Source organism: Cannabis sativa, chromosome 1 (assembly GCF_029168945.1).
Source record: "Cannabis sativa cultivar Pink pepper isolate KNU-18-1 chromosome 1, ASM2916894v1, whole genome shotgun sequence".
Classification (NCBI taxonomy): domain Eukaryota; kingdom Viridiplantae; phylum Streptophyta; class Magnoliopsida; order Rosales; family Cannabaceae; genus Cannabis; species Cannabis sativa.
Window position 1 is genome coordinate 47,506,413 of NC_083601.1, and position 115,118 is coordinate 47,621,530.

The 115,118-nt window shown below is 31.3% G+C and overlaps 20 protein-coding genes and 1 non-coding gene across 29 annotated transcripts; 10 read left to right on the forward strand and 11 right to left on the reverse strand.

Moving 5' to 3' along the window:
• Positions 1-7,654: 7,654 nt before the first annotated feature.
• LOC115707938 (protein LPA3) lies at positions 7,655-11,295 on the forward strand. Its single transcript, XM_030636044.2, has 12 exons — positions 7,655-8,092; positions 8,423-8,453; positions 8,784-8,876; positions 8,966-9,028; positions 9,260-9,371; positions 9,453-9,538; positions 9,630-9,688; positions 9,769-9,871; positions 9,949-10,009; positions 10,095-10,177; positions 10,754-10,834; positions 10,966-11,295. Exons 1-12 carry the CDS (start codon positions 7,758-7,760, stop codon positions 11,023-11,025), a joined length of 1,167 nt encoding a protein of 388 aa, XP_030491904.2. The 5' UTR covers positions 7,655-7,757; the 3' UTR covers positions 11,026-11,295.
• Positions 11,296-14,920: 3,625 nt separating this feature from the next.
• On the forward strand, positions 14,921-17,139 carry LOC115707939 (uncharacterized). 2 transcript variants are annotated; one of them, XM_030636045.2, is made up of 3 exons: positions 14,921-15,071; positions 16,452-16,690; positions 16,852-17,139. In XM_030636045.2, exons 2-3 carry the CDS (start codon positions 16,508-16,510, stop codon positions 16,942-16,944), a joined length of 276 nt encoding a protein of 91 aa, XP_030491905.2. In that variant the 5' UTR covers positions 14,921-15,071; positions 16,452-16,507; the 3' UTR covers positions 16,945-17,139. The 2 variants fall into 2 exon arrangements, with proteins under 2 accessions (XP_030491905.2, XP_030491906.2); XM_030636046.2 differs by having other exon boundaries at positions 14,931-15,215.
• A 3,407-nt stretch (positions 17,140-20,546) lies between these two features.
• On the forward strand, positions 20,547-27,526 carry LOC115707940 (transcriptional repressor ILP1). 2 transcript variants are annotated; one of them, XM_030636050.2, is made up of 9 exons: positions 20,571-20,705; positions 20,776-20,892; positions 21,347-21,415; positions 22,384-23,637; positions 24,483-24,650; positions 25,209-25,888; positions 26,024-26,306; positions 26,554-26,846; positions 26,961-27,526. In XM_030636050.2, the coding sequence occupies exons 4-9, from the start codon at positions 22,402-22,404 to the stop codon at positions 27,151-27,153; spliced, it is 2,853 nt and encodes a 950-aa protein (XP_030491910.2). In that variant the 5' UTR covers positions 20,571-20,705; positions 20,776-20,892; positions 21,347-21,415; positions 22,384-22,401; the 3' UTR covers positions 27,154-27,526. The 2 variants fall into 2 exon arrangements, with proteins under 2 accessions (XP_030491911.2, XP_030491910.2); XM_030636051.2 differs by lacking the exon at positions 20,776-20,892 and having other exon boundaries at positions 20,547-20,705.
• Positions 26,958-31,441, reverse strand: LOC115707953 (putative cyclic nucleotide-gated ion channel 7). The gene is made up of 8 exons (XM_061118430.1): positions 31,218-31,441; positions 30,859-31,010; positions 30,094-30,688; positions 29,783-29,995; positions 29,402-29,709; positions 28,884-28,995; positions 28,560-28,796; positions 26,958-28,323 (listed from the first exon to the last, which is right to left on the reverse strand). Exons 2-8 carry the CDS (start codon positions 30,915-30,917, stop codon positions 27,613-27,615), a joined length of 2,235 nt encoding a protein of 744 aa, XP_060974413.1. The 5' UTR covers positions 30,918-31,010; positions 31,218-31,441; the 3' UTR covers positions 26,958-27,612.
• A 1,185-nt stretch (positions 31,442-32,626) lies between these two features.
• Positions 32,627-36,825, reverse strand: LOC115707942 (RNA polymerase sigma factor sigC). Of its 4 annotated transcripts, none has more exons than XM_030636057.2 (7): positions 36,348-36,825; positions 35,296-35,459; positions 34,701-35,189; positions 34,375-34,605; positions 33,796-33,936; positions 33,517-33,717; positions 32,627-33,412 (listed from the first exon to the last, which is right to left on the reverse strand). In XM_030636057.2, exons 2-7 carry the CDS (start codon positions 35,308-35,310, stop codon positions 33,125-33,127), a joined length of 1,365 nt encoding a protein of 454 aa, XP_030491917.1. In that variant the 5' UTR covers positions 35,311-35,459; positions 36,348-36,825; the 3' UTR covers positions 32,627-33,124. The 4 variants fall into 4 exon arrangements, with proteins under 4 accessions (XP_030491917.1, XP_030491913.2, XP_030491915.1 ...); XM_030636053.2 differs by lacking the exon at positions 36,348-36,825 and adding an exon at positions 35,731-36,018; XM_030636055.2 differs by lacking the exon at positions 36,348-36,825 and adding an exon at positions 35,731-35,997 and having other exon boundaries at positions 35,296-35,429.
• Positions 36,826-37,147: 322 nt separating this feature from the next.
• Positions 37,148-37,250, forward strand: LOC115708496 (U6 spliceosomal RNA). The gene has a single exon (XR_004009992.2). It is a non-coding gene; the product is annotated as a U6 spliceosomal RNA (small nuclear RNA).
• Positions 37,251-40,012: 2,762 nt separating this feature from the next.
• LOC133034838 (uncharacterized) lies at positions 40,013-41,059 on the reverse strand. The gene is made up of 2 exons (XM_061110274.1): positions 41,033-41,059; positions 40,013-40,609 (listed from the first exon to the last, which is right to left on the reverse strand). Exons 1-2 carry the CDS (start codon positions 41,057-41,059, stop codon positions 40,013-40,015), a joined length of 624 nt encoding a protein of 207 aa, XP_060966257.1.
• A 5,715-nt stretch (positions 41,060-46,774) lies between these two features.
• LOC115707941 (putative receptor-like protein kinase At1g80870) lies at positions 46,775-49,410 on the forward strand. Its single transcript, XM_030636052.2, has one exon. It carries the CDS (start codon positions 46,958-46,960, stop codon positions 49,181-49,183), a length of 2,226 nt encoding a protein of 741 aa, XP_030491912.2. The 5' UTR covers positions 46,775-46,957; the 3' UTR covers positions 49,184-49,410.
• Positions 49,411-51,229: 1,819 nt separating this feature from the next.
• Positions 51,230-53,389, reverse strand: LOC115704636 (serine/threonine-protein kinase ZRK3-like). The gene is made up of 4 exons (XM_061110283.1): positions 52,352-53,389; positions 51,986-52,044; positions 51,486-51,898; positions 51,230-51,381 (listed from the first exon to the last, which is right to left on the reverse strand). Exons 1-4 carry the CDS (start codon positions 53,387-53,389, stop codon positions 51,230-51,232), a joined length of 1,662 nt encoding a protein of 553 aa, XP_060966266.1.
• Positions 53,390-53,890: 501 nt separating this feature from the next.
• Positions 53,891-54,925, reverse strand: LOC115707946 (serine/threonine-protein kinase ZRK1-like). The gene has a single exon (XM_030636063.2). It carries the CDS (start codon positions 54,923-54,925, stop codon positions 53,891-53,893), a length of 1,035 nt encoding a protein of 344 aa, XP_030491923.2.
• Positions 54,926-63,570: 8,645 nt separating this feature from the next.
• LOC115707945 (histone deacetylase 14, chloroplastic) lies at positions 63,571-66,454 on the reverse strand. The gene is made up of 9 exons (XM_030636062.2): positions 66,326-66,454; positions 65,990-66,180; positions 65,821-65,895; positions 65,370-65,471; positions 65,215-65,286; positions 64,937-64,993; positions 64,549-64,800; positions 64,115-64,296; positions 63,571-64,006 (listed from the first exon to the last, which is right to left on the reverse strand). Exons 1-9 carry the CDS (start codon positions 66,357-66,359, stop codon positions 63,706-63,708), a joined length of 1,266 nt encoding a protein of 421 aa, XP_030491922.2. The 5' UTR covers positions 66,360-66,454; the 3' UTR covers positions 63,571-63,705.
• Positions 66,455-67,115: 661 nt separating this feature from the next.
• On the forward strand, positions 67,116-68,609 carry LOC115707954 (non-functional pseudokinase ZRK2-like). Its single transcript, XM_061118431.1, has one exon. It carries the CDS (start codon positions 67,256-67,258, stop codon positions 67,994-67,996), a length of 741 nt encoding a protein of 246 aa, XP_060974414.1. The 5' UTR covers positions 67,116-67,255; the 3' UTR covers positions 67,997-68,609.
• A 1,067-nt stretch (positions 68,610-69,676) lies between these two features.
• Positions 69,677-71,047, forward strand: LOC115707947 (non-functional pseudokinase ZED1). Its single transcript, XM_061110289.1, has 2 exons — positions 69,677-70,622; positions 70,860-71,047. Exons 1-2 carry the CDS (start codon positions 69,677-69,679, stop codon positions 71,045-71,047), a joined length of 1,134 nt encoding a protein of 377 aa, XP_060966272.1.
• Positions 71,048-72,561: 1,514 nt separating this feature from the next.
• Positions 72,562-73,879, forward strand: LOC115704637 (serine/threonine-protein kinase ZRK3). Its single transcript, XM_030631839.2, has one exon. The coding sequence runs from the start codon at positions 72,671-72,673 to the stop codon at positions 73,703-73,705; it is 1,035 nt and encodes a 344-aa protein (XP_030487699.2). The 5' UTR covers positions 72,562-72,670; the 3' UTR covers positions 73,706-73,879.
• A 459-nt stretch (positions 73,880-74,338) lies between these two features.
• On the reverse strand, positions 74,339-75,872 carry LOC115707950 (early nodulin-like protein 19). Its single transcript, XM_030636066.2, has 2 exons — positions 75,204-75,872; positions 74,339-74,970 (listed from the first exon to the last, which is right to left on the reverse strand). The coding sequence occupies exons 1-2, from the start codon at positions 75,373-75,375 to the stop codon at positions 74,639-74,641; spliced, it is 504 nt and encodes a 167-aa protein (XP_030491926.2). The 5' UTR covers positions 75,376-75,872; the 3' UTR covers positions 74,339-74,638.
• A 141-nt stretch (positions 75,873-76,013) lies between these two features.
• Positions 76,014-78,183, reverse strand: LOC115707943 (pentatricopeptide repeat-containing protein At1g80880, mitochondrial). Its single transcript, XM_030636058.2, has 2 exons — positions 77,493-78,183; positions 76,014-77,343 (listed from the first exon to the last, which is right to left on the reverse strand). The coding sequence occupies exons 1-2, from the start codon at positions 78,104-78,106 to the stop codon at positions 76,323-76,325; spliced, it is 1,635 nt and encodes a 544-aa protein (XP_030491918.2). The 5' UTR covers positions 78,107-78,183; the 3' UTR covers positions 76,014-76,322.
• A 1,547-nt stretch (positions 78,184-79,730) lies between these two features.
• LOC115707952 (uncharacterized) lies at positions 79,731-81,493 on the forward strand. Its single transcript, XM_030636068.2, has 2 exons — positions 79,731-80,024; positions 81,112-81,493. The coding sequence occupies exons 1-2, from the start codon at positions 79,865-79,867 to the stop codon at positions 81,201-81,203; spliced, it is 252 nt and encodes an 83-aa protein (XP_030491928.1). The 5' UTR covers positions 79,731-79,864; the 3' UTR covers positions 81,204-81,493.
• Positions 81,494-81,691: 198 nt separating this feature from the next.
• Positions 81,692-85,156, reverse strand: LOC115707944 (magnesium transporter MRS2-1). Of its 4 annotated transcripts, none has more exons than XM_030636061.2 (6): positions 84,948-85,156; positions 83,402-84,013; positions 82,857-82,985; positions 82,427-82,759; positions 82,277-82,324; positions 81,692-82,061 (listed from the first exon to the last, which is right to left on the reverse strand). In XM_030636061.2, exons 2-6 carry the CDS (start codon positions 83,990-83,992, stop codon positions 81,831-81,833), a joined length of 1,332 nt encoding a protein of 443 aa, XP_030491921.1. In that variant the 5' UTR covers positions 83,993-84,013; positions 84,948-85,156; the 3' UTR covers positions 81,692-81,830. The 4 variants fall into 4 exon arrangements, with proteins under 4 accessions (XP_030491921.1, XP_060974419.1, XP_030491919.2 ...); XM_061118436.1 differs by having other exon boundaries at positions 83,402-84,003; positions 84,948-85,142; XM_030636059.2 differs by having other exon boundaries at positions 82,277-82,759.
• A 3,748-nt stretch (positions 85,157-88,904) lies between these two features.
• LOC115707949 (ATP synthase subunit delta', mitochondrial) lies at positions 88,905-92,601 on the reverse strand. The gene is made up of 3 exons (XM_030636065.2): positions 92,440-92,601; positions 91,882-92,157; positions 88,905-89,547 (listed from the first exon to the last, which is right to left on the reverse strand). The coding sequence occupies exons 2-3, from the start codon at positions 92,137-92,139 to the stop codon at positions 89,203-89,205; spliced, it is 603 nt and encodes a 200-aa protein (XP_030491925.1). The 5' UTR covers positions 92,140-92,157; positions 92,440-92,601; the 3' UTR covers positions 88,905-89,202.
• A 4,403-nt stretch (positions 92,602-97,004) lies between these two features.
• On the reverse strand, positions 97,005-98,166 carry LOC115707951 (chaperone protein dnaJ 8, chloroplastic). The gene is made up of 3 exons (XM_030636067.2): positions 97,783-98,166; positions 97,625-97,693; positions 97,005-97,523 (listed from the first exon to the last, which is right to left on the reverse strand). The coding sequence occupies exons 1-3, from the start codon at positions 98,005-98,007 to the stop codon at positions 97,344-97,346; spliced, it is 474 nt and encodes a 157-aa protein (XP_030491927.1). The 5' UTR covers positions 98,008-98,166; the 3' UTR covers positions 97,005-97,343.
• Positions 98,167-104,770: 6,604 nt separating this feature from the next.
• LOC115708046 (oleosin-like) lies at positions 104,771-105,388 on the forward strand. The gene has a single exon (XM_030636216.2). It carries the CDS (start codon positions 104,808-104,810, stop codon positions 105,267-105,269), a length of 462 nt encoding a protein of 153 aa, XP_030492076.1. The 5' UTR covers positions 104,771-104,807; the 3' UTR covers positions 105,270-105,388.
• The last annotated feature ends 9,730 nt before the right edge of the window (positions 105,389-115,118 follow it).

Below are 115,118 nucleotides of genomic sequence, written 5' to 3' on the forward strand. Positions count from 1 at the left end.
TAATAATAGCTACACAACTATATATTTATAGATTTTTAAATTCTTTGCAAATTACTAATAAGCACCAATAATATTTTCATATTCTAATATTTTTCAACCTTCTCCTCTTGGTGGTAAAATTAAAAATAAAACTAAAAATAAGCACAAACATATAAGGTAAATACTAATTACAGCCCATTTTATCTTCTTTTTATTTTTTTAAGCTATTTTATCTTTTCTAGACATTTTATCTATATTTTTCTTTTTTAAAAAAATAAATAAAAAAAATTATTAATATTCTTTTTTAAGATAGGTTTGTTAGAGAGATATGTGGCTAAGATGAATTTTTTTTAATTTAAAAAGTGATTATTAATATTTAAAAGATTGTTTGATTTTTTGGGTTTAATTATTAGGTTTATTTGTTAACGCGAGATCAAACCTAATCGTTAAATTTAACAGAATATTCTTTTATTTTTAAGTATATTCTGTGAAACCAAGAAATGCCGTTAGATAGACACTTTTAATATATAAAGATATATCATTTTTTTTTCTAGTCACACACGCACAACAACAACAACAACAACAACAACAACAACAACAATAATAATAATAATAATAATAATAATAATAATAATAAAAATAATAATAATAATAATAATAATAATAATAATAATAATAATAATAATAATAATAATTTAATTGTATCACACTTAATATACCAAATACCAATATATGTAGATAAACTGGATATTACATTCTACCCTCCTTAAAGGAAATTTCGTCCTCGAAATTAGACTTACCAAAAAGTTCGGGGTACTGTTCTTTCATGTCTCCCTCCATTTCCCACGTTGCCTCCCTTTCTGAACGGTTGCTCCACAGAACTTTTACTAGAGGAATACTTTTGGACCTTAACTCCTTCGTTCCTCTCTCTATAATGCGAACTGGTCGCACTTCATAACTCAAGTCCTGCTTTAGCTCCATTCTTTCATAGTTCAGCACGTGTGATGGATCCGACACGTATTTTCGTAGCATAGAAATATGGAACACATTATGCGTCTCAGCTAATACTGGTGGCAATGCCAGTCGATAAGCTACCTGTCCCACTCTGTCCAATATCTCAAAAGGACCTATAAATCTTGGACTTAGCTTTCCTCGCTTTCCAAAACGCATAACCCCTTTCATAGGTGACACTCGAAGGAACACTTTATCACCCACTGCAAATTCCACATTCCGTCTCTTTGCGTCGGCATAACTTTTCTGGCGGCTTTGTGCAGTTACCATTCTATTTCGAATCTTTTCTACCGCTTCAGTGGCCTCTCTTACTAGGTCTGGGCCTAAGTATCGCTTTTCGCCAACCTCATCCCAGTGTAGTGGTGATCGACACTTCCTCCCATACAACATTTCATAGGGTGCCATCCCTATTGTAGTTTGATAGCTATTGTTGTACGAGAACTCAATTAGTGGCAAATAGTTGCTCCAGTTACTTGGGAAATCCAACGCACAAGCTCGTAGCATGTCTTCTAGTATTTGAATAGTTCGTTCCGATTGTCCATCAGTTTGAGGGTGGAATGCTGTACTCAACTTCAGTTTTGTGCCCAAAGCACTTTGCACACTTTCCCAAAACTTAGAAGTAAAAACTGAACCTCTATCAGATACAATGGTCTTTGGGACTCCGTGTAGCCTTACAATTTCTTTTACATACAGTTCAGCATATTGCTCTGCATTGTAATTAGTGCGCACAGGCAGGAAATGTGCTGATTTAGTGAGTCTGTCGATAATCACCCAGATGGAATCCTGTTGTTTGCTGTTCTTCGGTAACCCTGTCACAAAATCCATAGCAATATCTTCCCATTTCCACTCAGGAATATCAAGAGATTGCAACAGCCCTGCAGTCTCCGGTGTTCGGCCTTAACTTGCTGGCAGGTAAGACATTTCGCTACAAATTCTGCTATATCATTTTTCATTCCCGGCCACCAATACCTACCTTTCAGATCATTGTACATTTTGGTTGATCCTGGGTGTAAAGAATAGGGTGTAGTGTGCGCCTCTTGTAAAATTTTTGATTGCAACTCCGCTTTCTTAGGTACACACACCCTTGTCTTGTATAGTAGAATACCCTCTTCATTAACTGAGAAGTCCCCAGCTTTCCCATTTTGTAGTTCGACCCGCTTCTTGATTAAAAACTCATCTTGGGCTTGTTCTTCTTTGATATTCTCTAATAAATTTGATTCAATTGTGAGGTTAGCTAGCTTTCCTGTTACTAACTCTATTCCAGATCTCTCGATTTCCTATTGCAACGGCACTTTTAATGCCCTTAACATTGATAAGCTTGCATAGTTGCGTCTGCTAAGTGCATCCGCCACTACATTAGCCTTTCCAGGATGGTACAGTATCTCACAATCGTAATCTTTTACCAGTTCCAACCATCGCCTCGTCTCATGTTGAGCTCTTTCGCGTAAAGAAGTATTTTAGGCTTTTGTGATCCGTGTATATTTCACACTTCTCTCCATAGAGGTAGTGCCTCCGCATTTTCAATGCAAAGACCATCGCCGCCAACTCTAAGTCATGAGTTGGGTACCTTGTCTCATACTCCTTTAGCTATCTAGAGGCATAGGCTACCACCTTCTCATTCTCGCATCAACACACGGCTCGAGCCCTTGCTTTGATGCGTCGCAATATACTACAAATTTGTCTTTGTTAGTTGGAACACACGGGACAGTCTTGTTATGAGTTTATCTTTCAATGTCTGAAAGCTTTCCTCACATTTATCTGTCCATGCAAATTTTTGTTGCTTTCGAGTCAAATTCGTCAATGGTGTGGCTATTTTTGAGAACCCTTCAACGAATCTCCTATAATATCCAGCTAGTCCGAGGAAACTCCGAACCTCACTTGCGGTTTTTGGTTTTGGCCAGCTCTTCACTGCTTCAATTTTCGCAGGGTCCACCTCTACCCCATCTTTGGACACTATATGGCCTAGAAACGCCACTTTCTCCAACCAGAACTCACACTTTTTGAATTTGGCGTACAATTGGTGCTCTTTGAGTCTACTTAGAGTTAGCCTTAAGTGCTCCTCATGCTCTTCCATTGTCCTTGAATAAATGAGTATGTCATCAATGAATACCACCACAAACTTGTCAAGATATTCCTTGAATACTCTATTCATTAAATCCATGAAGGTTGCTGGGGCATTGGTTAACCCAAATGACATCACTAGAAATTCATAATGCCCATACCGTGTTCGAAATGCCGTCTTTGCTATATCTTCCTCTCGGACTTTCAATTGGTGGTACCCAGATCTCAAGTCGATCTTTGAAAAGACGATCGCCCCTTGTAACTGATCAAACAAATCATCGATGCGAGGCAAGGGATACTTGTTCTTTATAGTCACTTTGTTCAGCTCTCGATAGTCTATACACATCCGCATACTACCGTCCTTCTTCTTGACGAACAACACTGGCGCACCCCAAGGTGAGTAACTTGGTCTAATGAACCCCTTGTCTAAAAGATCTTGTAGTTGAGCCTTCAATTCCTTCAATTCATTGGGAGCCATGCGGTATGGAGCCCTCGAGATTGGTGCTGTGCCTGGCGCTAACTCAATCACAAATTCTATCTCTCTATCTGGGGGTAGCCCTGGTAGGTCTTCCGGAAAAACTTCTTGGAATTCACATACTATGTGGACATTCTCTGGCTTGTCTACTATGCTGGCCAAGTATGCTTGACATCCTGCACGTATCATCTTTTGTGCCTTCAGGGCTGTAACTAGCGGTAAGCTTGACTTGACTTTGATTCCTTCAAATATGAATGCCTCTCCAGATTCAGGGGTGAAAGTCACCGTCCTCTTAGCCTATTGTTGCTCCATGTCGTGATAGCCAATCCATACCCAAGATAAGATCGTAATCCCTCATCTCCAGCTCTATCAGATCTCCACTAAGTTCCTTGTCTGCAATCCTTATTGGCGCATCCCGCACTCCTCTAGATGATATCATAACCTCGCCCGAGGGCAACTCCGTCATGAACTTATAACTAAAGTTTACATACGGTAGTTCTAACTTATCTATCATCTTTAAAGCAATAAATGAGTGCGTAGCTCCAGAATCAAATAAAACAGTACATAGTTTTCCAGAGATAGAAATCGACTCGCAACCACGGTGTTACTAGTCTCGGCCTCCCCTGCGGTTAGTGCAAATACTCGAGCCGGGACAAGTTTGTCATCCTTGAGTTGATCACCCTTTTGTGGACGAGTCCTTCTTATAGTGGCCCGGTTGCCCACACTTGTAACAAGTCTTGCCTTTCAGTCGACATTCTCCCGGATGCTTACGACCACATGTTGGGCATAAGGGGTACTCCACATATGGCTTCTTCCCTTTGTAGTTATTGGACCCTATCTTGTTTCTCTTGTCGGCTTCGTTCTGTTGGTTACTTGGCAGTTTTCTTTTGTTATCACCACCTCCATTACTGGCCTTTCTGGCCTCCCACCTTGCTGTATTGTCTTTCTGTATACGACTTTCACACAACTCAGCTTCTAGGGCTTTTTCTAGTACCTCAGCATACGTGGTTGCCCTTACTCCTGACATCGCTATGTCCCGACTTATTCGGGAGTCGAGCCCTTCAGTAAAACGATGAATCCTCAGAAACTCAGTAGGAACCAGATCTGTGGCAAACTTTGCTAATCTGTCAAATTGGCGAGCATACTCAGAATCCGTAGACTTACCCCGCCTCGGGTTTGTGAACTCATTAACTCTAGCCGAGCGTATTGCTTCACCGTAGTATTTTTTGTTAAAAACTTGTACAAAGTCGGCCAGTCATTGCGGCCACATCCCGTGTTTGTTTAATAACATCCCACCGGATGCGGGCATCCTTTTTCAATAAACTAGCAAGACAAGCTACACTATCTCCGTTACCGAGCCGCATGTACTCAACAATACCTTCCACTGTTCTTAACCCATTCCTCAGCTTCCATTGGATCTGAGCCCCCTTCAAAATTTGGTGGGTGTTGCTTGCGGAACCTTTCATATATTGGTTCCCATCGACCCTCCGGCACAGGCATGTATTGCACCGGCAAAAATTGATGTTGTCCTTGATTGGGTTGTTCCTGACGGTTGTGAGCCTCTTCATCTCGCTTCCTAATTTCTTCCTTGAGACGAGCAACTTCTTGCGCCAAATCTTCTTGTTGTGGTGGCACCACTACAGGGGCATTTTGGTGTTCTTGACCAACTACCCCAGCAGGGACTTCGTGGTTACCCCCACCTTGACCTGGTTGTTGTCCATTTACAGGGGCATTTTGATTCTCCTGGATCACCGCCTCGGCAGGGACATGCTGGTTTCCCCTGCCTCGATCGCGAGCACATCCTCGCCCTCGACCTCTAGCTCGGTCTCTTACAGCCGCTCTTTCATTCAAGCGGGTTGATCTTCTGGGTTCACCGTTTTCCATCAAATCCCTTAACTTGTTCTTCAAAAGAAAGGAGATGGTATCGATAAGAAAAATAACCAAAGATGTATCTCGCTCAAAAAGGAAATATCTATACACTAAATTATATAAACTAAGAAAAAACGTAAATCATCAAGCAACAATTCACCATGTAAAATAAATAAATAAATAAATAAATAATCTTCACTCATAAAAAAAAATTACACTAATAAGAAAATTGTTTGAGTTATACTATAATTCTAACTCCGAAGAATCAGTTAATTGTTTCGATTAACCATACCCTAAACTTCTAGCTAACTAAAGGAAAATCAAAAGATAAAGACTAAACCAAATTTAACATATAAGACATAACATATATAAAGCATACATACTTGATGACAAGTTGATCCTTTGCAGCGATGGTGTGTATGTCGCGTGAATTCAAGATCAATGTAACTGTGGCTCTGATACCATTTGTAACGTCCTCGCTTCAAGCCTCCATTGGGCCCTTACACCCACAGACTAATGGCTCTTATACACGAGTACGCCACTCTGGCTGCTTCCTGGATTGATGGTTGACCCTACAGACCAACACGAGTGTTTTCAGCGTGCTTTGTCCTCACTCACACGCATCCTGGGAAAACTTCCCAGGAGGTCACCCATCCTTAAATTGCCCCAGGTCAAGCACGCTTAACTGTGGAGTTCTTTCGAGATAGGCTACCGAAAAACAAGATGCACCTTGTTGATATAGGTAGTACCAATCAATCCATTTAAGCCCTCTTCAACTGTGTAGTCACATACCTACACAGTCTCAGAATCATCCCACTTGACCTTCCCCAGGCGGTGTGGGATTGCACAGCTTACCCAGTGTTTCCCCTTACGGATCACGGGACTACTGACTGTCACAGAATTAGAAGTGTGTCTATTGAAGTTATCAATAGTGCTTATTTAGCAAGAGGGAGAAGGGAAGATTGGAAGAGAGAGGATTAATGGAGCGAGACCTTCTTCCTCCAAATACACAATTTTTAATCCATTAAAAAAATAGGGGAATTGAAAAAAAAAAAAACTTTATAAAATGATTTTTACACCATTTAAAATAAAATATATAATTCTATTAAAATGATAAAATTATAATTTTAATATTTATTTTACTCTTTATATTTCTAATTTTATTTTTAATATCAAACAACACTAATGAGAATAACTATCATCTTCATCATTTTATAACTCTTCAATCATAGAAATAGGAATAAGAATAGGAATGAAATAAAATAAAATTTAAAATGCATAAAAAAATTATTAAATTATTAAATAAAAATGGTCTTTCCTTCGATTTCAATATGATCATAATAATTCTTGTTTTTCTCATTGTTATTTCTCTAAACTTTAATTATTATTAGGTTTATTTACTTTTCTCCAAAATTATTATTGATCAAATAGAAACAAAAAATTAATTGATTTATAATTGACAATCAATTCTCATGTGAACAATACTATACTTTATCATTATATTACTTGATTCAATTGTGTATACTTGGGCATCAATTTTACCAAACAAGTTGTCCTTTTGTTATTTTATAGTATTTTTTATGTTGTTGTTTAGATGTTTTATAGTTATTTTACGTGTTTTTTTTTTATACAGTTGTTGTTTAGTTTATGTGAATTTTTTATCGTGTATATTTTCAGTTTATTAGAGACACTAATTTTGTTGTATGTATGTGCATTTGCTTGTTATTTTTATGTTATTTTTCAGTTTATAGTTATTTTTTTAACTATCATTAACTCAAAAAGAAAAATAAAAAAAATTGAAAGAATAAAATGGTAACAATAAATATCATGAAAAAAATAATATAATAGTACAAAAAATAAATTAAATTGTCAAAACTAAATAAAAACAAATTATAATACAAAAACATACTGCTTTGTAATTATATTTTTGTTAGTGTCCAACAAAAATTTTGTCATTGCAAAATTTTATTAGTGAGTTCAACAAAAATTTTACCATTCCAAAATTTTAATTCACATTTTCCCACCAAAATCATTATTACTAAACCATGTAACAATTTTTTAGTCAATTAGAATTTGAATTATAACTATTTTATTTAATAAACACATGATATGATTCATTCTAAAATGTGAGAAAAAAACCAACACACACAACACAACTCAGTCTCAAACTAAGAAAAACTATTGAAACAACACGGAGGACTACTTTGAAAGATAAGAGAATTTACATGGCCAAAACTGTAATTATAAAAAATATAAGGACTAAATAATAAGAACACAGGTAGTCTACAAGTTCGTTATCGTCTAATCTTCTCTGATACTAATTTCCCTCCCTTATTCTCCATAACCAAACCTTCGGACAAAAATGGCCATGGCCATTCCCACCATGGCATTCTCACCTTCACCTCCTCACAATCACAGCCTCTATCCACTTCGTAAAACCTCTTCCCCACCTCTGTTTCACTGTACTTCACCACCCACTTTAACCACCTCTCAACCTATTCCCAAATCCCCATTATTGAACAACACCAGAATTCAGTGTGTTAAGGAAGAACGAGCTTCTCGAACTCCTGGTGTCGATCCCAAGGCTGGAGTTTCTCTCTACAAACCTAAATCGTACGATGTTCTCGTCACTGACGCCGCAAAGTCTCTTGCTTTTGCTCTAGAAGATGGAAAGACCCGTTTGGAGATTGATTTCCCGTAAGACATTGAATTTAAGTACTTTTCTCCTTTAACTCGAGAAATTTGCCAAACTAACAATATGAAAATGTTAAATTAGCAAAATAACCAGATTGAATTTACATTGAAATGCGATCATTATTGTTGCTTAGTGTAATTTTTGGTTGCCCTTACGATTTTGCTAAATTTTCTAGGAAGCTATTTTGCTAATAAAAATTACTAAGAATTTTTTCGAAGCCCATTACTTGAATTTGACTCAGAACGGACTTGTACATTATTATTTGATTGGCTTGCACAGACCCTTAATAGATTTTTTTCTTTTTGTTTTTTTTGAATGGGTGGTGACTCAAGGCCCTTGCCAAGCGACATATCTTCGTATAAGGTACTTTGCTCTACTCAGATTTATGGTGACATACTAATACATCAAGTATTTGTTTGTATGATCAAACTGGTTGTTATGTACCTCTCATTGGAGAACTTTAAATATTAGTCATTAGTATAATTTAATTTCTTGATTGTGAGTTTGTTCTTTACTGGGTTTTTAGGAAGGCTCTAATTCACCCCTATCACACTTGACTTGAGGTCAAAAATTTTCAATTTTATTGCTTGATTCAATCTTATCATTGACAGTGATAATGGCTAATTGATGACATGACACTTATCAATCTGAATACATGAGACATGATTTTCTCCAATTCCTAAAATTGTAAAGGGATCTTCAGATGAATTCATTGATGCCAACATTCAATTGGCCTTGGCTCTTGTGAGGAAGCTCCAGGAAAGAAGGGAAACCAGAGCCTGCATTGTAAGCACAGTCTTGTTTTAATTCGTATCGTATCTGTTTAGTTTGCATGTTCCATTTGAAGAGATTTTCCAATTTATTTTTCATTTCAGGTGTTTCCTGATAAACCAGAAAAGCGCAGGGCCTCAGAGTTGTTCAGAACAGCCATAGACTCGGTAACAACATATGTGTCTTCTTTAAACTAATCAATGTGCTTTACTATTGAGACTAAGCATATGATACAGTTCATGTATGGTTGTAAGTTTGTATCATATTTCATGGTCTTAATTTGATAATTTCTTTAGACCTTGTTAAAATGTACTGATGTTTCAGAGTAAAAGAAAACATCTAATATTGAAATCTGTAAAATGCTTTTTTCTGATTTAAGTGTTATATTCTTCTTTCAGATTGATGGTATAACTATAGGTTCCTTGGATGATATTCCTGGTGATGCTGTCAGTTCATTCTTCAGATCGATAAGGAACACACTCGATTTTGATTTTGAAGATGAGAATGAAGGTTGGTTTTGGGATCAAAACATAGTATTCTTCTGTGATTTTATACCATATATCTTACTTCTCTCGTCTCCTATAAACGCAGGTCGTTGGACATCCACCGAGCCTCCTTCTCTTTATATATTTATTAATTGCAGCACGCGTGAACTCGGTACAATAGAGAAGTATGTGGTATGTTTCCACGATTCCATTCCGTTGTGAAAATATTGTTTGGATCTCTGTTTCTTTTCTTTCTCTAATCTAAATATGTGAATGTCTGCAGGAAAAGTTCGCCATGTCAACCCCAACACTTCTATTTAATCTTGAACTCGAGACATTACGGTAAAATCTTTAAAAAGGTCTTGATTGAATGACTCTTATTTCTTTTACTGTTTCAGTATAACAAACTGTTAACTTTGCAGTGCTGACTTGGGTCTTCTGGGATTTCCACCCAAAGATCTGCATTACCGATTTCTTTCTCAATTCATTCCAGTGTTCTACATTCGAATTAGAGAATACTCAAAGGTACATGCGTCTGTCTCTTCCCTTAATCTTATGTCTCAGCTCGGTATTAATATCCATTTGTGTTCTTGATTTCTAAGACAGTAGCAGTGTCCCCTTATATTGTTAACTACAATGGAGCACTGTTTCGCCAATACCCCGGTACATAACTACGAGGAAAATTTAATGCTTTATTTGCATACTATTGTTGTCAGTTCTTTTGAATCTTTTCTTCAATATTGTTCAGGGCCATGGCAAGTAATGCTTAAACAAACCGACAGTTCTTTTGCTTGTGTGGCTGAGAGTACTACACGATTCACTCTAGGCGAAGTAAATATTTGTCTCCAACTCCAATCTGCATTTCCTCTGTTCATTTCTAGATATTCAGAAGCTATTTGGCTTCGTATAACTTAAAAAATATTTTCAGTTTTTAAAAATAGAAAACAAGTTTTAAAAACTAATAAAGTGCGTCTGGCCAAATTTTTCAAAAATAGTTTTTTGAAAAATCGAGTTATAAAAAGCTAGAAAGCAGGAAACATCAAAATGTTGTTTTCTATTTTCAAAATATTTTTTTTTGTTTAACATGTTCATTTAAACCCTGGACCCCGACCTTGACCTGGATCCGGATACAAACACTGAACCTTGGACCTCGGGACTCGGATCTCGGACCTGGCCCTGGACCGACCTTGGGTTGGGTTTGGGGTTCGGGTCTAGGTCAAATTAGGATTCGGGGTCCGAGTCCAAATTTGGAGTCGGGTTTGAGGTGGACTGAGTTCATATCATCTAAAAATATTTTTAAAAAATATTAGCCAAAACACTATTAAATTTTTAAAAACACAATTTTGAAAACTGAAGCAGCCTCTTACTTTTCACATGTTTGGACTAATCTTTTACTGTGTTTTGTAGACAAAAGAAGAATTATTGAGAGTCTTAGGACTACAAGAGGAACAAGGCAGCTCACTCGAGTTTCTTCGTAGAGGCTACAAGGTTTCTCTCTTTATATAGAGTTTTCCCCTTTGAATATCTTTCACAATTTCAATTTCAGAGAGATTTATGGGAGTGAGAAACATGTAACTGAGATCCACTAATTAGATGTAAAACATATTTTTCTTTTTCAGAGTGCTACTTGGTGGGAAGAAGATGTTGAGTTAGAAGCTTCTTCGGAATGGCGTAGTTGAGCAGGATCAACAACCAAAGATATCGAAAATGCGTCTGTGTATTCCTATGAATCTGTGACAACCATACTGGTAATTTTACAAGATATATCAACACTTTGAAATATAGTTAATTCTTTTATGGTTTGAAAGGAGAGATGCTGTAATCCTTAAAATCTTAACTCTATTGGGAAGAGCCATATGATTTGTAAATTCATTTGTTTATTTTGGTTTTTCTCTCTCAAGGTAAATTCATTGGAAGTAATTATAAGCTTTGAGTTTAAGATGCTTAAATTCAGTTGATTGTTACGTTGGAATGTTCTTGCAAAAAAAAAAAAAAATGGAATGTATTAGGATGATAAGAAAGATAATATAGTATATATACTAAAATCAGAAAGAACAAAATAAATTGGGGATGGGTTAATAATTTGTTTTATTTTCTTGTTAAATGTAAGAGTGGTAAAACGTGTTATTGTTTTATGTTCGTGTTATATTATGTGACTCGCTTTTATATTTGTGTTAGGCGTATCAATCTATTTTTTAACTCGTGTTTAATTTTTTAAATCTAAATCTGACTCGTAAAAAATCATGTTGTGTTCGTGTTGACTCACTTTAATCCATTTTACTATTATTGAAACTAGGAATGTCAGTCGGGCCGGGCCGGGCCCGGCCCGCCACAAACCCGGCCCGGCCCGACATCACTTAGGCCCGGCCCGGCCCGGCCCGAATCATTTTTTTGCCTGACGGGTCAAGCCCGACCCGAGACAATCGGGCCGGGTTAGGCCCGACCCCTTTTTTTTTTTTTTTTTTTTTTTTTTTTTTTAAGAATACTTATTATTTTGTTTTGTTTCATTTGGGTATTTAATTTTGGTGGTGGTTGAGACAATTCATTATAGACACATTTTTTATATATTATGTTATTTTAGAGAGAGAAAATTTGATGAGAAAGTAGATAATGCATCAAAACTCACCATTGATTATTATTATTATTTGCCCTCTTTTTTTTTATTTTCTTTCTAAAAATTATTATTATTATTAGGAAGTGGTTAGTTATAACTATTATACTATTACAATATGACATGCCTTATTAAAAGGGATTTCTTTTTTTTTTTGGTTTTGTCTTGTTTTGAGTCATGGGTAATGGGAGAACTATTATATTGTTTGATTATGTTTTAAAATCAATATTATAATAATTATGTAAGTCAATTTATTTTTAATGAAGAGAATTATAAGGGTGTGATGGTAATTTTTTTTTTTTAATTTTACTTTAATAATAGATAAGGTTGGAAACTAAGGTTTTTAATGAATAATTGAATTTTTGTTATAATGAATAAATGAGTGATTCAATTATGCATAATAGAGGAAAGCTTGAGATTGTACTTTTGTTACTAGCAGTTGTAAACTACATATATAACATTAAAAATCATTTTTATAAAGTTAGGTTGGTGGCTTGAATATGTTCTTAGAATATAGTATCTGTATAGTGTATTTACACATGCTTTGGATCATTGGATGGGTGAATAGACTAAAAATCATTGGAATCTCTGGGACAGACAACATTGTAATTATTAATAGTTTGGTTTGAGCGCATGGGTGCAAACAATCAGAAATATAAAGACAAATTTTAAAAAATAAAACCTTACCACTATAGATAAATAATAAAACTAAGAGGAACCCTCCAATAAAAAACTCAAAAACCGGTCATCAATTTCAATGCGTTTAAATGTTTAGATAATATATTAATTGGGCAAAAACGACAAGTAGAAAAAAAAATACCTGCAATAAGGAGTGAGAGGTTTAGAGAGTTCAGATGCGACAACAGAGTCCACAATTAGAATTTGAGATTTTTTTTAGGGATTTAGGTTTTTTTTTAATATTTAAAACCGGGCCGGGCCGGGCCCGACCCGAAATAATATATACCGGGCCGGGCCGGGCCGGGCCGGGCCAGAAGCCCGAGAAGAGCCCGAATAATTCGGGCCACAGTCGGCCCGTCGGGCCGAGGGCCCGGCCCGGCCCGCGAAAATAGCCCAGATTGACATTCCTAATTGAAACTGTAATTGCAGAGAAAAATGATAAATTTAGTTTTGTTAGAAATCGTATATACATCTATGTTGTATATATAGTTTGTTATATAATAAAAATTAATTTTTTAAAATATTTTAATTTCATTTTAAAGAAATTAAATTTAAATTTTTTTAACTTAATATTAAATCACTAAGTATATTTTTTTACATAATTATATTATTATTAATATTTTTTCTTTTATTTTAAAAAAATTGTATTAAACGTGTCAATTCGTGTTAAGCAAGTTGTGTTGTGTGTGTTTGACTCTTTTTTATTTTGTGTCCAGTAGTATTGATTCGATTTTGATCCGCGTCTAATTTTTCTGATCCTAACCTGTAAAATTTGTGTCGTGTTCGTGTTGAAACTTGTTTTGTCACTCCTAGTTGGATGTATGTTGCAACTTGAAATATACCACTCTTATACGGCCTACCAAATGAGTCATTTGATTTTTGTTGTAGGCTTTGTCTGTTTATGTTTTTTCATATGAAATTTGCGAATTAATTGCGTTTTGCTCATTTGTTCAGAAAATAATATATGTACACTATTTAGGAAATTTGTATAGTAGACTTTCTAAATGGTCCTTCTGGTAGATCCTTACATGTTTTGACATCTATGAGAGTTTTATAGTTTAATTTTTTTTTTTAATGAACGCATATGTTGTAGTTATTAAGTCTATTTGTAAATTTTTAATAAGTTCTGAATAGTTTACAGTATCGAAAATAAAGTTTAAACAGTTATTTACTACGCATATAAGAAACATCTTCGCGAGTGCAACAAAATGTGTAAATTTTATTTTCGATATTGTAAACTACTCAAAAAATTTTATAAATTCACAAATAGTCCTAAATAACTATAATAATATATATAAAAAAATTAGACTAAAAAATTATTTTGTATGACGAAATAGATAGAAGGTTTGCCAAAATATTTTATTTGGGTAAATAATAGCATAAATAATTAAAATTTTAAGTTTGTAAGTGACATAATCCAATAATTTTTTTAATAGTATAAATACCCAATATTTATAAAATTACAATTCTCTTTTATTTTCGTTGATAGAGTTATTGAATAGCCTTTGTATTGATAAGTTCTTTCAAGTAGGGTCAATTGTGATGACTTTGTTGCATCTTTGAATCTCAACCCATTAGAATCTAAGATAAAAAAAACCATTAGAATCATATACATACGTGTTATTATTTTATTTATTTTTGAATAATGAAGAAATAATTAAAATAAATAAATAAAATGTACAAAACAAATGGACCAAATATATCTAAACAAGTTTTTAATCTACTCTGAATACATTTGCAACTAATTCATGAGATGACATATACTAGAAATACTTCAAAAAAAATTAAATAGCAAACTTGAAAAAACAAAAATAGTATAATAATTGGAGAAAATATTCAACGCTAAATAAGTAAAGCTTTAAAAGAAAATAGAGACCAAGATGTATCCACAAATTCACAAATTTTTCCTCCAACTCCAATATTAGCAAACTGCAGATGAATAATTTGAAAAATACACAAAATAAAATAAAGAGATTTTTATACCATATACTTTAATTTCACACTTTTCTTTTATTGTGAGACGAAAATATTAAAAAGAATTGTATTTTTTTTTCAAAAATATTGTGTACTGTGTTAAGTTTCTTCTGTTGTTCCACTTTTAATGTTGTTTTTAGTTAATTTACTATTATTTTTAATTGTTCTATTTACTATTTTATGATTATTTTATAAAAAAATAGTATTTTTTTAAAAAAATTCATGATAATATTTTTTTTAGAAATTAATTCAAATTCTAGTAATTCTTTTTTTTTTTTAAATTTCTCTAAAATAAATAGTGGTAACCACGTGTAAATTATTGACATTGTACATAAACAAATTGAATCCCAAATCCCTAAAGTCTGAGATCTCGACTCCATCTCTTCTTAGTCCTTCTCCGTTGAGTCACCGCCTTTCCTTCCCTTCAACCATCATCAGCTCCTTCCTTCTCAGCCGAAAAGGGTACATTCTCTCTCTCTCTCTCTGTAAATGTTATCTACCCAATTCGAGTACTGAGGAGAATTTTGTGCTTTTACTCATCTCTAAGTTTTTATCACTTATTCTACATTTACTCATCCAATCGACTAATTGAGGCTGCAATTTCTGGTTTGCATCTGAAAATTTTGAGTATTTTGATTGCTCAGTAGTGATTTTATACATATTTGCTGTGTATTGATCATTAAGTGGCCACCAGGTGTTTGTAATAATGTTCAAATGAAAATATAATTGTTTTTTTGGGAAAAAAAAATATATAATTGTTTTTCTATCGACATGATGATTTGTTTATTCAAATTAGACTTTGGGTTTCTTTTGTTTTGATAAGCATAATCTCAGCTAAACTGACTATCTATGATGCCTTAGTTAGTTTCAAAGTTTTGTTAATTCAATTTTAATCGTTGTTAGAGATTCATTTCTACTAATTGAAATAAAGATTAACTCTTGCAAATGCTTCTTACTGAATACCCTTTGTATTGATAAGTTCTTTCAAGTAGGGTTAATTATTCTGTTTAATTTGTTGAGTAAGTATGAGTTTGATCTTCCTATTTGAATTTTGAAGAATTGGGACTGAGTTAATTTTGGGTAATTTTTGACTTGCAAGCAGAATCATTAGTAATAATAATAAAAAAACATAGGTGAAAGTATAAACAATAATTTTACTAAACTAAACGTGAACTCCTTCCTCTCTATATGTATGTATACTTTAAAAAGGAGGTGTTATAAAAAAGAATTTAATACTAAAAGAAAATAGGAAATTTTTATTCACGAAACAAACTATTATTTAAAAGGAAACAGTATTTGGTGAGTCTCCAATCCAAACTTGTGATTTGTATTGCCTCATAAACTAAGAAGTAGCATGAGGAATAAACTGATGGGAGGAAAACGAAGGGTTATACTTTGGAGGACTGCATTACTGGCCATGATTTAGGAAGTATGTATTGAAAGGAATAGCAGAATATTTGAAGAAATTGAAAGCTCATCGGAGGATCTATGGGAGAGAATCAGATTCTGGACAGTCACATGGGTCTTTAGAACCAAACATTTTGAGAATTTATCATTCCTAGACCTGTGTAGGGAGTGGAAAACGCTGATGTACTAGGTTCTAATATTTTGAGACGATGGCCTCTTTCTTTTTCAAAAAGAAAAATTCAACTTTATTAAATTTTCATGTTGGTCTTTTTGAAATGTCTTTCTTTTCTTACTGGGATTCTATTAACTGATGTTACTTACTGCGCAAGTTACTGTTTTAAACCAATTCAACTGTGATTTACTAATTAAACCATTTTTGTTTCCTTGTGTTGCAGTAAAGTGAATTTGATTTTTTATTTTTATTTATTGTTTCAGTTAACTCTGCTGCTTTTGAGTTTTAATTATAAGTTGCTGATTGGACACTATAAAGAATGGAGTCAAATAAAACTCATCCCGAAAAGCAATCATCTGTTGCAAAACCGCCTGTTCCTTCTTGTCGGAAGAAGAAAAGCGAGGAAGCGTCGTTCTTGGAAGATGTTAAGGATCACATTGATGAGTTCATCAATGCTTCTATGGATGAGCATAAAACATGCTTTAAGAAGACCATACAAAAGGTTTACTCCCCCCACCATAGTGTTTCTATGTTTGTTTATTGATTATGTGATCTGTGTTCATAATTTCTTGAGTAGATTGGCACAATATGAGACTGGATTTTATTTGATTTTGATGCCAAATGCTTTTACTAACCTAATTTGTTATTTGCACTCATTTTCAGATGTTTGGAATGTCGAAAATTGTTGCTGAAAGGACTGCTGAAGCTGAAGGAGTTGAAAGTTCTCTGCCCCTTAAAACAACAGTAGGAAACTAAGGTGTTTCTTTAGGTGTGTTCAAATTGGATGACTTTTTTTCACTGTTTTAACTTTTTATTGCTATGTTCAATGTTCATAATTTCAAATAAATTTACTGTTGCTTTTTTATAAGTGATATAGTTGGGCCAATTTTTGCACAGATGTAAAATTAAATCTAGGAATAATTACATCATTGAACCATTTTTTGTTATTAATTACAGTAATAAGACACACAATTATATTTACATCTATTAACTTGATTCAATGCCTCAATTTAAAAATATTAGTAAGCTATTATTTTTTAATTTATTTAACAATAATGTAGCTATAATTATGGGATCTTTGTTAGTTATATTAATTTAGAGATAATTATATTCTAAACGGTATTCCACAATATTATAATCTTTTTAGTTGCTAAATCTTCGCACTTATCCGAATAAATTTTAATTTTTTTTTTGTACTAATTTGATCCAATAATTAAATAATTGTATTTTAATTCTGGTCGTGTTTTCAGTAAGGAGATATCCTTAATTTGTTGCAGACTATTATTCTAGTTAATTGGTATTAGTGAAATTGCATAATTTCTTAAAAGGAATAAAAAAAAATTAATAATTATTTTTAAAAGTAATCATCTAATCCAATTATTTAAGCATCAAATCCAAATCATTATAATTTTTATATTGAGTTTCCTCGTAGATGCTACAAGGTTTTTCAGAGAGATTTGAGTGAGAAAACATATAACAAATGATTTGTATATGTTTGTATTATAATATTTAAAAAGAATCTCAATTGGGAATCTTGGTTTCAAACTTTAGACCCGATCCCAGACCCCAACTCATACCTGGATCCGGACCTGATCTTGGATCCAGACTTGAACCCCAACCCCATACGTGGATCCCAAATCCAATCTCTGAACCCTGAATTTGGATCTCGAACTCAATTCCGAATTCGAACCCTGGCTTGCTCCTCAACAGGGGTCAGAGTTAGAGTCAAGTTTATAGTAAAGATAATATAATTTTACACATACTATTAATACAGATCAATATCAAACATAATATTGTATTAAATAATATTAATATAATTAATACAATATTATATAATACAATATAATACAAGGTACCGAACCAGCTCTTATAAGCTTAATTTTAATAATGATGATTAATTACTAGAAACTATAAACAAGTATTTACATGAGTTAATTAGGTTCAGACTAAATGGTTTTTTACAACAAGACAAAGAACATTCCACTGCAGTTATTGTAGGCAATATATCTTATAGTCTATACACTAACTCCCCATCAATTTCTATTTCTCTACCACATAATTTACGTATAACATATAGAAACAAAGTATTAACTGGGGGATCATATATTATAAGTAGTTTTGATGAACAAAAATAGACTGTTGCTGTTCTTTTTATGGTATTCGTTTATGCCACTTAGGGCTTGATTGGTTTGAGATTTGAAAATAATTTTATGTTTTTGAAAATTTAAAAGGTGGGGTCCACGTAAAAATAGTTGATTGGTATGGTGTTTTCAAAAACTAAATTTGAATATGACTTTGAGTTTTAAACTTAAAAATGAAAACAACAATTTTATGTTTTCTATGTTTTCAAATCATTAAATCTAAAAACTCTTCAAATACTCTCTTACTTTTTTATTTTGAGATTCCCAACCAATCACAAATCCAACTTTTTAAAACTCAAAAACACAAAATTACACTACAACCAATCATATTTTTAGAAAAAAAATTTCACATACAAAATTCAAATTTTTGTTTCCAAAACACTCTTTTAGAAAACATAATTTTTAAATCTCAAACCAATTAATTATTAAGAGTTTGAATTATATTCAATTCTTTGTATGTTATTATTATTGTTTGATCAATTCGTTTGTTCAATCAACTTTCCCTGAAAGAATTACTATGCTGACATGTTTTTTTTTTCAATTAATATATATGTATAATTGTATATAAAATTTCTTAAACCGTCTAAATTAAATAATTTGTTCAAATCAAATTGAAAAAAATCAACAAAATTATAAATCACTTAATCTGTTAATTGGATGAGTTAAAAAATAGGTTCAACCCACCCAATTAATTTAAGCAATCCAAAATTTTTTTAAAAATTATATTTTGTTTTTTTTTAATCTAAAAAAAATTATATTTTATTATTATAATATCTATATATATAATAAAAAATTTATGTAGTACTCCTTAAATAGTTATTTTGGTAGATTCTTATATATTACATACGTTGTAGTTATTTAAGATCACTTGTAAATTTTTAGAATATTTAAATAGTTTATAGTGCCAGAAATAAAATTTAAATTGTACTTACCACACATATAAGAAAAACTATCGTACGTGCAACAAAATATATAAATTTTATTTTTAACATTGTAAACTACTTGAATTTTCTAAAAATTTACAAATAGTCTTAAATAACTATAATGTATGCGATCATAAAAAAATAAGACTAAAAAACTCATTTGTATACAAAAATAGATAAGGATCTATCGAAACACCTTATTTATAGGTGCATGGTAGACTTCTATATAATATAACTATATACGGACATATAAAAAAAATTTAAAAATTAAAAAAAAAAAACTAAAATCGTAAGTCTAATTCCAGTTATAATATATAATTTTTAGAATCAATTTAATATAATAATTTAATTAGTATATATATTATGACATATATATTTTTTTTAATTGTTAAAATTTTATTAGACTAATCTTTAATTTTTATATTAATGTTTACCAGTGATAATAACATAAACCGCTTAAAATGCACTGCACCACACTGTAATTTTACAGTCTTTCGCGATTTCAAGATCTTAAGTGGCGTTTGGTTGGAGGTAATGAAATGGAATAAAATGGAAAAGAAATAATTTTCATTTCATTTCTTTGTTTGGTTGCAGTTTAAAGTATTGAAATGACATTCCAATAGAACGCTCTTTCCACCATTTTACTGGAATGACTATTCCATTTTTAGAAAAAAAAAAATGACCATTCTAATGTAACAAGAAAAAAAATTTAATGATTTTTTTATTAATTTTTTTTTATGCATTTTAAATTTTATTCCATTCCCATTCCTATTATTACATTTTCATTCCTCCCAACCAAACGCCTCCTAGAGTGTGGTTAAAGTTTAAGAAATTACAATAACTATATACAACTTGGTTTAAAAAAAGCTTAATTAGCGATTTTTCCCCCGAAATTTTGACATGTACTAAATCATACCCCTTTAATTTTTTTTACCATTAAAAATTTTCCCTGAACTATTAAGATTGTTAAATTTAAAGATTGTTATCTAATTTTGTAAAAAAATTCTAACATGGATGAAAGTTCAAGGGACATGATTTAATACATATAAAAGTTTGAGGGGCATGATTTGGTAGATATCAAAGTCTCGGGAGCATGATTTAATACCTGAAATAGTAAAATTGAATGAAATTAGACAAAAGTCCTTAAATTTAACAATCTCAATAGTTGAAGGGGAATTTTGAACGGCCAAAAAAGTTCAAGAGCATGAGTTGGTATATGTTAAAGTTGGGGAGAAAAATTTCTAATTAGTCTTAAAAAAAAAAAATAACCTAAACCCACAACTGCGAACACTCCCTATTTGCAATCCTGAAAGTCTTTTCCCTAAAAAAATAAAAAAATAAAAATAAAAAAAAACAACCCTAAAAAAACTCACTCAATTCTCTTCTCTCTCCTTGTAGCGCATCCCTTTCCTTCTCGACTCCATCTCTTCTTAGAATCTCAGTCCATCAAAGGGTACATTTTCTCTCTTTCTGTAAATGTTATCTACCCAATTCGAGTACTGAGGAGAATTTTGTGGTAATAGGGTTAAGGGTGTGCCTGTCTGTCGTCGTTCCTCCACCCACTTCTCCGGTCGCTTTTACCCATCATCACTTATTCTGCATTTACTCATGCAATCGACTAACCGAGGCTGAAATTTTTGGTTTGCATCTGAAAATTTTGAGTATTTTCATTTATTAGTAGTGATTTTAAACATATTTGCTGTGTATTGATCATTAAGTGGCCACCAAGTGTTTGTAATAATGTTCAAATGAAAATATAATTGTTTTTCTGTCTACATGATGATTTGTTTATTCCAATTAGACTTTGGGTTTCTTTTGTTTTGATAAGCATAATCTCAGTTAAACTGACTGACTATCTATGATGCCTTAGTTAGTTTCAAAGTCTTGTTAATTCAATTTAATCGTTGTTAGAGATTCATTTCTACTAATTGAAGTAAAGATTAACTCTTGCAAATGCTTTGTATTTATAAGTTCTTTCAAGTTGGGTTAATTATTTTGTTTAATTTGTTTAGGAAGTATGAGTTTGATCTTCCTATTTGAATTTTGAAGAATTGAGACTGAGTTAATTTTGGGTACTTTTTGACTTGCAAGCAGAATCATTAGCAAGGATTTAGTATTTGCTTCTGTTTCAGCAATTTGAGTACTCCTCCAAGGTCCAAACAGGTATTTAATTTTGATTTTCCTTATTTTTGTGTTGTTTAATTATATGATTGTCAATAAACTTTAATTTTTGTCAATGTAATCTGCTTACTGATAGAATGATTAATTTGAATAACCATGTTATTGTGCATATAATTATTTCCTCATCATGACAATTAAGAGTTTGTTGTATAACTTTTACTCTGTTTTTACTTTTTTTGGCTTTTACTAAAACAAGTTAGACTTTTGACACTTGGGAGAAAATGTATCTATTCTATAAATTCAGATAAACATAATCTGTTAGGAATTCAGTATCATTGATTCACTCTAATCTTTTCTGCTCCTTTTTTTTACCAATATGAATTCAAACATTTTATGTGTATATTTATAAAGGCTTTGTTGTCCATCAAGAGAAGGACCATAATTGAGCTGAATTTATAAAAAAAAAAATTAAAAGTTTGGTTGGTTTACACATTTTTTTTCTTTATTTGGGTGGATTGCACTTAGACTTTTGCAACCCGTTCTTTACATTGGGTTGGAAAATATGTAGTAAAAACTAACCACAATGACTGATGTACAACCCTAATGTATATATGTTAAGGACCTCTCTGTTTTATTCCACAGATAAGAGATTAATAGTCATCATAGCATAAAAAAGATACTAGCAACTTCTGCATGAGTTTACTCGCATAGCTGATTTTGAAATTAGACAGTAATCTATTTCTTTGATTTATTTTGTGACTGCAATCCTTCTCATTTCAGATATTAAGTGGTGTTTCAAATGTTTGGCAAACTTATTAGATTTGTTTTAATTATTTTAGTAACAATTTTAAAATGTCACTAAAATCATTTATAATATAAAAAGTAACATATAAAAATTTATTAGTGACATTCGAAATGTTATAAAAGCTATAAATGTTACTAAAAGTCACTAAATATGACATTTTTCAGTATTTAATTTTCAGTGTTACTAAAAGTTAATTTTGGTGTAGTGACGTACAGTCCTATCCATGACCAGCAGAGCTAGAAACTTCCGCCGTCGTGCTGGAGACGATGAAGAAGACGACTCTAACAACAACAACAACAACAATGGACCGTCAACAACTGCAAAAACTTCTACTACTACTACAACCACCAATTCCAAGTCTTCTTCGAAACCCTCCTCGATCTCCACTTCCATGGCAGTCACCAAGGCCAAGAAGCCCACTAATCAAGCTCCGAAGCTCCTCAGCTTTGCTGATGATGAAGAGAATGAAATCCCTTCTCGCCCATCTTCGAAACCCTCCAATAAGAACAAGCCCTCTTCTCGTAATAATAAGCTCTCCTCCTCACACAAGATGACCACACTTAAAGACCGTTTGGGTCATTCTTCTTCTGCTTCTCCTTCTATGACTTCCAATGTCCAACCCCAAGCGGGTACTTACACAAAAGAAGCTCTCCGTGAACTCCAGAAGAATACTCGAATGCTTGTCAGCTCTCGACCCTCTTCAGAATCGAAACCCTCGTCTGAACCCATCATTGTGTTAAAGGGCTTGGTCAAGCCTACCAGTTCCTTATCGGAGAAGGAGAAAGAAGCGGATGCATTGGACTCGGATGATGATCGGGGTGAAGAGAAAGGGGCTAGTTTATTTAGGAAGGACAAAGACGATGCTGAGGCTCGATTGGCTTCAATGGGGATTGGGAAAGGTAAGGATAAAGATTCATTGATTCCTGATCAAGCAACTATAAATGCTATTCGGGCGAAGAGGGAACGAATGCGACAGTCAAGAGCAGCGGCGCCAGACTTTATTTCCTTGGATGGCGGGAGCAACCACGGCGCAGCGGAGGGTTTGAGCGATGAGGAGCCGGAGAATTTAAGCCGCATTGCATTGGTCGGGGAGAAGGTGGATGGACCAAAGAAGGGTGTTTTTGATGTGGATGATGGAGCAACGGATTTGGGGTTGAGGAAGGAGATTTCAGAGGACGACGAAGATGACGAGGAGGAAAAGATTTGGGAGGAAGAACAGTTTAGGAAAGGGTTAGGGAAGAGGATTGATGATGGAGTTAGTAGAGTTGGCAGTAATGTTCCTGTGGTTCAAAGTGTGCCCCAACAGAAGTTTACCTACCCAACAATGTCCCAAACTATACCATCTAGTACTAGCATAGGTGGGTCACTTGGAGCATCACAAGGTTCGGGCATGATGTCGATATCTCAGCAAGCTGATATTGCCAGGAAAGCTTTGCTAGATAACGTGAGGAGACTAAAGGTACTAAAAATTGTTACTTTAGGCCAAAGTGAATTTCATACTCAAGCATGCCATTTTGTTTTAGAGTTAGAACTTATGAGGGATGGATTATTGGATTTATTATATCTTGAATATTTGCCGTGTAATGGTTTTCATGTGCAGATTCTTTCTTTTTGTTCCGTGTTGTGTTAATTGTTGTCTTATGGGACAGCATTGAAAGTATTTTAGTATTGTTTCTATTAGACAGCATTGATAACCAAGTTGAATTGTGGGGCATGTTTAATTGTTCAAGAAAATTTGGACACTCAACTCTGTCAAACCAAGAAAAAGATGTTAAAGAAAATTATGCAGTATCAATGATGAGAAAACATTAAAAAAAAAAAAAACTAGAACAATATGGAAGCGAGGTTAGAAAGCTGTTTGCATTTTCAGTTGAGATTGGACAACTTCGTAAATACAAAAACGGTTGCTAAGATCAAATTATATTCTTTACTTAGATTAATATTTGTAGCATGGCTCTTGCTTTTTTCTGCGACTTTAGTTAATCGAACAATCTTTGGCAAGAGTTGCAAGACACCCAGGAGGGATTGCTGAAATGGTCTGTTGTGTGGTTTGCTCCCACAAGCTCCAATATTCATCCCTCTTGACCACCCATGTAGTTCACTAGTTCTTAAATATTGTAGAACCGTACATGCATCTTTTGTATATTGCATATGACTCTATAATGGAATTCACTTTTCCCTTTTGGTTAGGTGGGGTTCTTGTTTCAAACAAATAAAAAATAGAACTTCGGCAAGACATGCTTGTAGTCTTATGTGCTTTTATCATGGAAATGGAGTAAACTTATTTTGTTTTTCTCTGCTCAGGAAACTCATGGCAGAACTGTGCTGTCATTGAATAAGGCTGATGAAAATTTATCTGCTTCACTATTGAATATCACTGCCCTTGAGAAATCTCTGTCTGCTGCTGATGAGAAGTACAAATACATGCAAAGACTTCGAAATTTTGTTTCTCTTATATGTGACTTTCTTCAGGTGAGAATTTAAATTTGGAAGAGTAATTATCAAGGCTTTCTTATCTATCCATTCTCCCTCCCTTTCACTTTCACTTTCAGTTTTCCTTCTTGTTGACTTAATATAACACAAACAAGCATATGAGTAGTTACTTTCTCAAATCAGTTGAGGGTTTTACAAATATATATGTTTTTTACTTTGTAATCTGAGGTAGGTTTTGAAGGAAGACTGATTTATGGAAGTTTCCCATTTATTTATTTAAGTGCATTATTTTGGTCATTTATTCAAGTCCAAGAGTCTCACTTTGACGTCTTCTGATCGCTTGATTCATTAACAAAAAATACATTCACTTTCATTTTGACTGGCAGCCCTTTGCAGCAGAAATATCTTTTTGTTAGTGCTTTAATTGTTCTCATTGCTATTTATACTTCCTTTTTTTTTTTCACATAATCGTGCCTTAAGATGCTATTGTCAAGATCCTTTTTTCTTTCCTAGTCAATATTTCATATTATTTAGGATGTCTGTGGTGTGTTGGTCTTCAATGACCCGTACTTAATGGTTTGCTTTAACACTTTACAGCATAAAGCACCCTATATTGAGGAACTTGAAGAGCAAATGCAGAAGCTCCATGAAAATCGGGCATCGGCTATAGTCGAAAGAAGAGTTGCAGATAACGAGGATGAAATGACAGGGGTGGAGGCAGAGGTTAATGCAGCAATGTCTGTTCTTAGCCAAAAAGGTGGCAGTGCTGACATAGTTGCAGCAGCCAAGATTGCTGCACAAGCTGCGTCTTCTGCTTTAAGTGAGCAAGCAAATCTACCAGTGAAATTAGATGAATATGGCAGAGATGTGAACCTGCAGAAACGTATGGAGATGAAAGGGAGGGCTGAGGCTCGCCGACGCAGAAAAGCTCGGTTTGATTCTAAGAGGTTATCGACAATGGATGTGGATGTCCCCTATCAAAGAATTGAAGGAGAATCGAGCACAGATGAGAGTGACAGTGAGAGTACAGCGTACAAGTCACAATTTGAAACATTGCTCCATACTGCTGATCAAATTTTTAGTGATGCATCTGAAGAATATTCCCAACTTTCAGTAGTTAAAGAAAGGCTTGAAGAGTGGAAGAGAGATTACTTATCCACGTACAGAGATTCTTATATGTCATTAAGTGTTCCTTCTATATTTTCTCCCTACGTGAGGCTGGAACTGTTGAAGTGGGATCCACTCCACGAGAAAACAGATTTCTTAAATATGAAGTGGTATGTTACTTTACCTAATTGTTTATCTATTACAAATGCCTTTCTAGCTTGGTTTCCTTGTATCATTTGGTATTACTAATAACCTGCATGCTTTTAATTCTTTAAATGTGCTGAGTTTGTTTTCTCCTTATTCAGGCATTCATTATTAATGGATTATGGTTTGCCAGAAGATGGGAGTGGTTTCACACATGATGATGCTGATGCTAACCTTGTTCCTGAACTGGTGGAAAAGGTTGCCCTCCCTATTTTGCATCATGAAATTGTTTATTGCTGGGATATGCTTAGTACACAAGAGACAAAGAACGCAGTTGCGGCCACAAGCTTGGTAACAGATTATGTGCCAGCTTCTAGTGATGCTCTCGCTGATTTATTAGTTGCTATTAGAACTCGTCTAGCTGATGCTGTTGACAATCTTACGGTAATACATTCTTAAACGCATGCTTAAATATGCAGCCACATAAATTTTCATGTGTCCTTTATTTTTTTTGGAACAAATGTTTCCTTGTAAAAAAAAAAGGAACAATGCATTGAGACAAGTATTGTTCACATTCTTTATGTTTTGCATATTTGTTTATGTGTTTGCTTTCCTATCGTGTAGTTGATAAAGTTTTAAGTTTTTTTGAAAGGAAAGATAAATTGTTTTGTTTATTATTTTCACCTTATAGGTCCCAACATGGAGTCCACACGTTATGCAAGCTGTGCCTAATGCTGCAAAAGTTGCAGCATATCGATTTGGCATGTCTGTCCGTTTGATGAAAAACATTTGCTTGTGGAAAGAAATCTTAGCACTGCCAGTTTTGGAAAAGCTTGCTCTTGATGAGCTTTTGTGCGGAAAAGTTCTACCTCATGTTCGAAGTATTGCAGCAAACGTTCATGATGCAATTACGAGAACTGAAAGGGTAGTTGCTTCGTTATTTGGGGTATGGGCAGGTCCAAGCGTCACCAGTTGGGATCACAGGTAAGAAGGCTGTGAAATTTTGTAGTTCATTCTTACCTATTTCAAATTACACTAAACCAAAATGCAGTAAACAGTTCAAATATGATATTAATCTCTTTTAAAATAAATGTGCAGACGCAAGTTGCAACCCTTGGTGGATTATGTTCTACAACTCGGAAAAACTCTCGAGAAGAAACGTGCCTCGGGTGTAAGCGAGAGTGACACTAACGGACTTGCACGCCGGATAAAGAAGATGCTGGTTGAGCTTAATGAGTATGACAGTGCTAGGGATATAGCTAGGAACTTCCATCTTAAAGAGGCCTTGTAATTTGTAAACAAGCATAAGAAGAAGCTAAAGAGGAAACAGCTCGAGAGTTTGAAAAAGTGGAAATGACATTGCACACATAATGAAAAATTATATTTGTCTGTGGAGGACCGCACTATTGGCCATATTGCGGGCTGTTTGGAACGAGAGAAATAGTAGAATCTTCGAAAGAATTGAGAGTCCGGCGGAAGACATTTGTGAGAGTCAGATTTTGGACAGTCACATCGGTCTTTAGAACGAAACATTTTGAGAATTTCTCCTTCCTAGAGTTGTGTAGGGAGTGGAGTCTGTTGATGTGACTAAATTTTTGTGTATCAAGGTATTCCTCCGCCCCAAGTGAGGTTTAAGACAAGTGACATCTTACATTATTATATAATTATTACATAAATTACTCTTTTCAACAGTCTTGAGTCATTTTCAGTGATGTACAACATTTAATTCTATATAGTAAACAAAAAACAATTAATCAGCATCACAAGCAGAAAAGTCAGGTTCAGGGGGTTTCTGCAGATTCACTAAACCCCGGTTACTTTCACTGCGAAGCCTTCGACCACGAAGCGCGTTTGCTGCAAAGCGAGAAGCAAGGATGGTGGCACGAAGCCTAGAAGAACTGTTACTTCTGTTACCTAAAGTCCTTTCATCGTCTTCTTCGCTATAGCCATACTCTTCTTCTTCCTCCTCTTTACGCCTTCTTTCAGCCATTTTTCTCCTGGCATAGCGTCGCCATGCAGCTTGAATAAAGATAGCAGCCCAAGTTCTCCACTGCTGCGAGTAGAAACGGAAGGTATGCTGAACCTGTCTGCTATGAAGACGCCTAAACTGAGTAGCAACAAACTTCAACTCCTCTGCTTCCAAGGCGAAAGCCTCTACTTCAGTCATGGCATTTACTGTTCTAGTAGATGAAGGTAAATTGGAACCAGCTTTTGGATCCAGTGCCCATGTTAGAAGCTCTTCTCCACAAAAATCCCCTTCTTTCAATAAACCTCTGTTGAAAAATCCACTCCTGCCACCATCTGTAGTCACACTTTCTAAACGACCCCTTATAATGAATAGCATCTCATTAACTGGGTCACCTTCTCTGACTACATAGGTACTTTCTGTGTATAAACTTGGCTTCAGACGCTCACAAATGGCATCAAGCAGCCTCTCATCCATGTTGGCAAAAAGAGGAACCTGCATATTCCATGAAATAAAGGAGTTTGAGTCATTTTCGGGTTGACACGACTAACTTATTTATTAAACTGAGTCATTTAAATAGATGGGGCCAGATCAACTCGTTTATAAATGGGATGGGAATGGGTTTGAGTTTTCGACACGTTTAATAGATGGGTCGGGTTTGGTTTTGACATTTGCTTATAATACTTAACTCTCAACACGACACGAACACAAATTGCCACCCTTATACTTACCCTTCTAACTAAGTTCAAACAAAGGTGTCGTTTGATGTCCCTCCTGAGATCTTTAGGTAGACTCTGAACAATGCTTTCTTCATCTACACCTCTTGTCTCCAACCATTTGTACTGATTATATCTCCTAACTTTTTCCCTGAGCTCTTGTGGTAGCAGGCGATGATGCATCCACTGCTCGGAATCACGCCTTTTGATCCTCATCTCTTCGAGCCGAATTGTGATGGATTGAAGGTAAGTCTGTGAAAATTGCCAAAAACTTTTCAAAAACTGATCTTCATAGTAAAACAGCTACAATTGACTTGTTGTAACTAAAGAAAACTTTACCTGTATATTTCCAATTAGAAGAGCAAAAAGGATGAGCCCTGCTATACCTATTCCTATGGAGAACAAAACCTCTAAAGGGTAGGTACTTGTTTGAAGCCCTTGACCAAGTGTACTGCACAATATCAAATACAATATTAGCATTAAACCCTATTTAGGATTTTTGTCACCGAACTATAACTTATGCATTATTGTGTCTTTTAAATTTTAAACCCGTTTAAAATGGTCCTCGAAATACACAGTGTTGTAAACTAGTCATTCTTTCAAGTTTTGTTACCGGTCAAATATGGCAAACAAAACGATAACATGACTGTTTAGATAATTGTCATATCAACGCTACGATGCACTTGTGTAACTAATTTGATATCACTTTATGAATAGTTCGGATACTATTTTCAATGAAAAATTCAGGAGATATAGTAATACATAGGTCGGGAGAAAAATCTTAAATGGCCTTGCATAAATGCTACTCAAACCTGTCTTTTTTAAGTACTGTAAAGAAGAAAAGAAAGGTAATGCACCTCAAGTTTTGCATTCCCCACCATAAACAATAGCAGAACTTTGAGAAAAAGTTCCTCGATTCAACAATGCCAGAAGCTATAGCTTGAGTGTAGATTCCATACTTGAATTGTGATGGTGAATCAGGAGCAACAGAACAATGAGTGTTAAGAACCTGTTCACTGATGCCTTGCCAATCACTGTAACCCTCCATGTGTTTGTTCCCACAGTACAGAAAATCTATCTTACATTTTCCACTGCGGTGACAAGCTTCCCTCCAACACGTGTCGTTTCGTTCTACAGCTAGTAAGTACCAGATAGCCCCAGTTACCTGTGAAATGGCTACAGATTTTAGCAGGGCCGAACCTAAGCTAAGGCGGGTATAGTGTTATAAAAATGCTTACTTGACCAGAGAGCATAAACCAGAGCAAGTAATAAGCAGCACCAGCCCAAGCACTTTCAGCAAAAGCACCAGCTGTTTTTTTAAGGTCTGAAGTTAACGGTATTAACCGAAAAAATCTTGGTAAGAGCTGTAAACAGACAATGCATAACAACATTTGTTTGGTTGTCAAAACATCTGAGCCTTTTGATCTCTGAAGAAACTTCCAAACTACAATCTGCAATAGCATTAAACTTACTTAGTAATCATTTACATCAAAAGGGGTTTGAGTATCTTATTGATCAAATTTCGGGTGGTTTTTTGTTGTGTCCAAACCTGTGGAAAGGGAAGCACAGAGAGGAAATCAACAATGAAATAACGTTGTAAATATCTCATAGCTATCTGATGAGGATCAATGACAAGTTCACCTCTTCCAAAAACTCGAGATGATGGGGCAATAAAAGCTGTCCTGAACTGAAGAGCCATTCGAATAAGGAAGAAAATGTCTACAACAGTTCGAAGAGTTGTGGTTGTAACAGCTAATTTTGTATCCATTCCAAGACAAAATGATTTATGGTTGAAAACAGGAAGGTAGAAAAAGAAAGGATCAATAGAAACTGCTAAGATACAAGATATAACAAAGAGTCTATTCCATAACAAGAGGGATTTATCTTGAGGATCAAATATAGTTTTATCAGAAACTTTAAGATCTTCTGGGAAAACTGCTCTTGTTACTCCACTTCTTAATGATCTACCAAATGTTAAAAGTCCATCTGAACCTTTCTTCACTCCATACCTAAATGATTTCGATGCATTTTTCTTTGATCGACCGGTGAAGGGTAATGGTAATCCGTCGAGATTGAATTTACAACGCTTCATTTCGGTGGCACTGGGAGCTGTCACTGACAATGTAGACTCTAGCTCATCCAACCTACAAATGTTTTCAATCACATTATCATTAGAATTAGTCTCACGAAAAAATACCATATATAAGATAAATGAGCTACTCTTTTCTTCTCTTCTCGTGGCCAATTGATTTTGAAATAGAACAATCTACCTTAACAAATTCTAAGAACAAAGAGTGAAACTTGATTATGTTACCTTACAAATTTTTGTCTTTGGCCACCAATGTACTGAGACTTGTATCCACAATCAAACATTTTTGATTTGGTTACATAGGTACCACACCAGATTTCCAAGGATTAAGAATCAAACTTTTTTTCTTTTTAATTTTTTCCAATTTAAATCACCTACTAACAAGAAACAAAGATCAAAATCAATACCCTCTTTATTTCAATCTATGATCTTTCTTTTTTATAAATAAAGATTGCTAATTGTGATTAATCAATTATCAACATCCCACATAATACTTTTTGCCTAAAGAAATTTCAATCTGAATAAATAAATGAAATTTGAACATAATCACAAATAAATAAAATCAGATAATAAGAATTTCTTACGTTGCCACCACCTTTTACGTGGTTCCAAATATTGGTGTTGAAATCTCAGAACCGTAAATCTATATATTTATTTGAATTTATATATATATGTATATTTGAAATGATAATTATTATCAATGAATGTTCATTGTTAAAAAAAGAAAAAAAAAATGATAAAATAAGAAAGCAGGTAGCTCGATTTCTAGGTTGAAAGAGAAAAGGAAAATAAAAAGTTAATAATGTTTGATCTGCAAAAATTAAGAAAGGAGAAGAAGAGAGAGATTTTGCATGTAATTGGGAAGGTTTGTTTTGGAAGAGATAGTTTTACCGTTATAACCGTTAAAAGACAAAAACATATAATTATATAACTACATTATTTTTATTTTATTTATTTAAGTGTCCTTCTTTTGAGTCTTTTTTGGCACACGTGTCTTTTGAGTACATCCTTAATTTTTATATTATTATTTAAGGACAAAACTTAACTTTTCACACCAAATAGTAATACCATTTCAAATAAAATTAAATAATAATTAATTTCCATCTCAAAAAATAGTAATAATAAATTTCAGTCTCAAAATTTTTAAAGTGGTTGCTGCTGCATTATACCATGTTTCTTAAAAATAACATTGTTTTCTGAAAAGATGTAATTAAAAAAATTAAAAACCAACCTTTCGTTAAAAAAAAAATTAAAAAAAAAAGCAATTTTAAATGGTTTGCATAAATTTTCCAAAAAAAAAAAATATATAGGTGCCGTTTGGTAACACTCTTGTTTTTTAATTTTTTAATCACAAAATGAAAATAAAATTTTTGTTTTTAAAAAATTTATTTTTGAAAAACAAAAATGCGTTCTGTAACCACTTTTGTTTTTTAATTTTAAAAATAGAAAACAAAAGTGTGTTCTGTAAAGTTCTTTTTTATTTTTATTTTTTGATTTTATTTAAGTCGGGTCTAGGTCCGGGGTCGGATTTGGGTTCAAGTCAGAAGCGGGGTTCAGCGCCGGGGCCGTGGGGAGGGGATTTGGGTCCGAATCTGGTCGTAATCCAAAAGATTGATTAAGAAAAAAAACTGTTTAAAAAAATATTGAAAGTGATTTTTTTTTGTTTTTAAAATTTTGATTTCTAATTATAAAATTAAAAAGTAAAAACAGTTTTATAGAACATATTTTTGAAAAATATTTTCACTTTTCCACTTTTAAAAATAGAAAACTAATTAAAAAAAGTGTTACCAAACGCCACCATAATTTTTGATTCTCTTTAAAATGATTAATGTTTCAGTAAAAATTGCTGAGGTTTTATTTTATCAGTAAATAGCTGAGAAAACAATGAATTTGGGTAGCGTGGAATCTTCCAATCCCAAGGCTAGAGAACTGAAACATTACAACAACAGTAATGGTGCAAATACATGACTGAAAATGTGGAAGATTTAAAATATGAAGCACCAGAAGATATAGATTTTACAGTATTGATAACAACAGTAGCTACAAATACGATTCTCGGCAAAATGTAATATGCGTTCATGTAGCTATTGGTCAAAAATTATGCTTTACAGAAAAGGAGAGCTATGAAATACATTTGTTCGGTAGCTGAAACCGCGTATTCTCTGGCCACATTACAATACACAGGAGCACCTCTAACTGTTTTTTTCTGTTATGTACTGTGATCAACAAACTTCAATCACATGTTCCGAAGCCCGATTAAGCCTGATAGGAGCAAAGGGACTAGCTCTTTTCTTCTTCTTCTTCTTCTCCTTCTTTTGACTGAGTTCTTGTTTCTCTTCCAGATGATGATGGTAGTTAATAATAATCCATCAGTATAGATCAAAAAGAATTCAAACTTTTCTACTGTAAAAGTGAATTTCAATATCTATGTGCAACAGGGTAACAGAAATATTGGATCTTCACAAGTTAACCATAGAGACTCTCTATTAATCTAGTATGTAAATTTTGAGTACTGACTTAAATCACTGTTGATTTCTTCATTCCTCAGCTTTGTTAGAGCTTTCTTTTCTATCTTTCTTATCCATTCCTTGCTTACCCGAAAAAGCTTCCCGATTTCCTCAAGCGATTTAGGCTGGTAGTTATTAAGGCCATAACGTAAAATTATCACTTGCCTCTCTCTTGAATCTAAACCTGCTAGAAGATTATGGATATCCTTTCTCATGTGTTGTCTCATTACAGTTTCTTCGGGAGTCGTTATTGACATATCTGCCATAAACTCCTGCAACATGAGTCACAACACAATTTGAATCATACCGAAATAGTAATAATAGCTTCACCCCTGCATTTTCAAGATATGACAAGATAGAAGATTTTAAATCATACCAGGTACTTTCCTTGAAAGGATTCTCCTATTTTCTGATCAACTGAACCCACAACTCTTAGGCATTGGCTAGCTGATCTGATTTTATCCAACGAAAGGCCAGTAAGCTTTGCGATCTCATTGTCGTCTTGACATTTCCCTCGACTGTTGGTGATCGCTTTTCTAGTTTTCTGTATCCGATTAATTGCCTTGCTTAATGTACCCTATACAAAGAAAAACAAGTGGATTAATAATCAACTCTTAAAACACATGATATTCTTGAAAAGGAGAAAAATATATACCGGAACTTTTATCCCTCTTGCATGCCGGGCCACCAATCTTGACATTGATTTTCTTATCCAGTATTGGACATAAGTTGAGAATCTATAACCTCTTGCAGGATCAAATCTTTCTGCACCTTGCAGTACACCAATCTTTCCAGCCTATAAGATAAGCACTGGAATGTAAACACTAGTTGGAATAGAGTATCACTATCATGTGATTGCATTTGTAGGAAACGAAAGTAACCTTTTGTTTCTTCTTTGTTTCCTTTTTTTTTTTCATATATAGACAAAGCATTTGATGAAACATGGCAAGAAAGTCTTTAAACAAATCTACGTATTGATTTCCTATTCCCACCAAGGCCACAAATGACCTCCATTCATGTCAAAATTTTCATGATATGATCTACAACTACAACCCCTTCATCAGAATATTTACGTTCTGCAATTTTGTGAGTATTTTCTGTGATATCATGTGGTTGTAAGACTTGATATTCATCACCTAAAACGAAAATAGTATCATTTGTTTTTCTAGGATCCAGAAACTTGGAAGTTCTGCTATAAAAGTAAAGTTTTACAATTATGCTATATCTAACATACCTGAAGTAAATCATCCAAGGCTATTCCTAAACCCCTATACTTTCTTGCAAGGTATAGAACTAAGGACTTAGTACTCCTTATAACCTCGTCCTGACAATGCCAACCGAAATGAAGTTGCTGCTTAAGCATTTTTTCATCAACACCAGCAGCTTCTGCCCAGCAACTCAAGCTGACAACTCCACCGGTTTCTATCTCCAAAGCTATTCTGATTTGCTCCAACTTTGAAATCATCTGAAAACATTAGTCCTAAAGCTTGTAAGACATTCCCGAAACACAAGCTTAATAATAAAAAAAACAGCACAAAGAGCATTAGACACAAACACAACCTTCACCCCAGTTGAAAGTTCTGCCTCCTTTTTTGCAATTGCGAGCCTTTTACGGCTACATTTCTTAGATCCTTTCATAGTGGAAACAAAAGGCTGTAGAGGACCTTGCAAAATTGTTTCTACAGGCAGCTGAGAAGACTGAGTTTTCGGGTTTTCCAGTTTTCTTTTTCTTGATCTTCTTTCTTCCCTTTTACCAGTTCGAACAATGGTCCTACTTGTGGGGCTTTCAATTTCGCTTCTTATCTTATTTTCTCCAACATGCTCTGTGGATGTGCTAGCTAAGTCCGAAAAGATTGAGTTTTGAAGAGTGTTTGACAAACGAGTATTAAATAACTTAAGTGCTCCAAGCTTACTTAGATGAGTCAAAATCTCTTTTTCTAATCTCAGCACATCTGAATCAGAAAAACTCTCTTCCAAAACACCAAGGTTTTGCATCAATATCCCAAAATTTGATGCCTTGTATGCATTTATGTTTTCTTTGGCAGGCATCTGGTAATCATTTGAATCATGTGGTAGACTCAAATATGTGATAGTTTGAAAAAGAAGATATAGTAAAAACAAGCACAATTGAGATATTAAGCAAATAATTTCAAACCTTCAATTCTTCCATTATTGATAAATCATTCTCTAAGATTTGTGGAGATGAAGGCGAAAAGGCGCAAGCTGTAAGAGAATCTCTACCAATAGTCTCACTTTCTTCAGAGATGACAGACAAGAAAGACAGCCTTGCTGAAACGAAAGAAGCCTCCTTGACTATAGCTAAGCAAAAGAAATTGAAAAACACATTCTCAAATGCTGATCACATATATGGTTTTGCCAAAACATTAATACAGTCTATATTGGTTCAAATGACATGATCAAATTTTCCATCTTATTAAAGCTCAAAACAATTTTATCTTATGGGCAAATCTCATAAGTTAACATGAAGATATCAATTGCCTTAAGACCAAAAAAACATAATTGAGAACTGATTCTTCATGAACATAATTTGAAGGTCCCAAAAGAAAGATTTTAATAACAATGAACTTACCAGGAGAAGCTGACATGAGCTTAAAAGTTGAATTAGAGTGGAAACGAGAGTGAAGGGGAAAACCCCACTTGAGATTTAGCCTAAAACCAAAACCCAAACCCATTGTCTTAGTTGGAAGGAAGGAGAAGGTGGTGGAGAAACTGGGTCCATTAAAAGTTAAAGACTCCAAACAGAAGAAGAAAGATTTTAACTGGGTGAGCCAGCAACACTTAGAAGCTACTAGTTGGATATGTTGGGTATTGTCACATCTCCACCACCAGTTCTTCATCTCTTTTTAATTGGGTCTTGGTTATACATGTTTTTGGTGGGTCCAAAGTAAATAAAAGAGTTGAGAAGTTTTTAATTTTTTTATATTTGAATTTTACTTAATACTTATGCAGAAAACAAATTTAGATTACAATTATTCACATACCAAAAATATATAAAAGGAATACACTATTTGAGTGTGCAAAGTAAAGCACCCAAATGAGTTTTCATTACATATGACTCTTTACAAAGATAAAAAAAAAAATCATAGAAAATTACAAAGGAAAAATTAAAGTAAAAACAGAGAAAAATGATGGCATTAAAAATGTCAAAATATTATTAAGGTGCTATATATTCGTGCAAGTATGTACCTTTGTTATGGATTGGGTACCTTGATCTGTCACATTACAGATTCTGTGCAGCATGTCAAACAGTCCAACAATCGCAGTCAAGGGTTTTGATTTTTTTCACTCCGGAAATTCAAACAAGAGTTTTGACAGAGAGTGTCAGGTCTCAAAATTAATACGGCAAAGAAACCTCACGAGGGTCACCACAAAGGATGTTTTTTTTCTTAAATGGAAAGAGGGAGTTTAGACAAACGTCGTTTGTACGAACATTCGTCGAACAGTTGGAGTGCAAACTCTTCAACCTTTGCAGTTGTGCTTCTCAACAGTGCGACAATGGAGACTACAACAAACGAAGTTCTGCTACTGGGGTCTATTGGGTACATTCGCCCACATACAAACTTCACTCAATTCCCAATCTTTCACCATGAAAATTAACAAAAACACCTTAACATACCTGATTTCTCCATGAAAGAATATGGGTTCGTCTCCAAAAACGACAACGAAAGGAGACCAACGACATGTGTTTTGGGTTATTAAAAGCCACCGCCGCCGCTAAGAGAGTGTTTGTTGGCGGTTATGTGGCGAGTGTGAGAGAACTTTAAGAGATGTGTCGTTTAAGAAGAAAAAGAATGTGCGAAGTTGTCGTTTGAGCTTTGATTGAGCTGGGCTTGATTTGTACGGATCCTCTAGGCCCACAAGGCTCGACGTTGCTCTTGGGCTGATTCGACCAACCAACTAATGTGTTAAATCCTTACATTGTCCCACATTGCCAAGATACAGTTTGTTTTGAGTCTTTATATATTTTTATCTCAGTGCAATAACTTGTCCCTTCGGGAACATCCGATAAAATTGGAACGATACAGAGAAGATTAGCATGGCCCCTGCGCAAGGATGACACGCACAAATCGAGAAATGGTCCAATTTTTTTTTAGGGAAATTTACATGGTATATTAACTTTTGCTATTTTTTTTTACAAAAATACTGCCAGACGGTATTTTTTTACTTTTTTACTGTGTTTTTTAATAAGTTTCATACTGCAGTATACTGTGTTAAGTTTTCACTGGTGTTTTACTAGTGTTCTACTGTTGTTTTGAGTTATACTGCTTTGTGTTTTACTGGTGTTTTATAAAAACACAATATTTTTGGAAAAAATTCCGTGTGACAGTATTTTTATAAAAGTTAACCAAAATTCCAGTATTTTTATAAGTTTCTCTTTTTTTATCATTAGTTCATAAGGCCCCAAAATATTTTTTTGCTAGAAAAATAATCTAAAAATTTATTTGTATTTTATGTTGATTCTCAAATAAAAGGTATATTTATCAAAAGCTCTCTTCTTTATCAAAACCAACAAACAACAACCATTAACACTAGATATTAGTTGTGAAACGCTTTAGTTGTGAACTTTCAAGTTGGACTATGTTGAGATCCAAATCTTATCTTTTTTGATTGGAATATTGATAAATGTATATTTGTGTGATCTCTTAACTAAGTATTGTTTTAGTATGATATTAGTTTTGTGTAATTTTATTTTATTTATTTATTATTTTTGCAGATTTCTGCTTAGAGCAAATTCAACCTTAGCTACTTTCTAGATATGTTGGTGGACTCCATTTTTTATTTTTTAATTATAATACTTTTAAACTGACTAATCACAATAGAAAAGAAAAAATAAAGAGTAGCAGTAGCAGTAGCAGCGACGCTAGCGCTCCAAATATTTACATTTGAAAAGTTAAATTTTTTTGACAATGAATCCCATTTTTCTGACTGTGACAATCACTAACAATCTTGTTGAAGTTGCACTTATACCTCGATTGTCAAATTTATTGATGTATTTCACTATTTAATGTCAATGATTTTATTTATTTCACTAAACTAGAAGTCTTTGGTATAGTACACAAGTATATAAAAGTTCACAGATCAATTATTGTCTAATTTTAGAAAGATTTTCCTCTAATGATAGTTAATAGATATATTTTTTTTTGGAAAATTTTATAATGCACCCCTTAAAATTGGTGTACCGATACACTTATTTATTTCGGTTTCTAGAAATAAAATTTAGTCCAATTTTTTTTATGATCGTATAATACGTTATAGTTATTTAAGACATTCTACAAAAATTTTGAGAAATTCAAAAAAAATTAACACGACAAAAATAGAGTTTAAAGAGCATGATGCATGTGTAACTTTTTTATTTTATACACGAGTAAAATAGACGGGTTGAACATTAAATTATATATTATAAATTATTTTGAATTTTTCAAAATTTTACAAAATGTCTTAAATAACTATAACATATATGACTATGAAAAAAATTGAACTAAAAAATTATTCTAAATGTCGAAATAGTTAAGATTTGCGTCAGTGCACTCATTTTACTATAGTGCAATGTAGAAGCACCTTGCATTTTTTAAAAAAGATTTTGTTTTTACATTAATATCTGGTGTAGTAGTTTTTCTTATGTTGCTGTGAAAGAAATTGGAGCAAATTAAGAAGTTAAGAATACTCCTACCAGCTTTTTTACTCCATCATTTAAAATACATTATTAAAACTTTATTTTTTTTTTCCATTTTACACCACACTTCTACATTACACCATACATCAATTTCTTTAAAATTTATCATTAAAACTCTATTTTTTAAAAATTTTATTATATTTTATTCATTTTAAATATATGATATTAATATATATCTCCATACAAAAATAATTAATAAAATATATTTAAAGCAATGAATAGTAATCCATAAATATAAAGCATAAATAGTGTATTTTAAAGAAACTTTAAAATGATAAAAATATTTAGAGCATTTGTTAATGTTATAGCATTATTTTTAGTACAGTTTTTTAAACTTTTATAAAAATCTTTATTTTAGAGAAAGTATTCTAAGCCTCTAACCTTCTTGAACTTCATGACAACTTAAAAAAAAATAGAAATGCTAAATTGATTCCTTGAAAAACGACAGAAATGATGAAACACGACATTATTAGAAAACAACGTTAACATTAACAAAAAAGCTTGATTATTTGCCATTTTTCTAGACTTTTTTTCATGTTTATTGTCGTTTTTAATGTTTAATGTCGTTTTTTGTCAATTTAATCTCGTTTATCCTGATTATTGGCGTTTACGACTTTGCTGTCGTTTTCCGAAATAATTATCGTCTTCAATTTGATTGTCTCTTTCCAAAATTATTGTCGTTAAAATTAACGTGTATTCTCAATTTTTGTCGCTTTAGAGGCTTTCTGCCGTTTTATTAAATCCTTGTCGTTTTCGTAAAAAATATCGCTAGCTGTTTTTGTTTCTGGAGATTTATGTCGTTTTCATTAATTTTGTATTTTTAAAACCAGAATGTGAGATATGTTCTTTTAAAAAAACCAATAATATCTATGTCTAAATTTAGATATAATTAATAGTTCAATCATCACTGTAGAAATTTCAGCAAGAACACAAACTTTTTGTATGTGACTTTTCTCCCTTAAGGCTAGTGAGTTTCTAGTCACAACAATAAAATTGCAAGAATATTTGTGTATTATGTTTGTTTTCTGTAATGGACTTCTTAAGTTTATTTATTTGTGTGTACTATGTTTGAAAATTCATGGGCCAATTTGATCATTTTTCTTCTTCTTGATCATTTCCTGTATTTCTTATTCTTTTGGCTTGGTTTTTTTTTTTTTTGAATAATAATGAAATTTCATTAAATCAAATCTTCCAAAACAAAGGAAGCAATTACAGTAGGTAACTCAACACCACTAAAAACACGGTCAGCCTCAAAAAGAGAAGATCGCGCCAATGAATGCGCAACCTTATTAGCAGACCGCTTAACAAAATTAAGAGAAACATCCGTAACAGAGGCTAACATAGCCTTACAATCTAAAATTATATGACCATAAGGGGAAGTCATATCTTTATTTCCTTGAAGGTCCAACACAACTCGACGACAATCCGATTCCACAATCACGTTAGGCCAATTGTTGTCCTTAATCCAACTTAGAGCCTCTTTGATACCAATGGCTTCCACTTCATGAGGTTGCAAGTCCCCCGCCTTCTTCAGAGTCTTAGCTTGAATGACCAAACCATTACTGTCTCTAGCAACCAAGCCAATACCATAGCTCTTCTCGTTTGAAAAAAGTGCACCATCAACATTAACTTTGTATTTAGGAAAAGTGGGAGGGGTCCAATGCTCAAGACGAACCCGATGGGGTTCATTAGGAAGTCCTAACTCTTGATTTTGAGCATTATACCAATCAACAAAGTTTAGTTTTGCCAAAAATAGCACTTCTTCAGATGTAGGCTGCTTTTCACCCAAAAATTATTTAAAAATAAAATAAATAATGTTATTATGAAAATTGTCATATATGAAAAAGATAAATAAAAGGAAGGAGCACTCAAAATTGAAATAGTACTATTGAAGTTAATTACTATATCTTTCAATGTTTATATATATGTGATTCATGTATAAATTTAACTCCATTTCAGTTAAAATAAAAAAAGGTTTATTCATCAATTAATATATATAGATGTTGGCCATGAATGGTTTAGACATAGTTTAATTGAGATTCCACTCCATTAATTCATTTGATGAATCCAATGAATGATTATATAATATATGTGGTCTTTTGAAAAAGAAAAAAAAGTATTAATGGATTTATCACCTCTCTTTATCAAGTGCTTTGGTTTGGACCACTTTATCATTCATTATTATTATTCAAATTACAGATTTTCGATTTAAAAACATAGTCATTGGTGTAATAATTTTCTCAGTAAAACAGTCAATTCCTTACAAAGTAATTTAATTAAAATTTATTTATTTAGACAAAAACCTAAAAAATTGGAGAAGGAAAACGAGTTGATGTTGTATTTTTTTTTTCTTTCAAAAATTATATGGTACAATTTCTTGGAATATATAATATTATATCATATATAGAATAGTAAATTCTTCCAAATAAATATATATAAATACATATCGATTATCATGAGCTATAGCAATAATTTTCTAAATTACAATGTATATAGTTTTATATTCTTTCAATTTGTTTAAATAGTACGTGTGAGGTTTAGCTTTTTATCCAAAAACCCTACTTAATTATTAGTTAATACAATATTACGAAGTCAAAAAAGTCAAAACACATTCATATTATATATATATATATTATTTGGTATTTTAAAGTGGCGAATTTTATAATTAGTTAAGTAACAGTTTTCCGTATAATTCATTAAATTAAAATGTGTGAGTCTCGATATTCTATGTCACTTCTTGTGGTGCTTGTAATCTTTAAGGACAGCTCTAAAAGTAGGCAAGCTCGGCATGCCCCATAGGCCCTTGAATACTCAAGCCCCAAAATTATTTAGTGTAGTAGTAAAGTGTCTTATTTGAAATTAGGTCAAAAATCAATTCCAAACTTTTATTTTACTGTTTTTTTTTTTTTGAAAAAAAAATATTTAATGCATGTGTAGCTAATAAGGGCCTTAAAATTTAAAACCTTAGACCCAATATACTTTAAGACGATCCAAAATACTCCTTAGTACTACAAGTCTACAATACATGTGTAAATAAAACATAAAATAAGGGAAACTTACAAAAATACTGTTTTTTTCCCAAGTTTTACAATAATACTGCCACACGGCAATAATTTCTTTTTTACTGTCCAAGCCTCTTTTTTTTTTCTTTCATACTGTCCAGACCTAAAATATTTACTTTTATACTGTTAACAGTAATAAAGCACAAACGGCACCTCCTTCGTGATTGGGGATGGACAAATCAACACCAGAATCATAGAAACACCAGGAAAAAACCATAAAATCTGGTAAAGAGAAAAAAAATTACTAAATCAACAACAATCCTATAAAAAAAACATAAGAAAACACTACTAAAACAACACAAAAAAAAAACCACAGAATATATAAAAAAAAAAACAAGCATAAAAAAACTTTGGAATGGTAGTATTTCGATCGGGTGTACTTGGATTCCCATCCTATAAAAAAACATAAGAAAACACTTCTAAAACAACACAAAAAAAAAATTTAAGAACATAAACAACAAGCATAAAAAAAACATTAAAACTAAAATAATGAAATGACACACCTCGACAACCCTTTTCCTAATTATGTCTTCGAACAGATCAGTTGATTGAACAATCTTCACTTGGTATTTACTCTTTTCCTAAGAGTTAACAAAATAAAACCAAAACAACAACAAGACACAGAGTCAAACAAACAGAAAACTATAAAATAAGACTAACAAAAAAAAACATGCAAGAGAAAAAAAATAAGAAATATAATCAACTTGAAAAACTCTTAAAACAACACAAGATCAATAGAAAAAAACCTTATCAGATTTGGGAGACTTTTGAACTTTCTTTCGGCTGTTTGCAACAAACAGACAACTATAAAATAAGACTAACAAAAAAAAAAACATGCAAGAAAAAAAAAATAGGAAATATAATCAGCTTGAAAAAACTCTTAAAACAACACAAGAACAATAGAAAAAAACCTTATCAGATTTAGGAGACTTTTGAACTTTCTTTCGGTTGTTTGCATCTTTTATATATATATATGCTTGTCTATCTTCACTGATCTAAAAAAAACCAATGTCAAATTAAGTTTTTCTTTTAAACCCCTTATATATAGATGGAGAAAAGGTTGAGATAGAGAAATATTTGTGAACAAGTTTACTACAACAAAAGGACAGTCAAGAAGAAAAAAAAACGTATAGAGAAAGAGAGAAGGAAAAGAAGAGAGGAAGTGAAAGAGTTTAGGAGGTGGGTTTCTTTGGTAAGACTAAACAAGATCTTATGCGCTTATAGTAATAGAGACACAAGGATAAAGGAGAGAGAAACATATTTTTTCTTGGCAAGAGGAAATATGGAGGGAGTTTTATGAAAAAGAAAATTAAAATTAAAAAAATAAATAAATAAATAAAGTTGATGAGAGGGTTGCTTTAGTGAGTAGTGTATTGTCACATCTCACATCCAAATCAATCACTCTAATAAAACAAAAAAAATTAAATTTTGATGTGGGTATTATTTCTTATTTTATTATTATTAATATAAAATGATGAAACATGAATATGACAACAATGCAACAGTAAACTGCTATATTATTATTATCAAACACACGGCTAAAGTTTAAAAGGCAGTAAACTGCCAAAAAAAAAAAAAAAAAAAAACAGTATAAATGTTGTATTTGCCGTGCAACAGTATAAATGTAATAAAATGGGAAAAAACAGTACATGGTGTAAATTTCCCTAAAATAATAGATAATTAGTGAAATAGTTTATTTTTTAAATCATTAATTTGTCTTTTTAATTTTTACATTTTTTTTTACAAAATGGTCTCAGTCTAATAATTTAACTAACTAATAACTATCTAAGCGTTTCGATCACTACTTGTCGGAAATTTTCAACCAATTATATATATCTAGAGTGTCAAAGTCTATTTTTCCAAAATAAAATATTAAAATGAGAAAAGAAAATCATAAAAATAAAGGATCGGTTCACCTTAGCAGTTAAGTTATATAGTATATATGTGTATCCCATCTGAACTTTTATTTTTATTTATATTTTTTAAATAAATAAATAAATAAATAAAATGAAAAACTAATTTTGTAAAGCAATATTAAAGTAAAAGTAAAAGTAACTTTTGGAAAAGAATGAAGCAATGGATTGGATATATTGGAGAGATTATTTTCAAAATTAGACAAGAAAAAACAGTGAGACATATATTTGTAAGGATTGTGGTCAGATATATAATTCTCTGTAAATATTATTCTTAGTGAAATCCAACAACAAGGACTACTACATTGTATTGTTCAGTCTCATACAAACATTTTCTTAACTTTGTTTCTTTTCTTTAATTTACCTCAATATGAAATATATAGTCTAGGACCACTCACACTTAACTTCCAAGACTGCCAAAAAAACCCTTATAACATATGAATATTTATGAAATGCATTAGTATTAGGTTTTTTCTTTATTAATAATGAATGATTAATCCTATGATTTGGCTTTTTATATATATATATATAACACTTTTTAATGTGTAATGTTACTAAATAAATTTATTTATAAATATTAATTTTAAAAATATTTAAATTAAATTAAACTTATTATTTAATATTTTTTCTTCCTAAAAACAAATAAATAAAAGACTAGTGTTGATATATAGGTGTATACGTGGGTTAAAGAATAATGTATGGTATGTGTATATATAGCGACGCAGAAGATAGATACAAAAAACATGCAGAGATATATGACACGTTATTAACAAAATAATAATAAAAAAAACATAAAAAACTACAAATAAGGAAAAAAAGAAAAATCATAGTAGTGAAAAAAAGTGATATTTGATCATGTATCAAAAATGGAGACTACTTTGTCAAAGAATAAGAGGAGCGCTTTCACTTTAAGATGCTATATATGATAATTATTTATAAAATATATATGACTTGGTAATTATAATGTTGAACATTAATTATTATTACTGTAGCTAATAATAAGATTAATGATAATCATATGTTTATAAGGTGTTGTTGGGTGGATATAGGAGAGAGGACCCCACCAAGCATGTTCCTTTGCTTTGGGCTTTGGCTATGGATGGATTGGGTTATCTTCACACTTGAGACACACACTCTTACTCTCTCTCTCTGTACAAAAGAAAAAGGAGTGATCCACATATATCAAGTATGGTGGATAAGCATTATCACAACACCAACATTGCACCCAAACCAAATCCTTTCTATCTTTATTTTTTTTTTAGATTATTAAAGCATTGGCTTTAAAAGAAAAACATTTTATTGTTACACGTGTAAAGTAACATTGTGTTGTTGTTGTTGTTGTAGTAGTAGTAGCAAAGCTAGCTAGCCCTAAAGACTAAAGATATATAATATATGTTTATGTTCTAGAACATAATAATATGTAACATTTGTAAGATTGTAGTTTTTAATAATAATTAATAAATGGGTGTGTGTTGTAACAATTTTTGGATTCCTCATTTGGGTTTTCTATCATCTATTTCTACCCCTAATATTTTTGGTTGTCTTTCTCCAAGGGAGGTGTAGACTTTGTTATTTAAGTTTTTTGTGTTATATATTTTAAGATAAAAAAAAAATATACCCTTAATAAATATATTTTTCATAGTAAGGAGTTACTTCAAAGTTTCCTACTTTATAATTTTAGATTATTATAGTTATTTTTTGCATAATAATTTCTTTTGAAACATATACATTATTTATTTTTATTTTTTTTTGTAAAATAATCTCTAATCACACTAAACTCCAATTTTTTTAACACACATCTAAATTTTTAACACATTTGCAAAAAATTGTCGAAAAAAATTGGCAACATGTTTTTTTAACCGTACTCAAAATTGCTATACATGAGCATAAAAAGATGGGGATGAGATAAGTAATCACATGTTTATGTTTACTTTAAAAAAAATAACTTAATTTTAATATGGTAATAATCATTTTTTATAAGGATTATTAACATTATGTTTAAGAGATTGATTAAATCCCCTAATTGATAAGCTATTATTAGTTCCAATAAAAAAGAGCAAACAAAAAGTTGTTTTGTCTACTTTTTTTTGCTTTTTTTCAAAGAAAGATTCCTTTCTTATTGCCACCATTCTTTTTTCATTAAGAACCAGACAATTAATTTGTTATACTAATTAATCAAACTTAAGAACCCTTTTACACATTACATATAATAATAATGTTTTGTAACTGGTCAACTTATAAATTTGAAGTACATACAATAAAAACAAATAGTCAAAAACCAACCAACCATACATTTCATCAAACATTAAATACTCTCAGCAATATATTTTTTTCATGCCTTAAATGAAGATTAATGGGTCCCCTCACATATCACAATCAAAGTGACTCAATTCTAATTTAACTCTGTTCACATTAGCCTCTGTCACTAAAAAGTCTGCATTTGTAATTGTATTTGTATTAAGCTAAGTATTAATTCTTCATTTAAATTTCTAAAGAGAACCAAACCAAACTAGAATGATGACAGTACTAAGAATATCCAATATAACATGCATGTGAATATGAATAATTGAATATTATTATAAAAATCACTGCTTAATAATTTTGGACCAGTGCACGTGCTTAAACAATACAAATAAATACATACATTCATATATAATAATTATATATATATAATGTCATGTAAGACAAAACCTGTTTACCACCCACAACTGTATTCCATCTTTTCTTGCCTCCAATTTATTTTTTTTCTTTTCTTCACTTTATTTTGTCTTTGATAATTCATTTCATTCTCTTTTTTTCTCTTTAGTCAAAAGTTTCTAGGGGCATTGGGACCCTCCCTCACTCCCTCCCTAGCCAATTCTTCTTTTTGTAATCTTAATCACTAAAACTCACTATTCAAGATAATTGTTAAATCCCAAAACTAATTAGGATTAAACTAACACTTAATTAGTATAAATTACCTCTTTTGATTATCCAACTGTAAAGTAAACAAACTCACATTGGATACTGATCAAGAAGGACAAAGAAAGCTACAAAAATATTAATAATAATGTAACCATAGAGAGAGATCCCTTCTCTTTTTTATTTCATTTTTCACCACTAAAATCACAAAGCCCAGAAAATCCCAGAAGCTGAAATCTCTCAACCATGCCTGCAAGGCCTTACCCTGCAAATCCCAACTCCCTAACAACTCCAACAACACCAAGTTTCTTAACCAAAACTAGAGTCTTGTTCTTGGTTTTGACCATTTCTGCTTCTTTAGTTATACTTGCTTCTATTCTCTACTTTCTTTACCATCTTTGGCAATCTCTTGTTCACAATAGAGCTAAGACCATTCCATTTGATTCTAGTGCACCTCTAAAGCTTGAAAGATTCCCTTACAAAGAGCTAAAGAGTGCTACTAATGATTTTGATTCTTCCAATGTTATTGGCAAAGGTGGTTCTGGTACTGTGTTTAGAGGCATATTGAGGAGTGGTAAGTTGATTGCAATTAAGAGACTTGATGCTTTGTCTTTGCAATCAGAGAGAGAGTTTCAGAATGAGTTGCAGATTCTTGGTGGGCTAAGATCACCATTTTTGGTGACCCTTTTGGGTTATTGTGTGGAGAGGAATAACAGAATCCTTGTTTATGAGTATATGCCTAATAAGAGTCTTCAAGAGTCACTTTTTGGAGATGGGGTTTTGATTTTGAGTTGGGAAAGAAGGTTTGAGATCATTTTGGACATTGCTAGAGCACTTGAGTTCTTGCATTTGGGATGTGATCCACCTGTTATACATGGTGATGTTAAGCCAAGTAATGTGTTGCTTGATTTTGAGTACAGAGCAAAGATTTCAGATTTTGGGTTGTCAAGGATTAAGGTTGAGGGTGAGTTTGGTGTTGATATGTTTAGTCAAGATTTGGGGAAAAGTCAAGAACTTTCTGGGAATTTGACTCCAGAGACTCCTCCTGCAATTAGTACACCAGTGGAAGATAGTCCTCATGAGGTAGATTTTGCTCTTGCTTTACAAGCTTCTTCTTCTTCCAAAAATAGTAAAGCTTGTTATAATGTTAAAGCTTTGAACTTGAATTCTTTGAATTATAATGCCAACATTGCAAATGCTAAAGGGAAAGAGGTTTCAACAGTAGTAGATTTTGGTGTTGGTGGTGGTGGTGGTGGTGAATATGATTGTTGGAATCATAACAAGTTTGTTGTTCCTTATGATGATGAGCCTTGTAGTATTGATGATCATAGTAAGGAGTTGTCCAATTCAAACACTTGTTCTGTTGTTGATGAGGTTGTTGATATGAAACAGTGGGGGAAAGATTGGTGGTGGAGACAAGATGGTAGTGGTGAATTATGCAGTAAAGATTATGTCACTGAATGGATTGGGAGTCAAATTGGACCAACAACAAATCCTGATTGGGATGAAGAAAAGAAGAGCATTCCTGACAAAGCTGATTTGATGATGATGGAAGAGGAGGAGGAGGAGGACATGGACATTTCAGCTCCCTTAGATAAACCAGAAGAAGAAGCAAATGATGAACCCCATTTACAAGCATTCGGGTTTGAAGTTTCAGGGAAGAAAAACCGAAAGAAGAAACCAAAGAAGATGCAAGAGTGGTGGAAAGAAGAACACTTAGCTGAGATTAGCAACAAGAAGAAAGGTAGTAATAGTACTAAGAGTAGTAATAAGCTGAAAAGGCTTAAAGCCAAGTTTAGAAAAGGCTTCAAAATCCCACATTTCGATATGGGGAGGCGGTTTTATTTTCGCAGAAGAAAGAATTTTGATGATCAGGGTGGTCAAATTGATTGTGAAGATCATCAAAATGGTGAGTTCAGCTTCAGAAGAGGGTGGAAAAAGAAGAGGAACAACAACAACAACAACTCAATTGGAAGTGATATGTGGAGTGGAGATATATTCAGTAGAGAGCTGAGTAGCACAACTAGTATGAGAGGAACACTATGCTATGTTGCACCAGAATATGGTGGCTGTGGATACTTAATGGAAAAAGCTGATATTTACAGTTTAGGAGTACTAATGCTTGTCATTGTTTCTGGTAGAAGGCCACTACATGTTCTTGCTTCACCGATGAAACTCGAAAAGGCGAATCTAATAAGTTGGTGTAGACACTTAGCTCAAGCTGGTAACATTTTGGAACTTGTTGATGAAAGATTGAAAGATGAGTACAACAAAGATCAAGCTAGCTTGTGCATCAACTTGGCCATCACTTGTTTACAGAAAATGCCCGAATTTCGGCCTGATATAGGCGAAATTGTTAGGATTTTGAGAGGGGAGATGGAGCTACCTCCATTGCCCTTTGAGTTTTCTCCATCTCCACCATCTAAGTTGTACAGCAAATGCAGAAGAAAAAACAAGGTCATTGCAGATTAGGCTTCATAACATTATTATTACTATTATTATAATGTTTCCTTTTATTGCTAATTTTGTTAATCTTTGTTTTTTTTCTTTCACATTTCAATATTGGGGGTTCTTAATTGAAGAGTGTATTATATATAAGCTGTTATTGTTTGAAATTTGAAAACAAACTAATTAAGCTTATTGATTGTGTTGTATAAAGATGGATTATGTTCTTTTAATGAATGTATATTAATTTATAACATTTTTCTCTTATTTACTAAACTTGATTTGATTGATGATTAATTAAAACTATTAGAAATTTATATGAATATGAAATATATATATATATATATGAATGATTATGAGTATTGAATGAAATATAAAGATCAAAAATATAGAATGAAAATAATCAAATATTTTTAGCCATTGATTTGTAGATAAAAGAAAATGGCAAACATCAATTGAGTAACTGAAATTTCTAGTAATTAAATATAATTGATTTATTACTAACAAAGCTCAAGATTTTTAATTGAACAACTTTCAATCTTGATTTATGTTCTTCTTTTTGATCCACTAACACGTACTTTGATGTAAAATTGGCATTATTAATGATTTCAAGGTGGAGAAAACTTTCAACAAAAAAAAAAAGATGAAAAGCTTTATTTTAGTGGTTCCTTTTTAATTATTATAATTTATACCAAGGCATCAGCATGCATCGTTAAAAGATTAGTTAATCATATTCATATTCATGCCAATAGTGACTTATTATTATTATTATTTTGAGACAATATAATATAGTAATATTTGGGTGTATAAATAAAACAATAATAATTTTAATTTGTGTGTCATGATTGCTCATGCAATATATAAATAAAATAAAATACATATATATATTTAGTTTGAAATATTTTTGAGTGACTAAATTAAAGTCGTAATCACCGGCCAATTTAAATCACTACAAAACTTTATATTATTAAGTCACGGGAGGGATGTCTGTAATATATGATCACTAATCATCACTAATCAATTAACTTTCTGTCTCTATTAATATAAAGAAATTGCTATCATTATCAAATAACTATTTAATATTAATAGAAAAAAGAAACATAATTTATGTTGGATTAAATATATTTTCATGTTTATTCAAAAAAAAAAAAATATATTTTCATGTAATAATTATGGTAAAAAATGCTAGTCGCTCAATAATGCCATTTTATAATTATATAGAACAATACTCGTATCTCATAAATAAATATAAATAAATTTTGTGTCATCTCTTTTTCATATTATTTTATTTTAGTAATGTAAATTACTTATAACTTAAAAAAAATCATATTCATTGTATTTATAACATACTTTTTTAAAAAAAAATTCTGCAAATTTTGAAAAAATTATAGTAATTTATGCTACCAAAATTAGATTTGAAAAATTTATAATTTATTCTTGGAAATAATTATTGCTATCCCTTTCCCTCTTGCAAAAACAGGGAGAAAAAAGATATAATTTATTAGTGAGATATTGAAAAAGGCTAAAATTTTCAATTTCATTTCACACAACAAAGTCATATATGATATTGACATGACTACACATTTTTTTATAATTCGAAAAAAAAAAAGTAATAAAAGTGTTTCTACGATCCTTCCAAGAAATTACCCAGAACAAACATCACCATTATTCAAAATATAATTGAAGTGTAATTCAAATGAAAAACATATAGAAATAGAACAAGTTAATTGGCAAGAGCCATAGTCTATAGTAATTTGTATGCAGTACAATGTTTTTATAGAAGGAAAAAAACCAGATAAATAAATTTTGTCAAAAAGAAAAGAAAAAACGACAACTAGATAAGGAAACGACAGAATAAGAATAGAGTGGATAACTACATAGTTTACATGTTGGAATAATATCTGGTGAATCTCATCTCATAAAAAATATAACATATAACAACCATAAACAAGGAAAACAATATTGTTGGGGTATTAATCAAATCAAAGGGTATTGTTGGTTTTGATCAAAATGAGAGCTTTTGCAACTTCCACCATGTTAGGTCTCTCTTCAACACTTTCATTGGTACACCTCTCAACCAGCTTTAGCACATTCCATTATTGGACCTCTTATTTCTTCCTCTTCCACCAACGCATTGGTCTCCAACTCATGTTTCAATTTACCATTCCAATCATAATTGGAAGAACCATCAGTAATATCCCAAAGTATTTGTCCCCAAGTCTTTCCTGTCAATAATTCAGATAACAAAATTCCAAAGTCATAAACATCATTCCTTTCAGTGTATCAACGTGAGTTTCCCCTTCTGGAATTGGAATTGAAGCATAGAAACTACACAGCTTTGCATTGTAGTCTTTGTCTAAAAACACTTGTCCCCTTCTAATATCTCTGTTGATAAAGGTCTTTGAGTGGTCATGGTGGAGATAAGAAATTGCATTAGCTATTCCAATACAAATCTTTAACTTTCTCTCAAATGGGGCCTGCCCGGCTAGTTCAGAAATATGGAGGAGATTGCCATGAAAAGGGAGCTCATAAACCAACACAGGCAGCTCTGAGTCAAGGCAGTAACCCAAGAGCTTCAACACATTTCTGTGGTTGCTCATCTGTGATGCCACTGCAACTCCATTTGCAATCATTTTCAAGTGTCTTTCATTGTTAAATTTTGGAAAGAACATTTTCACAGAAATTTCTTCTTCATCATCATCACTAACTATTACTGATCCTTTGTGAAGTGTGCAGTTCAAGCTGCCATGTTCAGTTCATGGGAAGAGTATGACCGAAGTGGATTTGATTTTCCAATAAACAAAAGAATGGTTTGCTCTAACACTGCACCTCCATTCTTCATAAACAAACCATCTTTTTCTATTGTACTTTTGTTCTTGTTGTTCGCTCTGTAGCATGAGAACATAATGAACATAAGAAATGTAGATTGGTTTTGATGATATGGAAAGAGATGGTTTCTAATATCGATGAGCATATTATATTAATTTGTAACAATTCTCATTCAAAAACCACATGATGTCTTCTTTCTACAATCCTTCCGAGAAATTTCTACATATTTTGACCAAGAATGAATACATATTAAAAAAGAATCAAACAAACCCAAGTGAATCTTATATTATAAGAAAACAAGACAAGATACACAGTATAGTACTAATGGGTTTTGTTGGTTTTGATAAAGATGAGAGCTTTTGCTACTTCCACCATGTCTGGTCTCTCACCCACATTCTCTTTAGTACACTTTTCTACAAGCTTGACACATTCCATTATTTGACCTCTTATTTCTTCTTCTCCTTCTTCTCTCAATGTATTGATCTTCAACTCATTTTTCCAAGCATCAAACCAATTGTCAAAGGAAGCTCCCAAATAAGGACTGTTGACAGTTGCAGAATCAGGATCAGCCATATATCCCCAACTCTTTCCACTCAATAGTTCAGAAAACAGAACCCCAAAGCCATAGACATCACTCCTTTCTGTATAACGCCCATAAGCACGTACCTCTGGAGACATATACCAATAAGTTCCAATAACACGATCCACATCTACATGAGTTTTCCCTTCTGGGATTGGAAGTGATGCTTGAAAATCAAACAGCTTGGCACCATAGTCTTGGTCTAGCAACACTACTTCCTTACGAATATCTCGATAGATGAAGGTCTTTGAATGGCCGTGATGGAGATACGCTAGAGCATTTGCTATTCCAATCCCAATTCTTAACTTGGTCTCAAATGGCAGCAGCAATGGCGGTGATGGTGGTGGTGGTTCTTCTTTTTCACAATTTTCATTTCTATAAAGGAGAAAACGAGAGAGATTACCTTGAAGAGGGAGCTCATAGACCAGTATAGGCAACTCTCTGTCAAGACAGTATCCCAAGAGCTTCAAAACATTTTTGTGGTTGCTCATCTGTGATGCAATCGCAACATCATTTGCAATCATTTCAAAATCTACACTAACATTATGATTGGTGTATACTTTCACAGAAATTTCACAATCTTCATCATCACGGTCAATTACTCCCCTATACATGTTGTAGCCTCCACCCTGGTGTATGATTCTGCTAACATGGTAGTTGTTTGTTGCGTTGTTGAGTTGTTGAGAAGAGTATGAACGGAGTGGATTGGATTTTCCATTGAATAAACGAATGGTTTGCTCTAACACAGCACCTCCATTCCTCAAAAAGAAACCATTTATGTCTTCTTCTACTTTAGTATTATTCTTCTTGTAGCATGAAAACATGATTTAGAAAATGAAACTACAAGGACAAGAAGATTAGTTAATATTGAAAGAGATGAAGAAAACAAGTGGCAATTAATTAATCAATCACTCTTATATTCACAACTAGCAGAGTTTAATAGTAATCTAACAACTGCAACAAAAAATATTATATAATTGAATATAAGTCTTTCTACGATCGTTCCAAGAAATTAACGAGAAGAATCATAATTAATTATTAAAATTGACATGTATGACTACATCTAAAATGTATGGGATGGTTCATCTCTATTGGAGAACATTGTCCATATAGATTAAATGTAAAAATATTGAGTAATATATATGAACATGAACTACTCTACTTATTACTAATTGGTTTTGAGATGGATGGAACCCCATGATTCTTGTCAATCTCAAACTCAAAGCAAGAGAAGATTAGCTCCACACATTATCAAGGTGAATCATAAAAAACATAACATAACAACCATAAACAAGGAAAACAATATTGTTGGGGTATTAATCAAATCAAAGGGTGTTCTTGGATTTGATCAAAATGAGAGCTTTGGCAACTTCCACCATGTTAGGTCTCTCTTCAACACTCTTATTGGTACACCTCTCAACCAGCTTACCACATTCCACTAATTGACATCTTATCTCTTCATCTTCTTCTAACGACATCTTAGCCTCCAACTCACATTTCGATTTATGATTCCAATCATATCTGGAACCATTATTGATATTATCCCAAAATATTTTTCCACAAGATTTTCCTGTTAATAATTCACAGAACAGAAATCCAAAGTCACAGACATCACTTCTTTCTGTATATCGTCCTTGCGTTACTACCTCAGGAGGACCGAAGCCTTTAGTCCCAAAAACTTCAGCATCTACATGAGTTTCCCCTTCAGGAATTGGAATTGAACCATAGAAATTAAAGAGCTTGGGACCATAGTCTTGATCCAACAACACTTGTCCACTATGGATATCTCTGTGGATGAAGGTCTTTGAATGACCATGGTGGAGATAAGCAACTGCATTGGCTATCCCAATCCCAATTCTTAACTTGGTCTCAAATGGCAGTTGCGGTGGCGGTAGCAGTGGTGGTTCAATTGTATGGATGAGAAAACTAGAGAGATCACCTTGAATAGGGAAGTAATCATACACCAACATAGGCCACTTTGTTTCAAGACAGTATCCCAAGAGCTTCAGAACATTGTTGCGGTTGCTCATATTTGATGCCACAGCAATTTCAGTTGCAATTTTTTCCAAATAATCACCATTTTTAGAAAATGGTTCTGAAGAAAAGGTTTTCACAAAAATTCCACAATCATCTTTTTCACCATCATTAAGTACTCCCCTATACATTTGGTAGCCTCCACCCTGGTGTATGATTCGGCTAACATGAAAGTTATTTGTTGCTTTATTGAGTTGTTGAGAAGAGTATGAACGAAGTGGATTAGATTTTCCATTGAACAAACGAATGGTTTGCTCTAACACTGCTGCTCCATTCTTCAAGAAGAAATTTTTATTGTTGTTGTTTGCTCTGTAACATGAAAACATAATGAAATAAGAAATGAATTAAGATTGGTTTTGAGGATATGGAGAGAGTTGGTTTTCTGATTTCGATGAACAAATTATATATTGATTAATTGTGAGTTGAGACACAGAACAGAACCTTCACCAAGGTGCATGTGGTGACTTTAAGTCACTGTAATTGGATTCACAAAGTCATATATACATATATGATTTGACATTGTTTTCAAAGATAAGAAAACCACATGCACTTTCTATCTACTATTGTTGGAAGAAATTTCCACATATTTTTCAGCAATTATGTATCTATGTCTATGTGGGATATGTAAGTGTGTTAGACATTTATATGTATAAACTGAAATATATATATGTTTATGTATAAAGTGCGGAATTAATCAAACATATATACTATATGAATATAAGGATCGAAATACCTCCAACCATTGATTCTTTGAGCATTAATCCCACATAAGCTTGATCTGCAAAAGAAACTGATTGATGTGGGTAATCGGGCTTCCTCGCTCTCTCAACTCTCTTTAGATGGATTTTGCTGTTATGAACAGAATGAGTGAGGAGCTCGGGGACCGAGACCCTATATTTATAGGTGAGATACTCCATCAGTATCTATGCCACATTAATTGTCAGAATATTATGACAATTAATTCAGGAAATCAAATCAGGTAATGAATATAGAAATCTGACCATATATAGAATATTACGTAATTGATTCTGTCCAGATTCAATGAATATAAAATATTCATTTATCAGAATCAATAATATTATTTTATTTCCTTAATTAGAAATATTCTAATATTCTCCCACTTGGTCAGCATTTAAACTAAAACATTCAAACCCAAACGTTCCTCATTATATAATAAACATACGAATCATAGCGACATGTCCTCATTATAAGTCGAGTATTATCTTCCATGTATTACGATATATTTATTATATAACAATGTATTTTATGTGGCAATGTACTTAAGTGAATAAACCCTAACCCTTATATTTATTCAGGTCCTCTTACGATAATTTTCTCAGATGAAATTAAGGTGCACATAAATATGAGAAAATATCGAAATTAGAGTTTCATTAAATAATTTTTGGTTGTACAAAAAAAAAACTGCATATGGGTTAACTGAATCCCATATTTACTTTATGATCCTTGAATTTGTGTTGCGGCATGCCTTTAGTCAAGGATCTATGCGTTCACCCAATTCAGTTTGCGTGATTAATGACCACTTATCACGCCTTTTTATGGCTAAATACTTAATGTCGATATGCTAGCTTCGACCAAGATACTCAGAGTTATTAGCCATAAATATTGTAGGCCGAATTTATCGCAAAATTTTCTTAATGGCCTAATGAAATCGTAATTTCGAACTCTAAAGCGTACTATGAAACTCTATAATACATCATACGAGATGTATCCTCAAACAATAAATGAATTCGACTTCATAGTTGAAATAACAATCAAGATTCTCTACAATATAACTTACTGGTAATCTTAAGGACGTAATAAAATATTGATTTACGTTAATAAATACAACTTGATGAAGTATGTTAGAATCTAATTGGTTAACTATATTTCCAGATGGTCAATTCATCTTAAAATATGTATGAATATAATTTTTAGTATCTTAAAGATACCTCATCACTTTGTATGAAAAATAAAGTGGTCTTAACTTTAGTTATTCTGATACTACTTAACGATCCTGAAACAAATGTAATGCAAAGTCTTATTCAGACTCTTAGGCATACATTAGGCTTCTAAAATAGAAGCAAATGAATGTTCTTAATTTATTCTCACCTGGATCATTTTTCAGATGCTGGTTCGAGTTGAATTTATCACACTTAAAGATAAAAGTTATATCAGATGAATAATACATAATTTTATTTAATCAGAGATGCTGTGGCTACTCTCTAATTAATTAAAAATATATATATTATTTATATTCCTTATCTCAAAATAATAATTTGAGATATGAATTATTTCAACTTATATAGAAAACTTTTATCATCATTTGCAAGTAACATATTGTCTACGTATAAAACAAATATTACTCCCACTAACCTTTCCGGTATATAATTATTTCCATAATTCTCTTTTCAAACCTAAAGGAAAAGATGATATAATACCAATTTGTGAGATGTTTGTTTTAATCTATAGGTAGACATCTTAAGCTTGCATATGTTCACCACTTATTAGAGAAAAATCTTTATGGCACGTATACCTTCTTCTCTAGTTCACTGTTTGGAATTGATTAATGAATTGAAAAAAGCAACAAATGCCAAGGTCTATAATATAATCTTTTATAAAAACAAGTGAGAATGTAAATCTCATTTGTTATTGATTCTTAGTTCAAAATGAACTTCTTAGCAATGAATATTCTTTTATATCTTTATGTTTCTCAATGTTGCCTAATGAATATTATTGGTGAAAAAACTTATGCTTAATTAATGTTCTCCACCCCATCAGACAACTTTACTAAAGATAAACTTTATTGCTATTTAAGATATTCATTTCTTCATTCATGGCATATTGTACTACAACTTCAATTCTTTATCATTCTATAATTTAATTTGTGTCTCAAATTAATATTGTAGTTGAACTCTTATTGTACAAAATGTAATCACTAGAAAACATTGATCTTACTGTTCTAATAAGTCATCTTAAGGATGGACCAACAAACTCTTAAAAGAGCAAATGGTTCAATAACATGTTATTTTAGAAATTGTAAGCAATTACTAAATAACATAACTTATTAGAATTTTACCAATGACTTGTATATTATTAATGATTAGTTATGAATTCTCAATAACCATTAATCTTAAGGGATGTTGTAAATCATAATTAATCTAACACTTGAGGTGGAAGTTTGAGAAAATATGAATGATCTTTCTCGGAAACTAGGTTCCTAGATTGATCACTCCCACTGATCAAGTCAATTCTTAATTCCACAATTCTAGTGTTGTGAGATGGATAATAAAATATGTAACCCTTAAACCTTATAGCTTTTCAAATGAAATATGCTCATTTATGGTTTAGGGCCCAGATCTTTTCTTTGACAATTGTACTCTAACTATATATGGGTATTTATAAAATGTGTACATGTCATCAAGTCGGTTTTCAACCTTATCACAACTCAAAATATATTTGAGAAACAACTTTGGTTAGAACACGATTCGATATGTACACCCCATTGTTGAGTATCAATAGACAAAGATTTAGGAAAGATTGGAGTTTGCTATGTAGGCTCCACCCCATGTCCAAAAAATGCTTAGTTTCTTAAATCCGTTACACACTATAATTTGGGTGTACCAAGCATATGTATCGGGCAATGAACCCATGCTTTTAAAGAAACTTTACAAATAGACTGGGAGTTTATCCATACTCACGAATTTTAATGTAGTATTCTCCATTTTATATTTGATCTCACTATCTTAATATGCAAAATGCACCATTTCTCTACTTAAGATTTAAATGTCTTTGAAACATATAAATCTATACTTTTGTAGAAAAATTATTTATGTGAGTAATCGTTAAAAAGGAGATGCAAAATTTGAGTCCATGTCTTCAAAATTAATTGACTTGTATGATTTCTAATATGATAGAATTCTAGTATGCACCGATTTTGACTTGTTGGAATACATATTCTTAATGAAATTCACACAAGTTCTAAATAAAGTTAGTAAAATCAAGTGTAATGAATATCCCCACCATTTACTAACATTTATTCTATTTATGGAGATATGTTCCATAATCTTTGGTGCTATAATGTAGAAGAATTCTTATTAATAACACATTTCTTATTGTCAGATTGAACTTGCATATCTTTATGAGTGACATCATTTGTAGTAAAATGTGTCTAAATCAAGTTTCAATAGAATCTTGGAACATAAAGGTCTTTGCCAATTTTAAAACAAAGCCACTACTATATTGCTTGTTCCTTAAACTTCTAAATGTGAGAACTTATCTTGTCTGTGGATAAGATTTGCTCACAGTTATTGGCTTTCTTAGGTTTATTTGTAAACCTTGCAAGAAATTATGAATGTGGAATAACAATCTAAAATAATCCACTATGTGTTAATAATCACATTAACTATATTAGAATGAATTCATACACAATAAATTAAAATTTATTGGTGATAATAAAGTGTGATTTATTTTTCTTAATTATACAGTAAAAATTGTATATGCTAGATGAAGTTATCAGAATAAATTTTGAAAATTTCTACTGTTATGGAAGAAATTTTCTACTAGTATGGAAGAAATTTATGAATAGTGATGTAATAAAATTACATATATAGTTTTGAGGTTTAAATGAATCATGTTTTTACCAATGAATAAACATGCTTAAATATGAAATCTTATTAAACAAAAATTGCCTGTGGGCTAAATTTTTAATTTAATAAGATTAGATTTAGATGTAGATTATGATAGATTTACACAATTTATGAAAAACTTATAGTTTAATATTTCTATCTTAATGAAAGGTATGAAACACTTAATTATTTATAAATGTTTCAAAATTTTATACTTTATAATAAAATTATTAAATTAAATCTACATAATTTCCTGTGGGATAAATTAAGAGAATTTAATTTAACATATTAATCATGTGAATATAATAAAATCCCTGTAGGGTAAGATTATTATGTTCACATAATTCATGTCCATTATGTGATCTTAATCCACTTAATATATATAATTTTATATAATTAAGGATGCTGTGGCTACTCCCTAATTATTTAAAATTATGTGGTTCACTAGACACCAAAGTATAAACTGAAGATTAAAATTTTACTAAATCCAAAATTGCCTGTGGGCTAAATTTTAAATTTAATAAAATTAGATGAACTTTATGATAGATTTAATTAAACAATTAGTTTTGGAAAATGAAGGTTTATTATCTATCTTTAATTAAATTTGTGATAACACTATTAAATTAAATCCCCATAACTCCCTGTGGGGTAAATTAAGAGAACTTAATTTAACATATTATCCTAATTAATTATACAAATATAATAAAATCCCTGTGGGGTAAAATTATTATACCTATATAATTAATTACAAGTTTTGTCCATTAAGGTGAATTTTAATTAATATATAATTTTATATAATTAAAGATGCTGTGGCTACTCCCTAATTATGTAAAATTATATTTTTACTTTGACATTAGGTATTGGGCTCTACCTAAAAGTAATTTCGTTATTAACATAGTAGACAATCACTGAGATTAGTGCTCCTAGTGTGGTCGTCCGAAGATCATTAAAAACCGTTCTAGATATGAGCATTTGTCCCAAGTTCATGTTTTCTTATGTCAAACCACAAAATTACTTACATTTTATTCATATTTTATTCATTTTAGGAAGTTTTATGAATATTTTATGAATAATTTTATGAAGTTTTATGAAACTTAATGTGCTAGATAAAATATTCAACCTATCTTAATGTTTGAATGTTTCTAAATATATCTAGCACTATAAAAGGAATTTATGTATAGCATTTAAATCATACAAATCAAAATTAATTGTATTAAAAAAAAGTTTGCCAAATAAATACAAATTAATACAATTATTGTATGATAATAAATTAAATGCTTAATTCCATAATATATAATTAATTATGTATTTATGACCATATAATATCTTAAATATTTATACTAATAATTAATTTGTATAAATAAGGTAATTATACAAATTAGTACAATTAATTATATGGAATGAATTAAATGCAAAATTAAAGACTATACTTAATGACAGATTTTTCAAATTTTATTAATTTAAACAATAAATTACATAAATTTGGTAATAAATAATTAAATGCACAATTATACAAATTGCACAAATATTACATGCCTAAATAAATCATGTAATTAATTACCATATTAAAACAAATTTCCATTTTCAGTTTATACTAAATAACATATTAATTCTAAATATATGTATTAAATTAAAAATGGAAATTAATGAATGTAATTTATTGACTAAATTAACAATAGGAGAATAATTTATATTTCCAAATAAATAAAAAATATATAAAAAAAATCGAAATTTTTTCCCTTTTTTTTTTTTTTTGAAAAATACACTGCCATAAATGACATGATAAATTTTCCTTAAACTTCCAAAAATCATGAAATCAATTCTAAAAAGATCTAAATGAAAAAATTAAGAGATCTATATTGATTTCAAGCATCGAAAACACGCAAAATGTATACTTTAATTTCAAAAGGTGTTCTCGGGTCCGAATGAATTTTTCCAGTAAAGTTTTCAGATGTTAAGGTATTAAAATTATTTTGATGCACAAAATCGATCTATAATATCTTATGAATATAGTAATGCATATAGAATTCAAAATAAATACCAAAAATGAAAACGGAAAAAATACGGACCGAAGCATAAAACTTTCATGTATATATATACTCGTATACAATATATACTGCATAAAATCATCATTAATGTATGGAAGAGAGTATTACATACAATTTCATGCAATAAAAGTATATATAAAATATATATATATACGTATATATATACAACAATACTTACGTATATATACAATATATATATAAACAAAGTTAAAATATGAATATATATATGTATATACGTAGATTGAATTAAAATATATATATATGATCAGAATTATATGAATATGAATATATATATAAAATATATATAAATTAAGAACCAATTATATACGTATATATTTATATATGAAGATGTATATTGAATATGATATGAATATGAATATATATGTATAAAAAAGAATTGAGTATGAATGTATATATATAATCGGGATTATATAATATGAAAGTATATATATAAAATATATATAATTTATATTATAAATGAAGAATCCCGTAAAAGTATATATATATATAAAACTCAAAATAAATCAAGGCAGAGATATATAATCCGCTCTGATACCAACTGTTAGACATTTATATGTATAAACTGAAATATATATATGTTTATGTATAAAGTGCGGAATTAATCAAACATATATACTATATGAATATAAGGATCGAAATACCTCCAACCATTGATTCTTTGAGCATTAATCCCACATAAGCTTGATCTGCAAAAGAAACTGATTGATGTGGGTAATCGGGCTTCCTCGCTCTCTCAACTCTCTTTAGATGGATTTTGCTGTTATGAACAGAATGAGTGAGGAGCTCGGGGACCGAGACCCTATATTTATAGGTGAGATACTCCATCGGTATCTATGCCACATTAATTGTCGAAATATTATGACGATTAATTCGTGAAATCAAATCGAGTAATGAATATAGAAATCGTAGTATATAGAATATTACGTAATTGATTCTGTCCAGATTCAATGAATATAAAATATTCATTTATCAGAATCAATAATATTATTTTATTTCCTTAATTAGAAATATTCTAATAAAGTGTTCTCTGTTATAAAACATCAAAATTACTTGTTCAAAAAAAAAAAACATCAAAATTATTGTGGGTGTTGTAGTAACTTGAAAAAGTCATACTTAATATATGTTTGTTCTGGTCAATATCGTAGAAAGACTTATATTGAATTGTATTATATTTTCTTTTATGGCAGATATAAGATAATTCACGACTAATTAATATGCATGAGACTATAAATAAGATGAGTGAGAGACCATATTCCAATCCATAATCCATGTCTTCATCTCCTTGATCAATATTAATCTTCCTTTAGTTCATTATGTTTTCATGCTACAAAAGTAATACTGCAGAAGATGATGATGAAGAAATGAATGGTTTCTTTATTAAGAACGGAGGTGCAGTGTTAGAGCAAACCATTCGTTTGTTCAATGGAAAATCCAATCGACCACGTTCATACACTTCTCAACAACTCAAGAAAGCAACACATAACTTCCATGTTACAAGAATTAAGATTGGAATGGTAATTGAAACATGAGTTGGAGACCAATGCGTTTGTGGAAGAAGAAGAAGAAGATGAAGAAATTAGAGATCAAATACTAGAATGTGGTAAGCTGGTAGAGAGATATATGTACCAATGCAAGAGTTGAAGAGAGACCTAATGTGGTAAGCTGTCATTATGATCAAAACCAAAAGCACCATTTGATTTGATTAATACTCCAACAATACACTATTGTTTTCCTTGTTTATGGTTCTTATGTCATGTAGTTGTATCCACTGTGTTCTTATTCTTAATATGTTCTTTTCGGCTGAAAAAATTGCTCATATATGTTTATCACTTCTAATTGACCCTCAACTCAGTAGCATTGATATCACAAAGTATTTGTCACTACACGTTTTCCTGTCAATAATTCAGACAATAATATCCCAAAGTCATAAACATCACTCCTTTCAGTGTATCAACATGAGTTTCCCCTTCTGGAGTTGGAATTGAAGCATAGAAACTACAGAGCTTTGCATTGTAGTCTTTGTCTTAAAACACTTGTCCCATTCTCATATCTCTATTGATAAAAGTCTTTGTCTCCCATACTTTTCACAAATATGGAGGAGATTGCCATGAAAAGGTAGCTCATAAACCAACATGGGCAGCTCTGAGTCAAGGCAGTAACCCAAGAGCTTCAACACATTTCTGTGGTTGCTCATCTGTGATGCCACTGCAACTTCATTTGCAATCATTTTCAAGTGTCTTTCGTTGTTAAACGTTGGAAACAACATTTTCACCGAAATTTCATAACAATCTTCATCTTCTTCTTCATCATTAGCAATCATTTTCAATTCCTATAATGTAATTATATATATACAATAATTAATGGTTACATACAAGTGAAAATGGAACTAGGCAACTGGATAATAATGTGTCTTCACAAGGAATGCAAATGTTTCACTCTCTGGATAGCTTGCTTCACTTTGGTGAGCGGTTCATCATACAAGATAGCAGGGTTGTCAAACCGAGAGGCCAAGCTTGGCTCTCCTAGAAAAGCTCTGAATGAGTCTGCCACGGAGTACGAAAGAGACTTGAGGTTGTAACCTCCTTCCAAGAAGAACACACAGCGACCACCACATAGATCTTTCGCAAGTTGTTGAATGTTGGATGCAAGCATGTAATATGTCCCTGTTGTAAATTGTAGACTGGCTAATGGATCCAGTACATGAGCATCGTACCTGACCAATTAAGTTGCAAGCTAGCGAGTGAATCTTGTGTTTCACAAGCCACTATGGTAAAATGATTAAAAGTATTCATAAAGAATATCATGTATATTGAAAACTCACCCAGCGGAGACAAGAATTATGTCTGGCTTAAACCTCTGAGCACAAGGTACAATGACTTCATCAAACACAGTCCTCATGGCAATATCACCTGAGCCTCCTGGTAAAGGTAGATTGAGAGTTGTTCCTAACCCATCTCCTTGACCTATCTCATCAAATTTACCAGTACCAGGGTAGCTTCCATTCTGTATTGAACTCAAGCAAGAAATTAATGTTGGTATATAATACCATTAATGAATACTAGATGATGATTTTTTGACCATATACCATCTTATTAAATTTTCTTATTTTTAATTTACTCAAAAAACATTTCGTATAAATACTTCAAGTACAAAATTTTAATCAAATCTGCTTGATTAATAATATACATCCATTTTTTTAAGGCTTTTCTTTTTTACCAAATCAACAACTTTAATGAAAACAACATCAGTACTAACCTGGTGAGTTGAGAGAAAAAAGATATCCGGATCCTCATAGAAAGCATCATTAGTTCCATTTCCATGGTGAACATCAAAATCAATTATGAAGACACGCTTTAAGCCATGTACACGTTGAGCATAACGAGCAGCTATTGCAACATTACCGAAAACACAAAACCCCATCGGGCCTTTTGGGACTGCATGATGTCCAGGAGGTCTTATCAAAGCAAAACCTGTAGTTTGATCCTGGTTTAGCTTTGATGCTTCAACCTGAAACATGAAACACAATTATGTTTGTATATCATCTATCAATCTTTAAGCTCAAACACAGTCTAAGAAAAAAAAAAGTGAAATACAAATACAAAATATTATATACATTCAAAATAAATTGCAGTTAAATAATAACCACTGAATCAACTATGGCAAGTCCTGCTCCAGCTGCAGTTAGTGAATCCTGGAATGTCTGCACCATTTTACATCATCATCAGTATAAAGGAAGGAAAGTTAAGTCAGGTTGCTCATGCATAAAATTACAAGGATGCTATATATTCAAGTAAAACTTAAGCATGTCAAATTGCATTTCATCATTCATTAAGATCTCTCAAAAATGTGAAGAAATCATTTTCTCAATCAAACAAGTATGAAAAGGAGAGAGAGAAGAAACATCAAAATAATTGTGCTTACATTTGCAGTAGCATACGTTGGTCCAGATCCCTCAATAAATATAATGCCTTGTTGTGAAGCCTTATCCATAGCCTGCAATGAGTGGCAAAAAACATTTAAGCTAAAACAGAATATATGTAAGCTGAAAAAAGAATATATTGTGCATGGGTAAGTACCTTCTCAAGGCCTGATACATAAGCTGTTGAATGAACATTTGCAATGTCATCTACTGAAGCAGGCTTGAAGTCTTTAAGTTGAATAATTTCTGAGCCACGGAACTGAATATAGAAAGAAGCAAAAACTATCTTATGCTTATGACTGCCAAATGTTCAGGCCTTAAATTTGTGAAATTACTGCTATAAAATCTACCTATCACAGCTAGGAATTACTGGCTGATCTAGTCCACTCAAAAGCTGTTACATTTAAACACTTTGGAATCAATATAACCAATCACCATAGATTCACCAACCACTACTACCCATGATCCTTCTTATACTCTTCTTATTTATTTCAATTCAATACCTCTTGATCCTCATAAATTTTCAGTAGTTGTCTTAAATACACAAATTTGAGAGAAATACAAACATATTGAGCATACAAATTAAAGAGAGCCTAAATTAGACATACCTCTGGAGTGAGCTCCATGTTTTGAAGAGCAGTAACAATTGAAGGAACTCGAAAATGGGATTCGGGATGAGATTCCTGTTAACAGTACTAATGAAGATTAGAGTTAGATAGGTAGATGAATCTGCAGAGGCTCAAATAAAATTGAATCAGCATTGAATATTATGAGTACCTTATTATGACCCATGGCAGGAGCTACAGCATAAATGAGACGAGCATTTTTCAATTCTTCATTTGAACAAACGATGCTCTTCTCATCAGTACGACCCAAACAGGATACGATTAAACGGTTTCGTTTCTTGAAGAAAGAGTTTGTAGTTGTACCAACAACACCATGACCATTCAACCCAAGCATTGCATTCCCTAAACACAAGAATAGCAGAGCGTGTTTAATTTGAGCCCATGAATAATGTAATTATTGTAAAATAAAAACACACGAATGTATGTATGTTGTTGTGAATTAAATTCAAAGAAATATAATTTAGAGGCAATAATAAGACATGATTACCGGGCAGAAGAGAAGGTGAAGTGAAGAGGTCCATCTGAGCAATGAGATGATGATAGGACTGTCAATGCCTCAAATTGAAACCAGAAATACTATATATCCTAAACATCTTCCACTTATTATTATTATATATAAATAACACAATTAATAATGATTTTAACTAGGGAATAAAGTGTTTAAAAATTTAATACTTCCAATTAAATAAAATTAATATTAATTTTTTTTTTTTTAGAATTGAATAAATCTAAATGAATCTAATAGATACTTAGATTTAAAATATTAAATGAATCTAATTCAATTTATCTATAAATATTAGGAATTATTTCATAAATACACAAAAATAACAAAAAAAAAAATTACAAAAATACGGATTTCACGAAATTTTAAATATTTTTAAGATTTTTTTAATTTTATTTACAAAAAATACGATTTTCTTATATTGTACTTTTATTAATTTATTGTTGATGTTTTGTTATTTGAATGTTATTTTTTGTTATTATTTAAATGTTATTTTTATATTATTTTTATGTAATTTTTTTTTATTATTTTCGTATTATTTTTATAAAAAAATTATAAAAATGTAAAAAAAATTCTTTAAATCCAAATCGATTGATAGAAATTAATTGGATAGTAAAATTTATCTAATAATATATAATTCAATGGAATTTGAATAGAATTCAAAATATTAGATGTGATGGAATTAATAGCATTAATTTTAATGTGTTGACTGGGTGTGATGATTGTGAGTGAGTGGGAAGTGGAGACAGATAAGATAGTGTGAGTGGCTGAGAAGTTGTGGATTAGTTGAGCTGAGAGGAATATAATGTGGGAATATTATTATTTTATAATAAAGACTAATCTTTTTTTTCTTTAATTATCTATAAAAATATAGGTTCAACAATCAATATTAATCTTCCTTTAGTTCACTTCATTATGTTTTCATGCTACAAAAGTACTACTACAGAAGATGAAGAAATGAATGGTTTCTTTTTGAGGAATGGAGGTGCTGTGTTAGAGCAAACCATTCGTTTGTTCAATGGAAAATCTAATCCACTCCGTTCATACTCTTCTCAACAATTCAACAACGCAACAAATAACTTCCATGATACCACATTCATACACCTTCATGGAAATTACGGCCTGTACAAGGGAGTAATTCATGATGATGATGATAGTGGTGAAGATTATATAATTTCTGTGAAAAAGTTGAGTCATCGTTTTGGTGATGTAAAGTTAGAAGAGATTGCTACTGAAGTTTCTGTGGCATCACAGATGAACAACCACAAAAACGTTTTGAAGCTCTTGGGTTACTGCCTCGACTCAAAGTTTCCCATGTTGGTTTATGAGTTCTCTGTTCATGGCAATCTCTCTCGTTTTCTCATAAATGGGAATAATAGTAAGGAACCACCACCACCACGACTGCCATTTGAGAGCAGGTTAAGAACTGGGATTGGAATAGCCAATGCACTTGCTTATCTCCATCACGGCCATTCAAAGACCTTCATCCATAGGGAGATCTTTAAGGAAGCAGTGTACTTAGACCAAGACTATGGTGCCAAGCTATTTGATTTCCAATCATCAATTCCAATTCCTGATGGGGAAACTCATGTAGATGTGGATCTTATTGAAGAGACTATGGGACATATGTCTCCAGAGGTATACAGAAAGGAGTGATGTCTATGCCTTTGGGGCTCTATTCTCTGAATTATTGACTGAGAAGAGTTTGAGACATATGGCTGATTCTGCTGCGACTACGCATAACAGTTGTTCGTGTGACTACTGGTTTGATGGGTGGAAAAATGAGTTGAAGGACATTACATTGGGAGAAGAAGAAGAAGAAGAAACATGACTTCAAGGGCTCGTTTGGAACGCCGTATTAGGTCGTATTGTATTGTATTGTATTATATTTAATTGGATTATATATCATATTTTTATATAATACTATGTTAAACTTTAATTTGTACTAAAATATTATATATTTAGGTGTCCATAAAAGTTAATACCACATATAATTTTACATAAAAATATTGCATAAAATACAATTTAATATAATACAATACAATACGATCTAGTACGGCGTTCCAAACGAGCCCCAAATAATGGAATGTGCCAAGCTTGTGGAAAAGTGTGTCAAAAACAATGTGGATGAGGGACCAAACATGGTGGAAGTTGCTAAAGCTCTCATCTTTATCAAAACCAACAAAACCCTTTTACCTTAAATACATATTATTGTGTTTCTTGTCTTGTTATACTATGATGAGATTCATCAAATACTTCGATTTGTTTACTTCTTTTCTTATTTAAAATATGAATGTATTCTTGGCCAAAATATGTGGAAATTGTCTGATTAACAGAAGAAATATATTGTTACATAAACATAAACGGAAGGAAATTGTGTGTTTCCAGTCATTCATTTTGGTAGCTTCGATTTATTAACCATAGATCACCCAAAGAAAATGAACAGGAATTACAAAGGGTATTAGATGGAGTTACAAGGTAACATTTTTATTTTTTAATCAGTAGAATTTTTATTTTTGAAAAATTTGTTTTTTATCTATAACTATTTTTCAATTTTTTAATGTAAAAAATAAAAATATATAACTAAAAATGAAAAAGAAAATAAATTTTAGGCTAATTAGGATTTTTTGTCCAAAACTTTGACATCTATCAAATCATTCTCTTAAATTTTTTTGCCGTTAAAAATTCATTGAAATTGTTAGATTTAAGGACTTTTGCCTAATTTCATTCAATTTTTACTTTTTATGTACTAAATCATACTCCCCAAACTTTGAAATCTACTAAATCATGTCTCTTAAACTTTGATAAGTACTAAATCATGCCTCCTGTACTTTTATCCATGTTAAAATTTTTTTACTAAAATTGGACAAAAGTCCTTAAATTCAACAATTTCAATAGTTCAGAGAGCATTTTTAACGACCTTAAAAGTTCAGCGGGGCATGATTTAGTAAATTTTAAAATTCGAAGGGAAAATAGGGCCGAATTCATATTTGAGGCTTAGGCTGGATTTGGATTCTGATCTAAGGCCGCGTCCAGATTCGGGTTTCGAGTCCATGTCTGGATCCAAGTCGGATGGACAGATTATAATTTTTTATTGTTGAGACAGGAATAGTATATGGAGTTTTTTTTTTTTTAAAAAAAAAAGGATAGTATATGGAGTTTGGCACAGGTAATTTTTATTCACTAGATTAGAGTCATGGGGAATAAAATTCAACCACACCTTTGGTGGTTCCGTGTCTCAACTCTCAATCAACATAATATCTTCATTGAAATTAGAAGCCAACCCTTTCCATATCCTCAAAAACAATCTTCATTCGTTCTTGTTCTAATTTCATTATGTTCTCATGCTACAGAGGTAACAACAAGAACAAAAGTACAAGAGAAGAAGATGGTTTGTTTATGAAGAATGGAGGTGCAGTGTTAGAGCAAACCATTCTTTTGTTTAATGGAAAATCAAATCCACTTCGGTCATACTCTTCCCATGAACTGAACATGGCAACTCATAACTTCAATCCCAGCCAGATCATACACGCCAGCTTGAACTACACACTCTACAAAGGATCAGTAATAGTTAATGATGATGATGAAGAAGAAATTTCTGTGAAAATGTTCTTTCCAAAATTTAACAACGAACGACACTTGAAAATGATTGCAAATGAAGTTGCAGTGGCATCACAGATGAGCAACCACAGAAATGTGTTGAAGCTCTTGGGTTACTGCCTTGACTCAGAGGTGCCCATGTTGGTTTATGAGCTACCTTTTCATGGCAATCTCCTCCATATTTCTGAACTAGCCGGGCAGGCACCATTTGAGAGAAAGTTAAAGATTTGTATTGGAATAGCTAATGCAATTTCTTATCTCCACCATGGCCACTCAAAGACCTTTATCAACAGAGATATTAGAAGGGGACAAGTGTTTTTAGACAAAGACTACAGTGCAAAGCTGTGTAGTTTTTATGCTTCAATTCCAATTCCAGAAGGGGAAACTCATGTTGATGCTGACTTTTTTGGGACTAAAGGCTTTACTCCTCCTGAGGTAGCAAAGTACGGAAGATACACTGAAAGAAGTGATGTTTATGACTTTGGGATTTTGTTATCTGAATTATTGACAGGAAAGACTTGGGGACAAATACTTTGGGATATTACTGATGGTTCTTCCAATTATGATTGGAATGGTAAATTGAAACATGAGTTGGAGACCAATGCGTTGGTGGAAGAGGAAGAAGAAGAAAATGAAGAAATAAGAGGTCAAATAATGGAATGTGCTAAGCTGGTTGAGAGGTGTACTAATGAAAGTGTTGAAGAGAGACCTAACATGGTGGAAGTTGCAAAAGCTCTCATTTTGATCAAAACCAACAATACCCTTTGATTTGATAAATACCCCAACAATATTGTTTTCCTTGTTTATGGTTGTTATGTTAAGTTTATGGATTTCTGAGAATTCTACATATATGCTTATCATTTCTAATTGTGTCTATGTTTTGTGAATTTCTGTAATTTCCTCATCTACAATGATTCAGATGCCTACTGGTTTGATGATTGGAAACATGAGTTGAAGGTCAATACATTGAGAGTTGAAGGAGAAGAAGTAATAAAGGAATGTGCCAAGCTAGTGGAAAGGTGTATCAAAGAGAATGTGGATGGGAGATCAGACATGGTGGAAGTAGCTAAAGCTCGAATCTTTATCAAAACCAACAAAACCCTTTAGCTTAAATATATATTGTGTCTTGTCTTGCCTTGTTATATTGTTATTAAGATGAGATGATTGTAGAAAGAAAGGCTCATGTACTCTCATGATCATAACGTTTAAACAACTAAGTAAAGTAGACTCTGTTCAATCTTCAAACTAACACAACATAAAGTCTAAAGATTTCTGTGGTTGCTCATCTGTGATGCCACTACAACTTCATTTGCAATCATTTTCAAGTGTCTTTCGTTGTTAAAACGTTGGAAAGAACATTTTCCCCGAAATTTCTTCTTCATCATCATTAACTATTATTGATCGTTTGTAGAGTGTGTAGTTCAAGCAGGAGTGTTTGATTTGGGTTGGATGGAAGTTATTAGTTGCTTTCTTCAGTTCCTGGGAAGAGTATAGCCGAAGAATGGTTTGCTCTAACACTGCACCTCCATTCTTCAAAAACAAACCATCTTCCGCTCTAGTACTTTTAGTCTTTTTTTTTTTCCTTTGAAGCATAAAAACACAATGAAATAAGAAATGAATTAAAGATTGGTTTTGAGGATACGGAGAGATTTGTTTCTAATTTCAATGAACAAATTATATATTGATTGAGAGTTGAGACACAGAACAGAACCTTCACCAAGGTGTATGTGTTGGTAATAATAGAAAATATTTCAATTCTTTTTCAGGATCAATATTTGTGGGAAAATACAATGGGGACTCTGAAATTCCTTTCTTATGTGAAAGAGCAGTCACAGCTGCAATCATAGAGCATATTCAAAATTTTCAAATATCTTCCAATATAAATAGTACTTTACAAATAATAATCAAAGCATTAAATGCACATCAAGAAATTATCTCGTGACAAATAAAAATTACGGTAAACCTTCCACTAATCTATAACAATAATAATGGATACATAATATTATACTCTCAAGTTTTGACAAATACTCGAGGAATACACTCAAAAATTCTCACTCACTAATGTGGTAATCTCACCATCTCTCTACAAAATATTTCTCACAATTTTGTAGGAACTCTCTTTTTCTTACTCTTTTAGATTTCTCTCTCTAAGAGATATTCTCACTATTTTTCTCTCAAGAGCCTCACTCTTATTTTTGAAATAACTTGTGATGATTATGATGGGATGGGATGAACAAATAAAAGAGGGATGGATCTCTATTTTAGATGTATGAACAAGGCATAAAAAATCAATCCAAAATTAAATGCATACTTGAACGTGTGCATATACCTCAAGTCAAACATGGTTGAAAAAACACAACCACATTTTCACGTGATTGAAAAACAAGCATTACCCATCAGCATGTGGTGACTTTTGTTCCCTGTGACTCAAATCATCACTGTAATGGGATTCACTTCTTTCTACTATTCTTTAAAGAAATTTCCACATATATTAGCCAAGAATATATATATATATATATATATATATATTTATATATATATAAGTGGTTGATATTGATTAGTACTAGTTACCACTTGTTTCCCAAGTAGTTGTACTCAGTCAATAAATAAGATATCATATTCACATTATGTCAATAAATAAGATTGTAAATTAAGATGAGAAAGAGACCATCCATAATCCATGTCTTCTTCTTCATCTCCTTGATCAATATTAATCTTCTTTAATTCATTATGTTTTCATGCTACAAGAACACTAAAAAGAATACTACAGAAGAAGAAAAGAATGGTTTCTTTATTAAGAATGGGGGTGCTGTGTTAGAGCAAACCATTCGTTTGTTCAATGGAAAATCCAATCCACTCCGTTCATACTCGTCTCAACAACTCAAGAACGCAACAAACAACTTTCATGATAACAGATTCATATACGAAAGTGGATTTTACAAATTGTACAAGGGAGTAATTCATGATGATGATGAAGATTGTGAAATTTGTGTGAAAACTTACCATGGTTTTTTAGATTTAGAAATGATTGCAACTGAAGTTGCAGTGGGATCACAGATGAGCAACCACAACAATGTTTTGAAGCTCTTGGGATACTGTCTTGACACAGAGTTGCCTATGCTGGTATATGATCACTTCCCTATTCAAGGTAAACTCTCTCGTTTTCTCCTCCAAAGAAATAAAGAACCGCCACCACGGCTGCCATTCGAGACCAAGTTAAGAATTGGGATTGGAGTAGCCAATGCAGTTGCTTATCTCCATCATGGTCACTCAAAGACATTCATTAACAGAGATATACATAGTAGACAAGTGTTGTTAGAGAAAGACTACGGTCCCAAACTCTTTAATTTCTTTGCTTCAATTCCAATTCCTGAAGGGGAAACTCCTGTAGATGCTGATGTTTTTGGGACTTACGGGTTTGTCTCTCCGGAGGCAGCTGTTCATGGGCGTTTTACAGAAAGGAGTGATGCCTACGCCTTTGGGGTTCTATTGTCTGAGTTATTGACTGGAAAGAGTTGGCCATATATGGCTGATCCTGCTACTTGGATCGATGGTCCCTGTGCCTACTGGTTTGATGCTTGGAAAAATGAGTTGAAGGTCAATACATTGAGAGAAGAAGGAGAAGAAGAAACAAGACTTCAAATAATGGAATGTGCCAAGCTAGTAGAAATGTGTATCAAAGAGAATGTGGATGAGAGACCAGACATGGTGGAAGTTGCTAAAGCTCTCATCTTTATCAAAACCAACAAAACCCTTTTACCTTAAATATATATATTATTCTCTTGTCTTGTTATATTGTTACATATCTTATTTTGATATGACTTTGTTAATAATCCCCAATTTTTGTTTTCATTATTTTAGCTGTAAACGTCTGTTTTTATTTCACCTGTTTTGAATTAAAGTCAGAATCAATATAGTATGTTCATTGAAATTTGGAAACCAAATCTCTCCATATCCAGTGGAAAATGGTTTGTTTTTGAAGAATGGAATGGAGCTGTGTAGTGTCATATTTTTCTTTTCGTGTGTAGAATGAAAACATAATTGAAAGAAGAACAAGAACAAGAAGTAGCTGAATCTTGCAATCAGTCAAAGCAGAACCAGTTTTCTTCCATATCAAATCTATAAACTACATTTCCCACAGATTTTTTATCAACTGAATTTAAAGGACTCATAGCCTTGCTCCATTATATGCTAACCCTTTTGGCAAACTAAAAATTGATATAATTAAAAACACAACTAAATATACAAAGCTTGGCAAGTGACCTGGATCCTTTTCTGGTTTATTTTGTATAAAATAAATGTAAGGTTCATATGGGACTTGGGAAAAGAACTAAATATTTTTGTCCAGAGAGAGAGAAAGAGAACATTGAATGCATTAATAAGTGTCATAACCGGTAATTAGAAGATAACATAAACCTCTATAATAATCTAAAAATGGTACATTAAATCCAAAATCCAATAAATACCAAACTAAACCTTGCCATAAATGTGGACTTTGCCATTAAGAAAAGAAATGCAGCCAAGGCAAAAAAATGAGAACTAACCTCACAGAAGTAGGGGAGAGAAGGAAAAAAAAATCACTTTGAAAAAGGACTGCCTCCTAAGAGTTTGGCACACACAAAAACAGAAGAACCCCAACAATGAAATGATTCAATTATACAACTTCCCTGATTTAAAGCTTGAAGCTACAACAAATCACTAAAAACCCCAAGAACCAAACCAGATCAATGCCAACGACACTGCCAAAGCCCGGAATCCAGGTCTTGGAATTTCTGCAGCTGTGGAGTTCTGGGATAAGTGCATGGGAGAAGAAGATGGAGGTGGTGGCAAATGGTGGACAACCACAGATACCTTCATGCCACTGAAGCACTGTCCATTTCCACAAATGAAGTAGTATCTTTTGGCCTCTTTGAGGAGTATGAAGTCTTTGCCACTGCTCCAGTTCCCCACTGCACCTTCAATTGTGCAGTTGTCATATCCAGTTTTGTTCACCTCAAACACATTGTACTGGTTCTTTTGATACCTAAATGCTGTGACAAACAGTGCATTTTCAGGACCAAAGGAAAATGAAAGCCAAAAAGTTTAAACAACAAAGTAAAGTTTACTTGGTTCATTTTCAAACTAACATAGCATAAAGCCTAAAGATGAAGTCTTTTTAGCTCAAAATTCAATCTTTTCTTTAAACAAGAATTGGGTTAACAAAATCTTCAAATATAAGCCAAACCTATATATAAGTACAGAAAAAAAAAAGGAAAACACTTACAGATAAAGTCACCAACATAAAATGTATGGTTTTTGGCCCAAAGAGTGTAGTTTAGACCAGGATTCCAACCCTTATTAGCTCCAACAATATGATCTGTGGCAAAAATAGGAGGAAGGGTCGAAACGGCGGAGATGAGAACAATGGAGAAGATAAGGTATACTGAGTTGGACATTTTCACTTCTATGGTTGGTTAGTTAGCTTGGTGGGTATTGTTGTTTCTTTCCCTCTCTCTCTCTTTTCTAGGAAAAATTAAAAATTAAATCTTTTACCAAAGTATGCCTGGACTTGACACTCTACAGTGAGTTTTTTTGTTTTTTCTGTTTTGGCTGGAAGCTGGAACACACTAGAGAATGAAGGAGCATACTACATAGGTAACAGGTCCAAGAAATTTAGAGAAAGAGTGGTCCCCTGAGTATAAGTAGGATAATGATCAAATATATTACCGTTTCCACTAGGGAGGTTGAGTTTGAATTAAAGCTGCATAGCCATTGAAGAGTACAATAAGGTCCACTCTATAATATAAATAAAGGATGAAATAGACATCTTTAAGCTAGTGGGCCAATGTGTCAACAAATCATGGTTAAAAGTATTTGTTTTTAACTATGTTATGTGGGATGGTGTCTATTGATAATCTTCGAAAGACTATGAAGAAGTTTTAGGAAAATAAATCAATAACAAATATGAGAAATGATTTGATCAGACTGCAGCTGCATCTGTGGACCATAATGTTGAATATTAAATTTTGGGAATAGAAGTGAATTTCCACTTCAAATTCCCATCTTTCTTTTTTCATCCTTGTCCAGTCCAATGTTGAGGGTCACTTACTAGAAAAATCACAAGTTAATCATATTGAAAAGCATACAAGTGAAGCAATACTCTGTCGTTTGTATATTGAGAATTGTGCTTGTGCAAACCATTTCTAAAGGTACACAAGTATTCTTATATGGAATGTTTTACATAGTGTTTCAACTTTCAATGACTGACGAAATCGCAATGTCAGGCGAACATCGTTTAATAATAAACTACAGCATTAGCAAGCTTATTCAGCAGTGAGTGCAAGCCAAGAGAACTTTAAAATGCTTTCTTCTTTATTGAATGTTTGTTGTTAGCCTCCACATATCATTTACCTTTCCTATGATTAACCCTTTTTCCTCCCTTTAACTGTGTAAACAGCCTTTTTGTTTGGTCACTACTACTTTCACTATCTGGCTCCTTCAACAGCTTCTTAAGCTTTGGATCCACCAAAAACCCATGTGATCTCATTGCAGCCAAAAACTCTTTACCCTTGATTAACAACCCACATTTTGCCAGTTCTTGTACCATAACCGTGTAATGTGTAGAATCTGGCACAACTTCATAATCCTTCATTTGTTCCCAAATCTTTATTGCATTCTCAGACTGCTCCAACTTGAAGAACTTTTCAAGAAGCATAAGAAAGGTTTCATTATTAGGGCCTAACTTAGCTTTCCTCATCCGACTAAGAATTCCATGAGTTTCCGAAAAATCTGCACTCTCAAGAAATGCATGGTAGGTGTCTATGGTTGGACTAATGTTCTCTCCTATCATAGTGGCTAACATAATTTGAGCCTCCTCTAGCTTTCTTGCTTTACACAAAGGACGAATTATTGAGTTATAGGTGGTGGAGTCTGGCTGCAAACCCAACTCTGTCATCTTCTCCAGCAACTTAAGAGCTTCCTTCAAGCAATTTTCTTGAGTTAGTACAGAAACCAAAGAATTGTAAACCTTGACACTTGGAGACCAACCATTTTTCTTCATTTCATCGTACAGTCTAAGCGAATCGAAAAGATTCCCAACTTTAGAGAAACAGGCAATCATGTGTGTATAAGACATTTCATCCGGTGTAAGACAGAATTTGGACATTTCTCTCCAAATTCTTTTGGCCTCAAATACATCAACTGATACATTACACCACCCATTAAGAATAATGTTAAACCCCTCAGTTTGTAGAGGGAAGAGCTTCTTGTTTCCGTGCATAAATTCTTCAGCCTCTTCAATAAATTCATGTTTGCAAAGAGAATTTAAGGCCATGTAGAATGCTTCTTGGTCAGGACTCAATCTGAACTTCTCCATGATATGAAAGGTCCATATGGCTTTGTCTGGATCATTTGCAAATGCATACCTGATTAACATCCCAAACAACATGTTGGATTAATTTAGTCATTAGAAACTATTACAAGATTCAACATTGAAATTTTAATCATTTAAGTAGTTGATTAAGTTCATCATTTATATCACTGAGATAGTAAAACGATGATAACTAAATCTTACCTATCAATCATGATAAGCATTGCTCGCCTCGTATCCATTGAAGATCGATGCAGGTCTCTAATCAAACACCAAGCAGTATTAAACTTTCGATGATTACCCAATACCCATATCATCAAATTCCAAGCTTCTTCATCACAACAACCCCATCTATCACCCCATTTGAAAGCCAAAAGAGCCAATTTACACTCTTTCCTCAAAACCCAGATAGCCGAACGAACCATATCTACACTAGACTCAATACCCGATTCATCAAGAGAAGCCATGGCTTCTGCTTCCGTGGGAAGCGGAGCAACCTGTTCGAGTAGTTTAAGAAGCCGGAGAAGACCAGGGTCTTGGAGCTCATCATGAATCTGAAATCTTTCCGGGTTGAACTCAAATGGGCCGCCGAGAAATCGGGATGAATGTTGTTGAAGAGTGGAGAAATGGTGGACTTGCAGAGGAGAGTTTTGATGAGTGGAAAGTGTTTGATGAAATGCTTGAAAGAGACAATGATGAGAAGAATGTGTAAGAAGAGAAGCAGAGGTTGAGTGTGGGTGGAGTAGAACAAGTGGGAACAAGAATTGGAGATGGGTTTGGATTCTGTGTAATCTTCTACCAATCGTGGCAAATGACATCTCTGAAGAACATAGCTTGTTCGGTTTCTGAAAAGTTACCGTTTTTCCTTTCTCGTTTAGCTGTTGGATTCCCGTGGTTCTATTTTTACAATTACAGGAAGAAGAAGAAAAAAACACGAAACGACATGCCGTTCAAAGTCAGAGACGGATGCCGATCATTGAAACATAAACGACATGTCGTTTCATTGTAATTGTATTTTCTTCCATACTACAAGAAATATGTAGCTTTTATCTTTTATCTTTTATTTTCAAAAAAATGGCAAATAGTTTTTGTCTCACACTGATTTTTTTTCATATATAAGGATCAAGTGGCTTCGATCTCTTTCTCATTCATTTAGTTTTAGATGATGTCGAAGATTAGAGATGAGTTATAGAGAACTCCTTTACCTTGATTGGAACTTCATCAATATTAGATATATTTTAAAAAATTTCATCTTATTAAAAATGAATTGTCACAATAAGTTAGTTTTTAAAAAAGTTACTCATAAAATCTTTTAAGAAAGGATGTTTCGGATTTCAGATTCTTCACTCAAACAAAATAAATATTAGTAAAGACATTCCTACCATTACATCACACAATAGGTGGTCGCCGAGAACTTTTTATCACTCTTTTTTCTTTCTCTTTTTTGGTTTTATTTTATTGAAAACTATTTTTTTTTACTTGTTTATCTTTCTAAGTAATGTAATATGTCTAATTTAAGAATTCAGATCAAAAATACAAACATCAAGATGAAGTGATCAACCCTTTTAAATGAGGAAATGTGGGAATGTTTTTTTTTTTTTTTGAAAATAAAGCATTCATAGATACAAAAACTAAAATAAAAGTATTAGACCTCATATGGGAGTGTTTCTGCTTTTACTTGCTTTTCCTTCATAATTTCAAATTGATAAATCCATTATAGTCTAGAGTCAAACGACAAATAAAGCAACATGTCGTTTATCGAACCTTTTGCTTAGAGTCAAAACAAAAAATTACGTGGTTAGTAGGTAAAACTAAGAGTGTCAAAACAGATCATTATGTCGTGTTTGTATCATATTTTATTTAATTTATATTGCGTATTAATTTATTTTTAACTCGTGTTTAATTTTTTTCAGCCTTCATCAGACCCATAAAAAACTATCTCCTGTTTATTCTGACCCACTTTGACTAATTTTGTTATTATTGAAACTTAAATTATATATATATAAAAAAAAAAAATTGTTCCATTAGAATATTTATATACATTGTTAAAAAATATATATACTTTTAAAATAATTAAATTTTAAAGAAAAAATTAACTTAATATATATTTTTACATAGTTATAATATTAGTAATAATTTTATATTTTATTTTATTTAAAAAAATATATATGTCAAACATATTAAATTCGTGTTAAACTGATCGTGCTTGTGATTCGTTTTTTTTTTCTGTCAAGTTGATCTATTTTCGGTCCGCGTCTAATTTTCTGAATCCTAGCTCATAAAATTAGTGACGTATTCATGTGCCGCGTCTAAATCCGTTTTGTCAACCTAGGTAAAACGACAAACAGAATTAATATATTAAAGCCCTTTTAAATAAATAAAACGACATGTCGTTTATGTGAGAGCAGTTACTTACTACTAGCGTAGCTTAAAGCTTTTTCCTTCATAATTTCAATTCATTGCAAATACGTGGATTGATTTGCGAACAGAGAACTCGCCGGAACAAACCCAAGAGAGACTCGGCGACTGTGGACGACCTCCATAGCCCATAGGTGAAGTGAAGAAGATAAAGAAAGATGAGCAGCGACGCTAAAACCGGTGGTAAAGGTGGAGGAGGTGGGGGTTTTAGGGGTAGAATGGAGCACTACTTGTACAGCGGAGAGAAGAAGCATGTACTGGCTGGTATCGCTATTATCACCGTTGTTTTCGCCGTTCCTTGGGCTCTTATGAGCCGAGGTTTGTATTCATTCCACTCTTTGCTCATTCTATTTGTCTGGGCTTCGTAATTGTTTGGTTCTTTTGGCAATGGAGGTTTATGCCCTTTTTAAGATTTTAAGATTTCTTTTTCTGGGTATTCTGTTAATTTTATATTAAGATTGATAAATAACTTGTTTTATGGATAGAAAAATGAGAAATTTAGGTTGCAAATTAAGACATGAATTCAGATTTTCTGTTCTGGGGTTTTAGTTTTCTTTGATTTATGCTAGATTTACCCTTTGATTTGAAAATGCAGATTCAATAAAAATGAGGTTTTAGTTTTAGTTTTTTGGTAATGAATTGTTCTTCTATTTGTAGTAGAGCAGAGATTGAGCATTTTTATTTATGTGAATATTGAAATGGGTTTGCTTTAATTTAATTGTTTTCTTAGTCCTTCATCTCTAATTGGTATTGGTATTGGTGCTTATACATGAACTCAATGAAAGAACACATGGTGCCAAGAAAAAATTAAGCTGTTTTCTTAGTATGTAGTATGTAATTCCTTGGAAAAAGTAGCTTCTTTTGATTTTGTGTTCACCTCTAGATTGTTTCTTATTTCATTTAACTTGGTTTCTATGTTTAATGTCACTCACATATATGATCTTGCCATTGATCGAAAATCTAGTTTTAAATTTCCATATATTTTGCTGCTACTACTTCTCAAAATCAATGAATTAACAGTTGAAATGTAATCATAGAACAGCATACATGTATTTAGCTTTTCAATTTGTTGGTTGATTTATTACTCATCTTTATTCAATTTGTTGGTTGTTTGCCTAAAGAGAAACAAAGATCTTATAACAGGCTTACCTAGGCTTCATTATGGATAAGATACACATATTACCAATATCTATGTTTACATGTAATCTGACTAATATATTGAAAGTAAGATTTTCTCTAGTTTCATATCAATATTTGATCCTAGTTATTCATCTGATTGGCTAATCTTATTGCCTGATGTGGTATACTATGCATGACTGACTCTTGATTCAATTTATGTGTTTTAATTGTTATTTATGGTCAATCTTATCTTCCTATCTAATATGCTTGAGTCTTATCTTTTCAGGGGCAAAGCATCAGTCTCATCAAGACTACTTGGAAAAAGCTGATAAAGCTCGTAGTCAAAGACTGTCTTCAAGTTCATCATCTGCTAAATGATGCTGCATAAGTTTTTTCTTCTTTTACATGAAGTGGATATACTTCTCCTTTGAGAAATTTAATGTCGGAAGGTTAATCATAGTTTTTTGTTGTTAAAAACCTTGTTTTTTCCAACTTTTGCATAAGAGTGGCTTCTGATAAGTTTTGAGTACAAATAAGTATGTTGGGTTAAATGGTACTTCTGTTTCTTGACATATTCTGCTCTCTAATACTTTGATGTGTTTATTATTGTTAAATCAGAAAACAATTTTGACTCACATTTACTATTAAAAAAATTTGTTGCAATATTATATGACTCTGAAATTTAGTACTCATTTGCAAGTGTTTTCATGAAAATGTCCCTCTTGAAATTTTGATTAAAATAATTTGATTATAACAATGAATCTCTAGATTTAATTTTTCTCTTAAACAATCCCAATAATTTATAGCTAAAGCATTTCAACCCCATATACTTTTAATCTTCAATTCAGAACAAGACAAGCCAAAAATGGTAGCTAAAGAGGACTAGCTTTTATTTCCTATTTTCTCATTGAATATATATAAAGTAAAAAAGGAAAAGAATAAAGGAAGAAAACAAAATTCTTCCTCTTTTCAATTAAATCATTTTAATTGAGGGTCTTAAAGCACCTACAATGGCATGAGCCTTCTATACTTGAAAAACCATACAAAAGCACAAAATATGGTCATGCCTGTTATCCCGGTAACAATGAGGACCCATTTAAAAGCCACGGGACTGTCAAACAGTGCTATGGGGAAGTTCATGCCGAAGATTCCTGCAACCACCCCGAAAATGGCTACCACAAATGTTGCAGTTGTGAGAAGTAGCTCAAATTGAATAAGCTGGTTTCGAACATTATCCTGCAAACATAAATATTTGAAGCATAAGACTACCACACACAGACGGTAGTAATCAATCGAATGATATTTCGGCTATTATCAATCCAAAGAAGAAGCTGTGCACTTAATAGGTTCAATTTAGTTTGTACAAGAATCAGAACAGAATATATCTACACACTATGGATGGTTGTATATGCAATAGAGAGATATTATGAATTGTAGGGAGAGCATAATACCAGCTGAATGTTGATGAAATCTTCTGTGTCGTCGATGTATTCCTTCAGCTGAAACATAGAAGAATAAAAATTGATTAAACACTGTTTAGATGTCGATGTATTCGAATATTGATGAACAGCAATCAAATGAAGATAAACATTTGTGAATACCGATGTCAGCTTGTTTAGAGTGCTGTCTATAACAACAAAGTACGCTTCCAGCAACATCTCAAGCTCTTCTATACTTTCTGTATTGCTGTCTGAACTCCTCATACTCTCATGTCGACTCCTTGCGATGCTCAAGGTCTTCTCGAGCCTTCTAGACTCAGGGGGTGAAGAGACAGGAGATACAGGAGCAGAAATAGATGCACAATCATTAGATCTGTATCCAATTAAAGACTGATCGCCATAGAATGACGTTTCCATCCTACTTTTCTTCTCGGTAAGATACATCTCAGCCATATCCCCATCATCATCCATGAGTTGCTCTATCTCATCCCTAACCTAAACATACAAATAAAAGGAAAAAGTGTTGGATACCTTTTTCTGCTATTCTGAGATAATAAAGGAAAATTAATCAATAATATGCATTTCTGTAGACCTTCTGCACTCTCCGAGTCAAGGCAACAAGTCTGCTTTTTAGGCGACGAACACGCTCCAAGTTTAATGTACTGATCTTCGATGTCAGTTCATCCAACAACGGGTATGCTTCGATTTCTAATTCTGCTGCCTTTAGAAAAGGGAAAACTAGTCAATTTAAGATCACAGGGGGAGGAAAAGAAAAACACAACAACATACCAGAAAGGGGTAAAAAAGACTAAGGCAAAGATCATTCTGTAATTGTACATGTAAAAAAATTCATTACATGTGAAAGTGGCATTTTACATGAAATGCTAAACACAGTATTTTACATGTAAAAATAGTTCACTTTGCAAAACCATTTTTTGTAGTGCAGTTTTAGAAACTTTTGTAATTGTACTCTGACCCATACTACTTTAACATGTGTGCAAAATACTGCCTTTATATGAGTCAAAGTCTAATGCTACTTAATTCATAATATACACAATGTTATTCTGTTTCTCTATGTGTGAGATTGTGGGATAGATGAAGATAACGGTAAAACTTGAGCGTTAGTACTTTACTCACTTGAGAATCAAGAAATGTGCAAGCAGCCTCTAAAGCAACTTCTAAAGCCCTAAACTCAAAGGGCAAATAGTCAGGAGATGTATTTCCGAAAACATTGTCAAAATTTCTACTTCCCCTCCTCCGACTCAAATCAGAATTGTCTGATTGCCAGACTTCCGGTACCCCAGATGGAGTTAATCGCCGTTGTAGTTCCACTACATATTGCAATACACAGCTATCCAGGGAATTCAGAATTAAAACCTCATCTGCTGTAATGATACACCGAATTTGTTCCAAATTAACAACAATAGCTCTCTCTCTGCCAAGGATGGTTGAAGGATAAACAAAGAGAGGATCAAGCAGGCGCAGATCGCGAGCAGGTAAGTCACAGCGACGCATCATGGTAAATTTGTCAACCTCAATTACCTGAGAATTACCAGATGAGTCAACCCGAATCCAAGACCTGATGCCCTGGCCACGCTTCTTCAGTCCTACAACATCGACTCCTTGAAAAGGTTGCCTTCCAGAGGGCGACGGTCTATATGAAGATTCCCTCAAGTTCATAGCAGATGCAGGTTTCGGAGGAAGCAACCGCTCTTTGAGGTCCGCCATCGAGGAATCAGCTGTAAATTGCTTCAACATCAAAAACAGATAAGCCTATCAAATAATTCTTCAACTAAGAACACACACACTCTACTAAAACCAATAGATCCACGAACCCACAAATTCTCCAATATAGAATTAGCTCTTCAACTTTACAATTTGGTTTTCAACTTCAAATGCCATTCTTTATACCCGGGCAACAAAATTACAATGGAAAAAAGAAATCCATATCTTGAAAATTAAGAGCAACCCAAAAATAAACAAGCATCTATTAAGTTATGAGAATGGACTATAAGATCAAACACAGAACAATTCTAGAGTTCTCAGCTTCAATCATTGGTCCAACTAAACAAACACATAAACACTCATAAGCATAATATTCCACACCACATCAGGTGTAAATTGTTTCAATATGAAAAAACAGATAAGCCAATTAACTAATTCTTCAACTAAGAACACACACACGATACTAAAATCAATAGATCCAGGAACCAGCAAATTCTCAAACACAGATTTAGCATAGGTTTTAAATTCTACCCTACTTGAAATGCCATTCTTTACATCCGGGCAACAAAAATAGAAGGTAAAAGAATAAATAAATGTAGTACAATATTTTTGAAAATTAAGAGCAACCCAAAACTAAAAAACTAAACAAGCATCAATTAAATTATGAGAATCGACTATGAAAACAAAAACATAAAAAATTGTAGAGTTCTCAGCACCATACGTTTGTCCAAGTAAACAAACACATAATAAAACACTCATAAGCATAATCCACACCACCACCTCTAATGAGAAAATAATAAGCAAATTGTTCGTAAGACCTTATGCGATAGAAATTCAGAAATAGTGTTTGATTGTATACTCAAATTATAAGAAAACTAAAAAGAGTAAACAATGAAGATATAGATAAATTGGGGGATAAATTAATCAGAAATAAAACCCTAGATTGAAAAAGAGATACCTGAATGAAGAGAGTGAAGGCTTATGAAGCGATGGCGATGGGGATAATAAATGAGGCTCAAAAGCCAAAGGAAGAAGAAAAGGGCATTAGTGTATGTATGTATGTATGTATCACATAATTGAATAAAGCTTTTCTTTGTTTTAATGGTTCTCTCTGATCTTCACTTCTGGCGGTTAACTTACCCTTTTATTTTATTTTTTTTATTGTTTTATTCAAGTAAAAATAATAACCAAAGGGAAATTTGATTTTTTATGCTTAGAAAATCAAAAAATTTGATTTCTAAACCAATAATTAAAACCCTAAAAAAACTATACCTTTTTTTTTAAAACCCCAAAAATACCCCTCTCATTATTCTCAACCATCTCTCTCTCTTCCTCCTTTCTCTCTCAAAGCAATCCCACCCGAAACCCAACTAAGAAAGCACCAAATCCAACCGATCCACCTCCGGCGTTCCACCCAAAACGCCGATCGACCACCACCCACGGTGAACCACCGCACCCACGGTAGACCGCACCCACCCACCGACGGTAGACCGCACCCACCCACCCTAGATCGCACCCACCCACTCTTGACCGCCCCCACCCACTTCCTGCGATTTTCTCTGAAACTTTTTTTTTTTTTTTTCCTGCGATTTGAGAGAGGGAAGAAGACAAAGGTCCGACCATCGGACCTTTGAATTTTTTTTTTTTTTTTTTTGCGATTTTGGAGAGAGAGGAAGAAAGGGTCCGATGGTCGGACCTTCGGGTCCGATGGTCGGACCCATCGGACGAAGGTCCGACCCGCTTTAATTTTTTTTTTTTTTTTTTTTTTTCCGCGATTTGAGAGAGAGGGAAGAGAGAGGTCCGATGGTCGGACCTTGGGGTCCGATGGGTCCGATTGGTCGGACCCCATCGGACCCCATGGTCCGACCATCGGACCTGGGGTGTGGGATTATTGGGGCCAGAAGCTAGATAGAGAGAGAAAGAGAGATAGTTTTAGTTTGGGGGTATTTTTGGGGTTTTGAAAAAAAAGGTATAGTTTTTTTAGGGTTTTAATTATTGGTTTAGAAATCAAATTTTTTGATTTTCTAAGCATAGAAAATCAAATTTCCCTAACCAAATTTACATAAACTACTTGTAATTTTTTATACACTGTTACGTGTTTATATTTTTTTTTTTTTTTTGAAGAAAACAAAAATATTTTTATATTTTCATAACATTATACTATATTTTTGTAACGTGAAAATAATATTTTTTTAAAAAATAACCTAAAAATAATAGTTCATACAAAAATTGTTAAAAAGAAAAATACATAATTCCATGAAGAACTTAAAGTTTTATTATCTAGGATATTAACAATAAAATTACTTGAAAAATTTATATTTTTTCACACAAGTTTTAATCATCCAAGTAATATGAATTAAAAAATATAATTTTAAATATTTAAAAATTTTAAAATAAATAAATTTGTTTTTAACTTGTTTTTTTCTTCTTTCTTTTTCTTTCTAAAAAACCCCAAATCTCTCTCTCTCTTTCTCAGACCTCCCTCTCCTTCTATGTGAGGCCCTCTTTTTCTCTCTTTCTCTCTCTCAGCTCTCCCTCTCCTTCTATGTCAGGGCCTCTCTTTCTCTCTCTCGATCTTCTCCCTCTCAGACCCTCCCTTTCTCTTTCTCTCTCTCTTCGTGGTAGAACTCGCCAGAGCCAAAGCTCCATGACTCTGATTGAGCCATCTGCCCTCTCTTTCTCTCTCTTTCTATCTTCTCCCTCAAAGAGCAAAAACGAACAAAACGGAATAGGAGTTTAGTAGATTTTACCATTAAAATTTTAATTTTTGTGGTTAAGTCTTAAAAAGCATAAAGTTCGAGAAATTTTACCAAAAATAATAGCTAACTTAAGTAGGGGTGTTTACAAATTGATTTGGTCTGAATTTTCAATTTTTTCAAACCAAACCAGTATTACGATTTTATAAAAATTCAAAACTAAACCAATCAAAAAGATATTGGTTTTGTTTGAAACTATGATTTGTATTTCATAGTTGTTCTCAACTTTTTTTACAATAATTGTTCATTTTTTGGTAACTTTTTTTTACTTTTAATAAATTTATTATACATAAATAATGATAAAAAATTATCATCACAACAATATAAAGTTAATATCAATATTTTACTTAAAAGTTGTTCCTAAATATTAATATTTCATCTAAAAATATATATATATTAAGTCTATATAAAATAATTATACGTTTAATTTGAACCGCTATTGAGATTTTTAAAACTGTGATCAAACTAGAGAATTTAAAACAGGATTCATCAAATCATTTACATTGGATTTAATTTGAAAAGGACTATTTCTATAATTTTTAAATTTAATATTAAAGCAAAAACTAGTTAGGGTTATTCGTGTAAAATTCTTAATTGGTTTAGTTAGAGAGATTTTCCTTTTAAGAAATAAAATAAGAATTAACAAGTGGAGTGGGGTACCTTAAACAATTGTTTTGTCGTTTACCGTTTTGTATTAAAAAAAATTCAAATCAAATCTCAATCTCTTATTTCACAAACCAAAAACAAAACAACAAATTTAATTTTATAATTGAAATTTACTTAGAGATTTATTATTAGATAAACATTGAAGATTCTCCTGCAAATGGGAAATCCCAATAACAAATTAGAGTGGTGTCATTGATTCACTATTTATATAGTAAAATAATACATTATTGTTTAAATATTCTTAAGGTAGATCTTTAAGATTTGTGGCTTGGACATAGTACATATTTATTACATAGACCACGAAGAAAAAATGAAAAAAATACTCCCAAACGAAATAAAAAAGAATTAATACTATTTAGATTGTATATTTTATAAAAATTATTGATTAAACTTTTTCTTTTGTTAAATAATAAATTAGACTATGTATATTTTAAAATGGTACAAAATATTATTCTAATGTTAATTTTTAATAATTTTTTTTAATATAATCAACTTGAAGATAATTTTTAACATGAAGAGATGTAGAGAATGTAACTAATCTTATAATAATACCAATTGATCAGGTTATTATTAAATTTTATTTTAATAAAAAATTAAGGTACTATTTTAGAAAATATAAAATCTAATTTATCATTTAATAAATCAAAAAATCTAATAAATAACTTTTATAAAATATAAAGTTAAAAGATACTTATTTCATTACTAAAGATTAAAAAAAAAAGAAATTGACAAGCTTCACAACGGGCTAAGATTTCTTAAGCAAAGTTGAGAAAATAATTTTGAACTCCAAATGAATTTAGCCCAATCGAGTATAGTGGGCATACCTAATTACAATCTAAACTCACTTTCATTTTCTATTTTAATTTTTTTATTATTATTTTTTAATTTATACCCAATTTTATAAGTTATACTGTGTTAGAAACTCTAATTTTGATAAGTTATGTAAAATTATATTTTAATATTTTGATTATAAAATAGGACATTTATCAATTAAAATTATTTTGCATTTATATTTAGTTAATGCATAATAAAAAAGGTAATTCTCAAATTATTCCAATCAACTAAAGCTCCATCTAAAAGGAAATTATAAATTTTATAGATTTTTATACAAGCTTAAAAATATGTATTTTACAGGAAAAATTGTCCTATAAAATAACTTGAATAAAAATCTCAAAAACAATAAAACCCTCTAAATATTTGACTGCTAATTACGTGTATGTATGTGGAACCATTAAAAGGATTATCTGTGTTCTAATAATCACTACTTTTTGTTTTTTTTTCTTCTACTAAATGTGTAAAGTGACACAATCACAATTAGCTTACGCTAATAGTGTTTACCATCTGAATTTATCACATCAAAAACCTCATTGTTACCCCTTTTTGGAGAGGAAATTGACAAGTCATTAAGGTAATAAGGTTCAAAATCTTTCCAACGGTATAAAGTTTGTGCGAATCTGAGTTATACAGCTCCACAGTTGCAGTGACCAACAATATAATGAAAACCCCCATAAAGCTGTATAAAACTTATAAAAATAAACGAGTCCGGTAAATACAAGTACAATTTCTTCAAGTGTTTGCTCAGCTATTTGTGAAAGCCTGATACTCAATCAAGATTATTAATATGAATTCCACATTCACCACAAAAACAAATAAAATGTTCAGAGACAAATTTGGCTCCAGAAGACAAAATGAGGCAGAATTTTAAAAAAAAGGATGCAACTTTGCATGAAGTGAGATATTATGACTAAATTAACAAGAGCAAATTGACCAAGGGACCAGTAGTAAGTAACACTAGCCTGTGAGGGCAGCATTCATGGCACTATGCACCTCCACTCCAATTTGAGCTTCGGCTTTCTCCAAGTCAGTTGAAGCAGAGCTCAACTTCTGGTTGAATTCTGCAAGTCCTTTTTGGACTAGGCTAAGATCTATTTTATCGAGTGGAACAGCCTCTACTGCAATTATATCAGCGTAGGAATTTGCATGGATGAATGCAAAACCACTGCTGACGAAATATTTTGTCACATCATTTCCTTCGTGAACTGATAGGAGTCCCGGTTTCAGCTCTGCAATAGTTGATACATGACCGGGAAGAACACCCATCTGACCAGTAGTTGCTGGAATTATAACCATGTCAACCTGTTATTGGTACAAGATTCATGGAAAGTAAGATATGAGATCAAAACAACATTTGTCTTAATTCTTCTCAAATTTTTGCAAGTTGGGCAGGTACGTTCTACTATCACAGCTATTTAAAAAAGTCATATTAGTTCCCTAAATAAGTGCCTGTCTGTGCTGCTTGTGTCTTCTTAAACATATTTTTAAGATGGTGCTGTGATAGTGAACACAATTATTACCCATACAAAAAGGACTGATTTGAGCCACACCACATACCTATTGGAAAGATGCTGATCCACATGACCAGCAGATTATGCTAATTTATTATGATCGATAAAAAATCAAATAAGAAACACAGTAGCACAAGGTACACAGTCCTGCATGCCAGACCACCACCGTGATGTCCAATCCCTTTACAAAGCTCTTTAAAATTTGATGCGCAACGTTCGAAATATTAAAAGTGGATTCTAAAATTTTAATAGTTCAATGGCATGAAGTAGATACACCATTGCTTTTGGGGATGTTTTCAAGAATCCAAAATATAAAAGAAACAAAATGATATATATCCCAATCAAATTCATAACTTAGAAAGGAGCATATGTTTTTACAAACCAAGATGCAAAGCTTTAATTATAGTTTTATAAATGCTCACATCTTTATAAGTAATCAAATCCATTTATGTTATAGGAATAAAATATTTCCCTAATTTCAATAAATATAAAATATATCATAAACTGACGTCATTGACAATTCAATTAGAATCTTCAGCCGGAAATAAAATGCTCATCAAATAGAGGTAATTGTTTCATAGAGTAGAAAGAAATTGGTAACTCAAACAAGGTAATATATCTTAAAACATAAACTTTCTTTCCATAGCAGCATTAATAGTCAGAAATAACAAAGCCCAATAATATTAAACAAAATACTTTCACTGCAGCACTAAAGTCTTATGTAGATCTAACGGTCTAACAAATGGTAGAGGGACTATCACTTTCCAAATGGAATAAAGGCTATACAGAAAAGAGGAGATATACATATGCTGTGTGCATACCTGTGTTACAATTAGGATTTGATATTCAAAGTCAACTCCAACTTAAAAGAAAATCAAGAATTCCCAACAAAACCATGCCTCGTGGTTTAAATTAAAATTTATCCCTTGCATTCATAAATTACAAAAAATTTCAAATTATCTTTACCAGGCTCTTACAAATAATTTCAAATTATATTAGCAGCCCTGATAGCCTACGAGACACTAACAAGCAGAATGACCAGAGTGATATTACATTCAACCTCACTCGTGGAAAACAAAGAAATAAAACACAAATTTGGAATCGAAAAGCATTTTAATGGATCGTTCAAAAAATCTGGAGCTTGAGGCTAGCTCGAGTGGTAGGTGGGTGAGGGTGTGTGTGAGTGGTGGGAGGTTCAAGTCCACTTAATGTATCAAAAAGATTTCCTAAAAAAAAAAAAAATCTGGAGCTTTGTCAAGAAATGTACTCAAGTTAAAATGAAAATAAAAATAATCCAATTGAGGTTACTATATCGATAGATTTCAGTTTCATAAGTTTGTACTTTGTAAGAGATGGAAAAAAAGCATAATAACTAATAACTATGCCACAAATAGGAGTTAGTTAAATTCAATGTGGTTCAATATCCCTAAAGTAATTTTGTCTGTGAAAATAAGTAGATTTCAATCTCAGTGTAGTTCTTCAGTCTCTTCAATCAAGAAACTTTCAGTGGGAAAAAAAACTAAGGATTGAAATAAGTAATGCAAGACAACGAAATCACACTTAGCTCATGAAAGAATAATTTAAAAGAAACATAATTCCATAATCTATCCACGTGGATGCGCTAAACTTTAATTTCTTTAAATGCTGGGAAACTTTCAGCCAACGGCCGTACATGATCTCTATCGCAAATTCACATAAGTACAAAAGAAACATAAAAGCTAACCCACATTTCCCATTATATTAAAAACACAAATAAATTAGAGGCAAGAGGGATTGAATCTTGCACTACAGAACTGAGTGTAGTACGATTTAGTTGTGTTTTACCAAGTAACGAAGGTGCATTTTCAGGGTAACAAATACAGAAACTGGAACATAAATGATCCCAATCATATTTGCCCCCATTTCAAACCCCATTTTCCTACATAAATTTACAAGTTAATTTTTTTAAAAAAAAATGCAATAAAATCGAAATGTCCAATGCCCAAACGAAACATTGCCAAACAAAAAACAAATACATAACAGTTCAGCAGAAAGATGGAATAACTGAAGTCGAACGCCAACACAATCAGTACTAACCAAGTGATTTCACAGAAAAATAGAGCAAGGTTTTAAAACAAGAAATTACCTCCTTAGCGGAGAGCTCGGATGCATAAGGGAGGACAAAGTTGACAGTGAGCTTTGAAGGCATGGTAGATGGAGTGGGAGGGCGAGGCTTCATGAAGGCAAGAGGAGTCTTGGGTGGGTCGATGTTAGGGATCACTTTGTTCCAGCTCTCCACAAAGGACGCGTCAACGGCTGGAGCCGCCGAAACTTCGGTCGAGAAGGGCCGAGCTCGGGCTGAGAGAAAGGGCCGGGAAAGAACTCTGGTAGCTTGGCGAAACATGGTGGCTCCGGCTGGCGGCTGCAACATCATACAAATACAGTACTGCTCAATACTCCATTACCGAATATCATGTTTTTTTTCCAACATCGACAATTCTGATCCCTTTTTTGTTTCTCTTATTTACAGAATTAGGAAAAACCAAAAATCACAAAAGTGATAAAGCATATTGCAAGAATTAACAGCATTATCTTCTATAAGCCTTATCAAGAGTAATCAAATCTCTTTACCATAAATTCAATCAGATCAAAGAGAAGAATCAGTTGTCTGTACAAAATTAACGAATCATATGAAAACACTTACCAAGATCCGAGAAATTGAAAGGTGTGATCGGAACGAAGAGAGGAAAGAGAGCGAGGCGGAGGATGGAGAGGAGGTTTTATGATTTAGGGCTTTCTGATAGTTTTAGACAGAGAAAGAGAGAAAGAGAGAGAAGTGAGGGAGCAGAGGACCGGGACAGGTTGGGTTGGGTTACACGGGCCATAGAGGGCCCAGCCCGATTCCGACTCAAAATAATCGGCCCATTTAATTTTACAACCCAATTCTATTCGGCCCACTGTTTTAACAGAGCCTTTTCGGCCCGATTTCAGGTGAGTTTAATATTTTTTGGTATAAATAATGATCTTAAGGTAGATCTCTATGATTTGTAAGGATGTAATATTAGTAAAGATGATGAATAAACTTAAAAAAGGATAATGATATTGCTGTTAACATACTTAATATATTTTGTAAGCAAAGTTGAGAAAACTGTATTAAACTCCAAGGTTATCTTTTGGGATAATTTCAAATAAAAAAAAAATTACAAAAAGTGTAGTTTGTACAGAATTTTCGATATTTTTACAGTTTATAGATTATATTTACATAAGTTTATATATTTTTATGTTGTATTTTTGTTATTTTGTTGTTGATTTTTTGTTATTTGTATATTATTTTGATGTTATTTTGTTGTTGTTGTTTTGATATTTTTTTTTCTTACTTTCACGTAGTTTTCTTGTTATTTTCTAGTACTTTTTAAAAATATCATAAAAATATTAAAAAAAAAAACTAAAAACGTAAAAATGTAACTTTCTACAAAAAATGATATTTTATGTAATTATCCCTTCACTTTTTGTTGAGGAAATTACATTGTACACTCCTTTTACTTGTTTTAATTTTTACCTTCATTTTCATATTTTTTAAAATATATTAACTTTTATAGATGATGTCTTTATTAGACAAAAAAAAAAACTAAAAACGTAAAAATGTAACTTTTTACAAAAAATGATATTTTATGTAATTATCCCTTCACTTTTTGTTGAGGAAATTACATTATACGCCCCTTTTACTTTACTTGTTTTAATTCTTACCTTCATTTTCATACTTTTTAAAATATATCTTTTATAGATGATGTCTCTATTAGACTCTTTAGGTTAATGTAAATTATATGTTAGAGTTAAGTAGAGAGTGAGGATATATTAAAAAACCTACTCATAAAAGTGGGTATAATTTAATAAAATATAATATGATGATATTTTTTTATTAATAAATACAAAAAAGAGATATTCTTCAACTTATTCCTTTTTGTTTATAAAGGCTCAAAAGCCCTAATCAATTTACAAAAGGCTCGTTTGATTGCCCATGAGATGGTTGTCAGTTCGATTGCCCATGTTAGCCCAACGAAGTATATGGGCCTAATCTTATCAACAACGGGCTATATCTAAATGACTGATATTACATGGAGGAAATTATACTCTATACGCTTTTTATATTGTCCTCTTTTATTTTTACTTTCTTTTTTAAAGTCTATCATTTTTACCTATTTTTTTAATATTGTACCAATTTTGTCTCTGTCGCTTCAAGATACTCTCCATGTGACTCTCTTATGTCAGGGTATTTTGGGTACAATACATACAAAAAGAAGTATGTTTTAATTAAATATAAAATTAGAGGTAAATTTGATTAATTGATTAATAAAAGTGGTATTTTTTAACTAACCACTATTACATGTATATATGTGGAACCATAAAGGGTTTATCCGTGACACAAATCCCTAGTAGCATAAGCTAATAACCTCATTTTTCTACAAATAATAACTAAGAGTTTCTGCAGTGTGAGTGGTGAGGGTTCTAACATTTTTTCAAATTAAATTGCATAAGTAGTTTTTGTAATTTCTTGCACTGCAAAATTTTAAATATGCAAAAATCATACTATGAAAATGTGGTGTGGTGCAGTTTAAACAGTTTACAGTATAATCATTATCAGACCTTATATAATTAAAATTTTAAAATCAATAGAATAAAACTTTGACAATATCAAACCTTTAATATCATAATATACAATACTATTTATCAAGTCATTATATTCAATTGTTTCTAAAAAAAATAATGTAATATATACTTATATTACATATATTTATTCTTATATAAAAGAATAAAATAAAAATTATAATGTAAAAAATGGTAACTTCATAATATATAGTGTTGTACAGTTTGAACCGCAATTATTAAGTTCAAAACTGCAACTCGCACCGTATCTTGCAGTTTGGTAAAAATGTAAAGTACAACCACACTGTAAAGAATTTAAAATTGCATTTTATATGCAGTATAGTACGGTACGGGCAGTTTGTGCGGTGTGAGCAATTCGATAAACACTCCTGATTAATAACCCCTTGCAAGTTTACGTAAAGGGAATGAGGATCAATGGTATGGTATTATTGATTCTCATACAATTGTTTACTAAATTTTGGAAAGTAAGAAAGTAGTAGGGCCTACACAAATTAGGGAGAAAACAAAATGGAAGGTTCCCTCTATTTTTATAAGAAATATCTTTCCCTTTCATAATTTAATTTTTTTTTTAATTTTAATTTTATTAATTAAAAATGAAAAAGTTATATATTCTTTAAAAATCTATAAACAAAATATAATTACATGTTTTAATAATAACAATTTTATCAAATTACAGCATTTTGATTACTTTTCTTAATTATGTAAACAAAATAATATGATTCTAATTTTTTTTTCGGACAGTTTAATAAATAGCATAATAAAATATTATTTTTGATTATTTTGTATTTTAAACGGATTCATTTCTATTATTCTAATTCCAATTAAACACTCCATTAGAGAGTAAAGTGACAAGTCATCAATGCTATTTTTTTTCTTTTTGAGAAAGAGTGAGAGAGTCACTAATGTTATGGGCCTATGACACAGTGAAAAATTAAAGGGCATAACAAACCCAAACCTAAAACTCTCGACAACTTGAAAAGCTAAATATGGTAATCAATCGCTATCCTATTACTCATTATTGAAGAAAAAAAAAAGAATAAAATAAAGAAAGGAGCATCTTATCCTCTTCTATTGTTTTATCAAAAGCGTTCCAAATGAAAAGTTATTCTAGTTATTTTAATTTTTGTGAGGAATAAGTATTATTTTGGACACTATTTTATAAAATTTATTAATTAAATTTTTTATTTTGTTGAATGATAAAATAAATTTTATATTTTTTAAAATTATACAAATATGACCTAAATTAATTTATGGTAGAAAATAAAATTTAATAATAATTCAATCTTGAGATATTATAATAAAATTGATTATATTTTTTGTTCGTACTAGAAACTATCTTAATGCTTCTTATATTAAAAAATAATATAATTAAAAATTAAGTTAAAGATTTTATTTATATAATTTTGAAAAATACAGAATTTATTTTATTATTTAATAAAATAAAAAATTTAATTAGTAATTTTTAAAAACACAAAATTTAAGATAATATTTATTTTCTTATCTCAAATTAGTCTCTTTATAAGTTAGAAGACAAACTATTAAAAGAAACCAAATAGGTAGTCAATCATTATCCACATGTGGGTCATGCATACTTATTTTAGAACACATAATATATTTTATTGTTTTTTTTTATAAGATTTGTTCAATAAATAAATAAATAAGAGACGGCCATATGAAGCTATTTTATAACATTTTTATTAAATTTTTTTAAATTATAGGTGTTTTTGGAGGGAGAGGTTCAATTATAGGTTTTTAATTTCTCATATTTTAGTACAAAATTTTACCTTCAATTACTAATAATTTGTATTCGTAATTTTTAATTACTAATAATTTCTCATAATTTTCAAAGATAGAAAAAAGCATCTTTTATCCAATTCCACTCGAGTCCACTCCTATAATGCCACCAAAATAGATATGCCAAGAAAAAGAAAAGACCAGGAAAAAACCCTACTTTTCAACAAACCCACACAACATATAATAATGGGGGGTAAGTTGAAAAATGCCTCTTTTATTCATCAATTAATCAAATTTACCTCTAATTTTATATTTATTTGAAACATACCTCTTTTTATATGTATTGTACCCAAAATACCCTTACATAAGAGAATCACATGGAGAATATCTTGAAGTGACAGGGGTAAAATTGGTACAATGTTTAAAAAAAGAGGTAAAAATGATAGATTTTAAAAAAGAAGGTAAAAATAAATGAGTACAATATAAAAAGGGTATAGAGTGTAATTTCCTCTAATAATGGAAAATGCTAATGGACCCATTCAAGTATGTGTGGTGGCCCTTCATGTTCATTCATATTAGTTTTATTTCTTATAAAACTAATTATATTTTTTATGTTTATTTTTGTATTAAAATAATTTTTAAATTAATTATATTAAAAAAATTCTCTTAAATTAAATTCAACTTCATATTATATTATTTTTTTTTTATCATTTCATAGTCTAATGAGTAACTTTTAGAACATAAAGTCCAAAATAGATTTATTTTCTATTATATTCCAAAACAACGTAATCAAAAACTATTGGCCGAGTAAGAAATTCCACCAACCAAATTTTCAATAAAATAAATAATAAAACAACAAAAACAAAAACAAAAAAACAATCACAAATTATACTTTATTGCGATAAATACAACATCCATTCATGTACAGTAAATCATTATTGTATTAAACGAAATATTATTAATTTTGAGATAAAAAGAGAAATTGGTGTACTTTTTCAATTATCTGGGCCGAGCCAATAAACTCAGCACCAACTGTATGTACACAATTTTGATTTAGTAATAATAATAATATTCTTAAATCGGATTATAATAATAATTATTATTATTAATACTAATATTCACATAATATGGTATATTCACAAATTCACAGTATTTTTTTCTATTTTTTTTTCCTAATTGGGATTTTTTTTTTAATTAATATATATTTTTTTAAATGTAAGGATTAATATGAGAAGTGTAGTCTCTAATTCCAGCTCCTTCCCAACCCATCCATTCTTCCCACATATCCCAATCATCGTTTAATCCTCTCATCGGTTCATCGATTCCTTGATCGTACGATTCATATATATCTCTACTTGTTGTCTCTTCTCTCAGATTACTCATTACAATCTGCATAATTAGATTTTGATCCCCAAATTAATTCATAAATTAAATTTAAAAATCAAATCAAATCAAAAATTAAAAAAAGTATATCGAGTAGTGTTTTTTACATCGTAAGCTTCGTTGATTCTCGAAAATTGTACTCCACAATTGTTTCCTCTACACACATCTGGATGATACTGAAATCAAAACAAAAAAAAGGATTTAATATTTTTTTTATTTAATTTTTTCTTTTTTTGAAAAAAGAAAATCAAAATAGAAATCGAACCTGTAAAGCGAGTTGCCTGAAAGCCTTCCTGACCTCAGATTCAGAAGCACCAGGTTGGATCCGAAGAGTCTTGTACGGATCCATTACAGATGAAGACGTCGAATAAGAAGCTCGACAAACCCTAACTCTGTTCGCAGGAGACCTTTTCTTATCATTATCCTTGAACTGAATCCAAGATCTATTATTATTAACACCGATAATCCCAGCAGTAGCAGCAGCAGCCATTGATATTGTTGCGATTTCTCAAAGAAGAAGAAGAATCTGAAATCTGAAAACCAGAAACCGAAATCTATGGTGGTATTGATTTTGATTGGAAGCTTTATTTGAACTCAATAATTTTGATGATGAATTAAATAGAAAGAGAGAAGAGAAATAAAGGTTTTAGAAAACGGGATTGGGACATGTGTATTTATAGAACATGTGGGTGTGAACAGTCCTTATCCAAATTCATGCTGACGTGTTCCTTTTAAATTTAATGAATTAAATTAATAAATAAATAAATAAGGCCTTCTATCTGTGCTTATCAGTTCTTTTGTTGATTTTATCCGACTCAGATAATTTTACCTTTCTTTTGGATTTTATTTTATCTTTTACTCTTATTTTAGATTATTATCATTTTTTTTTTTTTTATGTTATTTATTTAAGTCCAAATTTAAATTATTATTTTTTTATTTTAAAATCAGAAGAAATTAAAAAATTGAGGAATGATATTTTGTAGAATTAATTATGATTGATTGTGAAACATTTAATTGTACACCACTATTTATATAATTGACTGGGATAATTAAATTATTATATTTTTTTATATATAATTAGTTATGGTATAAATTAAGTAGTCACATTCTAGAAGATTATAATTTTGTGTGTTTCCAACTTTTTTTCATTTAATTTGTTAAAAAATAATAATAATTATTTATGTACACATAAATTGCACATAAATATAAATCAAATCATTTTTTATAAGTGGGACACATTTTAAATAAAAATAATTAATTAAAATTACTTATTGCATAAAAATATATCAAATTTGTACTATATAAATTATGTGTGCACATTATTACTAAAAAATTATATATTTTTCATTTAATAAATGTAAAATATGTTAGAAACTCGACTTATACATAAATTATATTGAATAAATAGGATTATTATTTGTCATTTAAATCTGTATCAAATTTGAGTAAATTAAATATTTTGATCTTTTCTTAAATTTTTAAATGCAACTTTGAACATAAGATAGATGAATCTTACAAGTTTAAAATAGTTGTGTGGCACACATTAATTGGTGACTAACATAAAAGTTTATCTAGAACAAAATTTAATTTACCATATCTTAGGTCATTAAACATTTATTTACATTTAAAACGTTAACTTTTATGGAAAATTTTGGCTCCAAATTAAGTATATTAACCATCCAATAAGTTTGGCAACATAATGATATCATTATATAGGGGAATATTCTCATGATGATTAGGTACAATGATCAAAATTACATAAAAAAAAAATCTAATGTGAATAAAAATAAAAATAAAGTTTTACCAAATTAATATAAGGTTAATGTCGATTCTTAAAAGATAAAATTCAGTCACTATTTGGATTGAATTTATATGGCGAGTTAAGTATAAACTATACATCATCAAAATATGTATAAATTTATATTTGTATAAATGTAATGAAAAACGATTAAATGATTAAACTATATTCTTTTAAAAAGAAAAATAATCTTTTTAAACAAGAGATTAATATTTTTATATTTCTTAGAAAGATCCATTTAAATAGATAAATATATATTCTTATTATTTTTTCCAATTATAAGGCAGTACTTAAGAGCATGTTTGATATTGTTTTCTATTTTTTGTTTTAAAAAATCGTTTTTAGAAATGAAAACAAAAATAGTTTTTAAAGTTTTTAAAACACAAATCACGCTTGGTTAGTGATTTTTAAAAACAACATTGACCAAAAGTGAATTGGTTTTTAAAACATAGAAAACAACATTTTGTTGTTTTCAAAATTCTTGTTTTTTGTAACTTTGTTTTCTGAAAACTGTTTTAAAAAACAAGGTCAAACAAGCCAAATTGTTTTTAAAAACAATTTTCTGTTTTTAAAAACAAAAAACAGTTTTTTAGTTATGATGCCAAACATGTACTAATATTTTAATTTTTTATTTTTTTTTCACAGCAAAAGTACATAATGTGTATTTTCTTAATATTGATATAGTACACCCAATTTTTTTTTTTTTTTTTTTTTTGAAGAAAAATGGTAACTTTATTAATAAGAAGATTCAGCCATTACAATAGAAAGAAAATCAGCAGGAACATCATCCGCACTAAAAATACGATCTGGATACAAACAAGAGCTACGAGCAAGACAATGTGCAGCTTTGTTTACAGACCGTTTAACAAAATTAATTGTGACTAACGACAAATCGGCCAAAAGAGAACGACAAACCGCCACCTGAAGGCCAAAAGGAGAAGGTATCTCCACCGTGCTTTGGATTGCCTGGACAACAACCAAAGAATCGGTTTCAATTTCAACCGGTCCCCAATGTTTCCTCTTTATCCAACTCAATGCCTCCTTAACCTCTACCAATTCAGCCATAGCCGAATCCACACACCCCACCCGTAAAACTGTGAAGCCTTCAATGAATCGACCCTGAGAATCCCGGGCCACCCCTGCCGCTCCAAATCGACCATCACTTGCAAAGATTGCACCATCGACATTAACCTTAATCTTTCCCATAACTGGTTTCACCCAATGCTCTAGGTCCACTCTTGAACCCGTAGGAACAAGTAAAGACCCCATTCTCCTTTGTTGACCATGTCTCCATTGATTAAGGACTACTCTTGCCAATAAAATAACCTCCGCCACTGACATTGATTTGTCCCGCCAAACCACCTCATTTCGGGCATACCAAATCGCCCAAAGAACCATAAGCAATTCTTCCTGGGCCATGGATGAGTGTTGTAGCAGAATATGGCTAAACCAATCCCAAAAAGACTCCATAGGCGTATGACTCAAATCTAGAACCGAAAGATGCCAACAAGACCGTGCAAAAGAACATTGCACCAACAAATGGTAAATGGTCTCAGGCACCTGGTTACACATAGGACAAACTTGGTCAAGATGAATATGTTTGGTAGTAAGTTGAACCTTAGTAGCCAAACAACCAGATAAAGCACGCCACATGAGTTGGTGCACTTTGGTAGGGACATGAAGCTTCCATGCAATTTTCCATATCTTAATCTCAAACTCACTAGTATTAGTGATCTCTGAATGGTGCAGCAACCGATATGCCTCCCTCACAGTATAAAACCCATAAAGATCCTTATGCCAATACCAAGTGTCAATAGGAGTCTCCTGATCAATGTTGGTTCGAATGATAATCTCTTTATCTCGGTCATTGAATATATCCGAAACCACCTCTAAATCCCAAGCTCGTTCTCCTACCACCATGAGATTATTAACCGTCCACGTCTCCATACCAGTAGCTCTAGACGAAACCCATGGTTGAGAATCATCCGCAAGCCACGGGTCAAATTGAACACTAATATTCGTACCTGGACCAACCCCCCGACGAGCTCCCTCCTTAATCAAAGCTTGCGTTTCAAAAATACTCTTCCATATGAAACTAGGATTCGGCCCAAGAGAAGCACTCAAAAAAGAACCGTGAGGATAATATCGTGCCTTATATACCCGACTAACAAGAGAATGAGCATTTGTAACTAACCTCCAAGCTTGTTTTCCTAACATGGCTAAGTTGAAATCCTTTAAATCTCAAAAACCAAGCCCCCCATGATGCTTATGGCGACACAGCTTCCTCCAACTCACCCAACTTACCCCACGGTTCTAATTGGATCCCGAACTCCACCAATATTTGCTCATCATACCCTCTAGCTTATTACAGGTTTCCACCGGCAACAAGAAAACAGACATAGCATAGGTAGGAAGAGATTGAGCCACTGTTTTAATCAATACCTCTTTTCCGGCTTTGGAGAGCAAGCGACCTTCCCAACTCTGAATTACCTACTCTCAATAGCAATCACTAATTAACCACTAACGAACCACAACCGATCAAACCCCCCTACAGTCGAAGAACTTGCAAACCCAACTCATCTGCAAAAATTGAAATATCAATTTCAATAATTAAGAGAAGAGTCAAACAAAAAAAAATAGATCAGAGGAGAAAAAAGAATGAGTGCATAAATAAATAAATAAATTTATCCATTCAATTTTAAAAAAAATTATATAAATAAATATACATATACATATTGTTCACTTGTGATACACTTAGTTGAAATCACTTGTTATGGTTAGAATCTTGTGGAGATATAATTATTATTAAACACTAAGCTGAGCATATGAGGCTTTATAAATTCTTAAAAGTATTTTTAAAGTTTTCCTAACTAAGTGTCTATGTGAAGAGAGAAAATGTATTTTAGACAAATCTCATTGACCTTGTTTAAGCGTTTCAAAGATTTTCTTCTCTTCTTTCTACTCATATATATTTGTAATCTCTTTTTCTTATTCCCATGTAATATTGTTTTAATATTTTTGTATGTATTTTGTGTAGTTGTAATCCTCCTATTCCTTCAAAGTATAATGAGAAAATTTTCAACAATTTATTATATTTATAACATTATTTTTGTAAAAATTTGAATTTTTTTTTTTTGAGTAATTTACAGTATTGATAACATTATTTTTGATTACATCTATACATGTTAAAAAAAATTACTTCAAATCTATCTTTTACATTTTAAATATTTATTTAAATTTTTTTGAAAAATTAACAGAAATAAGTACATGTTATAGTTATTATAAAATAAAAAAACAAATAAAAATAGATTCATTTTATATCTTTGAAGACAAAATTTTATATAAAATAAATTTCTAACAAAAAGTTATAATTAACTCAATTAGTAATATTTCTAGAGCTCACTTTTTCCCCATACTACGAGTGAAAGAAAAAATATAAAAACTAAACAGGACAAGCGAGACTTTATGAAAATCTAATAATAGATAAGTATTGCTATTTAGCATGTGTGCTTAATATTCAATGTTAAAAACTAAACAGGGCAAGCGAGGTTTGGAATGGAGCTGGGTTTTATGGCAAAATACAGCGACAAGGCCGAGAGGATGTGCTTGCATTCCTCATGAGAATTTCAAGTTCTTTCACTAAGGATGAATTTGAATTTAATCTGGTTTTATCTTGGAACCTTTAGTATATTCGCAACTCGGTTAATCATGGGGGACACAAGCCTCAAGCTAGTGCAATATTGGAATGGTCCAGCAAGTTCCTTCATGAATTTAGAGAGATCGAGTAATGTGTCGACTCAAGTTGGACAGCTGAGAGAAGAGGCAAGATGGACTCCACCTAGGCGAGGCTCTTTTAAAATCAATGTGGATGCAGGGGTCAAGGTTGGGGAAGACATAGCTGGGCTTAGTTCAGTTGTCCGGGATCATGAAGGTCGGGTTGTTGTGGCTGCTACCAGCTTTGTGCAGAAGAAGATCACGCCATTGCTGCAAGCAATTCTGATGGGTCTTCAGGCCGGTATACAGCGCAACCTGTCCTCCTTCTCTATTAAATCTGATTGCCTTCAAGCAGTTAACTTAGTGATGAAAGAGGAGAAAGGATGTCGAGAATGGGCTCATTGCGCAGATTAAATGGCTGCTGCAAAATGACAGAGTGGCAGGGATTTCTTTTGTATTTCGAGAAGCAAACCAAGTTGTACATGTTTTAGCCAATGATGCTTTGATTAACAAAGCTAGTGTCATGTGGGTAGGGGTTATTTCTCTTTGTGCGAGTCAAGCTATTCGGCGAGATTCGCCATATCTATTGTAATGTTTTTGATGAAATGAATTCTGTTTAAAAAAATAAAAAATAAAAAATAATAGGCACTCATATTTACAGTATTCGTATACTTAAAGTGCCCTTAGCACTGTGCTCACTAAAATTAATAAAAAAATCTATATAAGTTGTTAAATTTTAAAATTGTATCACATAATTAAAGTAAAATATATATTCTTTTAAAATATTTTTCTTATTCTCTGTCGATTCACATAAAATTTATTACATCTAACAACCTTAAAAATTATCTACTCTAATCTCACATCATCACTTTTTAACTAAAGTTGACTTTTTTTCAATAATTTTTTTTTTTAAAAAAAAAAATAGCATAAAACTATTATTATTTATTTTGAGCAACCTTTTATATAAAATTAATCTATTATATTACATATATGATAATACCACGATGCCCTAGCTAGTAGATGCATATAGTTAGGATGCGCATAAATTATCTAATTTAATGAAGACGGACAAATATAGAATATTCAATTAAATCGGATCAAATATTGAATGATGAATGTCCAAAAATCTAATACATTCCATCGAACTAATTAGTATTTTTATTTAGTTTGGATGAGTAATTAGATATAGATAAAAATAAATATTAAAATTTTACTATTTTTTTAGATTGAATGTATCTAATTCAATCCAATACATATACTTGACCTAAATATTAGATGAATTTAATTCGTTTTAAAAAATATTATGTCTAAAATATTAAATAAACTTAAATTAAACTAATAAATATATATGAAATACATTTAATGGATTGAACCGATCCAATTCAACTATCTAATAGATGTTGGATCGATTAGATGACTGAAATTAATTGAATCAGATTAGATAGTAAAATCTAACCTCCAACACATAATTAAATCAGATTTGAATAGTCCCAAAAAAATAATAAAAAAAAAAACATTAAATGTATACCTTAAAACATTTCTCCATTAATATAATGAGTCCTTCTCCTTGTCTTCTCGAGAAAAAGTCAAGTGTGGGACCCTTAATGGCATGCAACAAATTCTCTTATGAAATTTCCACGTGTTTGTATGCATGTCATCCCAAACTCCACTCCTCTCCACGTAACCCTCTAAAATCATTCTCTTCAAACCCATACATACACCTCATAATCATCCACAACACACAACTCTCTCTCTCTCTCTCTCTTCTCTCTCTCACCATGGAAGATCGCCAAAACCAAACAACAACAACCCCATCATCATTACTCCGTAAACTCCAAATCCACGCCCCAAACTCAACCCAGCTCCTGGGCATCCTCACCCTCATAGTTTCCGGCTCAATTTTCCTCTTCCTAACCGGAGCAACAGTCACAGTCACAATCCTCGCTCTCATTCTATTCTCACCCTTGATCATCTTAACCATTCCCATATGGGTTCCCATTGGCTGCTTTCTCATAGCTATCACCGCCGCCTTCTTGTCGTTTTGCGGGTTCGGTGTGGCGGCGGTTGCCGTGGCTGCATGGGTTTATAAGTACTTCCGGGGACTCCACCCGCCCGGTTCGGACCGGGTGGATTATGCGCGTAGCAGGATTTATGATACTGCTAGCCATGTGAAGGATTATGCTAGAGAGTATGGTGGTTATTTACAGAGTAAAGCTAAGGATGCTGCTCCTGGTGCTTAGATATATATATAGATCGCCATTATTGTTGAATGTTGAAATGGTTTTTAAGAGAATATATACGGTTGAGTAATTATATATAAATGTTAATGTATATGTATCTCTTTTTGGGTTTTTTTTTTTAGAAAAATCCGTTATTATAAATTTAAAGATCTCTTTTTGGGTTATAATGTGGGAAATCAGCTCTTATTATCAATATTTATATTAGCAACTGGTGCCCACACTTTTCATAACACCATGCATTAGGAATAATATATGAGATTTGATATTTAATTACTAATATTTGGTGTGACACTTAATAAGGAGGCTAGGCGCTGTGATGCCTTTTAATATTATTTTTGTATGTAATTTTCATGAAATAATTAATTACAAGATCGAGGGAGAGAGATCAAATTGCGAAATATATATATATAAAAAAAAAAATAGTTTTTAGACCCTGAAAAAAGGTAGTATGAGCGCTTGTTCTATATAACAATTGATGGTGATCGGTTTTTGTTTTTGAGTATTATTGATATTCTTTATGCATTTGCTTTCTCGTTCATTATAGAGAGTTTTATTTTCAGCATTAATATTAGGTACTTTAAGCTAGGTTAGCAATTTTTTATTAATTTAAAATGTGTTAGATTTACGAAAAAATATTACATGAGTACTTATTTTATTACTTGTTTTAATTTTTATTTTTATATTCTCTATGATATATTAGAGTGCGAGAGTATCTTTTATATATATATACGTAAAAGTAGAGAGTGAGAGTATCTTTTATACGTAAATTTATCATGTTTAATTAGGTGGGGTTGTTTAATAACTTAATATTTTAATTTTTTATAAGGTGGTCTATAATTTGTGTTTATCTTTGTTAAATATTCAGATTTGTTTTGAATTTAATTTTCATCATTTTCTTTCTTCTCTTTTCTATACATTAATAATGAGATTATATTCGGTATTGGAAATATATGGTAATGAGCGGGGAATGTATTCCAATTCTCAATCCACTGGTTTAAAGATGAAAAAAGTTATTATTTTAGACCATTAATTTTATAAAAGTTATAATTTGAATTTTTTATTTTATAAAATTAAAGTAAATATTCCATCTAATTTATATAAGATATTGAAATCCAAAAGTGAAAAAAATTAATAATTAATATCTAACTAATGATTTTAATATGATTATAGGAATGAATATTTAAAAATTAAATTATATGAATTATATATTAAGGTCAGATGTGAGATGAATAGTATCGCTCTAATCCCATTCCAAATTTTTCAATAACCCACCAAATTAGGTATGTATTACCCGCTCACGAATTAAATTTCTATATCTAATTGTATAGTGGTGTATATAATATACTAGGCGGCAACTACGTGCAAAAGCACGTTGTATCTTATTTTTTGTTTTTCTTTTTTAGATTTTCATATCTATATAAAAAATTAAATAAGTTATATTTTTTATTATAATTTTTAAATTATTACTAATATGTAATTTATAATCTGAGATGAAGATTTAGCAATTTTTTATTGTTTTCCTTTTTCAATAGAGTATACATTAAAATTCTTATATATTTGAGTGTTTATCTTCTCTTGAATATAATAAATTTATAGTATCCAACACTTTGTTAACAGTTCATTAGAAACACTTTTAATATATTTAGTCTTTTCTTGAGAAATAAATTATAAAAATTGGTAGTATTGTCATTTATTTGACCATATATTCTTGCACTAAATAGATACATCATAATTATAAATCTATTTTTTGTATTTAAAATATTTAATATAATAATATAATATTATTTATAAGTTTTATGGTATATATTAACATAAAATATTATATTACATATTAAATTTTAAGTTCTATTTCATCCGATAAAATGTTTAATTATTTTAAAATATTACATAAGTTGTTATTCTAATTTTTACAATATTTGATATATGTAATTTATAATTTAAAATGCAGATGTAGTAACTTCTTCTTGTTTTACTTCTTTAATATAATATAAATTGAAATCATTGAGTCTTCATCTTCTCTTGATCAACATAAATTTATAATATCTAACATTTAGTTGTCAATTCATTAGAAACACTTTCAATATATTTATTATTTTCCTAAAAAATAAATTATAAAAATTAATATTAGTCTTCAATTATTAATTATTTTAGTATATAATAAATAAATAAATATGTGTATATTAAAATCATACTTTTTTTAGAATATTCTATTATTTTTGTTGCATAACAATCCAAAATTTATTTTACTTTGTGACCAAACATAATTATAGATATGCTTCAAGTGTTGTCTTTTATTACAGTATATACTTTGCACTGAAAATATATTTATATTTACATATATGTTAAAATATATTTGCTTACATATATATATATAATACTTTGTATTATTGATGAAAATTTAATATTTTTGATCTAAAAAATACAATATTTTTTAATTTGATGGTTTTTCCTACAATTGAAGAAATGTTCGCTACTACGATTTATCTTGTTTAATTATAAGTCACGGTTAAAATTAAAATCGTGTATTATTAGAGTTAGTCCCACATTGTTAATGTGTAGAAATAAATTGTGATATATAAGATAAATAAGTTACTCCTCCCATTGCTAATTAATTTTGAGATAGAACTTCATTCATCTTATTTTTAAATTCTAACATTTATTTAGATATTTAAAATATTTAAATCATTATTTTAAGTTCATTGACAATATAAATTTAACTAATTATTATATATATACAATAATTATTCACTATGAAAAATTTATTATTGTCCTTTCAAAATATAATTAATCTATATATACACATAAAAACTAATTTATTATAACAAAAAAAAAAATACTAATTATATATTTTTAATATAATTTAGAACAACAAATAAGATACGAAAGACATAAATGCATAATGCACCCTTATTTCCACTAAAAATTCCTCCAATTATACTATATATATTTTAGCCGTAATTTCTCATCATCTTCTCTAAATCTATAAGCATCAAGGTTCTATAATAAAAACTAATCATTGGCTTTCTCTCAATCATACTTATCTCATATCATTATATATTTTATTAATTTTAAAAGTTTGATAATATTCTACACAAGTAAGTTAATTAAAAAAAAAAAAGGTAATTAGTAAATGAATGATATAATAGTATAAAATAAGGGTGCAAGATATAAATTATGTTATTATATCTGAGTAATTTAATTATTATTATCATTATTACTATTAATATTTTTTTTAAAAAAAATAATTTCAAAAAATACCACCAATAAATAAAAAAATTGAAAAGAAAACAACTTAATAGATACAAATTGTTTAACAATAAATAATATCAATGAATATTTACCATCTTTCAAAAAAAAAAAATCAATATTTACCAAAATACTTTTTACTCTTATCCATTCTTATTTCTCATATATAATATTTTAATGTATTATACTGTTATCTTCGACCCAAAACCAAAACTTTATCCACCAGTATAAGGCCTCTATCTTTTTAACTCTTTCTTGAACACCTATTATTCCCTCCATACATCATCCCCATAGATTGAATTAATTTCAGTCATTTTTTTTAGCCCAACCAAAACTAATGAAATTTTGGGCAGAAAATTTTGCATGAATTATTAGGAGGAATTTCAATAATTTAAATCCAGTATTTTTTTCCTATACCCTGAGGCTAAGTGATCCTGACAAAAAAAAAAAATAAAATAAAATAAAAAATAAATAGTGGCAATTTGGCATTTATAGAATTGCGTATAAGTTTGTTTCTCGGCTCAAGACATGCTTTCGATTGGAGCCTTAGTTTTCGACAGATTCCAAGTTCTTGATGACTTTCCAATCGAGTAAAAACATAATTATACAATTTGGAAGAATTGTCACTATTATTCTTAGATCAGGGTTACCTATATATAACTCTCTCCTTCTAACACTTTGTTGAACACTCGCTGCAACATTAAAGTGTATGATTCAAGGAATTCTATGAGGGATGAAAAGATGTGTTTTACAAATATACAACAGATATTATATGTACACAATTAGTGTAGTTGATGACAATATATAAAAGATGGTTTGTGCGAATAAGTGCTTATTTGCCAATAATTGTATCTATATGTGGAAGGATGCAACTCTTAAGAAATGCTATTTGTAATTTATACTTTTGTTAAAATTAACTTTTTTTGGAGAATATTCTGTTAAAAAACAAAAAAATCTGTTAAATGCACAACAAAAATAGTTAGATAGGCATTTATATAATAGGTAAGATTTATATAATTAATGTTATTATCTTGACAATTGCTTTTTAATTATTATAATTAATAATTAAATTAGACTTTATTTTATAATGTTTACATGATCAGTATCTATAACTGAATATGTCACCTTCATAATTTACATATGAGGTATATTTCTCAACTTATTTCTTATGTTTTTCCTACCACTACTCTTACATGTTCTGTTTGTACTTTTTTTTGTGGATGATCATTTATACTTTCTCTGCCCTTTCTCAGTTGCTATGCTTCATATGGTCTATAGTATGAGTTTACCTGGCCTATTATTTTTGAGGATTGGAAGATGTCGATTGGGAAGCTTGGAACAATATCAGAAGTCTATTCTATTACATTTGGATTAACAAGAATAATCTTTGTGTGTTTGAAGATACATCTTACACTCTTAATTATATATATATGTAAACAAGTTGATAAAAATTGTTATTAGAGCTGGGCCTGAATTGAAATTAGGTTATGGGTAAAAAAAAATTGTTAAGCTTTTATTATAAAAATAAATAATATTTTTAAAAATTATTAAAAAATATATATATATTTTTAAAGATATTATTTTTATATTTTTATACTAGCTAGACGGACCCTGATTGTTAACAAAGTTAAATTTAGTTGTCTTGGCAAAGAAAATTGACCACCAAAGGAAAATATAATTGTAATGTAAAGCTCCTCTTGGTCTAAATTTCTGCTGAAACTTTGTTTGTATTTAAGTGTGATTATATAGTCAATAATTATGTTCACTTTTTTCACCTTTATACTGTTAAGACAATTCTCTCAAGTTCAGACTTGTTTGTTCGTTGCTGAACTTTTTTTTTTTTTTTAGAATAATTTTAATTTTTTTTTTCTTGAGAGTGTCTCTAAGTATATAGTTGTTTTTTTTAAAAAAAAATAATTTAGGTCATTGTTATCTGTTCTTTTAAATGTGTATCTTCAATATATAATGTAAAATGACAGCTAAAAAAATCTTATTTATTTATTAATCAATATATTATTTCTCACAATAATAAAATTATTTATTATATTAAAAAGAAAAAATAAATATTCCAAATAACATTTTTTTATTAATAACATGATTATTTTCTTTTTTATTGAACCATGAATCGTTGTTTTATCCGAAACTATAACATAATCACTTTCACGATAAATATTTCAGCAAGTAGTTTGGATATGTAGAGTGGATAAGGTAAAATATACGACTCACACGTGTCTCCACGCATGGAAGCCACGTGATCACCATATTTTAATTCACATGTGATCAGACTTCAGAGTAAATAATTAAATAATTGTTTTTGTAAAATAAATAAATGTGTATATATACAGATACAGTCACAGCCAGCAGGGTTCTTCCTTCCACTGTTTCACATTTAACTGTACATCCATCCATTGTTTTGGACCAAAACAAAAACCACCTATATATAAAAACAATAGCAAAGGTATTTATGAGAAATGTTTAGATATGAGGGACTAAACAATAAAATATTAAAAATTTGAGGGGCATTGAGAAATTGGGTTGTGTGATATCTGATTTATATATTATATATGGCATATGCCAAAGCATATTGAGAATCTTTATTATGGATGATGATTGATGATGTGGCACCAAACACAACACATGTAGTAAAATATTCTTTAATGAAAATATTCCATTGTTTAATTCGACAAAATATTAGTTTTGTAAGTGAAAATATAAATAGTAAAATATCTTTTCTTCTTTTTCATCTGAATAATTATCTTTCATTTTAATTTTTCTTCTTCAATAAATAAAAATGATAATACAACCATAGATACAAGACAGACACACAAATCAGATATCTTTTTTTTTAGATATTTCGTCGAGCCTGTTCTCAAAAAATAAAAAAGATATATTTCTTCGAGCCATGTTCAAAATATTCCTACTCGAATCAGTAATTATGTTGTAAAATATAATTTCTAATTAATAATTAGTATTAATATCATTATTTTTCTGATAATAATAATCATAAATATTATTTTAGACTCTGTATATTATAAAATTTATTAATTAAATTTTTCATTTTAACAGATTTTTGTCAAAATAAAATTAAATAGTAACCCGATTTAAAATTATTAAAATAAAATCAAGTACATTTTCTATATTTGCTAAAAATTATTTTTAAATTAGTTATATTAAAAAAATTATTAAAAATTAAGTTTAAGATAATATTTTGTACTATTTGAATAATAGAGGATTCAATTTAATATTTTATAAAATAGAGAATGTAATGGTTAATTTTTATAAAATATAAAATTTATATTAGTATTAACTCTAATAATAATATTGAAAGAAAATTAGTATGTCTACTGATCCAATAATATTTTTTGAAACTGTATAATTTATCTTAATCAGATGTGATAAGTGTAATATTTTGTGAAATTTTTTCATTTACGAGTGCTTAAAAAAGCTTATAGTTAGGGATGTTTAAGTCCAATAAAATTTGCCACGTCATCATTTGAAATGAGTTCTGGTTGAGATGGGGTGGGATAGACTTTTTCTAACTTGCCTTTAAATTTTTAATCCAAATTTTCTTAAAAGAAAATCATATCCCAAGAACTGCCGAACCTATATGCTCGTATATTTTATATCTTAAATAGTAATAATGACCAGCTCTAGTTCATGAATATTGAATTTTTCTTGTCAAACTTTCAATATTATTTTCCCTTAAAATAAGGGAAAATTAATCTGTCAAAACAATAAAATAAACTGAAAGGCTCTAATACAAAATAATCCCTCCCCTCTCATAATATACTCATATTAACACTAATTTGATGATGTGCCAACAACCAGGCCGGTCCTGAAATGTAGTGGGTTATAGGGTAAAAATTATTTTTTGGGCCCTTATTTAGAAAAAAAATAGTATTTTTCAAAATCAGCAAAAAAATTATATAATTGTGAAAGGGCAAAATTTTTTTTTGGGCCCTTGGACTAGGTGGGCCCTAGGCACAGGCCTAGCCCGCCTATGCCTAGGGCCGGCCCTGCCAACAACCCAATGCTAACAAAATGGACAATATTTTTTACATCATCATTAGAGAAGGAGAATTGTTAAAAGTATTACTAGTGCCTAACACAATATTCGTGTTATATTATTATTAGTATCGAGTTTTATATAACTTTAAAACAAATAATTTTTAGAGAATATCGCTCACTAATTGTAGAACATCACCTATTAAATGTGGTAAGTATCACTAGTGCCTAATAACAATATTCTTAAATAAGTGTTCTAATTATATATAAACTATAAAGTGTGTCTAGCATTATTTAGAGGATGTAGAAGTGACATCTTATAATTAGTTAGCAATAAAGCATAATACTTATTATATTAAATTATTTGTAACCCAATATCATTATTATTTTCTATCGACATTTTAATTTAAAGAATAGACCTAATTGGTTTCATATTGATTCACTCAATCTATTTTTTTTTTTTTGACGCGGTGATCAAAATTACACAAGATTAACAAAACAGCAATTCACAATCGGTGGCGAAATCTCCTCGAACCAAGATAGCTCATCGTCTAACTGAAGGGCATGCTTTGTCAAACCATGCGCTCCATAATTTATCCCGAGCCACATGGGACAAAACTGTCCCCGAAAATTTAGACAATAAAGCTATGACATCCTCAAACAACACATCCAACTCATTAAAAAATACAATTCCTTTGTTAATAGCTGTGACCACTGACCAGAGACAACGAATCTGAATAATCCTCTTTAATTGGAATTCCGCACGAATGAATCCAATTAAATCTAACCAAAAATGCTAAGGTCTTAGCTTGTAAAACTAAAATACTACCTAAAAACAAACCAAACCAAAAAAACATCACAAAGACAAGATATAAGTGTTCACACTCGTATGCTAAAAACTAAAAACTGGACTCAGGTAAAATAAAACCAAACTAAAGACGTAAATAAAATAAAACAGAGAAAACCAGCCGAAAGGGTTAGCCTTTGATTAGTGACGAAACCATAAAATTCAAAACTAAATATTTTCCTCAAAAAAACAAAAATAATGTAAAGAATAACACATCAAAACATGATACAAAGATGTTCGCTCAAGACCTGTATCATCAATGGCTAACTAATTTTTCTAAAAAAAAAAACACCTATCCACACTATGTAAATCAAGACCTAATACAGTTCAAACTTAAAGCTAGCAAAAATTTTATATACATCTTAAAAAAATGAATACACTATTGCTGTATTTGAATGATTTTTTTGATTTAAATGCATATAAATTATTTTTTTAAAAAAATATTATAAATGGATCTTTATTTCATTATTTCCAAATATTTAATTGAAACACTACACTTACCAAACTTATCATGACTTTGTATTTAAAAATAAAAACTTAAGTATGACATTATCACTAATTTAAATAAAAACTTAGTATAGGAATTTGACTTACATATATGCCATTTTTCTTCCTCCTATTACATAATTACCACGTTAACTTAATATGGTCATTCATTTTTATTTTTTATTTTTTTAAAAAAAAACCTTAATATATGGTCATTTTGGTTTACTAAACACACAATAAACTAAAACTTAAATAAATAATAAATGATATTAATACTTAAATTTTATGTCATATGTAATTAAATTTTTATATTCTTACATAATAATTATTATATGAAAAAAAATCATTAAGTCATAGTAATGTTTTACCTCCTCGTAATGGTGTCATTAGTACACATAGACTAATAGAAATGCCGTAAAAACTTTTACGAATTTAGACTTTTCGTATGTAAAACTAATTTTAGATATTATTTATTACATAGTAAGGTCAGTTATGAATACATTGAATATAACATTTTTGACTAGTTGAAAAGTCACAGGCACAATAATATCTAACTCTGAATATATTTGAAACTCAAAAAAAAAGAAACTCTGAATATATTTGTCCTCTAACTATAATACATAGTGTTGGGTGGATTATCAAAAAGTTGTTTTATTTTGCGTTCTAGAATCACATTTTGGATAGTATAGCATAGCTTTATAATTAATACTGACAAAACACACCAAACACAATAACACAACTTAAAATCCGTACTAAAATTAACGGATTTAAATTTAATTTAAATAGGTTTGAATTGTGTTCGTGTTGACTCGTGTAACCTATTTAATAAACGGATTATATTCGGTTTGACACAACTAATACAAAACTAACTCGTTAATGATCTATTTAAAATTATTTTACTACTTTAAAAGTCACAAACGTATTAAATATATCATTGACATATTTAAACCAAACATACTTATAAAAGGGGTTACACATATCATTTCGTGTTAACTCGTTTATAAACGAGTCAATTCGAGTTTATTTTGTGACACGACTATTAAACAGGTTGTGTTTAAATTAAGTATATACTTATTATACATGAGTCTCGACACAGCACAAATACTATCTGGAGACACAATTTGCCACTCCTAACTACAACATGTTACATGTACTCGTATGAAGCTATAAATATCAACACACACCCAACAAAAGTACAAAGTATATTCAACTAGTATAATATATATAATAAGAGAAATTTATCTAGTAAATCCCTTTAAGAGAAT

Coding starts and splice junctions, on each gene's coding strand:
- LOC115707938 (XM_030636044.2), top strand. CDS start 7,758: ATGGCCATGGCCATTCCCACCATGGCATTCTCACCTTCACCTCCTCAC. Junction 9,539..9,629: donor GTACAATAGAGAAGTATGTG/GTATGTTTCCAC, acceptor GAATGTCTGCAG/GAAAAGTTCGCCATGTCAAC. Junction 9,689..9,768: donor CTTGAACTCGAGACATTACG/GTAAAATCTTTA, acceptor TTAACTTTGCAG/TGCTGACTTGGGTCTTCTGG.
- LOC115707939 (XM_030636045.2), top strand. CDS start 16,508: ATGGAGTCAAATAAAACTCATCCCGAAAAGCAATCATCTGTTGCAAAA. Junction 16,691..16,851: donor TTAAGAAGACCATACAAAAG/GTTTACTCCCCC, acceptor ACTCATTTTCAG/ATGTTTGGAATGTCGAAAAT.
- LOC115707940 (XM_030636051.2), top strand. CDS start 22,402: ATGACCAGCAGAGCTAGAAACTTCCGCCGTCGTGCTGGAGACGATGAA. Junction 23,638..24,482: donor ATAACGTGAGGAGACTAAAG/GTACTAAAAATT, acceptor TTCTCTGCTCAG/GAAACTCATGGCAGAACTGT. Junction 25,889..26,023: donor GATTTCTTAAATATGAAGTG/GTATGTTACTTT, acceptor CTCCTTATTCAG/GCATTCATTATTAATGGATT.
- LOC115707953 (XM_061118430.1), bottom strand. CDS start 30,917: ATGTTTGATTGTGGATACAAGTCTCAGTACATTGGTGGCCAAAGACAA. Junction 30,689..30,858: donor CAAAGACAAAAATTTGTAAG/GTAACATAATCA, acceptor AAACATTTGTAG/GTTGGATGAGCTAGAGTCTA. Junction 28,996..29,401: donor TGGGGAATGCAAAACTTGAG/GTGCATTACCTT, acceptor GATATTGTGCAG/TACACTTGGTCAAGGGCTTC.
- LOC115707942 (XM_030636053.2), bottom strand. CDS start 35,998: ATGAAGAACTGGTGGTGGAGATGTGACAATACCCAACATATCCAACTA. Junction 35,190..35,295: donor CAATAATGGAAGAATTGAAG/GTTTGAAATTAT, acceptor AATGATTACCAG/ATGCCTGCCAAAGAAAACAT. Junction 33,937..34,374: donor CCTTGGATGATTTACTTCAG/GTATGTTAGATA, acceptor CTTATCTTATAG/GCTGGAAAGATTGGTGTACT.
- LOC133034838 (XM_061110274.1), bottom strand. CDS start 41,059: ATGACTATGTTTTTAAATCGAAAATCT. Junction 40,610..41,032: donor TGTTTTTAAATCGAAAATCT/GTAATTTGAATA, acceptor GGTGAAAAGCAG/CCTACATCTGAAGAAGTGCT.
- LOC115707941 (XM_030636052.2), top strand. CDS start 46,958: ATGCCTGCAAGGCCTTACCCTGCAAATCCCAACTCCCTAACAACTCCA.
- LOC115704636 (XM_061110283.1), bottom strand. CDS start 53,389: ATGTTTTCATGCTACAAGAAGAATAATACTAAAGTAGAAGAAGACATA. Junction 52,045..52,351: donor AGAGACCAGACATGGTGGAA/GTAGCAAAAGCT, acceptor CTCATGCTACAG/AGCGAACAACAAGAACAAAA. Junction 51,899..51,985: donor TTTGTTTATGAAGAATGGAG/GTGCAGTGTTAG, acceptor TGAACATGGCAG/CTTGAACTGCACACTTCACA.
- LOC115707946 (XM_030636063.2), bottom strand. CDS start 54,925: ATGTTTTCATGTTACAGAGCAAACAACAACAATAAAAATTTCTTCTTG.
- LOC115707945 (XM_030636062.2), bottom strand. CDS start 66,359: ATGGACCTCTTCACTTCACCTTCTCTTCTGCCCG. Junction 64,994..65,214: donor CAACGTATGCTACTGCAAAT/GTAAGCACAATT, acceptor AAAATGGTGCAG/ACATTCCAGGATTCACTAAC. Junction 64,297..64,548: donor TTTTTCTCTCAACTCACCAG/GTTAGTACTGAT, acceptor AGTTCAATACAG/AATGGAAGCTACCCTGGTAC.
- LOC115707954 (XM_061118431.1), top strand. CDS start 67,256: ATGTTTTCATGCTACAAAAGTACTACTACAGAAGATGAAGAAATGAAT.
- LOC115707947 (XM_061110289.1), top strand. CDS start 69,677: ATGTTCTCATGCTACAGAGGTAACAACAAGAACAAAAGTACAAGAGAA. Junction 70,623..70,859: donor TGCTAAGCTGGTTGAGAGGT/GTACTAATGAAA, acceptor ACAATGATTCAG/ATGCCTACTGGTTTGATGAT.
- LOC115704637 (XM_030631839.2), top strand. CDS start 72,671: ATGTTTTCATGCTACAAGAACACTAAAAAGAATACTACAGAAGAAGAA.
- LOC115707950 (XM_030636066.2), bottom strand. CDS start 75,375: ATGTCCAACTCAGTATACCTTATCTTCTCCATTGTTCTCATCTCCGCC. Junction 74,971..75,203: donor TTATGTTGGTGACTTTATCT/GTAAGTGTTTTC, acceptor TGTTTGTCACAG/CATTTAGGTATCAAAAGAAC.
- LOC115707943 (XM_030636058.2), bottom strand. CDS start 78,106: ATGTCATTTGCCACGATTGGTAGAAGATTACACAGAATCCAAACCCAT. Junction 77,344..77,492: donor ATGCTTATCATGATTGATAG/GTAAGATTTAGT, acceptor GATGTTAATCAG/GTATGCATTTGCAAATGATC.
- LOC115707952 (XM_030636068.2), top strand. CDS start 79,865: ATGAGCAGCGACGCTAAAACCGGTGGTAAAGGTGGAGGAGGTGGGGGT. Junction 80,025..81,111: donor TTGGGCTCTTATGAGCCGAG/GTTTGTATTCAT, acceptor TTATCTTTTCAG/GGGCAAAGCATCAGTCTCAT.
- LOC115707944 (XM_030636059.2), bottom strand. CDS start 83,992: ATGGCGGACCTCAAAGAGCGGTTGCTTCCTCCGAAACCTGCATCTGCT. Junction 82,986..83,401: donor GCACATTTCTTGATTCTCAA/GTGAGTAAAGTA, acceptor CCTTTTCTAAAG/GCAGCAGAATTAGAAATCGA. Junction 82,062..82,276: donor ATTTCATCAACATTCAGCTG/GTATTATGCTCT, acceptor TTATGTTTGCAG/GATAATGTTCGAAACCAGCT.
- LOC115707949 (XM_030636065.2), bottom strand. CDS start 92,139: ATGTTTCGCCAAGCTACCAGAGTTCTTTCCCGGCCCTTTCTCTCAGCC. Junction 89,548..91,881: donor CCGAGCTCTCCGCTAAGGAG/GTAATTTCTTGT, acceptor TACCAATAACAG/GTTGACATGGTTATAATTCC.
- LOC115707951 (XM_030636067.2), bottom strand. CDS start 98,007: ATGGCTGCTGCTGCTACTGCTGGGATTATCGGTGTTAATAATAATAGA. Junction 97,694..97,782: donor TCAGGCAACTCGCTTTACAG/GTTCGATTTCTA, acceptor TTTTGATTTCAG/TATCATCCAGATGTGTGTAG. Junction 97,524..97,624: donor GAATCAACGAAGCTTACGAT/GTAAAAAACACT, acceptor CTAATTATGCAG/ATTGTAATGAGTAATCTGAG.
- LOC115708046 (XM_030636216.2), top strand. CDS start 104,808: ATGGAAGATCGCCAAAACCAAACAACAACAACCCCATCATCATTACTC.